At 42.0% G+C, this 142,963-nt stretch overlaps 1 protein-coding gene and 1 long non-coding RNA gene across 2 annotated transcripts; one reads left to right on the plus strand and one right to left on the minus strand.

The window, feature by feature from the left end:
- Positions 1–21,038: 21,038 nt before the first annotated feature.
- On the minus strand, positions 21,039–109,390 carry CAB39 (calcium binding protein 39). The gene is made up of 9 exons (XM_087424708.1): positions 109,081–109,390; positions 72,073–72,228; positions 47,722–47,886; positions 45,420–45,538; positions 39,860–40,028; positions 31,812–31,871; positions 28,060–28,125; positions 24,259–24,402; positions 21,039–23,619 (listed from the first exon to the last, which is right to left on the minus strand). Exons 2-9 carry the CDS (start codon positions 72,184–72,186, stop codon positions 23,431–23,433), a joined length of 1,026 nt encoding a protein of 341 aa, XP_087280834.1. The 5' UTR covers positions 72,187–72,228; positions 109,081–109,390; the 3' UTR covers positions 21,039–23,430.
- Positions 108,262–120,422, plus strand: LOC147912304 (uncharacterized). Its single transcript, XR_015550071.1, has 3 exons — positions 108,262–108,515; positions 118,867–118,963; positions 119,464–120,422. It is a non-coding gene; the product is annotated as an uncharacterized LOC147912304 (long non-coding RNA).
- The last annotated feature ends 22,541 nt before the right edge of the window (positions 120,423–142,963 follow it).

A 142,963-nucleotide genomic window follows, 5' to 3' on the forward strand; every position in this document is an offset into this window, starting at 1 on the left:
GCCAGGGTTGGCTCCTTCTGAGGGCTGTGAGGAAGAATCTGTTTCAGCCTCTCCCTGAGCTTCCGCTGGTTTGCTGGCAATTGTTGGCATTCCTTGGTGTGCAGAAGCATCACCCCATCTCTGCCTTCGTCCTCACATGGAGCTCTTCCTGTGTGTGTCTGTGTCCAAATTTCCCCTCTAATAAGGACACCTACCATATTGGATTAGGGTCCACCCTAATGACCTCGTCTTAACTAATTACATCTGCAATGACTCTATTTCCAAATAATGTCCATTCTGAGGTGCGGGGTGTTAGGACTTCAATATAGGAATGGGGGGGGGATGGGCACAATTCAAGCCATACCATCAGCCTTGTCCATAATTACTCTTCCCTAGGATAACTGCTGTTATCAATATCAATATGCAGTTGGTGTATATTCTACATTTTTCTCTACATGCCTATGTACACTCACAAAGTTTATTTTGTAAAAAATGGGATTACACAGTTTTCTAATCTGCTTTTATCACTTAAGAAAATGTTCCGAACACCTTTCCATGTCATCGAATACAGACTATATGTTAATGAGTGTATAGAATTCTATCCTTTGATGCACCTTATTTTATTGATTGAAGAATATTCCAGACTTTTGCTCTTCCAAGCAAAGCAGCCATGAAGACAACTTGTATGCAGTGTGTTTCCTAGCTTGCTATTTTTCTAAGACAAATTGCTACAGGTGGGTCTGGCGGTTCAAACCGCCTGCATCTTGCAAAATATTTTGACACATGTTGACAACCTGCCCTTCAGAAAAGCTGTGACACTCTTTGCGCTCCGGCCATGAAAGCATTTCCTCTTCCACACCTGCTCCTGCCCAGCCTTCCACGCTTCAGCGAGGAAAACTCTGTTCTAGCAGCTGAGGCCGAATCTTGAAGTCATCCTCGTTGCCAGTTTTTGTCTCACATCCCGCATTGAATCTATCGGCAAGTTCCCTGGGCTCTGCCTCCAAAGTCTATCCATATCGGACTGCTTCTCCCACTTTGGTTCACACCATCCTCTTCTCTAGACTATGTCAACCGGTCTCTAACTTGGACCTTCGCAGTCTCCCCTGCCCCCCGCAAAGTCTGTTCTCCCTTCAGCCGCCAGAGGGCGCACTTTAAACCGTAAATGGACCGTGACCCGCCTCTGCTCTGACCTCCCAGTTCATTCAGCATAAACCCCACAGACCTGGCCAGGGGGCTCCAGACCCTCCTCTATCAGGCTCTGCCTGTGTCTGTCCTTTCCCCGTTTTTCTGTTCGACTGCTTATCTTCATAAAAAACAGAGAACATCCCTTTGTATATTAAGAATATTAGCTCTGTCCATTAGAAGTCACTGCTTTTTTTCGTTTTCTTTCCATTTTGACGTCTGCCTTTTTATTGCATTCATGGACCGTTTTGATATATAAATCCATCAAATTTTCCATTATGATTTCATCCTTGCCTGTACACTTAGAAAGACTCGCTCCTCTGTAAATTTATATATTCACCAATATTTTCTTCCGACACTGTTATATATAGAATATCAAAATCTTTCGTCGTTAATTTTTTTTTCTTTTTAAGTTCTTGACAACTGTAATGCATTGGCTTTTCAAGACAAATTTTAGAATGATTTTTCTACTTATCTGCAAAAACCTATTGGGATTTTTATTGGATTTGCTTTCATTTGCGGGAAAGTCGACATTCCTACCCAGGAATATTATTTGTCTCTCCGTTACTTTAAGCTCTATGGCTCCCAGTAAAGTTTTTCTTTACATAGGTCATAAAATGGATTCCTAGGAATTCCATATTTGTGGTTGCTCTTGTGAAGGGAATATTTTTGCTGCCAGACTTCTTCCTGGGGACACCCCACTTCCTGCGGTGGGGCTACCTGGAGAGAGCGAGAGGCACGTTTGGGGCCCGAGAACCTGGAGGCGGCTCCCTGCCTGCCTCCGGGAGCCGCCTGCTGGCCACGCTCGGGGTCCGCCCACCCCCGGCCGCAGCTGGCACCCCCCCGGCCTGCTCTCGGCGATTCGATGGCGCCCCCTGATGGCCACCTCTGGGGCCACGCTTCTGCTAATGTTAATTCCGCCTTCACATCACCTCCCTCGATTTTCCTTTCCTGCTAGACGTTTGAGTCACCTCCCGTGAAGGAAGGCAAACGATTCTCAACATTTTAGATTTAGCAAAATGCAGTTTGGACGATGAATATGAAAAACTCACCCTAAAGCCAAATCGACTCTTAGAAAGGTAGCAGCCATTTATTGGTTCACTGGACACCCGCTGGTGGAGGGGATATTAAGGGCCAGCCTGTGGCGATTCACAGGTGAACCAAGACAGACCAGGGCCTTACTGTTCTCTTACATCCTATGTTCTAGTGAAAGGAGACAGACAATAATCAAGTAAATGAATGTGATTATTTCCAAGAGCGTTAAGTGCTTTGAAGAAAATTAAACAGCGATGTGATAGGAATGGAGGGAGGGTTGGGGTGGCCAGCATTGGCTAGAGGTCAGGGTGGGCTTCTCCGGGGAGGTGTCATTGAAGTGGAGAGCTGAATGAGGAGGAGTCAGCGCCTGCGGATGCGTGTGCTGGAGAATCCTCCCTCTTGTCTAATCCAGAGTCTGTATTTTTTTCTAGAAGTGGAAATTCAATCAGGAAAATAGTGGAATATATGCATCCTTGTTGCCTTGTCCGTTCTGTCATATTCATATTTTACGACACAGTTCTGTTTCACCCACCAGGCAAGAGTGAAGTGCCTATTCCTCCCACAGGGAGACGGGGGTCTGCAGCCCAGCAATTTGTTCTTGTTTAGGGAACGTGGATGTCGGCAGCTGTGGCCTGGGTGTGGGAGGTGTTTCTCTTTAGACCCTGAGCTGTCTTTTAGGCTGTGCTTAAGGACATATTTTTCTGCCGTAATTATTGTCAATACAAAAGCGCAAGTCTAGGAATTAATAACACATAGTGCTGTGGCCTGAATCATGCCCCTCCATCCATATGTTGAAGTCCTAACCCCCCGTACCTCAGAATATGACTGTAGGTGGAGACCGCGTCTTTAAAGGGGTAATTAAGTTGAAATGAGGTCAACAAGGTGGGCCCTAATCCAATATAACTGGTGTCTTTATAAGAAGAGGAGATTAGGACCCAGACATGCACGGAGGGAAGACCATGTGAGGACACTGGGAGCAGACGGCCATCTACAAGCCCAGGAGAGAGGCATCAGAAGAAACCAGCCCTGCTGGCACCTTGATCCTGGACTTCTAGCATCCAGAATTATGAGAAAATGCATTTCTGTTGTTTAACTGAGCCAGTCTGGGGTATTTCTTATGGCAGCCCTAGCAAACTAATACACTTAGATTAATGCTGCCTTTAGAATGAAATTAGAAAGAATCAAGGTATAATGGTTGAAATAAATGACTCACTGTAAGAAATAATTTGTAAATATGGGCTTGGAAGGTCTAGGAGCATCCTGCTAGAGTCAGGGCCATGAGATTGTCATGTGGTGAAACCCAAGAAACCTGAAACCTAACTCATGATGCTGTGCCCCGTGTGAGGAAAGACTGTGTTAACAGGAAGGAGGCAGAGCAGGGAGCTCGAAGGCCTGGGACTGGCTGGCGTTCAGAAACTTATTCATTCACCCAACGTTGAGTAAACGTCACCTACCTGCTAGGCGATGGAAGAGAATCAAGCCCAAGGAAGGGACTCATGAAGTCAGGAACAAACTAGACAACAGAGAGAGGCTGTGGCGAGTCAGAGAGAGGTTGTCAGATTTTTCCAGAATCTGCTGAAAGAGTCCCTCAAGTCATCCCTACCATTATCCACCCTCTCGTCCTGTCGGATGCTCACCAAGTAACCTTTTGGTTTCTAATTCAGCTTTCCAAGTCCCCTAGGAAAGAGGTGTCCATCACCCACCCTGAGTTTTATTCATTGAGTACCTACTTCGTTCCAGGCACGGAGACACACAGTGAGGGAGGCTTTATATTTTGAGTTATGGAGAGAGGTGAGTGGATCTGAGATCTGTTTGGAAGTAGAGTCAGAAGAACTTGGAGAGGGATGGAATGTGTGGAGAGGTGGGAAGAGAGTTCTCAAAGATGACTCCTAGGATTGGGGCCTACAGAACACAATGGATGGTGGTGAAATGAGAAGGGAGGAGAATCTAGAGTTTTCTTAGTCATATGGGGTTTCAGATGCCCTTTAAGCATCCAGGAGACATCAAAGAGTAGTTTGATACGTGAGTTCTGGGAGGAGATTGGGCTGCAGATATATAAATGTGAGATTCAACAGCCTCCAGATGGAATTTAAAGTCGTGGAACTGGATGGGGCGACCTAGGAATATCCCACAGATGGAGAAGCCTAAGGTCTAGGATAGATTTTGATATGTTAGGCTTTAATTTTCAGTTATATAAAAATATTTTCTTATTTCTTCCTGGATACATTGATTCCTGTGAAGAGTGTTCTTTAATTTCCAAATATTTGGAGCTTTGAGAGAGATCTTTACGTAATTTATTCCTAATATACTTCAACTGTGTTCAGAGAACATACCGTATATAATTTCAATCCTTTTCCTTTCAGATTTGTTGAGACTCACTTTATGGCCTAGCATGTAGTCAATCTTGACAAACATTGCATGTGTGCTTGCAAAAATGTGTATTTTGCAGTTTGGGGTTTAAAATTCTATAAATGTCAGTTACGGCAGGTTGGTTGATAATGTTCAAATCGCCTATATCCTGACTTTTAAAAAAAAATTAACTGTATTTTTTAGAACAGTTTTAGATTTACAGAAAAATTACAAACATAGTACAGAAAATTCCCATATACCCCACACCGAGTTTCTGTTATTATTAACATCATACATTTGTATGGTACTTTTATTATAATTAATGAATCAATATTGATATATTGTTATTAACTAAAGTTCATACTTTACTCAGATTTCATTGGTTTTTACTTAATGTGCTTTTTCTTTTCCCGGATCTCACCCAGGATCCCACATAACGTTTAGTTGTCACATTTCCTTAGGTTCCTCTTGACTGTGACGGTTTCTCAAACTTTCCCTGTTTTGACAACCTTGACAGTTTTGAGATATTTTACAGACTGTCCCTCTAAGGAGATTTGTCTGATGTTTTTCTCATGATTAGATTGGGGTGCTAGGTTTTGGGGAGGAGACCACAGAGGTAAAGTGCTATGTCATCACATCTTATCAAAGATACATATTATCCACATGACTTATCCCTGTTGGTGTTGACCTTGATCCCCTGGCTGGGGTAATTTGGTCACTTTAACTGGGTGTTCTGTCTTTTATCTGCCAATCCTCTTTAGTGGTCCTCTTCGCCTCTGCCATTGTCCATTTGGAGCATCAGGGATGTAAGGATACTCTTCAAAATATTGAAGAATTCTTCCTCAATAATTTTTGTCTGATGTATGAACGTTCCTTCCTTAAGTTATCAAGGTTTCTTTCAGCCAACAGAGCTCTCAGCACATTACCATAAGCTTTTCCTCTCATGGGAAATAAGCTATAAGCTGGCCTCGGTAACAGCCCATGATTCTTTTGAAGTTTTCTGATGGAAATTTGGCTTGTACACTATAGGTGTCCAGCACAGCTGATCTTGCCATCTGCTTTGGAAAGATTCTCCTCTAACATTAAAGAGCAAATTCTCTCTAGATTGGGTATTTAGTGAACATTCATTTATTTTTTCTTGCTGTAATTCAGGAAGGACTTGAAATTTCTGCTGGTGCCATTGCCTCACTCTCTCTCTCTCTGTGTTTTTCTAACTTCAGTGAAGTTTTCTCAGTTTGAAGACTTTAAATATGAGGGCCTGGATGATTTCATCTTCAGCTAATTTGATTTCCTTTAAAGTGTTTTAAAAGAACTCTTTAATTGAGTGGCATCAGTTCCTTCAAAAGTCCTTTTGATTCATCTTCTAGGAAGTCTCCGTTTTCTGGTGTGTTTGTTATATCTGATTTCAAGCTCCCACCATCCATGTTGTCTTCTCCCAAGAACACCAGCCAGTTATGCCTCTTTAGTGAGTGGCCATCCAGAGGCTGGATCTGGTTTTCTTCAGAGGTTTTTTTTTTTTTTTTTTTTGGTGAAGAAGATTGTCCCTGAGCTAATATCTGTGCCAATCTTCCTCCACTTTGTACATGGGACTCTGCCACAGCAGGGCTTGATGAGCAGTGCATAGGTCCACGCCTGGGATCCGAACCTGTGAACCCCAGGACACCAAAGCAGAGTGCTCGAACTTAACCACTATGCCACCAGGCCGGCCCTCTTCAGAGTTTTTTAACATTTCATTTTGTTTAATATGTTCACTCTCCCTTTCTCTTCTTTGGCTTCTTGTGAAAGCAGCTTTGTGCATCCCTGACACACATCATTTTCATCCAGAGCATCTTTTAGTATTGTCTAAAGCTGTTCTTTTTTTATTCTGATGTATTTTGAAGGCTGTTTTGGTTGCAGGTACTTGATATTAGATGTGTTTTGATGAATCTTTTAAAGACTCAATGTTTCTTGTAATGCTAGCCATCAGCTCAACTTGTTCTGAGTGTTTAGATTTCTGTTTGGTACGTCCTTTTCTGAAAGCCTCTATTTTAAGGCTAAGTAAAGAGTTGGCCATTTCTAGCTCTTTATTAACGATCTCCAGTTTGTGGGTTTTTTTTATGACTTTATTTTTTTTTAGAGCAGTTTTAGGTTCACAGCAAAATTGAGAGGAAGGTACAGAGATTTCCCATTTATCCCATGTGCCACACATGCAGAGCTCCCCCTACTATCAACATCTCCAGAGTGGTACATTTGTTACAGTTAATAAACCCACACTGACGCATGATAATCACTCATAGTTTACATTAGGTTCACTCTTGGTGTTGTACACTCTGTGGGTTTGGACAAGTGTATAGTGACATATATCCACCATTGCAGTATCATACAGAGTATTTTCACTGCTCTAAAAATCCTGGCCACTCTAATGGGTGTGTAGTGTTATCACATTGTTTTAATTTGCATTTCCCCAATGACATATGATGGGGAGCATCTTTACATCCGCTCATTTGCCATCTGTATATCTTCTCTGGTGAGGTGTCAGTTAAGGTTTTTGGCCCATTTTTAATTGTTGTTTGTTTTGTTATTATTGAATTTGAAGAGTTCTTTGTATATTTTGGATACTAGTCCTTTATCAGTGGTGTCTTTTGCAAATAATTTCTCCCTGTCTGTGGCTTATCTTCTCATTCTCTTGGTATTGGCTTTCACATAATGAAGTTTTTGATTGTAATGAAGCCCAGCTTTTCAATCATTTCTTTTATGAATCATGCCTTTGATGTTGTATCTAAAAAGTCATTACCATATGCAAGGTCATCTAGATTTTCTCCTACGTTATCTTCCAGGAGTTTATAGTTTTGCACTTTACAATTAGTCCATGATCCATTTGAGTTAATTTTTGTGAAGGGTGAAATGTCTGTGTTTAGATTCTTTTTTTTTGCATGTCCAGTTGTTTCAGGACCATTTGTTGAAAAGACTGTCTTTGCTCCATTGTATTACCTTACTCCTTTGTCAAAGATCAGTTGACTGTATTTATGTGGGTCTATTTCTGGGCTCTCTATTCTGTTCCATTGAACTATTTGTCTTTCTTTTGCCAATCCCACACTGTCTTGATTGCTTATCTTTAAACAATAGTAAGTCTTGAGGTTGAGTAGTGTCAATCCTCCAACTTCGTTCTGTTCCTTCAATATTGTGTTGGCTATTAGGGGTCTTTTCCCTCTTCATTAAAAACTTTAAGAATCAGTTTGTTGCTCTCCACAAAATAACTTGCTGGAATCTTGATTGGGATTGTATTGAATCTACAGATCAAGTTGGGAAGAGCTGACTTCTTGACGTAGAGTAGGAGCAGATGTAGTTGCCCATTTCTTCTTCTCCTTCTCCTTCTCCTCCTTCTTCCTCACAGCTCTGCTGAGGTGTAATTGATACACAAAAGCTGTGCAGATTTAATCTATACAATTTGATGAGTTTAGACCCATTTCTTCTTTTGTTTCTATGGCTCACTTCACCTCAACTAGCCGTTGAGCAACAGGAAACATGTGAAAAAAAATCCCCAATCTGGTGGGGCTCTGGCTAGTGTGGACACTTCACCCTTGGCAGGACGGAGACCATTTTTCCTGATAGAGCTTGTTTTTGACCACGGTAGAGGTTCCACGAAAGAGTAACTAAACATCCACATCAAAGTTGCACGTATTGATGTACCAAGTCATCCCTCCTACACCTTGTCCAAAGGTTACAAGCTTCAGTTCTTGCCCTGGAAGGACAGCTGCAACCAAGAGCTCCAGAATCTCAGCAAACTGGACATTTTGCTCTTCATCTTCTCTTGTTTCCAACTCTGAGTTACTGGCCCTCCTTGGGGACTTCCCCTGACCCCTCCCCTGGGCTGGGCAGCTGCAGCAAAGTTTGGGATGCATGCAGAGGATGCTGTCTCTGTGCAGCAAAATTACTGTCTTCACTGGCTTTTGTCTTATTATATCAATTACTGAGAAAAGCATGTTTCAGTGACTTACTGCTGCCTGACAAACTTTATGGCTTTACCCCAAAACTTTATGGCTTAAAACAAGAATTTATTATTCCCCATGATTCTGTGGGTCTGTGGGGGCAGTTCTGTTTGTTAAGATGTCAGCTGGCATCTCTTGTACAGCTACAAACATCTGGAAATTCAACTAGTGCCGGCCTCACTTATGTGTCTGGGGCCTTGGCACTGGCTGTTGGCTAGGATGTGTGTGTTCTCCTCCATGTGGGTTCTCTGTCTCTGTGTGGCCTTTCAATATTCAGCAGTCTAGTCCAACGTGTTTTACATGGCAGCTGGCTTCCAAGAGCATGAAAGAGAATCTTCCATGCCTCTTAAGGGCTAGGGCTGGAGCTGGTACAGCATCCCTTCTGCTACCTTCTTAGTCAAAGCAAGTTGCAAGGGCAGTCTGAATTTAGGGAGAAGAGAAATGACTCCATCACTTGTTGGAGGGTGTGGCGTCTGGTTGGAGGATGGAGGAAATGGCGGTGGCCATCGTTGGACGCAATCTACCACAGGAGTGTTGACTATCCAGCTATGATTGTGGATTTATCTATTTCCCCATTTAGTTCTGTCAATATTTGTTTCATGTATTTTGAAACTCTGTTATTAGGTGCAGACACACAGGATTGTGAGGTCTTCTTAGTGAATGGAACTATTTATCATTAAGAAATATCCTTCTTTATCTCCGGTAATACTTCTTGCCTCAAAGTCTACTTCATTGATATTAATATAGTTATATCAACTTTCTTGTAATTCGTGTTTGCATGGGATTTTCCCCCCATCTTTTTACTTTTAACTTCTCTGTATCTTTATATTTAAAGTGTATCTATTGTAAAGAGCACATAGTGGACTCTTGCTTTTCTATGCAGTCTGACAATGCATTTAGTGTAATTATTGATATGATTGAGTTTAAGTCATTATCTTCCTGTTTGTTTTCTATTTATCCTATCGGTTCTTTGCTCCTGGTTTCTCTTTTTCTATCTTCTTTTGAATTGATGAGGTATGTTGTATTACAGTAATGCGCCGTATAATGATGTTTTTGTCAACAATGGACCGCATATACGATGGCGGTCCCATAAGTTTAGTAACATATAGGCTAGGTGTGCAGTAGGCTATATCATCTAGTTTGTGTAAGTACGCTCTATGATATTTGCACAATGATGAAATCAACTGATGATGCATTTCTCAGAATGGATCCCCATCGTTAAGCAACACATGGCTATATTCTATTTTATCTCCTCTATTGATTTTACAGCTCTATGTCTTCATTTTCTTTTATTTGATTTTTTTTTTGGTGGTTGCTTCAGAGGTTACTAAAGGATGTATTCTTAACTTATCACAGTCTATGTTTAATTAATATTAGACCACTCTGTATAACACAAGAAACTTACAATTGTATAATTACTTCTCTCTTGTTTTTGATCTACTGATGTCATATATCTTGCTTCGAAATAAGCCATAAACCCCACAATATATTATTATTTTTGCTTGAAAAAGTCAACTGCCTTTTTAAGAAATCAGGAAAGAGATAAAATAGTCTTTTATGGTTACTCACATATTTGTATTTCTGGCAGTCTTCCTTCCTTCCTATTAGATCTGAGTTTCCATCTGGTATCATTTTTCTTCAGCCTAATGAGCTCCCTTTAGCATTTCTTGTACAGTGGGTCTGCAGGCTATGAATTCTCTCAGCTATAATTTAACTGGAAATGTCTTTATTTCACCTTCATTAAAATTTTTTTGGTATGATAGAAATCGAAGTATTCTTCTTTATTTCCATATTACGATGATATTTTACTGTTACTTTGTGTTAGGAAAAATGCATTATTAATTGTCACCTTATTTCTCAACGGATTATATCTAGACAATACAAAAAAACCCAAACAATTTTTATACTATAGTGTTTCCAAATTTTAAGGCAAATGAATAGAAGTAAAATATTCTGTCAAATATCTTTTTTTGGGAGTTAATGTACTACTTTTTTTCAATTCAGTGACTTTTGGTAAATTTATAGAATTGAGTAATCATCCTCACCATCCAGTGTTAAAAGATTTTAGTCATCTTAAAATGTTCCCTCATGCCCATTTGCAATCAATCCTTGCTCCCAACCTCACCCCTAAACAACTACTGATCTGTTTTCTGCCTCATCAACTTGGGATATTTCATATAAATTAAATCATATAACAGGTAGTCTTTGTGTTTGGATCCTTTCAATCAGCGTATGTTTTTCAGGTTCATCTATGTTGTAGCTTGTATCAGTAGTTCTTTCCTTTTAACTGCTGAATAGTATACCATTGTATGGATCCATCACGTTTTATTTACACATTCTTTAGTTGCTGGACATTTGGATTGTTTCAAGGTTTTCATTATTATGAATAATGCTACTATGAACATTCAGGTCCATGGCGTTGTGTGGGTACATGTTTTCATTCTTCTTGGGAAGATTCCTTGGAGTGGAATTGCTAAGTGACGTGGTAAGCTCATGTTAACTGTTTGCCTGGTTTATCTTTCCTTATCCTTTTACTTTCAACTTATTTGAGTCTTTGAATCTAAGATGTGTCTCCTGTAGACAGAATCTAGCTGGATCTTGCTTTTTTACCCAGTCAGACTATATCTGCCTTTTGATTGGGGTGTTTAGACGATTCACATTTAATGTAATTATTAATATGTTTGGATTTATGTTTGCCATTTCGCTATTTGATTTCTGTCTCCTGTCTTTTTGTTCCTCTGTTCTTCATTACTGCCTTCTTTTGTGTTAAATAAGTATTTTTAGTATACCCTTTTAATTTTTTTGCTGATTTTAAAATGACATTTGAAGATTTTTTTCCTTATTGGTAGCTTTAGGTATTATAATATGCATCTTAACTTACCACAATTTACTTCAGATTGATAACTAACTCAATTCTGGCAAAACATAGAAATTTTGCTCCAATATAGCTCAATTCCATCCCCTTTTCCTTTGTGCTATTATTGTCATAGATAGAAAATCGATCTATTATCTATCTATCTCTCATCTAATAAATACAACACTACAGTGTCATACTTATTGCTTTATACAAACTTATGTCTTTTAGAAATTAAGAGAAGAAATAAGAGAAAAATATATTTATCTGTTACATAAACCTACGTTTTCCATTTCTAGTACTCTTTACTTCTTCCTATGGATTTAAGTTACTTCTAGTATCATTTCCTTTCACCCTAAAGGACCTTCTTCAGTATTTCTTTTGAGGCAGGTCTGCTAGCAATAAAGTCTCTCAGTCTTCATTTATCTGAAAATGTCTTTATTTCACTTTTTTTTTCCCCTGAGGAAGATTTGCCCTGAGCTAATGTCTGTGCCAATCTCCCTCTATTTTGTATGTGGGTCGTCACCACAGCATGGCCGCCAACAGGTGTGTAGGTCCACACCCAGGAACCGAACCCAGGCCACTGAAGCGGAATGTGGCACACTTAACCACTAGGTCATGGGGCCAGCCCTTCACCTTCATTTTTGAAGGATCATTTTGCTGGATACAGAATTCTTGATTGACAGTTTTTTCTTCAGCACTCCAAATATGTCATGCCATTGCCTCTGGCTTTCATTGCTGTAGATGAGAGAAGTTAGCCATGAATCGTATTGTGGTTCCCCTTACTGACGAGTTGTGTTTCTCTTGCTGCTTTCAAAATTTTCTTTTTGGCTTAAATATAGTTGAGGCCCTACTATGTGGATTTCTCTTTATCTTATTTGGGGTTCATTGAGTTTCTTGGATGTGTGGAATAATGTTGTATATGCAACCATGTTGACTGTAAACCCTTTCCTTCATCTGGTGCAGGGAAAATCCTTCAGATCCCTCCTAGAACAGGATGAGATTTGCCTAGGCTGTAGCTTTAATTCAATTCTTTTCTCTATGCTCAGCCCAACTCCCAGCCTCCTGAGCCACTGCCTTTTCGATCTTATAATGTGAACTGAGAACTGGTTGACTTCAATTTCAGATATTTTTTGATTCACGTTTGGATTCAGCTCTGGCAGAGCCCCAGAATCCAGTCACCACAGAATATTTGGGATTATGCTGTTTCCCTCTACTTAACCATCCTCTACCCTGTTGCTGTTTTCTTGGCAAAACTCAGAGGAGGAAATTTCTGGGCCAAGTGTTCTATTCTTGTGATTGGGGCTCTTCCAGACTCCAATCTGTCCCAGGAACTCACTCTGTTTTCCAAGATCTGGCTGACTTTCCCCTGTCCTCGTGAAGTCTCTCCATCTGTGGTAGTATTGCTCTCTGCCAGACCAGGCATCACCTCCAGGTCATGGAAGATGCCTCACCTTTCCGTTCACCTACAGATCCTCAGTCCTCTCAGGAACTCAGTTCATCAAGGTTTCCTGCGTCCACCACTCTTTGCCAGCTTCACAGAAACATATTATTTCAATTTTGTTTGGTTGGTTTTTTGCTTCGTACCACAGGAATGAAGTCATTTTTGACCTTCTAAATCCTGGTTGGAGGAGAGGTCAAATCTGGATTTTCACTCAGGTGTATTGAAGTTTAGAACGAATGCTCTCAACCACTGTGTTTTACTGTCTTCATTCCTGACCTCATGGGGCTGTTGTGAGGATTAGACGAGCTGCAGCACACACACCCTCAGCCCTGTGCCTGGGGGGCAGTCAGTGCTCGACAACCAATAGCTGTAATGGTAATTCCAAAGCACGGTGGCCTTAGGCAGGGCAGGTGCCCGGATGTTTCTAGCACAGCAAATGCCAGTGAAGTGGACTTGCTTTTGTCTATCACACAGGGGTGATGAATCAAGGGAAGGCAGTATTCTGAAGAACACTGCTAAAAATAGGAAACCTAACGGTTTTTCCAAGCAAGCATCTATTGAGGACCTATTGTGTGCTGGGCACACTCCTAGGTCCTCATAAATACTGGCTTGTTTCACCCTCCTAGAAAGTCTGAGAGGAGGGTCTTATTCTCCCCCTCCTACACAGAGGTGAGGAGACGAAGGAGAGAGGAAATGCACATCTTGCAATTTCACTTCTCTTAAACTCTTGTATGAACTTGACATTTTGTCTTATACATTTTCAAAATACAGTAATATTTAAACTGACAGATCATTTCACTGAGACAGTTATTAAAACTTTGTCCTTCACAACTGCAGGTCTGGTGTTATGGACTGTAGGTTTGTGTCCCCCTAAAATTCATATATTGAAGTCCTAACCCCCAAGGTGATGGTATTAGGAGGTCGGGCCTTTGAGAGGTGATTAGGTCATGAGAGGAGAGCTCTCATAAATGGGATTAGTGCCCTTATAAAAGAGACCCCCAGAGAGGTCTCTTGCCCTCTTTCAATTGTGTGAGGACACAGGGAGATGGCGGTTGTCTGCACGCTGGAAGAGGGCTCTCACCAGAACCCGACCATGCTGCACCCTGATCTTGGACTTCCAGCCTCCAGAACCGTGAGGAATAATTGCCTGTTGTTTATAAACCACCTGGTCTATGTTATTTTGTTATAGCAGCCCAAAGGGACTAAGACACCTGGATCAAAGTCCAACATGTTGCATGAGGCTCCAGGGGCCTATGAGAGTAGAATATTCCAGTTCTAACATGTGAGGAGGGCGCCAGGCAAACAGCCTCTCCTCCTGGGCGTTTAAGGTACACAGTTGATCAGAGTGGGTGGCATTCTGGGATCCCCTTTGCCACCACTCATCGGGCCTCGATTATCTGCTCTTGACAACTTTGGAGGAAGGCAGGCACGTGGAAGCGGCTGTAGAGGGTGGGACTGAAGGAAAGAGATGCTGCCTGCCGAGTCCACTTCTAGTTCTGCTACCTGCTGCTCTGTGGCCTTGGCCCAGCGGCTTAACCTCTCCGTACCTGTTTCCTCACCTGTAAAATGAGGATAATAGTGGACCTAGCCATCTGAGTGTCACGAGGATCGGGTTCGCCCTTGGTAATCACTCAGTCAATATTAATGAGGATTGTTGGCAATTATGAAGAACCTTGAAAGAATGGGGATCTGTTGACAAGGGTGCTTTAGGAAGACTTAGATGGATTTCTTAGATGAATAAGGAGATTAGCAAATATTTACCTACCAGTTACCACAAAATTTAAATTAAATCGATACTTATTCTGTATTGCATCATCATGCTATTGAATTTCTGCTTCCTAAGAAGGGAAAAGAGCTTTCTTATAATTTTAGAAGCATGGTTACAATCTTTCCAAGGCTGTTTGACTTGCGACCTTGAGACTAAAGCGCTTCGAGGCAGAACGAACAGGATTTGCTGTGGATTGGGTGGGGAGAGAAGGTGGGAGACAAGGCAAGGAACAGAGGATGATTCCCGCATTGCTGGCTTAAGACGCCAGAGCCCTGAGCTTGGAGGGCCCTGCTGGGTGGGCCTGCATGAGTTCCAGTTTGGACCTGCTACTTCCGGGATTGCTGGCGGACATCCACGTGCCGTGGTCGCTACGCAGTTGGAGAGCGAATTCTGGAGAAGGTGCTGTGTGTGCTGCTCAGTCCCCATACACCCCCGAAAACCGCACAGCCTTTTGCCTTGTATTCAGCAACAAGTGCTGGGCGCGCGTCCTCTCCCTTCTCCCCGCCATTTGTTTTTTTTTAGTGAGGAAGATTAGCCTTGAGCTAACATCTGTTGCCAATCCTCCTCTTTTTGCTGAGGAAGATTGGCCCTGGGTTGACATCCGTGCCCATCTTCCTCTACTTTATATGTGGGACACCTGCCACAGCATGGCTTGATAAGTGGTGTGTATGTCCATGTCCGGGATCCTAACTCATGAACCCCAGGCCACCAAAGCAGAGTACAGGAACCCAACCACTATGCCACCAGGCCACCCACCCCCTGCCATTTTTTTGATTACTTGTTTTGTTTCCACCATTTTATTATGAAACATTTCAAGCATACAGAAAATGGAAAGACTTTTACAGGGGAGAACATTAGAATGGGAGAGAAGAGACAAATCTCTTATGTAGACAAATTCCAAATAATATATATGTAGGTACTTACTCTTGAGGAGGTGGCCCCCAACCCCCAACTCCTTGAGGGTGGGCTGCACAGAGTGACTCCCCCCTAAGAGGATAGAATTGAAGAGGGAGGTGACGGAGCAGCTTTATGCCGGAGGAACCTGACAAGACAGCCTCAGCCAGGTGCCCACGTCAACAGCAGCTGGGATAGGCTGCTGTCACGTGATCCTGATAGGCTGCAACGAGAATGGCACTTGATCTGTATGGTCTTCCTTCCTCAAACCCACAATCTCACTCTGATCATGAGAAAAACATCAAACAAATCCCATCTGCAGGAGATTCTACAAAATGCCTGACCAGAACTCCTCAAAGCTGTCATCAAAAACAAGGGAAGTCTGAGAGACCGCACAGCCAACAGGAACCTAAGGAGACCTGATGAGGAAATGTCACGTGGGATCCTGGATGGGATCTTGGATCAGAAAAAGGACATTAGGGAAAAGATAAGGAGATCTGAATAAAGTATGGACCTTAGTCAATAATAACGCACCAATGTCGGTCCTTTAATTGTGACAAATGTACTGTACTAATTTATGATGTTAATAATAGAAGAAACTAGGTGCTGGGGTGTATATGGGACTTGTTGCAATTTTTTCTGTAAATCTAAAACTCTTCTAAAAAATAAAGTTTCTTAAAAACCAAAATAATTTTATACCCACCACCTAAATTCTACCCTTCACACTTTACTCCCTTTATCACAAATTTATCTATCCCTCTGTCTCTTTTTTTATAACCTCTCCTGACTAGCCCCTCTTTTTTGCTGAAAAAGGCACTCAGGAAGCCCGGGGCAGCTGGCACACAAGACCCAGGGTCTCCAGATCCTTTCATATTTGTTAGGCTGGATTTGCTCTAAAATGCCCCATTCTCCAGGCCCAGCTGCTGCTAAAAACAAGGCTCTCTCCTGCCACCTAGTGGATTTTTTTTTAATTAAAGAATTGCATGCAGGACAAGCTGGATAGAGGAGGCCCTGCAGGTGGAGGGCTCCTCAGGCTGGGAGGTCTCTGAGCTCTGACTCCACACCACCCTCGCCCCTTCTCCGCTGATCCCCATCCCAGTTTTCATGGAGACCTGGGCATTTCCTAACTCTGGCCCCAATTCCCAACTGCGCAATCACTTTGTAGGGTTATACTATACTTCTCAAAAAGTCTTTTCTGGAAGGGGGCAGAACATGAGGGCACCGGGAATTTTTCCAGTTTTGCTAGCATTTTTGATGACCATCAAGAACAATTTTGGGGCAGTGGGCGTGGCCTGTTCAGCTGCTTTTGAAAGATAAGAGTCTGGAGGCTTCAGCTGACTGGACCTCGGGGCCTGGGGCCCGGGGCCTGGGTCTGGGGCCTCAGGACAGCCTCCTCGGGTGGCAGCAGCTGTGGTCACAGCCGCCTTGCTGGGCCCCATGGTACCTGGTGTCAGGCCTTGACACACACACCGTGGCCACAGTCTCTCCTAAATAGTGGGGCGAGAGGGACAGGAAGGGTGCTTCCCAAAGGGCAGCAGCACTGCTCAGCTGTCCCATGGCCTCCTCCTCTGAGGGAGGCCCCTCACCCGGTTGACCCAGGCGTGGTCATATGAATGACCTCTGGCATGAGCCTCTGGGTCCGGAGAAGGAACATGACAAGCATGTCTTAGTTTGGGTTTCCCCAGAAGCAGAGTCTGGGCCAGGGTTTGAATGCTAGTCATTTATTTGGGACTTGATCCCAGAAACCCTGGTACCGAGTGGGACGTGAACCAGGGGAGGGAAAGAATCTGATAAAAGATTGTCATCAAACCATTAACCTGGTGGCTTCGGAGCTCAGTCGTGCTGGGGAGCACCTATCCCAGCTGAGGGCAAGGACGCTGGGGCGAGGGCTGCTTCTGGGGACATTAAAGGCCGCACTTCCAGTGCCCCAGGCCACAATGAGCCGCTTCTGGAGAGCAGAAGTGGGTGCCAAGGGGATGGGGTGGGGCACTGCCAGTCCTCTTAGTGTGTTCATGTGATGGGGGTTGGCACCCAACCCTACCCCACCCACCTCATCCCCCGCGGACGGGGGTCCAAGGACCATGAGGAGATTCAACTGAGCAGAAGGCGCTATCTGGGTTAGGACGGGTCCCGGCACGATGGGACCCTAGCTGTGTTCTCCACACAAGTGAGACTCTGTAAGGTGGGAGACAGCAAAGATCTCAAGAGTGGAGGGGAGTGTGTGGGCAGCCCCGGCGAGGAAGGAGAGGAAGCCAGCTGAGGGGCAGCCTGATCTGGAAGCTTCCTCTGGGCCCGCCTGAGGCCTCTCCTGCGGCACCGTCCACAGCCCACCACTGCACGCCACTTGAATCTCCACCAAATGAAGGACCCAGCTACTGAAAACTAGAGTGGGACCATGTCATTTCTCCAGAATACCAAGTATTTAGCTGATAAAAATTTATACCAAGGAACAGAAGTTCTGATGAGCTAAAGCTCATCTTGTGGAGAATGTTGAAAAACATAAATCTTCCCCCCAAATCTCTGGTCTGTCTTCCTGAAGTGTTACCTAGAGAAAAGTATTTCACAAATTGCAAAGGATGTAACCTGCAGAGACCTGGTGGTCACCCTACTTGGAGGCCAGGATCCCCAGGGACACGCCCGGGGACTTGCCCTCAGGTGCATGTGCTCCGCCTTCCAGCCACAGTGGGATGGGCACTGATGCCCCTGGTTTTCAGCTCTCATTTGATACCACACAGGGAACCAAACATTAACAAGGCCTTAGAGGCCCCTGTGAGCAAACTCAATATGAAAGCCTCACGCAAGCTGTGAAGTGATACGGCCCTGTGCAACCATCACCATCTCCTCAGCATGAACTCTGGGAGGTGGAAGTCCCCGTAAGAAGGTTTGAGAGCTTTGTCCCTATTAACTATGCTGTGGGTTGTAAGTGCTTGGTGGAGGAACTCGGTTGATCAGAAGTGAAATGCTGGCAGGCGAAGCTGATGGTCCTCTCTTAGAGTTGAAGTGGGATGTGTTGACTGCTCCTGAGAGAGGTCTTTTGGTGGGTTGGTTTTGGGGAGCCACCAAGATGTGAAATTGTAGCGTGGGGAGTCTTACCTTGTCCTTCACACCTTCTGGAAACCCGGTGTCAGACGGGGTTAGCAGGCTCTGAAAGATGTGGTGAGGACAGAGACATGGCCAGGGGAGAACACCCCGTATAAGCCCAGGAGTAGCTGCCAGGCTGGCTGTCCCGTTCCTCTGAGGGGCATTTTTGGCGAATTCTCATGTAGCATTACTCATTTCCTCGGAGTGGCTCTAGCCGCCAGAACGACAAGGTGTCAAACACCACGGCCCTCAGAGGGCTTTCACAGTCATTACCTTGTCTGATCCTTAGAAATAAGGAAGGCGGGGTAAGAACCACAGGTTACCAATGAGCAGTCTGACGCCACGTCCCGGGATTTTCTGGCAGGGGGGAGGGTACACCCGACGGGTGGCGGTAGGAAGTAGAACTTGTACTAAAGTATGAATCCAGCTCTCAGTGTGGCCACTTCCTGTCTGATGTGTGACTCCTGTGTTCACCCAGAGAAACGGCAGTCACAAGTTCTGACCTTATGGGACCCTGTCATCTCTGGAGAACCACAACATACAAGTAGACTGAACTACCTCGAGATGATAATAAACAAGATGTTTACTCTTCAGATGAACAGACGTTCAGATAAACATTCAGATGAAGTGTTTTTGGCAAGAGCATGTCCCTTGCCATCACCCCAGAGAATGGAGATCACTTTACTGACAAGGATTTACTGACAAGGATTAACACACAAGTTGAGGATGGGGTTGAGGACCATGCTACAAGGCGGCCTGGAGGACAGACCTTCTTTCAGGTGCCATTTAACATGGTGCTTCCATATTCTTTCACCTTCATTATAATTTCAGTCTAGCAACTTCCAAATACTGCTGCCAAGTGCTTTAATTTATCTTAGAGTGTTGATAATAAAGGATCAAAGAACCAAAGAGAAAGGATGTACTCCCCAAATGTTATGGCCTAAAAAGTGATGCTGTTAAAAGGTGTAATAAGAATTCCCTGTCTACTCAGACAAGGGAAACAAAAGAAAAAACAAACAAGTGGGACTTCATCAGACTAAAGAGCTTCTGCAAGGCAAAGGAAACCAGGATCAAAATGAAAAGACAACCCACCAGCTGGGAGAAGATATTTGCAAACCATATATCTGACAAGGGGTTAACCTCCGCAATATATAAAGAACTCACACAACTGAACAACAAAAAAACAAAACACCCGATCAAAAAATGGGCAGAGGATATGCACATTTTTCCAAGGAAGATATACAGATGGCCAATAGGTACATGAAAAGATGTTCAACATCACTAATCATCAGGGAAATGCAAAACAAAACTACACTAAGATATCACCTTACACCCATTAGAATGGCTATAATCACCAAGACAAAAAATAACATGTTGGAGAGGCTGTGGAGAAAAGGGAACCCTCGTTTACTTCTGGTGGAAATGCAAACTGGTGCAGCCTCGATGAAAAACAGTAGGGAGATTCCCCAAAAAATTAAAAATAGAAATACCTTATGATCCAGCTATCCCACTTCTGGGTATTTATCTAAAGAACTTGAAATCAACAGTCCAAAGAGGCTTATGCACCCCTATGTTCACTGCAGCATTATTCACTATAGCCAAGAAGTGGAAGCAACCCAAGTGTCCACTGACAGATGATTGGATAAAGATGTGGTGTGTGTATATATATATATATATATATATATATATATATATATACACACAATGGAATACTACTCAGCCATAAAAAAAGACAAAATCGTCCCATTTGCAACAACATGGATGGACCTGGAGGGTATTATGTTAAGTGAAATAAGCCAGACAGAGAAAGATAAACACTGTATGATACTGTATGATTTCACTCATATGTGGAATATAAACTAACACAGACTGAGAGAACAGTTTGGTGGTTACCAGGGGGAAGGAAGTTGGGGGGGTGGGCACAAGGGGTGAAGGGGCACATTTATATGGTGACTGACAAATAATAATGTACAACTGGAACCTCACAATGGTATAAAGTTTTATGACATCAATAAAAAAAAGTTAAAAAAATAAAGATGTAATAATACTTCACTGTGAAACAAACTAGGCAAGGGAGTCCTGTAACGTAAATGATAATCACATTCTTGACACCAAAAATAAAACCCTGAGTAGGAAAAATGACTTAAGAGAGGCACGTATGTTAATTGTTTCCATTACAGTCTGTGACAAAATTTGTGCTGGTGTGTCTCCTGACGGGGCTGTTCACAGTGACACAAACGCAACTATCTATAAGACATTATAGGGCCGGCTCCGTGGCTTGGCGGTTAAGTGCGTGCGCTCTGATGCCGGCGGCCCGGGTTTGGATCCCGGGAGCGCCCCGAGGCACCACTTCTCCGTCCAACGTGAGGCCGAGTCCCACGTACAGCAACTAGAAGGATGTGAACCTATGACATACAACTATCTACTGGGGCTTTGGGGGGAAAAAAAAACTGAATAAATATAAGACATTATAAAAATGGACAATGCTGTTTCTCCAAAATTTTATTTTAATTTAAATTACAGGGCCAGCCAGGTATTCTGATAAGAAATTTACTTTTCCTCAGGAGAAAGGAAATGCTTTCATGGCATTGTTAACAATTGTATACATCTCACCTTTTTTTTTAAGGGTTAAAAATCACATTGAGTAACTGACTTATAGTAAAATTAAACCTTTATAAGACAAAAAGAAACCACTTCCAGTATAATAGTTTTGGTAATATGAATATATTAAATGATCATAACTTCAAATGCAACTTTTCAACTTTGAATGTTTTAATATTTTTGTTTAAAAACAAAGTAACCCAAAAAAAGTCTTAACTCTCTCCAGATTCCAACGCGCTAGTAACACATCGATGTTTTCTCTGACATGCTGCACCCTCACTGTTTCCCACACAAAGGGCTCTAGTGCTGATGTCACTGCCAGCGTGGAAGCTGTTCTATTGTTCCAAGTTCTAAGAACCAGCTCGGCGAGGAAACCTTTCCTCCACTTGGTGTAACTGATGTTTTCACACTACATCCTGATACGTGGCACTAGACCACGAGAACCAGAACATTTCACCACAGCCACGTCTGCCTTCCTAAACATTGGATATTTTCGTTTCAAGGAGCTTGGATTGCTTTCCCTACTTCCAATAGAAAAACATGAATTATTTTACACAGATTTCGGTAAAGACAGCCTTGGAAAAACCAATTATAATGTAGACTGTCATCTTAAAGAGAATAAAATACATCTGTATTTTCTGGAGCTATTTTTCTAACTGGCGTTCCTAGAAGGAGGTCTTAAAACCTGCTGAAACCTCACTTGGGAGTCTTGTTTTACTGGCTGATACATAATTCAGTTAGTAAGAGAGGCTAGCAAAGGATAATTATATAAATTTCTTAATCAGCTACAGCCATGCTGAACTTGAACTGGCAAACTCAGATTTGTAAGTTGTTAGTTGTGATCTTTGCATCACTAAGATGAACAGACACCATTCTAAGAACTTGACACTGATATATTCTAGGAGAAGTTGTTCTGCCGTGGTCACAGTAACAAAAAGTGGTGCAAAATCAGTTACTTTATAAATACTGATAATTTGCAGCATTAAGGAACAGGACGTTAAAAAAAATAAATTTCCCCATAGGACACCTATGACTAGAAACTCTTCTTTTCCTAAGAGAAGCCAAGGTTTTAATTATTCAGTTTCACAACTATTGTACTGGATTACTTACTCTAAGAAAGAAAAGGTGCTCTACAGAGGTTCCCACACACACAAAGAATCGGCATTAATTTAGCATAATCGGTATCATTCATAGACCTGGCAAACTCATGACTCATTTTAAATGAATAAGGCCAATATTATGCAGGAAAGTGTAGCTGATTGAGTTCCAGGTCTGTATTTTAGCCTATCGATGGCACCCCATTAGATAACTGAATACAAAGGATTGGTTTACTTTTTTTTCTTTTAATGCTGTGATACTTAAATGTTAAATCAGCATTTTCATGTGATCTGAAGTATTTCAATTACATACGAGCATTCATTTTTTGCAAAAACTCAATATTAGGTAATAGTTACATACTAATACAATAACATTCCTCTGCTGTACAAATTAAATCATTTAAAAGAAATGAGCATTCTAAGAATTATATACAAAAGAAACCTGTAAGCATTGTTGAAATGAAATGCAAGATGTCGTTGCTAGCTCTACTGTTTTAAAATACCTTCAAAAAGTAAAATTAACAAATACCCTTCAACATATCCAGGTTTACAAGTCTCAAGAAAATCAAACGTCAAAAAATTCTAGAAAGCTGTGAAAAGCATATATACATTTTCCTTATGACCTTATGAAGCTTCACACTTTTGAGAAGTTGCTAAGTTTCAGTATCAATTTATTCGCATGCCAACTTTATCCGCCCCAAAAGCTCACATCTTGGATACAGTTCCCCTCTGATTCCAAACACAGCTCTGCACAATCTTCCTTTAGTGAAGGCAACAATCTTACCAAGGATCCGCGCTCAGATCTTTGACAAAGATAAATGCAAACACGGAGGTGTGATCTGATAATATCAATGCCCTCCTTCCCTAAACCACTGTCATCCATGCATTTGCCTTCATGAACCCAGCCATGTTCAGAACTCCTACAGCCAACGGAGTCTTTGAATTCTGAAATGACACAAAGATCAAGAAAAAGTCCACGTGTGCTCTAGTGTGCAAGAAAGCAGCAGCTATGTTCTCCAACTTGGACTAAAAAAAAACAAAAAAGGTAAAATGAAAAACCGTTCACTTAACAGCAGATTAGTAGTAATGTTCCTCATGAATCGATAAGAGTGCCTGATGCTGAATAGCTAACAGCAAATGCTGAATTTGGATTTAATATTTTAGATGTTTATTGGAAATTAGGCTTCTTGCTGAGCTGGTCTCTTCAAATCCCTGATCTGTTTAACTAAATAGGTCTTCTCATCGTTAAATTGTTCGTCCTCGGTCCTGTCATTCTGAAACTTGCTGAGGAACTCGATGAGTTTGGTCTGGTTCTTGAGGAGGATGTCTAGGATGGGCTGCGTCTTGTTAGGATTGGCTACAAACACCTGCACGGAGAGAAATCAACATCAGTCACAGGGAAGAACCACACAGAGTTGCGTGTGCTGCAGTTAGCAGGGCACACGCAGTACACAACCAACATTCCTTGGGGCACGTGGTGAAGTCAGGAAAATTACTCCAGGCTTCTGGTTTAGAAGATCTTATTTTACAATTTGGAAAAAAAAAAGAATTACATGTTTTAGCACAAAGAGGACTGACATATTCATTTATGCTCTGAAACTTAGTAGCTGATATTATATATATATATGGACTTTGATTTTAGGATAAAATGGGCAGAAATTATTTCTGGGCACAGAAGGTCAGAATGGATTTTAAGAATAAAAACCTCCATGTAAAACACTAAGAAATGGATTCCCCTTTACTTTGTGATTAATAATCTTCCATGCCAAAGATAAATGACACTCCTCCATAAACAAACTTTTCTTGTTTCCAAATACAAATGGTACACCCTGTTTCTGGGTCTATTTTTCTGTTTAAGTGTTGTATCACACAAATATGAAAATTAACTGAACTGCACTGTATCACTTAGATGACCAAAATGAGGCTAATAATATTTCAGAAATTTGTAAATGAAATGAGACTAACAACTCTAGAGGAAAACATCGTTCATGGTTTTAGTACTCTACCTTAAAAACGTGAAAGGCCTCAAACTGGATGTTACGACTTTTGTCTCGTAGAAGGTTCATCATTAATTTGAGGTTCTCTGGTTTACTGATGTATTTTGTCATAATTGTGAAGTTGTGTCTGTCTAATAGTAGTTCACCGAGAAGCTGAGGAGACATTTAAACAATTACTCTTACATTATCATTAAGATTTGAAGTAAAACCAAAGTTTACAAAAGAATTCATTTTACAATCATCATTGTTAAGCATAGAATATTAGTAGGCACTCAAAAGACTGATGAGCTAAACTGAATTATGACCTAAAAGGCTATCGAGTGCCCACTCTCTGCCCCTTGAACACCCACCTTTTCTTTTGGGGTTTAAGCCTATGGTGGGTTGGACACTGCTCTCTGAAGAGGACACTCAAGGTCCATCTGGCCCAGAATCTGAGACTGTCAGAGCCTCCTCTTAACATATGCATTGTGTCATCTCACTAAAAAGAAACTATCCAAGAAAATGGTCAGAAGCTAAGTTATTGATAATTCCTGTTTAACTAACTACAAACTTCAGCTTAATTTAAAAATGTTATTTTTTACTTGATTTATCTGAACTTCATGGGACAAAGGGTTTCATGTCCAAAGTTTTCCATACACTTACCCCTAAACATGCCAAAGTTGTTATTTTATCATATCTGACTCAGAAAGATTTATAAAAATGAATACTTTTCTGTTCCTTTTTAAGCAAAGTACCCTGAAGATACTCCAATTTTTTCTTAGTGACTCCTCATCATGACTAACAACATCAATTAAGGTAAATAAAGTCTGTGCCTTCAGCACTGAGTTCTACAGAGTTGATCATACCACATCAGCCCTTAACTTTTAAACTGTCACTGCTTGTTTTGAATTTTTGTTTTTCTGAAACCAGCAGTCACCTCTTCATGCTGTCAGTGTGCCAGCTTCTAGTGGAAGTTGAGCGCCAGGCAGTGTGACCTGCAGTGGGGCAGGAGCCAGGCTGCGGTCCTTGTGGGCAGAGGCAGAAGCACAGCGGTGGAGGGCCTGGCCTGGCACCCGCCTGCCTGGGTTTGAACCTGGCCCCCTACTCCTTGTGAGCTATGCAACCCTGCGCACGTTATTTAACTTCTCTGTGCTTCAGTTTCGTCTTCTGCATGACAGGAGTGTATTAATAGTACCTACCTCTCATACGAATGTAGTAAGAAATAAAACCGTGAATCGTGCAAAGCACATTAGATCTGAGTCTAAAGAGAGACACGGAGTGGGGTTCAAGGGAAGGAAAACGCATGAATAGAGCTACTTCAGCGTGGTATAATTGCCTTTGTTAATTCCTTTCTGGGTTCCTGGCTATGTTCTAGATACCTGAAGTTTCTAGATAACTGATCTCTAAGTAAGTAACACATTATCAAACTAAACAAAAAATAACTGGATGTGCAGTAAAACAAATCTATTCTAGTTAGGATTTATAAAGAATTTATAGGAAGAATTCAAAAGCACAGAGAGGCTTCACAGCAATCTGAATCACAAAATTTATAACTTTCAAGGTAAGAAACAACCAGTATTTACTCTTTTGAAGACTCAGAAATTAGTATTAAGTATGTGAAGGTTTATAGCTTTATTGGTGTTCATTTTCTATCACAGAAAGCAAAGAAATACTGAAAATGGCTCATTTCAGTTTGGTTGTCTAGAGGAGGATGACTGGCAATTCTTTCAATTTCTTTGAACATCAAAATTAAAAATTGGAAGTCTTGCACAGGGAATACAAATTTGCTGGTAAAATAAATATAGGAATAAATAAATGCCAACGTGGCTGCAAAAAAGACAGTACTAACTAACTAAAATCCATCTTAAAGTCCCATTGGGCCTCACAATTGCTCCACGTGCTCATGAGGCACTAGGAGCTAAAGGGAATTACAGGAGGGGAGGACGTGATTCATGCCCACCACCAGATCTCACACAGGGCCGCCTCAAGCTTCCTTCTCAGGTTGGTGATTCTGAAGCGGCAGAAAGGTGTTGAAAGCCCTTCTCCTTATCTAAGCAGTCCAAGAGTTCAGAATAAGGTCAAAGTCTACTGATTTGCCAATAAAAATTTTTCCCCCTGTGAGGAGGTCCTAGCCCTAGAAGCTACTATCCGAGGCAATCTTGTCTGGCCTCCTTGGCCTTAGAAGACACTGACTCCACGCAGCTGCTCACTCGGCGTGACTGCTGGGGAGAGCAAGACACCTTGGCCCTTGGATAAAAGAGGTCCCTGGCACAGGTCCACTTCACTCTGAGGATCACAGGGGATCCTACACTACATTACACTGATGTACAGGGAGGAAAAATTCCTTCAACAGCTGCCAGAAGTATTGCACCCACCCCTGAAACTGAAGACTGTTCTTATCAGCCATTAGAGTCACCAGCAATCATCTAGCTGGCAGACCAGGAGATGGGGATAGGCTAAGGATCCCCGACACTGGACTGGGGTGGCTGGGAGGCCAGGCTCAAGCAATAGCAATGAGTGGAAAGCACCCCAGCCTGACTGGACTATTTTAGTAGTGACACATTTCCAAGCTGTGGCTATGATTAATCCCTGATTGTGGGAGTTACAGCCTTAAGGGGAAAGAAGGAAGTAGGTGGCCAGATGGAGAGGATTCTTTCGGAAGTCTGGATGGTAGAGAGTGTTCTCATCAAAAGGCACAAAGTTAACAGATGCTCCTGACGTCCTTTAGTCAATTTCCATAGAAAGCTAAGGTCCTCTGGAGTGATCTCCCCATGGTAGGAGGGGAAGCAAGAATGAAGTCTTGATCAGAATGAATTCAGACACCTCTCAGGGGAAGAACTCTGGGCAGAAAAGAAATTTTTTTATTTTTATTTTTTTTGAGGAAGATTAGCTCTGAGCTGACATCCGATGCCAATCCTCCTCTTTTTGCAGAGGAAGACTGGCTGTGGACTAACATCTGTGCCCATCTTCCTCCGCTTTTTATGGGACGCCGCCACAGCATGGCCTGACAAGCAGTGCGTTGGTGCGCGCCCAGGATCCGAATCTTCTGGGCTGCCGCAGCGGAGTGCACGCACTTAACTGCTTGCACCACCAAGCCAGGCCCAGAAAAGAATTTAAAGTGGACCTGTCAAAAAATATAAATGGAATTATAACTTTTTTTTTTCAAAATCTTTTGTGATTCCATCTATAGGTCTCGTCAGGATGACTTAGTGACACAATGAGGGGTGTGCATTTACTAACTGCAGTAAGAATTTTCTGGAGCAAGAATCAGCAGACTTTCTGTAAAGGGCTAGAGAGTAAATAAAATAGGCAGTGGGCTGGATTTGGCCCATCGGCTGTAGTTTGCCAACCCCTGGAGTCATAAGTCTCAAATTTAAGTTTCCAATGGAACTGTGTATATCCTATTTTGATACAGAGCAGCCGAACCTGTCTATGGTCCCTAGTTTCACCACTCGCACCCGTCCCCCTCCCCACACAGCAAGCCTGTGCCATTCGGGTAGCATCCTAGAGGGCCTTCATCTAGTTGATACGAGTCTAGGTTTTAAAAATACGCTTCAAAATCTAAAATACTGCATTGCTAAAAGACAAAGTCCTCTTCAAAATTTTGTATCTTCCACTTTGGCATCTCTAATTTACAAGACGGTGGGCAGGGGCCCTGTGTGGACCACTGCTGAACTCCATTCCTTTCCACAAAAATCTTGACCGTGGACAAATGTATTTTCCCCCTAAAGGTCTAAGACCCATACCAGCATTATCTTCCTTTCCTCAAATCTAAAATTCAAACACAGGGTGAAGAGAAATTAACTACATAAAGTCAATGATCCATCATACCTTGAGTGACTGTCTTTTTGTCACATAATTTTCCGAATGAAGTAACTTCTCATACTCACTGAAGAACTAGGAGACAAGAAAACACATCCGGGTTATTTTTTTTAAAAGATTGGTAGATAACACTACAAAGTTTGAGTAAAACTTCTAACACTGCAAAGTCCAATCGGTGCCCAAGCTCGCCTCCTCCCATCTGTTTCATACTCTTCCTCTCATGCGCTCAGAGACCCTCAGGGTGATGCGCGCTGACTATCTCCATGAAGAGGGCTCCTGGGACCGACCCCCTCCCAGCTCTAGCCAGGCCCACAGACAGCTTAAAGCTGGTCCTCTTCCAACACCCAAACTCCATATGCACAAAACATCACTCCCATTCCCCCCACCGTTTCCTCACTGCTGAGCCAGCTCTTATTTCTTGGTGTTAGATGAGAAATTTACTTTATAGACGAGAACTCAACCAGTCCAAAGTACAACCACCAAGAGAAAAGTTACCTCTTCTTTCAATGCATCAAGCAAGGAGAGAAAATAATTAAAAATAGAAGAGAGGAAAAATTCAGCCCTGTGTTAAACAGGTAGAAGCCTGAGAGAAGGTAGGACTTGGGCTCAAACCTGAGTAATGGGAGGGATTTCATTTAGAAATGAGGAGGAGAAAAGAAATTCTTGGGGGATAAAAAGGGAAGAACACATGAGTGAAGACCTGGAGGACGCAAAATGCTACAGATGTAAGAACTGACAAGGTCCACTAGATTCACAACACGGCGCTCTGGAACGGTGTCACTGGAATGGTGAGGAGCAGAAGCCGGATTACAGCAGGGAAGTAGGAAATGGAAACGAGGGACACACAGGGGCCAAGGCCACACTTTCAAGAAGTTAGGAGAGAAGGCGGGTTAGCTTTAAGATTTACACACACACACACACACACACACACATACACACGTTTTGTTTTAACTATGGATAGGTTTTAAAAGTTCCAAAATTTTGCAGTACTAGTGTGACTCTGTTGGATATCAGTGCTTTATTGAGGTTTTCCATTGGCTGTGGTGGGTGGCAGACGAAGCCTGCTTTGCAATTTGTCCATGCTAAAACTATTAGTGCCTATGCTTTATGATGGGTCCTCGTCAGCCATTCATCTGTGGTTTAGAGGAGGGATTGGCAAACTATAGCTCACAGACCGCTGCCCGTTTTTTATAAATAAAGTTTTATTGGAACACAGCCATCCTCATTAATTTATTGTAAACGAATTCTTTTATGTATTGTTTCTGGCTGCTTTCACAGTACAACAGACAGGAGAGCTACACAGACAGTATACGGCCCACGAAGCGTCAATATTTACTATCCGGCCCTTTGTGGAAAAGGTTTTCTGACCCTTGGTTCAGAGCTAATCCAGAACTGCCTGTGCATTACTTCTTCTGCTCACCTCTCGGCAGAGGTGGGATGGTCATCTATTTAGTATGCAAGCAAGTTAGACTTCTCTCTTTTCAGAGAAGGCTGTTAACCCTACCTTCTCCTCAAATGATCATCAAACCAATGACCAAAACAATTGGATTTGTCTTTAATTAGTAACAGAATATCTACACCTCAAGTTCTTGACAGAAGATGCAAGTTAAGATTTTCTGCCGCATAATTCTTAGTTGTAAGCGAGTTCGAGGAGAACCGCCTAAGAGTATGTATGCATTCCATGCATTCCTCCAGATATGTTAGATTTTGTCCCTGGATCAGGACAGAGGATGGGCACTATTCGGGCTCCTCAAGGATGTGCTCTCAGGAACTGCACTTTAGTTCAGCATTTTATTGACTGCAGAGTCACCTCGAGGACTGTGTCCACTACGTGACACTGTAATTTAATTCCCCTCTAAGAATGCCAGTGGCAGAAATCTGTTTCAGGTCCTAGGACTAGAAAAGGCTGTTTCTTTTGAGCAAGAGGCATCAATTTGGCTTTACAGATACTGTGATCTTTTAATAGATTTTGTTTCCCTCTATGCTTTGGTTATTAGAAAGCTCAGAGCCAAGGTATGCAGGATTTTAGAGCCTATATTTTTGTATAATAACCTCATCTCTTGCTTAAATTACCCACATCTCCCTACTTCCCTTCTCCCTCCCTCGATCTGACTGCACTGTATACATTTCTGTTAGCTGCCTCACATGAATTTTTCTAAAATCCTGTTATTCAATGTTATCCATTAATAACATGTAAGAAAATATTTTATCGCAAAATTAAACCAATGTCACTGCAGTAAATTTCTTGGAAATTAGTTTGTATCTTTGGTAGGCTTTAAATTAAGGTACGAGTATGTTACAAAAATTTGAGACCATGTGTTAATAAAATAATACAGCTGTTTATTAAATGCTTATTGTTCCAGGCCTCGGGTCATGCACTTGACACACACATTCTCATTCAATCCTCACAACCACACAGTAGTAAGTTACTGTTCTGAGCCTTCTTTTAGGGCTGAAGGTCCTGAAGGCACAGAAGGTGAATGAAGGCAGCTGCCCAAGGTCTGGCAGCACACAGCGTGGGACCTGAAGCCAGACTCCAGGCTTCCGCTGCCACGGCCCACGTGTCTTAACTACTGTAGAAAGGCACCAACGAAATGACCATGCTGTCATTTTAAACCAGCAAACACACAAAAACGAAGACACCCATATCCAAATGCACATGGGCAGAAATAAAAATGACCAGCAATGTTTAAGCTATTCATGAGGCTATTTATAAAGGCCCTATTATGTACTCAGCATTGCGTTATAATGATACTGGGAGTGGGAGGGAAAGACAGGGAAAAAGGAACACATAAGAATTAGAAAGCATAGGTTTTGCTTTTATAAGATTTTATAAGAATCTTATAATCTAGTTGAAGAGCAAAGTGAACAATGAAGTATTAACAATATCTAAGATTTCAAAAATTCAAATGACGAATGGAAGAATGAAAACCTAAGCCAAATCTTGTGGGAGAAATAGGAACTTTAAGTGGATTGTTATTACTGTATCTTCTCTAAGAGCACCTATGAGATCTTGGACAACGTGTAAGTTAAACTAGCACGGCGTAAGGACGCGTGCATGAGCATGGTGGAGAGCACAGCTGGCACGTGGTGGAAGAGAACATCTGAGACTGTGGCCTGGAGGTTGCAGAAGGTCAAGGGCAATCAGGTTATCAGAGCACTCAGGATCGGTTACAAACCTCTGGGCCCTCTATTACCAAGAAGTCTGACATCGACTGAAGCTGGAAGGGACCTTACTGCTGGGCTAGTCCAATGTCCTCATTTTACAAATAAGGACAGACTTCTGAGTCCCCCAGTGGTCATGGCCTTGGCTGTGGCCACAAGGAGTAAGCAGTAGAGCCAGGGCAGAACTGGGTCCTGCCTCCCCTAGGCTAGTGCTCTTCTCACCCTATCAGCTGCTGCCTCCCTTTCTCGCTATTTGCAGGCAGCAGGAACGTGAGCCACTGAGGGAAAGGAAGGAAGAGTCAAGAAGTCAGATAATAATTTTCCTTTTATCTTAACTGGAGATTACCATTCAGCAGCAAAGTGCTTTATTTTCCTCTTCTAAAGCAAGAAAAGATGCAAAGTGCAGTGTGTCAATCAAAAAGCTAAAGTCTGCTTCTGACCCAGTCACACACTACCTTGTTTCAGTACAGAAATGACTACAGCACCTTTTAAAAACATTATGCATGCAAAATAAACATTCTGGCACAAAATCTAATCTAATTTCTAGTAACAAAACTGACAATTTGCTATTTCACAAGAGTATTTCATATACTTACTCTATCATAATGCTGTTCCAAAAATTCTGCACTGAGCAATTTATGTCTTGTAAGTAAATCCTAGAAAAAGAAAAAATATATTTTTAGAGTTGTTTTGCCTTCAAGTTCTTTTAGAAAAGTGAATCCTAAAACATTCTGCGCCATTTTACCTGATAAAAACTGTTGTTAAAAATTTCTATACTTAGGGCTGGCCCTGTGGCTTAGCGGTTAAGTGCACGCGCTCCGCTATTGTCAGCCAGGGTTCGGATCCGGGTGTGCACTGACGCACCGCTTCTCTGGCCATACTGAGGCCACGTCCCACATACAGCAACTAGAAGGATGTGCAACTATGACATACAACTATCTACTGGGGCTTTGGGGGGAAAAAAAGGAGGAGGATTGGCAATAGATGTTAGCTCAGAGCTGGTCTTCCTCAGCAAAAAGAGGAGGATTGGCATGGATGTTAGCTCAGGGCTGATCTTCCTCACACACACAAAAAAATTACTTAAAAACATTTGAGCATGAATTATATCAAAAATGTTGATTCTATATCAGGGTAAATAAAATCAATAATCTGAAATGGTGATTTAATGACTATGAATAGTCCCGTGTCTGTATCTATAGCTCTTAGAAGGAAAAACTAAAAAACCAACATATAAGGGAAGGGAAACATAAACTCAAAGAAAGGGAATAAAGAATTGAAGTGAGGACCGGCCCCGTGGCTTAGCGGTTAAGCACACGTGCTCCGCTACTGGCGACCCAGTTTCGGATCCCGGGTGCGCACCGATGCACCGCTTCTCTGGCCATGCTGAGGCTGCGTCCCACATACAGCAACTAGAAGGATGTGCAACTATGACATACAGCTATCTACTGGGGCTTTGGGGGGAAAAAAAAAAAAAGGAGGTGGACTGGCAATAGATGTTAGCTCAGGGCCGGTCTTCCTCAGCAAAAAGAGGAGCATTAGCATGAATGTTAGCACAGGGCTGATCTCCCTCCCAAAAAAAAAAAAAAGAATTGAAGTGACACAAAAGTAAACAGTTGTGGTAAAATGTCAAATAGAATACCGCTCCTGGTGGAGAAAGAGGAAATTTCTTTTATTAGAAAATGTATTGGAGGTTCCATTTTCTTCCTCCTAAATTCAATTACATTCAGTTTCGCATCTAAAGCAATCTTTTGCAAAGGTAGAATGTTTTTTAAAAGCCCCATCATATTGTAAACATTAGCTCCTAAGTAAGCAGAATAATGCTGCAAAAATGTAGAAACAAAAATTAGTATGACCTTGAGTCCAATTCTGCATTACTATGAAACAGAGCTTATGCCTCACACCATGGATATTCCTGGAAACAACTCAAGAAGGATCATGCATTCAGAAAATATCTACCATGTGCCAGGCAAAGTTCTAGGTGCTGGGGCTACAAAGAAAAAAGATGTGGTCCCTACCTTCAAGGACCTGGAAGTTAGCAATGGATCAGCCTTGGTCTCACCAGGTGGGAACGAGAATGGGGACACATGACAGCAGGAATGGCCAGTCAATATTTGGTGAATTAATGAGTAAAATTCCTTTAGAGCTGCCTACTGGAGAGGCTGGCGCCAATAATCCCCTTTCTCTGAAGCAACTTTTCCTAACTTGTTTTCTTTGCAGTTTATATTTGAAAGTTACCCAGGTTACAATGAACTGGTGTTTCCTGCAGTATGTCCAAGGGTGATACTGGCTCTAAGCGCTCTAAGAAATGTCCTACGGCCAAACAGATGTGGAAAAGTGCTACAGCTCTGGTGCCCTCATGGGGATGCCCCCGGTCTTGAGAGATTCTGCAGGGAGCTCTTTTGCCGCCTACTTTGTTGAGGTCCTTCCCAGAAAGGCCTTCTCTGCACGCACTTTCTCCTCGGCCCAGTTACCTATTATCTTCAGACCTCAACTCAAGCATCACCTCATAAGGAACCCTCCTGACAGGTCACCAGCATGAAAGCAAGGTCACAGCTGTGACTTTACATCTGTGCGATTATTACGTCTACTGTCACGCTAGACTGTAAATTTTATAAATACAAGGGTCATGTCTATTTTTACTAATCTTTGAATCTCCAGCACCTATGCAGTGCCCAGCACATAGTGAGAGTATAATATTTAATAAATAAACGAATGAACCAACAAAATCAGGGAACATGTTTGGGAAAACATCACATTAAGTACTCTTCAAACTGTGCTTTTAAGAAGGCTTCTAACTCCACCTCAAAGACTTAAAGGTGTTCAAACTGCTGGACAGGGTATGTGTCTATGTCCAGGAAAGACCTACCCAAGTTTTCCCGAATCTCCCTTGGGGATTAACCAGGCAAAATTAGAAATCTGGAGTTTATTTTAAGTATCTGCTGAGGCTTCTCCATATGGGGAAGGAGGAGATGGCAGGAGTAGGAAATTATATTTCTTAGTATATTGGTCCACGGGGTCACAGGCAAGGGAGAGAGAAACGTGAGAACTTTAAGCAAACATATCAACGGTGTGTTAGGGAGAACTGCCCTCCTTCTAACATGCTACTGTGGTCTGTTTATGGGGGTTTTCCCCTGTGTAGGAGCCTCAAGGGTAGGAGTTTCTCTGTACGGTCACTGCTGAACCCCAGCACCTAAAGAACAGTGCCTGACGCAAGGCAGGCACCCAGAGACTTGTGGAATGAACCGAACAAACAAATGAGTAAGCAGATTAAAAGATTTATGTGTCAGGATCCATGTGAGACTGAGTGTCAGTTCTACATTTTTTGTGGCTAAATCATTTTGGAGGCCAATATGAGGAAGTACAGCAAAAGGAACCCAGTGCTCGCTGCTCTGTCATAATGTGACGGAAGAGAATGCCAAAGGAGGGGTCTTAGAGACACTGGCTCTCAACTAGGGTTGGATTCTTAGGAACAGGCAGGTAGAAAGCATTACTCTAAAAAGCAAAGGTCCTAACCATGGGTGCAAAAGAATTTTACTGCGACTAACGTGACTATTTACTCTGAAGGTTATATTTCAAGTAGGAGCAAGAGGCTCACAGTTGGGCCACACATGAAAAGGGGAGCCTCCAATATCTCCCCATCTATGGGAGATCCTGTTTGTTATCATCTGTTTAAAGAGACCAGGAAACTCAGGTAACCATTGCCAATCTAGGAATCAAATCTCAATGGCCTTGGGGTAGAGAGATTGAAAAGGGGTGCTCTGACACTGCTAATGTAGGAGCTGGGCACCAGTGCATGACAGGATGGAAGCCCTATGTCAGGAAGGGCCATGCCAGGGCCTGGAGGGAGAATAAAACATTAGTAGGAAAGGAGCAGTTGCGGAGAGCCAGCACCAAAAAAAAGACTGGTGCTCAGGTGGGAAAAAGGGAGGTAGGGACTTGGGCAGAGCCTCTATTTCCTGAGAGAGGAGAAGGAACCTTACCCCAGGGACTAGAGCCAAGAGCTTTGGAGAGCTCAAACAAGGGGGGATGACAAAAACCAACAGCATAGAAGACAAAGGGAAGAAGGTCATGCAGTAGCATCTGGTCAGCAACCCGCAAAGTTCACAGGGTGCATGTGGTCCCAGAGCAGCAGAGCTGTCAGTCAGCCAGCAGGGGGGAGAAGAACAGGATTCCTGATTTCCCACCTGTCTAAATTCCAGTAGATCCAAGGCCCTGGCATAACTTGGAGAAAGGTCACAGATCATCTCCCAAGTCCAGCAGATTGAGCAGCCAACTTTTAGGGTGGGCTGAATTAAAAACAGATTCCTAAAAGTTATGTGAGTTTCAGCCCCAAACATCATGTGATAAAGACAGCCCTGGAATTCCTGAAGAAATGCTGCTAATGCAGGGGGCTTACTTTCACAGATCCTTGGCAGGTCGTTTGGCCCAAATTTCTACTTCATGCTTGACTATGTCCAAAGACAAGAAACTCAATTCTTCTAAGTGTGTGGTTCATGTTTGGAGCTCTTAGACTTAGAAAGTTCTTCCTGTGCTAGAGTCAAATCCTATCCAGAAGCTGTCAGAGCCAACAGAAATAGGTTTAATCCATTTTCTACAGGACCCCACTTCAAATACAAGCAGTGCTCCCACGGCAAGTCCCTACCGAGTCTTCTCTTCTCCAGGCTAAATACGTCCAGTTCCTTTAACCACTCCTTGAATGACAGGTTCTGAGTCCCCCTCACCATCTACTGTCTTCTGAAAGTCATCTATTTGTCTATGTGCCTCTTAAAGGGTAGCGCCTGGAATGGAACACATTTATGTGTTGTTACCTGGTAAGCTTATAGTGGGGTGAGACCTTTAACAGCTCCTTAGGTCACACATTATGTGGTCACATGTAGCCTTGGGGCAGCAGCATCATACTGTTTAATTTTACTGGACATATTCAGAATTTTGATTACTCAGAGTGGGCTCTGTAGTCAAACTGCCTGGATTCATATTCTGGCTTCCCCATTTATTGTCTGACTTCACTCAACATTTCTATGCTTCAGTGTCCTTATCTGTAAAGGAGATAATAACAGTACCTCTTTCATAGGGTTGTTTGAGTATGATAAGAAAGTTACCTATATTTTAGTAATTATTACACTCTAATTATTACATTCAGTGTTAACTGTTATTATTACGCCCTATTCCTCCAGTCCACATTTATACAGTTGGGTCCTCTCAAGTGGAAGACCTCAGTTATCTGTATTTAATTTCATCCTCTTATATTCTGGCCTCGCAGGATCTTTATGAAGCTTATTTTAGGATCACTGTTATCTGCTATCTCTCCCTTCATGGCTATCACTTACCCATTTGATAAGTACGCCTTGTCACCCTTCATCTAAGTCATTAATAAAAATGTTTAACTGGGCTGAGTCGAGACAAAACCCAGTGGATATCCACTGGAAATTTCTCTCAGGGTGATGGCAATCCATTTTGCAGCACCTTATGGATCCGGCATTCAATTAGTTGTGAATTACTATACTGAAACTACATCTAGCTCCTAATCTTTTTATTGTTTGCATGAAAATAGATCTGTACAATTACTCAACATCTAGCATATCCTCACTGTCATAAAACAATAATTCTAACAGCTACTGTTTACTGCACACATACTGTGTGGGGGACAATAACCCTGACACACTAGTATTATTACCCACATTTTAGGTGGTGAAGAGATTGAGGTTAAACTGGCAGCAGAGCTGGGAAGTGAACCCAGGCAGACATGCTGTTAAGACCCCTGATCTACTGGCATCTAAGAGATGAGTATGACTGAACTTACTCTTAGTGAATCCATGCTGGCTGTGGGTACACGGTTTCCTTTCCAAAGTGCTCAGAAATCATCTCTTTAGAAATCCTTTCTAGAACCTTACTCAGGTATAACATCAAGCTCCAAGCTCCACCAGCCTCTCTGGGGAATCTACCTTCTTTTACTCTGGAAAATTGGAAATATATTCGTTGGCCTTCTGACACCCCTCCCAGCTCCTTAATGCCTCAAAAAAAAAAAAAAAGAAAAGAAAAGAAAAGAAAAAAATCGCTAACAAATATTGGACACATTTAAAGCAGGTAGTTTTCATTTCCTTTTAAGACTCAGCGCCTTTTCCAGGGCTTTAAATCCAGGGTTATGGGTGAACTGCATTTGTTTGAAAGCTTTTGTGCGCAGACTACATTCTCTGGGGAAGTAGCTCTGGTCACATTCTCAGAGGACAACAGGAACCAGGGATCTAGTCTCCTTTTCCACGATAAAAACAGTCTCTGCAAAGAGGACACCAGCAAAGCAGGAGAGGAGCAGCCCTCTTCCACCCGCATCGGCACCTCTGGTGCGAGGCTGAGAGACTGCCCCACTTACCCGTCTCGCTGCTCTGTGCAGCTTCTTCTAGGCAGGGTGAGGAGGTGGCTTTGGTCTGTTTGAAAGGTCTGGGCCTCTCTCATACACTGTCTTGGTTTTGGCCTCTCTCTTATTTCTTGAAGAGCTCTCTGTTCAGGGGCCTCTGTAACTAGCTCTCCCCTTTCTGTGTGATCAGGAGCAGCAGAGATACAGAAGCCAAGTCAGCTTCTCAATGCTCCCTCTTTTAGAGCTCATCCTTAGAACCCTATGTTGTTTTTTAATGTTTCCCTACTTCAAGGAGAGACGATTTGCCTTGCTCTGTCCAGTCTTTCCCTCTCTGGCTACTATGACCTGACAGGGTTGCTTTACCCACAGTGATTCCATTACTGCCATTTTTTTTTCTTTTTTGTGAGGAAGATTAGCCCTGAGATAACATCTGTTGCCAATCCTCCTCTTTTTGTTGAGGAAGATTGGCTCTGGGCTAACATCCGTGCCCATCTCCTTCCTTTATATGCAGGACGCCTGCCGCAGCATAGCTTGATAAGCAGTACGCAGGTCCATGCCCGCTATCCGAACCTGCAAACCCTGAGCCGCTGAAGCAGAGTGTATGAACTTAACCACTATGCCACTGGGCCAGGCTCCCATTACTGCCATTTTTCCCTTGGTGAGAATTTAACTCAAAGAAGCAACCCTAAGTGAGATGAAATTATCAGCAAGGCCAATCAAGATTTTGTCAGATACTGCAAGTCACATTTCTGGCATGTAGTTGGCACATCTCTCTCACTTTTTAGTCAATTTTGCCATCTGTGCTAGGAGCATGTCATCCCTGTCCTCCACATGGTCGGGTGGTCTGCTGCACCGTCCCACACACTGCTGCTCCTCTCTCCTCTTCCCCCACTGTCACGCTCCCAGAGTGTTGCCACTCTCACGCCCATGGCTTTTTTCCCACACAGGAGTATCTCTTCTTGACACAGGTGCTACTGTGTCAAGGGAGGTGCTACTAAACCTCCCTTCATGACAGGTCTGCTGCTTTTGAATGGGGCACAGCCTTCTACCACTAGGTCCTGTCCCACCAAGTGCAGTAATACCTACGACCTCATATTTACCACTCCATGTTGTAATCTCAAACTCATTTCATTGTGCTTTGTACACTGACCTATAGATATCTGAGGTCTTACCTAAGGCTTCCGAGATCTTCTGTAATGGTTTCAGGAAAATAAATCCCTACGTATCTCTCACACTCACTTTGTTCTCATTTAATGTGAAGCCCTCATAACCAGGCCCCCAGGCTTTCACCCTATTTTGAGGGTGTTCATTTGCTCAAGGGACATATTTTACCCAGAGACCAAGGCAGGTATTCATTATCTCAGGAGCTCTTTATAATCATAAAACTGAACCCTCACAAGAAAACTGACCACTTCTCACTGTAACGGTGTTCATGGTTTCTGAACACAGTAGTCTGCAGGTTAGTATACTAAACTCTGATCATATTAAAATAGCAGTTCTAAATATTCTTACGAAGTTAGACATTTTATATAAGGGAATGCAACATATAAAGGCTTTCTCTCATTGTGAAAAACACTAATAGAGATTACTGCTTTATTTATATACCTTAAACAGCACAGAACCTTGCAATTCAAAACACAACTGTCCATGTTATATAGTGGTATCACACCACATGTGTATTTAATTTACACAAATATACAACAGAGAGATAAGGTGGACAGGGGAGGGAGAATACATAATACTTTGAATAGTAATTCTGCCCCCTCCCCCCATTTAATAAGCAAGCTCTGGCATGAGCATGAGATGGGAGAGGTAAGTCTATTGTTCCCTCAGCGATGTCCACAATGTGGAAACTTGTCCTAAATGTGGTTCGAGTATTTAAAGATACGTGTATTCCAAATTAATGTAGTCCTGACAAGAAGCTAACTACTTCATCTGGTGCTTGACCAAAGAAACCACAGCGTGTTGCGACAAAGGAGCAAAACCCGGTTGTCAGAGGTACCGTACATCTATTTACCGTACTTGATGGGTAACTGAAGAGAAAAGTGTATTTTTGACCACACAGGACTTCTGCCTTTTAGACAGATGTTAGAATCTAACTTTTCCACCCTTTTTAAGCTGTGATTCTACCACATATACCTAAGTCACAGACACACATATAAAATATATCTTCTCTCTTCCCGCTAGAGGGCAGCCGTGTATAGTCTAGGAGGTAGAGAGGGTTTAGGAAAAACAGCACACCTGTTAGTCTGACTTATAAGTATATTTAGAGTTCTATAGTTTTTATGTTACCTTGAATGTGGCAAATGCATCTGAAGCTATGTCAAATGTTGACATTTCGACATATCTGAAGAAATCGTAAAACTGTTCTGACCACAAAATGATTTTTGCAAGTGGTTCATGTCTGATGCATTCTCTTAACATTATTCCACAATTTAGAGCTATTTCTGGAGATTCATACCTGCAAAAAGAAAAAACAAACACGGCTGCTCTTTGAAAACTCCAACACTGAACAGTTCACATTTTTAGAACAGGAAGTTGTAGACATGTCCTAAGTGACCAGATCAGGTTACAAATGGCGTCTCTCTCACACAGAATATGTGCTCAGGTGGGTTTACTTTGGAGGGGACACACACACACACACACACACACACACATTGATGATGACTGTTTTAACCCAAAGAAAAACCAACAGCCACAAAAGCAATCGTTGTGAATAAAAGTTCATTATTTAAAGCTAAAAGATTTGAAGAGAAGTATTTAGGGTCACACCTCCAAATAGGAGTTAGTTTTACATGTGGTGCTCTCAACACTTCAGAAAAACTGAAGGCTGAATCAAAAAACAACATGAAACAAAATAGTTTTTCAAATTCACAGCATCTAAACACATCTATCAAAAACACAGCATTTATAGTTCGTTGTCTCAATTCAATACTCCAAATAGCGCTTTCAAGACTCTTGGCGACATGTAAACTCTACGAAGCTGAAAGCCTGGCCTTGAAGGCTTCACAAAGTGCCTCATCCAGGACAGCCCTAAAGACTCTCACAGGGGTACAGGGGACCCCTGGCATCAGTTCTCCACACACAGCCTTCCTCTACACCCATCTCCGCATCTCTCGCCTCTCTGTCCCCTGCGTTCAGAAAGAAAACCTCGTTTCCTCTCAGCTAAGTGGCCTTTTCCCTTCTGATATGCACCAACCTCTCAGGCTGGACTCTGCCATTCTGCTCAAACACATCGCTCTCTTTTCCTCCACTGCCCTTCAAGCTGCACACAGTGGTTTAATGTCTTTGCCACTCACAGTCTCCTCTAGTCTCCTGCAATCAAATTGCATTTCCCAACATTCTACTAGCAAAGATTTCCTCTTGGCTAAAACAAAAGGTCTTTTCTGATAACATAAATTCTACTACATAGTCTCTTGACAGTGCTGATCTTTGCATCTCTCTTTAAAAAGAGAAAGAAAACCTCTCCCAGTTTTACTCCTCTGATTGTTCCTAGTTCTTGCCAGGCTGATGTCTTTCCTCCGTTGCCCCAGCCTGTGAATGAACGCTCATACCATCTCCTGGCTCCAGGAGTCCTAAATGTCCCTCGCTCAGGTCTACTCCTGAACTATGTCAGGCATCTTCCGTGGCCTCTGGACAACTTCAGGAAAAGGTCTAACCACAAACTCTGTCTAAAATCAAATCTTATCTCCCTCCACAAGCCAGCCCCGCTCCCCTGCTTCCTCATTTCTATGATTTGGCATCACTATTTTGTTTCAGATACCCGGCTCTAAAATGGGTCTAACAGAACTTTCTTTGATAACGGAAATGTTCTATATCTGTGCTGGCCATTATGGTAGCTACTAGCCACATGTGGCTACTGAGCACTTGAAATTTGGGAAGTGTGACTGAGAGATTGAATTTTAAATGTTACTTCATTTATAATTAAATAATTACTCGTGGTTAGCAGGTACTGTATTGGACAGCACAGTGCTAAACCTTCCCCTCTTTACTCCCAATCTACCCATCTTCAGTGTCACCAGTCCTTTGAAACACCTTAGTTTCATTTCCTTTTATCCATTCCCACTGCTGCATTAACTCACACCTAAAGAACTGCAAGTGTCCCCTAACCAGCCTCTCTGTTCAGGCCCTGTCTTAACAAATCTACAAAATCTACACTGACATACAAGTATATCAAAAGCATTTCCAGCTTAGGAGCTTAAAATGATTTCTTCTTGCTAAGCAGATAAAGACAAACTTCTGGGCTTCATGTCCAGGCCTCATCAGACCCACTCCTCTGGTACTGCGCCCTTTCCCATTCTGCCATAAAACGTTCCCATTATCTCCTTATTGTTGCCAATCACTGTGTTCATTCCTGCCCCTGTACCTACTCTCTTTTTCCTGCCTGTGCAAATGCTAAACCATCTGGAACTTCAATCTTAAGTCCCATCTCTGGTACTGACCCTTGCCTTGTTGACTAAACCCTCATGTATCCCCTGAAATCCTACAGTATAGTTGGCTAGTAGAATTATCCTTTTGTTGTACCTATGCTCATCACAGATCCTCAACGAGATCAAAATGCCGTTCCTTTATATCACCCATGGCATGGCAGTTAGAACGCTGACTGGTTCTTAGGTGATTAAAATGTCTGCTCACAAAATGGCTGATCATACAATTCATTTTTTCTGATCTTTAATAGGCAGAGACTAGGAAGACAAGGGTAAGACAGTTTGGTACAACAAGTTGGGCAGGTTTTGATGGCAGTTTGTCAAGCTTGTCTTAAACGATTAAACCATAAACCAATAAGTACAAGGCAAACAGTTATGCTGTACAACGTGTTAGCACTAGAGTGGAGAGCCCATTAACATTTAAATCGCCAGCGAAAAAACGATTGCTTCCTGATGCAGTCTAACACTAGCAACAAGATTATTTCCAAATGCATATTAATACTGGCAGCATAACTCCCCCGAATGTATAACATCAAACTACATATAGCCTGAGCAGATAGTCACCTTGCATGAAAGGAGTCTAATTAATCAACAAAAGTACAAAAATCTTAAAAGGTAGTTCACAGGGCTCCTTGAGGAATGGCTGTTTCCAGGTCTGAGGTACATACAAAATGAGCAAGGGACATCTTATGCCAGAAAGCAAGGAAGCTATCAAAGGCTAATGGGGTCTTGCCAAAAGGTCACGGACTCCCAAGGGCCTGAACGGGACAATTTGGACATAATGAACGCAAATGACTAGATGGAGACACATCAAATATTTAAAAAAAACCCAAAACTTGAGTTCATAGTGATGCTCAAAACAATAACACTCATGGCTCATCTATGGAAGTGGCTAGGGCACCAACTGATTATACAAAAAATGATAAAGTGAAAGAATCAAGCGTTTATTCTGTCTTTCCCAAACAGATTGTATTTTAGGATAACTAAGTCATTGATGAGGAAAGAAACACACTTAATATACAGAAAAGGAACAACAGAATTAGGAAATCGCTATTTGAATCTAGGCAGTGATCTCAGGGGATACTAAAACCATCAGGGGAAGTGTCCATGGAGAACTTCATGATGACGGACTAGACCGACAACACCTGCGTCCACTGATCAATCTGAACATCATCAGAAGTACGACAAGTAGTGTTGCCCAACAGGAAGTCCACAGTACCATCCATGAAGAATTCTCACCCCCCAAAACTGAATCTGAATCTAATCAAACCTTTAGACCTGAGCACTAATTTAAAAGAACAGAGGATAGAGGAACACATTACATGTGAAACCACAGGGATGCAAATCCAAAATATGTGATTTTTCTACAAAACAAAGGACCCAGTTGCTTCAACAAATAAACAGTATTAAACAAAACAAAAAGAGGGAGCAAGAACTATTCCACATTAAAAGAGAGTTTAAGAGTCCTATCAGGCCGGCCCCGTGGCTTGGTGGGTGGGTGCGCGCGCTCCGATGCTGGTGGCCCAGGTTCGGATCCCGGGCGTGCACCGAGGCGCCACTTCTCCGTCCATCCTGAGGCCGAGTCCCACATGCAGCGACTGGAAGGATGTGCAGCTATGACATACAACTGTCTACTGGGGCTTTGGGGGGAAAAAATAAATAAATAAAATCTTTAAAAAAAAAAAAAAAAAAAAAAAAAAAGTCCTATCAACCAAATTCAGTTTGTGGACCTTACTTAGAACCTGATTTAAACAAACTAACTGAAAAATGGCATTTTTTGTGAGAATCAAAGAAATCCGAACATTCACCGGGCATTAGATAATGTTTAAAAAAATGGTATTGTGATTGTTAAAAAATCCTGTATGTATTATGTACTGAAGTGATGTTCTGTGTGAGGAACAAAAAAAAGAGGCAAGGAACAGACGAAATGACGACAGAATGTTCATCATTGTTGAAGCTTGGTGATGGGTAGGAAAGGGTTTGTTACACTATTCCCTCGAGTTTTATGTATATTTTCCACAATAAAAGCTAAAAAGGGTGGCGGAGGGGGTCCTGTTGGATCCCAGCACCAGAGGCATTCTCCAGGCTTCTCCCTGCTCCTCCTCGCTGAGGCTTCTGCTCTGGCCAGCTCAGAGGAGAGCTTTCAACCTTTTCTCTCAATTGTATCTCCCAAGTCTTACTTTACATGACATTTAACAATGTTCTTATCATACCCCTGGCGACTCTAAAGTGAAAACATAGGCAGAGTTAACTAATTTATGAATATTAATAACCACTGCTTTCCATGGAAAAGGAAATATTGGCTTTAAAAATATACAAACGCATCTGGAGGCTGCTCTAACAACGCCAAAATTTCAGACTACTCACTACATGTTTACACACGCACTCTAGATTGATACAACAAAAATTAGATGCCAGAAGTTCTGTATGGCAACATCTGAAGAAGCAACATAGATAGTTAGAAATAGAAAGAAGGAAATAGAATACTGGCATCCAACACACGCACTGACTCACACTTTGTCTAAACAAGTTTGAACTTGGGGGAAGTGTTAAACCACAGAGATATGAATCAGAGTGAGGCAAGCTATAAACCCAGGGGCAAGAGAGCAAGCTGATTCACGCCAACAGCCGTGCCAGGAAAACGCTCGCCCGCCAATTTAATAGAACCCCACCAATGCTGGGACAAACAGATGCTCACCGTACCTAGAGCCGGCCAACGCTCTGCTGTGAAACAACAGGAGGTTACCTTACCAATCAGAGAGGCTCAATGATGAGGGATAAGAGGATTTGTTTTTTTTAAGTTTTAGTTTTCACGCTTTTTTGGGTTTTGTTTGATTTTTTTTTTTTTTTTTTGAAACTGACAGACTACCCAAACATAAATGCCTGCTTAGTCCAACAGTAATTCCAGGAAGATGCACTGTGAATTACTAAATTAAGTGGGTGAGTGAGTGGACACACACAGGTAAAAAGTCTACTTCATAAACATGGACTTTGTTGACTGAAGCTATATAGCAGCCAAGCTCCATTTACTAGGCAGCGTTCATTGCCCCACAGTGTGCATGTATGTCCAAAGAAGATGTCTTTAAATACATGCGTTAACTGATATTTCGTACAATTAAACTTTTTAAATCTTAGAAAACAGAAATAAGACCACAAAGGACTTATTTTTTCTTCAGTCATTTGTGATTTGAGAATTTGAAGGTTCACAATTCACCTACCTTTAAACTCCCCTGGGCATTTTCAAATTCAATTTAGCTCACAGGTTGAATTTTAAGGAGGGAAATACGTTCAAGATCCACGGAAAAATGAGCTGACCAAACTATAGAGAAAATGCTTTCCCACAGTCGCCATCTTATTTTTGCCCAAGACCATCCTTCCTTTTTATATTTTAACTGAAAATATAAATTTTAGTACATTGTACATACCCTTTCAATAACATGAACAAAATATTCTGTTGGGTGCAGATGTATTCAACAGTAGGAGTTCTTGTACCAATTTGTCTTCTGAGAATATTGTTGAAAATTTGAGCCACGTCTTTTTTGCCCTATTAGGAATACAATCATTAAAATATTTACCTGACTAAACATCAAAATGCCCATCCACCCTCCCAAATAAACTTAAATCATGGCATTGCAGATTTCTAATTATGACTGAATATCTGACTTGAAAATGTTCATAGACATTAAATTTTCTTATTTTATTTCTTCATTTATAATTGCAAATTCTAAGTTTTAATAGTATACTATTTTTAACATGAACAGTGCATTGATGAAGTGAAATCCTACTACATATAATTTCAACAATTTCTAACTCTGAGAATCATGCTGACTCAGACATGAAAAACAAAACCTTTGCTATATGCTTACAATGTTCAGGGATCTGATTCCCACCCAAATGGAACAAGCAGTTTCAAATAGGATGCTGTATTGTAAACAATCGTATACTTTCCTTCTACAGTGATGGAAGGAGAAGAAGCTGTACTCTGCTAGTAACATAAAAAGAATTTTGTAAGAAGCTGAGCTTTAATGGCAAGTAGACATATCCTCCTATTAAGCTAGGCCTACTTAGGAAAGACTTTATATAGATAAATAATGAAGGTACTAAGTATCACATGATGCAGCAGTTCAGCGATCAGAACTTAATTACACCACTGTACTTTACTAAACAAAACAGCTGGACATCACCACCATACAATGAATCTTATAATCGGAAAGCTGCACAAGAAATTAACAAATGGAGAACTGGACCCCAGAGATGTTTCAGAATGGCCACTTGTTATGAGGCTAACAAGCCTGCAGGAGAGTGAGTGAAATGCTAGTTTTCCAGCACCAGAGATCATCCTGGGGCCCAGGCTAGGTCAGGAGAAGTATGGCAATCTCTAATAACCAGTCTCAAGGTCACATACTTCTTTTAAATTTATGTCTCTAAAGTCCCAAATGAATACTAAATTCAGTGTCCAGGCTGGGGAGTGGGATGGGTGGACAAAGGAGAAAGAACTAGATGTTCCAGTACATTCCCAACATTGCAGAGGAAATAAAAATTGTTGTTGTTGGAATTTGATACACTATTAAAAATACATGATATCAGCATCATAAATGGAAATATCAGTATTATCTGGATCTATCTAGGATAGAAATAAATTTTAATTCTCTTTTATTATCAATATTACGTTCAAGTAACCTATGAACCACACCCTCCCATCCCTTTCCAAAAGTGAATCTGGCTATACGTCTGTCATTTTCTCCCATGGTTTTTCAAGCACCTGCACAGACATCCAATCACTCAGGATGATAAACACTGGGGCTTAAAACAAAGCACACCCACGACAAAGAACCAGAGAGGAGACTGTTCATGACCATGCCAGAGCCCTTCACTACCATATATGCTTCTCAGACTAGTTTACTCAGACTGGTATCAAGAACCATTATTCTCCCTGTTAAATTCACTAAACATCTAACACGGCATGATCTGACTGTATAAGCTTGGGCGACAATCTCAAATACCTACCAAGGTCAGGCAGGAGATGCAGATGGGTAAAGCAGGCCCTGAGATAGAAAAGCAAGCTGTGCCGTCTACAGCACATCCACCAGGGGTGCCCTGCATCATGGAGTAGCTGCTACTCTGCTCCAGCTCAGGGGCCACATAGGACTACAGGCCCAATGTTGCCAGAGTCAAATTTTTCAAAAGAAGCCAGAAATTCAAAATTGTGTATATAATCTCCCACTATTTAAATGTTATCCTAATTTAAACATTTAAAAGCAGTGCCAAGCAAACAAAATACATATGATCTCTGCTGTAAGGAGTTCTCAACAGGTAAAAAGATCAAGATATAACTGGATGTTCTCTAAGATCTCATCTACCTCGAAAATTCTAACCTTCTATGGTCTTGTTTAGATTGTTTATTCCTTGAGAGCCAAGGACCAGCAAATTACGTAAACAGCAACTGTTTATTAAATACAACCTAAATGAAAGGGCACAACGAACACCTGAGAAACGTCACATACGATGTGGTGAAGCAGGGAGAAGAAAACCAGCCTGACCTGAGACACCCTTGAGTCCCTGCCCCGGCTCCACCCATTAGGCAGGCAGCCCGGACATGCTTACTGACCTATAAGCTCCTCAGCCAGGAGCCCGGCAGGAATCTTAAGATGTTTCAAAGGAGAGAACACATGGAAAAGGACTATGAATAGGGTACTGTTTTTGAAAAACAAGAAATTGATTTCTTACCTCAAAGTCAATGAGCTGTAAGTCAGCGACCAGGGTGCTCAGGAGCCCACTATTATAGAGTTCTTGAGCGAGCTGTGCCACGGCTTCTGTCTGTGGCTCTTTTTCATTTGTGCCATACAGAATTTCTTTCATGGCAACCAGATTTTTGGAAACTTCTTCTGTAGCCTGAGTTTGGGGGAGAGGAGAAAAACAATTTTAACAAACAAATATAACACACCTACATTTGTTAAATACCTTCTCTATATATTATATACCCATGGACCTATTTACAAGACACTAAGGTGGGCAAGCTCCAGCCCTGCCCATGGGAGCTGAACACTGCATGGGTGTGTGCACATGTGGGGATTGACATACATGCTCAACAGGGAAGGCCAGCAGGTGCCCAACAAGCACACTTGAACACAGAAAACAATGTTTTATGGTAGAAACAGAAGGGAGAAAAGGTTCAATTCCTCCTCAAATGGGAGGGAAACATGGAAGAGGCACCTGAGTTGACCCTGAGAATGGAAAGACACTGACAAGTACCAGGGAAAAGGAGATACAGGGAAAAGGAATGGCTGAGCAGGGAACAGGGGAGAGCAAAAAGCACAAGGTCTGTCAGAGAAAAGGTGTGGAGGGAATAAGGAAGTGATAGCAGAAAATGAAGCTGAAAGAGGCTTTGAACGCAAAGCTAAAATGTTAGCAATAAATAAAAAGTCACTAAAGAGCTTCTGCTTCTGGCCAAGATGGAGGCACAGGTGCCAGATTTACTTTCCCCCATGAAAAAGATGGAAATGAACCTCACAATTGCCCTAGCTTCCTGCCTGGAGAGAATTTCCAGGCCACATCACAGGGAGGGGGAAGCCAGACAGAACAGGTGGTCTCCATGAGTTGAGGAGACAGATCTGGGAATCTGCAGAGGCCAAGGAGACTAGAATTTGCAGGGCAGAGTACCAGAGAGGAGAGAGCTCCAATGAAGAGAGGGTTAGAGATCTGCAAAGACTCACTTTGCTTCTTCAGCTGAGAACTGATAAGCATATGAATAGGAGAAAAGCACCCAAGGCCAGGAACAGAAGCACAGAACTCACACAAGGCTGGAAATAGTTCTCGTTCCCATCAACCTGATGGAAGACCTCCTATTCACAGGGCATCAAGCAGAGCACTCAAACAGTTTTGTCTCAGTCATTACACAAACTTAGCCCTAGACTAAACTCTGCTCTGGTCTATAAGCTTAAAAGCAAGCCTGGAAAGGATCAAAACTGGAAAACACAACCAATAATGAGGAGAAAAACCAATCAACAGCAAGAGCCCTGGAAATGACACAGATAAAATTATTAAACAAGGACATTAAAAGTTATTATCAGTATAGTCAGTATGTTCAGGAAAAAATGAGCATGTTAAGCAAAGGTATGGAAGACAAAAAAAAAGACCCAAATCAAATAGTCAGAAATAAAAACTACAATGTCTAAAAAATTAAACTGGATGGGATTAACAGCAGATTAGACACTGCAGAAAAAATAGTCAGTAAACATGAAGACAGAGCAATAACAACTATCCAAAATAAAACAGAGAGAGGGGGAAAAGAGATAACACATCAGTGAGCGGCAGGGTGACTGTAACCAGTCTAACGTGTGTAACTGCCAGCCCCACAGGAGGGGAAGGACAGACAAGGGATTTGAAGACAAGGTGGCTGAGCAATTTCCAAGTTTGATGAAAACTATAATCTTATGGAGCCAAGAAGTTCAAAAACCCTAAGCAAAAGAAACAGGAAGAAAACTACACCAAGGCATGAAATAATCAAATTGCTTAAATTCACTGAAGAGAAAATTTTAAAAGCAACCAGAGGGAAAAACCATTACAGATAAAGAATGAAAGAAGGACGACAGACTTCTTGACAGAACTGACACAAGTCAAAAGATAGTGGAGGAACATAAGGTTCTGGAAAAAAACCAAATTGTCATCTTAGAATCCTATACCTGGCAAAAATGTCATTCAGAAATGAAGGAGAAATAAAGAGTTTTTGAGACATACAAAAGCTGGAAGACTTCATCACCAGCAGACCTGATTACAGGAGATGTTTAAGGAAGTCCTATAGGCATAAGGAAAATGATTCAAGATGAAAATCTGTATATACACAAAGGAATGAAGAGCACTGGAGATATTGTGGGTAAATATAAAAGATTTTTTCCCTCTATTATTTTAACAAACGTCTTTAAAAGATAATTGGCTGTTTAAAGCATAAACAACCATGTATTCTGGGGTTATGACATTTGTAGAACAAAAATATGTGGTAATAATAGCTCAAAAGGGGGTAATGGAGTACAGTGTGGTAAAGGTCTTGTACATGAAGCAGTGTAATATTTCTTGAAGACAGACTGCAGTAAATTAAAGGTATATACTGTGAGTCCTAAAGGAACCACTAAAACTGCAAAACAAAGAGTTATAGCTAATAAACCAACAAAGGAGACTCAGTAGAACACTAAAGATATGTGAAAAATATCAAGGCTATAAAAAGCTATATAAACTGAAGTATTTATGACCAGAAATATACTTCATGGAGATTACTTAGCAGATTCACAGGACATCAGCATTTAATGGTACCTAAAGAATCACCTAGTTCCACGGTACTCCCTTTTACAACCTTCTAACCTTCTTACCAAACGATCCTATTGCTTCACCTTAAATATTTCCAGTGTCCAGTCATGCAGTATTAGCAGATTTCAGAATCAAATAGCAGTTAGAAAATTTTATAATGAGACAAACATTACCTCATGATAGTGTCTGCTGGTCCTGAGTCTGCACTGCAGATCAGGCAGTATCCTAACTTCCCTCCACATAAGGCTCCTCTTTGGAGGCAGCTTGCCTGTCTTCCCTCAACAGTCTTTTCCAGAAAACCTCCACTCAGCTTCTTTAACTATCCTCCTAAAAAGATATGGTTAATGTTCCAACCCTATCCAGAATGGAACGGTGCAGAAGACACTAGGCCACAGTTTCCCTACAACTGTCGCAAATGTCACCCAAGGTCACCTTTAAGAGTTTTTGCAATTATAGCATATAATTCATTCAAAGCCAGATCTTTGAATGACACTGCAATGAGGGCTTTAACTCTTCACACTATTTCATTTAATCTCATTAACAGCCCATCATTCAACACTGTGGAGGTATTTCTGGATTCTGAAGGACATCCAATATACCAGCTATTGCTCTCATATTTGTATCATTTGAAAATCTGATAGGTATGCCTCCCATGGCCTCAATCATTAACCAAAATGCTGAAAGGAAATAACTATGAATGGCGTCTATCATTATGCCTTTGACTCATCATGCTCTGTTCAGTAACCATCTACTAATCATCTTGGGGCATGGTTGCTCAGCCACTTACATATATACCTATTTCCAAATCATATTCAAAAGGTTTCTTGTTAAATACTTTGGTAAAATAAGAATATACTACCTCTTCCACATTTTCTGAATATAAGAAAATGAAGTAAAGTTAATTTGGTCCAACCTTTTTACTAAGCCTATGCTGATTTCTACTGACTACTACTTTCTTTTCTAAATGCTTATAGATCATCCTCCTAATAATCCCATTATGAAACCTTAATCAGTATCAATGTTAAGTGGAATCTTTTCCTTTTCCAGTCTGCTATTACTACCCTATTCTGTTAATGCCTCAGATTTCTGACGGTTTGTCATCCCATACACAAATTTTAAGTACCCCGGAATGTATTCAATTAATTTTTATTCTTAATTAATTTATTTTTATTCTTAAGATGATTCTCTGTGACAGGCAAGAATCTGACATTTGGTAGGTTTTCTGAGTGTGTCATCTGTTGATTTTATACCGGTGACCCTAAATCGTCAGCCTCAGCCTCCTTTGCTTCTCTGGCTCGATCAAAGTTTTGAGGCCCTTGGCAACCCTTTAGATGCCACAGTTTCTACTCTTCTTCGAAATCATGACATGATTGTAAATCTGAATTGAGACCATATTCCATGCTCTCTTCTGACAGCAAAAGACGAATACGAAGGGGGTGATAGCTAAAGGTATGGGGTTTGTTTTTGAGGCGATGAAATGTTCTAAAATTGACTGTGATTACAGTTGTACTTTGTGAATAAACTAAAACCCAGTGAACTGTACACTTTAAATGGGTTGACTGTATGATATTTAAGTTATATCTCAATAAAACTGTTTAAAAAAAAACAGGGAAGAGAGAAGCAAGGAAATGGAAAGCTATTTGGTACTTCTGAGATGAAAAGGAACCTGGATTCACATGTAAAGCCTTCCTCTTTCAGAAAATGACACTGTTACCTACATTACAGGTGGGGAGGAAACAATGATGAAATTCCTTCATCTGCTAACCATATTCATCTACCTATAACATATACCATATAATCCTCCCTGCTTTTGGATTCCACTCACATTCTGCCTTCTCAGAAACTCACCCTGTCTGTCATCTCCTTCCCATACAGTCAACTGCTCTCACTTTGTTTTCCCCTCATCAGTTTTAAATACGATCAAGACTCCCATTAACAAAATCAAATAAGCTCTCCCTTGACTCCACAACCCCCTCCCAGCTACTGCCGACCAATAATTAAACCTCTCAAAACATCCACTTGTGTTTGCTCTTCATTCTTCAGCCCAATCCCGTAAGGCTTCTACACCTAGTACTTTACAGCTCTTAGCCAGTCACCACTGACCTGCCTGCCATTAAACACAATTTTGCCTTCATCACATGTGAGCTCTTGGCAGCATATGACCTTGTTGATTACACCTTTCTTTTAAAACCGATCCTCCCTTGTCCTCTGTGACTCACTACCACCCTAATGTTTTCCTTCCTGTCTCCCTGGTTGCTCCTCTGTATCCTACCCCGCTCATCCTCCTTGACTAGGCCATTTAGATATTGGGAATTCCTCAAGGCAGGGTACAAGGCCCTCTTCTCCCTCTATCATCTCTCCCTAAGTGATCTCATCCACGCCCACAGCTTTAATTAACACCTAAATGCAGATGCCTCACAGATTCCTATCTCTAATCCAGTTCTCTTACTAGTACATTCAGAAGCCTACTGGAAATGTCTTCACTTGGATGTCTCAAGGCACCTCAAACCTCAAACCTAACGGATCTAAGACAGAACTTGGGAGCCTGCCCAGATGTCTGCTATTCTGCCCTTGTTCTGTTTCAGGGGATGATTCCACTTCTGATGCTCTTATACGCATCAGCAACTTAGGAGTCACCCTCACCTCTTCACTCCATCTCACCCCACCCCAGTATCTAATTCATCACCAAGTCTCCCAAATCTATCCCCTTATCCCCACACTCCCACCCCCATCACCACCCAAGACAAAGAGTTCCCATAGCTCTTGCTTGGACTACTAAATAGCCCATTGACTGGTTTCCTTGAATCTCCCACAATCCATTCTCCACATCACAACTAGAATCCCAACTTTTCATAACACAAATACAATTAAGTTATTCCCTCTGCTTAAAACACTTCAATTACTTATTGCTCTTAAGATGGAGAAAATTCCTTCTTAACATGGTCCATAAAACCCTGCATGGTCTGACCCTACCTCTCTGACCTTACCCTGCACTACAATACCTCCCTCCCTATCCATTCACCAATGCTCTGGTCACACTGGTCTCATTTCAGGGTCCCTGCACATGTGGTTTCCTATGCCTGGAATGCTCTTTGTGCCCGTACCCTGACCCACCTCCTGGCCAACTCCCACTCTTCCTTCATTGCTCTGCTGCTCAGTGATCACTTCCTCAGAGAAGTCTTTCTAGGTAAATTCTATCATAGACTCTCCTACCACCACATACTTCTTCACAGTGTTTCTCACAGTTGTATACAATTCTGCTTTTTCTTGTGATTTCTAATTAATGTCTGTTTCCCTCTGCTCTATGAGAAGCCCAGTGCTCACAGATGCTCCACACACACTTGATGAATGGTTGAACATCAGCATACTTGATCACTGGGATATAAAACACAGATGAAAACTGGATGTAGAGAAATGTGTGAAACCATAAAGTCAAGGAATTCCTAAAAAATGCAGTGCAGATACAGGGACCTGAAGGAAGAACAGCTTGCAACATCTCACCAAGAAAGTTAGGGGAATCTATCTGACAGTTACAGTAGTGAGCAAGGAACCTAACTCCTTGTATTTTCGCAGAGAAAATAGTCTGGAAGAATACACACCAAATGAGTATAGTCTGCCTATGGGGAGGGGTAAGAAGAATACTTTCACTCTCCACTTGCTCTATTTCAGATTCGTTTCATTGTTTTATGATTCACATTTTACTTTTTTTTTTTTTTAAAGAGCAAAATAATGGAATGAGATAAATAGATCAAAGTGTTCACTATGTTCGTACTAATTGGTTTATCTTTTTATTTCTGATTCCATTACACCTTTCTACTCCTCCTCACAAGACACCCCCCGAAATTTTTAAGATTTATTTCTAACAAATAACTATGTAGGTTTACATATGTAAGTAGGTCTACCAACCACACCTTGAAAAACAGTGCCACAAACAATGCCAGATAAAAAGCTAACGACTAGGGGGCCAGCCCGGTGGTACAGCAGTTAAGTGCACGCACTCTGCTTTGGCAGCCCAGGGTTTGCTGGTTCGGATCCCGGGCACGCACCGACGCACTGCTTGTCAAGCCATGCTGTGGTGGTGTCCCATATAAAGCAGAAGAGGATGGGCACGGATGTTAGCCCAGGGCCAACCTTCCTCAGCAAAAAAGAGGAGGATTGGCATCGGATGTTAGTTCAGGGCTGATCTTCCTCACACACACACAAAAAGCTAACGACTAGAATAGGGCTTAACAGATAAAAGGCTGTCTCAAACTATTCAGAAGTAGAGAATGGCACTGGGGATAAGAAGAGACTTCAAGCCTGGGCATTTCCACGGTTAGTTACCATTTACATAGGGTAATCAGCAGCATGATATAAAAGAAAAGCTAAAATTCATCAAGTTTATTATTTATTAGCAGCCCTGAAGAGAGGTTAAGTTCATATTTCAACCGATGACTTTTAATTTTATGTATACTTCAACTATGTGACTTCTGTTCCCCATTACATGGACAATTACAAGTCAATTAAACAAATCTTTTTTTCACCAAAAAGAAAGAAATATGTCAAAATATTGCTAAAAGATGATCAGAAGAGCTTATGAAGTCAAGTATTTCACCAGAAAAGGCAATGCAGCAAGTATTTACTGAATGAAGATGCCACACACAGAAAATGAACTTGGGCGTTCTTGTTTTTTGACTTGGTTCTGTTCATCAGCATTCACATTAGTGACCGTGCCCAGTCCTCATCTCTGGCCTGCCTGCATCATGTCAGGATGTTTTCTGCCTCTCTGACTACATCCTCCTTATCTGCCACCTCCTTGTCTGTCCCCTCACACCTACTGAGTCAGCTATTCACACTTACAGCTCCTCCAAACACTGTACCCTTGTCAAGCTGCTGAGATCATCATGTCATCTAATCCACTGGGCTCCTTAATGACCATGTCACCTATCCTGCTACAGACTGCATGTTTCAGTGCTGCCCATGCTCGTAGCTCCAGGTCTCTTGCTCCCCTAAACAGAGGATATCCTTTACTGAAACTTTCTCTACTTCAGCTCCCAGGGTTCTGAGCACTGTAGAAAAAGCAATGGAAGCTGTGCACTTGTGCACACCTGGTTCACTAAAATTCACGCCGTTCAGTGCCTTCAATCCAGTCAGAAACATTCCTTTAAACTGGGTTGATTTCCAACCTGTGACTCCTAGCAGCAAATATTTCAAAATTGCTCCACTTTCCTCAAAAGACTTTAGTTTCTCTCTTTCTCTGCTCCATATCTGAGCATCTAGCTTCCCCCCTTCCATACTGAGATAAGACTTTCTAATGAAAACAGCCTCGACTTCCTCGATCCATCTTGATGCATTTCTGCCATCCTCCTTTGTGTCAACTCTGGAGACACACCAAAATCACTTAGGAGACTTAAAAAAAAGATGCCCACCCCCCCCCAAGAGATTTACTAATGATAAAAGGAAAAATAGTACTTTTACATGGAGACACAACCCTAACCACGTGACCAAAGTGAACAGCAATGACACTATTGACCTCATGTGTCTCCTGACAGGATGCACTGCAAACAAAGGGCACAGCATTACTTCTGCGGTTTTCTTGCCAAAAAGGAATGCAAAAAAACCTGCACTGAATCATGAGGAAACATCAGCCAAACCCAAATTCAGGGATATTCTACAAAATAAATGGCCAGTACTTTTCAAAAGTGTCAAGGTCATGCAAGTCAAAAGAAGACTGGGAAATTATTTCAGATTAAATGAGACTAAGGAGGAGTTACAACTAAATGCAATGTGTGATCTTGAATTGGATCCTGGTGCAGAAAAAGGATGTTAACAGGACAACTGATGAAATCTGAAAAATGTCTATGGATTAGTTAATAGTATTATTATCAATGTTAGTTTCCTGATTCTGATCACTGTACTGTGGTTATGTGAAATGTTAACATTTACGGAAGCTGGGTGAAGGGTACTCTTTTTGCAACCATTTTCTAAGTCTAAAAAGTTCATCAATTCTTTTTATTTTCCTTTTCCTTCACAGGTAAGAGGCATCCCTCCTTAGTTCCAAGGCTGATGGCTCCATGTATGTGTGCTGGAGACAGGGCCCCCAGCAAGGAGGAGGCTGGCCTACCTCAAGTCCCTGGTGCAATCTTGCCATGTGTGTGGCCTCACGAAATGTTGTTAGGCCAGATACTGCTGAGATCTGTTCCGTTTCTTAAGATCTCAGATTCCAAATAAAGGTCTCCCAATTCCTTTTTGCCCCATCATCTATTCTCACTCTCTCACCCTAGACATCTTTGTCTCTGCTCAAGCGACCCTGAAAGCCGAATACTCACACTCCTACTCTCCACTCTCACGCCCCTTCCCTCACTCCCACACTCTCCTCCTCTGTGCCACAGAAGTTGTCACCTTGTTTCACCCTGGCGTTGTAGTGTTATCTTCTCATCTGTATCTCTCATTTCCATCACATATATTTAAGGGCTTTGGAAAGGGCTTGCTTATACTTCTTTATACTCCCCCTGCCTCCCATGTCTAAGAAGGTGATTTACACAGGGGCTGACTTCATGATTTTGTTAATTGACTGAATTGTCTGGGACATTTCGTCAGTTGAACGTGGTGTTCCGAGACACAGATGCTATACTTGTGTGGCCAGTAAGCCTCATATTACATTTCATGGGCACAGACTGCTTTACTAACAGTAGCCAACTGTATTATATATGCACGGTCAGGAAGAGAAGCATGTGAGAGAATAGCCCCCTCAGGAGAGCCTACTCACTTGACTGGAAAGTGCTGTGGACTGTGCCGCACTAACTTGCTCACTGCTGTCTTGTCTAGGTGAGAGGCACAGAATTTTGAGTTCTTAGTTGTTTTCTTGCAGCTTTTGAGAAGTGGTTTACCCTGTGCGATTCCACTAAGCAGCCATACATAGTGGGAGTTAGGGGACACCCAGCAGAGCACAGTCACAGAGGAAAGAGTCTGGGGCTTGGCAGAGCTTCTTGGAGTCAAGGCTCTGAGTTGAAAAGCGTTGTCCCTAACTGCCAGGGGGGCCAGGCATATTAATCATGCTCCATGAAGCCTCACTGACTTCTACATACAACCGATTGGTAACAACTTTATTTTTAATTAATATCTTTTAAAAATATTTTTAAATTAAACTATTTAAGTTACAGGATCAACTTAAACAGTAACCAATATTCCAAAGTTCACACCTAATGCTCACCTCACTAGTAACAATATAAGAACTATACTTCTTTCCCTCCCAGGGTGAGGAGACAGTAACTACTTCAAATTTTTAAGGATAGTGTCCATATTAACTTCCCCAATTAGAACCAAGGCTATGAGACTTTCCACTGCCTGCTTTCCCATTAAAAAATAGAACAAGGTGAAAAAATAAGCAATTAGCAAGCCAAACATTGGGACAAATAGCCTATTTCAAGACTTCCAAAAACTCAGAAGATTTCATATTAAATCTCTTACCTTAAACCCAATATTCCCATGGTACCTATCACCGTACTATTTTACCATCATCAAAGGCAACTAGTCAGATACAAAGTTAGTGATGCAATAATACCATTTTAGAAGACTAGAGGAGACGCTCACTTACCCATTAGTGCTTCCAGATCATGTGCCTGAAGTGCTCACAGCCCTTAGCACCCATCCCTCCTCTGGTTCCAACCAGGCTCAACTACTCAGTAGATCCCAAAGTGGCCTCATTGTAGGAAGTGAAAGGTGACAAGCTGGCTACTCACAGATGGAGGTACAAGGTCATATCTGGTGGGGTACAATTCTGGGCCTGCCCTCCCCCTCGCCCCTGATTTTTAATAGACAGTTTACTGATTAAGCCTAACCTTAATACATAAAACACACTGAAACATAGCAGGAGTAAAATGGTCAAAGTATAGAAATGGCTAATTCCAAAATTGAAAGGCAAATAACTTTAAAAAAAGATATTCTACTTCATAATAATAATAAACTTAAAACAACACAATATTCTTTTTCCTCCTATCAGAGGCAAAGACTTCTATAAGATACTCTGGTGGTAGAAAAATAAACTGGTACAATTTTATTGTAGGGCAATTTGGCCAGATGTATCAAAAAGCTTTAAAAGGTGCAAGTTCATCTTCTGCTATTATGTCTACATTCCCAAACACACTTCCAATCTCACCCCATCTCTGACTCTGAAACATTGCTAGTGGGAATGTAAAATGGTACAGTGATTCTGGAAAAGAGTTTGGTGATTTCTTATAAAACTAAACACGCACTTACCATATAACCCAAGAACTGCATTCTTGGGCATTTATCCCAGAGGAAGGAAAACTTATGTTCACACAAAAAGTGTTCATAGAAGCTTTATTTGTAACAGCCCAAAACTGGAAACAGACTAGATGTCCCTTAATGGGTGAATGGTTAAACACACTGTGGTACATTCATAGAATGGAATATTACTCAGCAATCAAAAGGAATTACTGATACTCACAACTACTTACATGGATCTCATGGGAATTAAGCTGAATGAAAAAAGCCCACCTCAGGGCCGGCTCCGTGGCTTAGCGGTTAAGTGCGTGCGCTCTGATGCTGGCGGCCCGGGTTCGGATCCCGGGAGCGCCCCGAGGCACCACTTCTCCGTCCAACGCGAGGCCGAGTCCCACGTACAGCAACTGGAAGGATGTGAACCTATGACATACAACTATCTACTGGGGCTTTGGGGGGAAAAAACTGAATAAATAAAATCTTTAAAAAAAAAAAAAAAGAAAAAAGCCCACCTCAAAAGGTTACATACTGCATGTCTATTTATAAAACACTCTGGAAATAACAAAATTATAGATTTGGAGAGTGGATTAGTGGTTGCCAGCAAGGGTTAAGGATGGGGGAGAGGAGATGGATGTGGCTATAAAGTAACAGCAAGGGGGGGCCTTGTGGTGATGGAACAGTTCTGTGTCTTGATTGTGGTGGTGGCTGCTAAGAAACCACATAGCTACACAAGTGATAAAACTGCGCAGAGCTGCACACATACACACAACTGTAAAACTGGTGACATGTGGACAAGGCCTGTGGACTATACCCATGTCAATTTCCTGCTCTTGGTACTGTATATAGTTATGTGAGATGTTACCATTGGGGGAAACTGGGTGAAAGGTACATGGGATCTCCCAGTATACTTTTTTGCAACTTCCTGTGAATTAATAATTATTTAAAAATAAAGATTTAAAGCAAAACAACAACAGCAAAAGATGTCTTCAGCTCTCTCAGTATATTTTTAGGTTGTATATAAAGCCCTTTTCAAGGGGGCTCACTTCCACCATTCCCCTCTATCTCTACCCCTATAAAGTCACCCTGAACTTGTCACAGTTTTCTGAACATGCCATACTTTAGGCGGTTTCACATTCCGTTCCCTCTCACTCTTTGCCTGCCAAACACCTTAAAAACCAGTTCAAATGTCACGTCAAACCTAATGCTATCTCTGTACCTGTCTCTGACAGAGGCAGTAACTGCTTTATCCACTTGGTCCCTACAGAATTTCATTTATACCCAAGTATATCTATACCACATTACATTATTCACATACCTATTTCCTCTACTAGATTATAAACTCCTTAAGAACAGGGACAAAATTTGATCCATATGCATGTCTGTCTGTCCACATATATGAGGGCACTAAAATGTCTGTGGAGTCAATCAAGTTGGGAAACTTTTGCAAAAGATGACAACGGAAATAATGACAGTAATTACTTCCGCTGTCATCTTTTGCAAAAGATTGTCCTGCCAACTACTGTGAGCATGAAACGCAGAATAAAAAAATGTAATTCAAGTGAGAATCATTTGTTTATAAAGTCATCTTTTTTAGAAACAATTTTAAAATGATCTATTAAGCAGAATTTTCCATGCTTCTTTCTGTTCACCATTAGTTTACATAATTGAGTTTAGTATAATTTACATGTAACTAGTTATTATTATTATTAAGAAATGCCTCAAAGAGCCCAGAGGTTTTTTTTGTGTGTGGGGGGGATTCTTATATCATTTATTACTTTGTCTTTCATTTTTATTTGTTTGTGTTACTTTAGACCCACTCTTTAGCAAACAAATAATTTTAAACAAGAGTCCTCTAAATATATACCAACCTATATTTACTGCCTTACATATCAATTCATTCTCAAAAAGAGATCTATTAAATGACCTCATTGAAAAAAGGAAGTTCTTAAATCCAAGTAAGTTAGGATAAAGGATGTGAAATGGAATCTAAAAGTAAACTGAGAAATACTGCTGGTGCCAAATATTTGATAATGAGAGCAATTCTATTATCACATTAATTCCTGTATTAAATTTTTTTAAAACAATCCTACGCACACACACGCCTCTCTACTAAAGAAAACGTCTGAGTCTTCTAAGCTGAAAGATCATGGACTAAGAAAAACCTATTAATAACCTGGTGTCAAAGATTACTCTAAACAAGTTTAGGAACCATGAATCACTGTTAAAATGGCTATGCTATGAAAAGGCTATTCCATTCCCCCCTCTTAAACATGCCAGCAAACTTATTCCTCTCATGAAATGAGTGAATATAGCCATTCAACACTGTGAACACATGTATTCACAGTGATGAGGAGAACCAAGTATAAGCTGAGCGAGGCAGCCATGCCTTCTTTATACAGCTTGCAGTGGGCAAAGTGTGTGTAAACAGTCATCAGGTACACCAGATCTGCGTGGCTGTTAGCAATGAAAGAACAAATTCCACCCCACCCCACTCCACCCCCATGCCCCAGTTACCTAAAAATAAGGATGGGAAGAGAGACTATTTTTTTCTAAAGGTATAGGGAAAGTAGTTTTCAAATTCTTTTTAAGAGGTGTTGCATAGCTCCTAACAGACTCACCTATTTGTATCATACACAATTCTTAATATGGAACTGTGTACCATGTAAAACAAGTAAAAATACCAACACACTACAAATAAAGGAATAAACATACAAATGTATTTATCACTTTGTCTATAAGATCACAAGAAACGAATGAGAAAATGCCCATGGATATAATGAATGAAGCAGAAACAGGCATAATTTTACCATGGGTTTGGCAGTCCTAGGAGTGAATTTCATTCCTGACTCTATACAATAGGTTACTTAGCAAACAACAGCTTTCTTCATGTGGATCATGAGAATAATAACAGGAAACCATTCTACATTAAAGTAAGATGGAGGCCTATTCCAAAGCACCTTGCAAAATATGGTGTGTCAATGTAAGGACATATCAACTATGCAAAGCTTGAATTCCTTCTACAATACCTAAGTGGTCACCTAGCCTATGCCAATAAGTATCCAGAGACAGGAAGCTTGCTATCTATCTCCCAAGAAAGCCAACTTCCACTTATTATTTTTCCTAATAAGACGAAATTGGACTCCCTGCTTTACTTCCACTCATAGGTCTTAATTCTATCTCCTGCCACCGTCTGGAACTTTTCCTTTCCTCATATTAGATGATCCCCTAAAAACATTTTACTCAAGAGCTCTAGGGCTTCCCTTCTTCCTACAAAGTTACACTTCTCAAATTTTGTTCTTTCTACACCTCACATCTCTAGTTCATTCAATTATTCCTCATGGGCAGAGTTCTGAATTTCTGTGCCAGCTTGGTCACTTCTCTCGCAACACACTCTAGTTTTTTAACAACCTCAAGTATGGACTTGTCTACACAGAGCAGAAGATGATCACTTTGAATTTAATTAGTGTATTTCTACCATTGCAACCCAGGCTTTCAACAGTCTTTCTGGGTGTTTTATTACATGGTCTATTCTCAGGGGATACACATGTGGTTTCTAAGCCACTTCTATCTCAGTTGGTACATGGATAGTCCTTTCTTACTCTCTTTATTGAGTTATAATTGACATACAACAAACCACACATATTTAAAGTGTACAATTTGATAAGTTTGGACTTCTGTATATACCCACGAAACCATCAAGACAGTGAACATGTCCATCACCACCAGGATTCCTCAGGCCCGTCTGCAGTTCCCTCACTTCACCAGCCCCACTCTAACCCTCCACATCCCCTCCAATCCCAAAGCAATCACTGATCTCTTTTTTGTCATTATGGATTAGTTTCATTTTCTAGGGTTTTGTATAAATAGAATCATACATTATGTACTCTTTATAGTCTGGCTTCTTTCACTCAACATAATTATTTTGAGATTCATTCATGTTGTTGTATATAGCAATAGTTTATTCTTTTTACTGCTGAGTAGTATTCCATTCTATGGATGTGCCACAACTGGTTTATCCATGCACCTGGGCTATTTCCTGTTTTGGACTATTACAAATAAAGCTGCTATGAACATTTATGAACAAGTCTTTGTATGGACATATATTCTTGTTCTCTTGGGTAAATACCTAGGAATGGAACGGCTGATAGAAGTTTAGCGTTCTAAGAAGATGCCAAACTATTTTCCAAAGTGGTTGTATCATCTTATATTCCCACGAACAGTTCCAGTTGCTCTGCATCATCACCAACATTTGGTATAGTCAGGATTTTATTATATATTATTTATTATTATTATATTATGTAAGATATTTTATTATAGCCATTCTAATAGGTATGTAGTGGTATGTCATCATGGTCTTACTCTGCAATTCCCTAATGAGTAGCATCTTTTCAAGTGCTTATCAGAAATCTGCATATCTTCCTGGGTGAAGTGTATATTCAAATTTCTTGCCCACTTTTTACTGACTTGTTCGTTTTCTTATTGTTAAGTTTTGAGAGTTCTTTATATATTCTGGGTGCAACTTTTTATCAGATATATGCTTTGTAAAGATTTTTTCTCAAAGTCTGTCATTTGTCTTTTCATTCTCATAAGTGTCTTTTAAGGAGCAGAAGGTCTTAGTTTTGATGAATTCCAATTTATCAATTTTTTTTTATAGGGTATGTTTTTGGCGTCATATCTAAGAATTCTTTGCCTAGCCCAAGGTCACAAAGATTTTCTCCTGTGTTTTTCTAGAAGCTTTATAATTTTAGGCTTTACATTTAATTGTGTGATCCATTTTGAGTTAATTTTTGTATACGGCATGAGGTATGGGTCCAACATTTTTTTGCAAATGTGGCTATCAAATTGTTTCAGCACCAATTGTTGAAACAACTATCCTTTCTCCATTGAACTGCGCTTGCTCCTTTGTCAAAAATTTTCCACACATGTGTAGGTTTATTTCTGGATTCTCTATTCTGTTCCACTGATCTATTTGTCTGTCTTTATATCGATATCACAGTTTTGATTACCGTAGCTTCATTAATTCTTAAAATCAGTGAGCTCTCCAACTTGTTTTTGTTTCAAGTTGTTTTGATTATTCTAGGTCTTTTACAATTCTATACGAATTTTAGAACCAGATTGTTGATTTCCATAAAAAAGCCTGCTAGGAGTACAATGAAATCAATTTGGGGAGCACTGGCATTTTAACAATATTGTCTTCCACCACATCACCAAGGTACATCTCCCACTTATCTAGGCCTTTCACCTCCTAGCAATATTGTGTAGTTTTCAGCGTACAGATTCTTCACTTCTTTTGTCAGATTATCCCTAAATGTTTCATTTTTTTTTTTAGTGCTATTCCAAATGGTATTTTTTAATTTCAATTTCTGGTTTTTCATTGCTACTATATAGAAATACAATTGCTCTTTGTATATTGATGTAACCTGTGACCTTACTAAACTCATGTATTAGTTCTACTAGCTTTTTCATAGTTTCCTTCAGCTTTTCTATGTAGATGATCACATCATCCACAAATACAGTTTTACTTCTTCCTTTCCACGCCTGTTATTTCTTTTTCTTGCCTGACTACACAGGCTAGAACCTCAAGTACAATGCTGAATAGAAGCGGTGAAGGTGGACATCCCTGTCTTATTCTTGATCTTAGAGACAAATGATTCCACCTTTCACCGTTATGTATAATGCTGGCAGTAGGGATTTTGTAGATGCCCTTTATTGGGTTGAGGAAGTTCTCTTCTCTCTCTCTTTTTCTTTTTGGTGAGGAAGATTGGCCCTGAGCTAACATCATTGCCCATCTTCCTCCACTTCGTATGTGGGACACCACCACAGCGTGGCTTGATGAGTGGTGTGTGGGTCCGTGGCCGGGATCCGAACCCACGAACCCCAGGCCACCAAAGCGGAGTGTGCAAACTTAACCACTATGCAACCAGGCCGACCCCATGAAGTTCTCTTCTATTCCTAGTTTACTGAAAGTTTTTACCAGAAATGGAGGCTTTTTTTTTTTTCTTTTCATCTACTGACACACAGTTTGTCAATACAGTGAATTACACTGATCACTTTTTGAATGTTAAACTAGCCCTGCATGCTGGGACTAAACTCCATGTGCTCATGATATATTATCCTACTGTTGTAAGATTCAATTTGCTAAATTTTGTTTAGAATTTTCGCATCTACGTTGATGAGGGATACTACTCTGCAGTTTTCTAATAATGTCTTTGGTTTTGGTATCAGGATAATCGTGGTCTCATAGAATGAGTTAAGAACTATTCCTTCCTCTTAAATAGCCTGGAAAAGTTTGTGTTATTTTTTTCCTTAAATGTTTGGTAGAAATCTCCAGTGAAGCCATCTGTGCCTAGGTTTTTCTTTGTGGGAAGATTATTAACTAAATTTGGAATTATCATAATAGATACAGGGCTATTAATGTTATCTATTTTTTTTCTTGAGTAAGCTTGGGCAATTTGTGTCTTTCAAGGAATTTGCCCAAAAATTTGCCCAAATTTATTGGTATAAAGTTGTTCATAATATTCTCTTATGACCCTTTTAATATATGTGGAATCTGTAGTGATGTCAACTCTATCATTCCAGATTTTAGTAATTTGTTTTTTCTCCTTTTCTTCTGATCACAGTCTTAGCTAGAGTTTATTGATTTTATTCATCTTCTCAAAGAACCAGTTTTTGGTTTTATTATTTGCTTCTGGTTTCTATTTAACTGATTTCTGGCTTTGATTTTTATTTCTTTCTTTTCTCCTTACTTTGTGTTTAATTTTGCTCTTCTTTTTCTAGTTTCTTAAGGTGGAAGCTGAGACCTTTCTTCTTTCCTAACCTAAGCGTTTAGTACCATAAAATTCCCCCAAGTAACGCGTGTGCAACATCTCACTAATTCTGATATGTTGTATTTTCATTTTTATTCCACTCAAATAACTTTCTAATTTCTTCTTTGATCCATGAGTTACTCAGAAGTATGGTATTTCATTTCCAAATATTTTAGAATTTTTCCAAGGCTCTTTAATGTTACTGATGTCTAACAATTCTATTGTAGTCATATAATACGTTACATCAATTTATGTTTTTAAATGTATTGAAACTTCTTTTAAGGCTCAGAATATGTCTACAATTACCAAAAATGTTCCATGTGTACTTCAAAAGGGTGTAGGAATGTTCTGCTCTTATTGGGTGAAGTGTTCCATAAATGTCAATCAGGTCAAGTTGGTTGACAGCATCATTCTGTTCTACCAGAAAATTCTTGCTGATTTTCTGTTTACTTGTTCTAGCAATTATTGAGAGTGGGGTACTGAAATCTCCAACTATAATTGTGGATTTGATTGTTTCTTCTTGCAGTTTTATCAGTTTTTGCTTTGTTTCATTTTGCTTTATTCTAATGCTCTGTTATTAGGTACATAAACATTTAGGATTGTTATATCCCTTGGATTAACTGACCTTTATCTTATCATAAAATGATTTTATCCCTGGTAGTATTCTTTGCTCTGTGATCTATTTTTGTCTGATAATAGAGCTGCTCCAGCTTTCTTTCGACAAGTGTTAACAGGGTATATATTTTTCCATCCTTTTACTTTTAACCTAATCATGTCTATCTTTAAAGTGCATTTCTTGTAGGTGCATACAGTTAGGACTTTTTCAATCCAATCTGATCATCTGTGCCTTTTAATTGGGATGTTCAGACCATTCATGTTCAATGTAATCAGTGATATGGTACATTTGAGTCTATCATCTTGCTATTTGTTTTCCATTTGTCTCATCTGTTCTTTAATCCTCTTTTCCTCTTTTTCTGCCTTCTTTTGGTTTAATCAAGTATGGTTAGTGATTCTGTTTTATTTTTTCCTTTGGCATCTAGTCTGTTTTTTCAGCTCCTAGTACAGAGAATTTATCCATATTGCATTTTATCAGTTAAAATCACGTCCTTCCTCCCACCCCTACCCCACCACCCCCAGCTAACTGACCCTTCTTTGGTACCCAATTCAGTCACCTACGGAGTTTGCTACCCATCTCCAATTTTTATCATTCATAAACACTGCTAAACAAGCCCTTTAATTCTCCTCATACATATCAATGACAACAAATGTCAAACAGTTTAGAGTTGAGGATAGTATCCTGCAAAAGATCACTGGAACCCTGCCTAGAAGCTCAGAGTGATCCAGTCATCAGATACACTGGGTATAATTATTTATCAAATCATGAAAAATGTCCTCTGAGAGGCCAGCCCGGTGGTGTAGTGGTTAAGTTTGTGTGCTCCACTTCGGTGGCCCAGGGTTCACGGGTTCAGATCCTGGGCGCAGACCTACACACCACTTGTCAAGCCATGCTGTGGTCACGTCCCATATACAAAATGGAGGAAGACTGGCATGGATGTTAGCTCAGGGAGCATCTTCCTCAAGCAAAAAGAGGAAGATTGGCAACAGTTAGCTCAGGGCCAATCTTCCTCACCAAAAACAAAACAAAACAGTCCTCTGAGCATCCTGAACTACAGGGGAAGATAACTAATGAACACAAAACTATACGTAAGATACTAGGACCAATAGGGGAGATCTCTTGAGAAGGGTCACTTATCTCACTACTTCTGTGGGTGATGGCACTAAAAGGGAATGTGATACTTGGCCACCACCACACAATTCAGGGGATACCTGGCTATGATATCCTCTTATTAGTCACAAACTCACATACAAATTGTTACAATACTCTGAGTAATACTGTTTTATCCTATTCAGTAGAAATTAAAGAGTTCAGAACAGTGACAAGGTGACAGTGTTGCATGTTAACTCTGGCCTGTATTCTATTTTCAATAAATGCAAATAGTTAACTGAGCTCTGTCTTTGGGAGGCTCATATCTAATGGGGAAGAAATTGTACACAAACATCAATAAGTACTATATTAAAGATTTCTTTCTTAAGCGCTGCACAGAAAAACAGAGCAAGATCGGGAAAACAGGTACGCCAGAGGGCACCGTTGCATTTTAAATATGGGGTTGGGTAAAAAGTGACATTTGGGCAAAGACTTGAAGGTGATAAGAGAGTAAGCCAAGCAGAGAGCTGGGGGAAGAACATTCTAGGCAAAGGGAACAGCCAAATGCAAAGGCTTAAAGACTGGAGTACATGAGGAAAGGAAGCCAGTATGGGGACAGTACTAGGAGAAGAGACCATTGAGGTCAGGGGCCTGACTGTCCAGGGCAAGGGTCAGCATTTATTTTTCTGTAAAAGGACAGACAGTAAATATTTTAAGTTTTGCAGGCCACATAAGGTCTCTGTTGCATATTCTTCCTTGCTTTTTAAACCAACCCTTTAAAAATGTAAAAACCATTCTTAGCTCATGAGCCTTACAAAAACAGGCCTAGGCAGGATTTGGCCTGTAGAACTTAGTTCAGGCCCTTGTAAGGACTTTGACTTTTACTCTAAGGGAAATGTTATTTGACTCATGTTTTGAAAGAATCACTATGGTTGTAGGGAGGCAAGGCAGACCAATCTAGAAGGACACTGCAGTAATCCAGAGCAGAGATGAAGGTAGCTCATTCTAGGGTGGTAACTAGGAAAATGGGCAGAAGTTGTTAGATTCTAGCTTGAAAAAGAAATTTTTTTTCCAGATAAAGTAGATGGATTTGCTCATGAATTGGATTTGGGAAGTGTGAAAGGAGTCATGGATGACTCAAGATTTTTGGCCTGAACAACTAGAAAGATGGAGTTTCATTAACCATGATTAGGAATTGTGTTTTGCTCCAAAACAAAGTAGAATTCATATTCCCTAAATCTCGCCCCAACTTTGCAGCTATTTTATTTATTCTTCCAGAACTTCAGAATCGTTTTTTGTCAAGTCATAAGAAGATCCTGCTGTGATTTAAATGGAATTGCTTTAAGATTAAAAATTAATTTGAGAAGAAATGGCATCTTAGCTATATTCCATCCAATAACATGGACCAAGTATTCTTTTGTGCCTCTGAGTAAGGTTTTACAGTTTTCTTCATATAGGTTCTGCATACTTCCTGATCAAAGTTATTCCAGACATCTTCTACTTTTTTTGTTGCTATTGTAAATGAAATACTTTTTAAAAAAATTACAACTTCTAGATAGTTTTGATTGGTATTTAGGGAAGCTATGAATTTTCTATTTATTTAGCTGCCCTAGTGAACTCTCATTTTCGCATTGATTCTCTTGAGTTTTGTAAAGATACATGACTATTTCAACACTGTAATTTTCCCTCTTGATTTGCAATAGCTGCATTTTTAATTTCTAAACCACTTCTTTCTGCATTGGCTAGAATTTCCAGGATAATGCTATATAACAAGTCAGAGCCAGCACTCTGGTTTTAATGAGACAACCTTGAAGTTTTAAGTCTTAAGTATGATATCAAAACTGTTTTCCATGGTTTTTAATTTAGTGATTAGATTTTCATCTTTCTATTGTTTTCAGGTCTCAGTTCCCTCATCTTTACCATTTGTACTAGTTGCTACCTCCTTTTAAATCTTGCTAAGAAAATGAAACAGAAATTTCAGGCTTTTCCTCTCTATTCTTAATCTATTTCAGAATAATTTGCATGGATTACTCTTCAGAGTTGTCCCCTTCCTTTGAAATGAAAGTTATTTTTCATAAATTCAACTATCTTTCTTTGCTTTGTTTACCCTAACAGCAGGAGGTCTCTTCTTGCTTAGGTTTAGAGCAGCAGTTCTCAACCCCGGTGTTACTGACATTTGGGGTCAGATAATTCTTTGTTGTAGGAGGCTCTCTCATGTTTAGCAGTATCTCTGGCCTCTACTAGAGGTCACCAGCAGCCCTCCCTCCAGTGTTATAACCAACAAAGTCTCCAGACATTGCTAAATGTCTCCGTGGAGGGCAAAACTGTCTCTGGTTGAAATCAAGTAGATGATGTGGATTCCATCAGACACTAAACTTGTTTTCTATCATTAGAGGACTCCAATGCCACCTCCTCAATAAGGCTTCCCCATAGAACCCATCTAAATTAGGACACTCCCCTACCTGATGCCTCCTACACATACACCTTCCATTGGCTATCACAGTAGATTTCAGGAAGTGTGGACCCCTTGGGGTCCCTCGAGACACTTTCAAGGGGTCCATGAGGTCAAAGCTGTTTTCATTTTAATACTAACACATTAATTGCCTTTTTCCACTGTATTGCCATTTGCACTGATGGTGCTGACCCCTTAGCCTGAGTAGAGGCAGTGGCACCAAACTGGGTATTATTAGCCATTGTTGTAATCTTCATTACCATAAACTCACTTAAAAAAAAAAAAAAAGCTAGCCAGTTTCACTTAAGAATGTCACGAGGAAGCAGAAAAAATATTCTTTAAAAAAAATATTTATTAAATCTTGATCTCTAAAATGTCAAAAAGATAAGACACATCTTTTAAACATTTGGTGTGATAAACAGGAAATACGCATAAAACACCTTCTGCCCCTTACTGAAATACGATTGGCTGACTTAAGGAAAAGTACTTGTATGATTGTTTGAGCTATGAGCTCAACAAGCTGCTTTTTTATGGAACATCATTTCTGCTTGAAAGAAAAACTGATAAATTATTCAGGCTTGGATATTTGGCAGACATTTTCTCGAAAATGAATGAAGTGAACCTGTCACTTTAAGGAAAACAACTAACAGTATTTGTTGCCAAATGTGAATTTTGAAATTTAAATACAACATGAATAAGTTTGACCACTTCCCGATGTTTAGATTTTTCTGACGAGATCAGTGGTGATATTTAAAGATGTGAATTTTCAATACTGTGTCAACATGTGCAAGATGTATATAAATCAGTGATCCAATACTTTCTAAATGGCCAATGCATGTTTCAAAATCATACATGGATAAAAGATCCTTTCAAAGTGCAGAGTATGAAAAGTTCATTCATATAGTTTCAGACTGTATTACAACCAAGAAAATATCAACTGTCATATTTTTGTGTGATATCAAAAAATATTCAAAATTATCTGAAAGGCTATTAAAATACTCCTCTCTTTTCCAACTGTACATCTGTATCAGGTCAGATTTTCTTTATATACTTTAACCAAAATAACATATGACTGCAGATTGAATGCAAACGCAGATATGAAAATCCAGCTGTCTTCTGTTAAGCTAGACATTTTTAAAAGAAGTTTCATCATATTATTAACATTTACCTATATCGCTTACTACAAGTATGCAAGAAACTGTCTAGAATTTCCACGGAAGATCTAAAGTAAAGTTGAATTATAGAAAATTTTACTAATTGTAGACTGCTTCCAATGACAGAAAGATATAGCAACTCAATAGCCTGTAATTACAAATCTTAACCCCATGAGTGAAATTCTTTTCCTTGCAAGACCACAGGTAAACCGCAAAGTCTTAGACTTAAAAAGATGGTAGCAGTTAAGCAGTCTAACCTTCAACCCAAAATAGAAAACAAGCTCCTAAAAGAAAAGATAGGGAGGAAAATGTCACTCTAATCAAACACTCATTTAACAAATAGCAAGCATCCAGCCTATGGGAGTCAGGTACTGTGGAGAAAACAGGTGGGCCAGAAATGGTCAAAGAGCTCATGGTCTAGTAAGGGAGACAAAAATACAACACAAAATACAACATAAAATCAGGCTGAAGATGGTGGCAGTCCTGGCATTTCCAAGGGAGGTGGACAAATGGTAGAGATTTATTTTAGGGGGCAAGGGTGGGGCAGGAGAGGGAGTATTCTGGGGAGCCATCTAGGAAAAAGAAATGCATAGGGTGGTTCTGAAAGATGAATGGGGGCTGAGGTGGAAATGGAGTGGGGGAGAATAACACAAAGTCATTAAAAATAGTACAAATAGCTGATTATTTCCTTTAGTTGCTTTCAATGAACAGAGGCAGGTTGAGATTGCTAGCGCATACAGAATAAGGGAGAGAGGGGTTGAAATTCATCTACAGAAGCAGAGACCAGGTCACAAAAGGTCTTGTGTGCCACGAGAGGAGTCTGCACTGAAGCTTGAAGGCAGGGGAGATATTTTAGAAAGAGCACTAAGGAGGCTACTGCTAAGGTCCAGAAGAAAGGTCATGAGGATCTTCCTCAAGTAGGAATGGAAGTCATGGTCAATTCATAAACCCCTTAGGAAGTAGAAGTTCATACTATTTAGTGAAAGATGGTGTTTTAGAGAAGAGAGGGGCGAGAGATTGGGATGAAAGTCAGGTTTTGGACAGTGGTGATTGCGTAGAGAGAGATGCTCATCATGGATACAGGGACCACAGAAAGAAAACCAGGAGAGCTATCTCCTCAGGAAGACTCCCAGTGGAAACACTGATTTGAGGAATCAACAAACCACTTCAGCAATGAAAAAAAACACAAAATGTAAATAAACTTGAAAACCTCAAATGAAAAACTGAGAAAAAAGTTAGAAATATATTTGTTAGATGGTAGTACAGGAGAAAACAAGGTATGCAAGCAGCAGCAAATGCCACTTTAGGACTATCTTTTAAAACCCCCAAATAAACCCAAATTGGGAGTTACTGATTTTTAAAAATCACCTCATAATTTGTCTTACATTTCCCTCCTAATCAAAAGATTCAAAATATAAAATAAAGCCAAATACATACCTTTTCTGCTTTTTTGTCAGAAATGTCTTGCTTTTCAAGAACGGCCATGCTCTCCTTCAGGTTCTTCACAATGTCTGCTGGCGATTTGTGAGACTTCCCGAATGGGAACGGCATGGCGGCAGCGACAGATGCCTTGCTGGGCTCTGCCTGCTTTACCTGAGGACACAGCACAAGACACCAGTAAGAAAAAGCGAAGTCAACAGAAGACATACTTTCTAATTCCTAATCTGAGAAGAAAACCAGTATTTGAGAAAGTCATTTTACAAGACTTTTAAAATCAGTAGGAACTGGGAAACCCACAAATATATGAGAGAAATGATAATACAGAGATGTATCTTAGAATTACAGAACACTTCATACTTTTCAAAACGTCTTTTTTATCACATCCTCTCCTAACCACCCATTTGAGGAGGAACATGCTGGTGCTGATGATGTAGGTGGCAGCAGCTACCACTCACAGGCAACTAGTACTGCCAAGCCCCAGGCTAAGCATCATCTCATGGGATCTTTTCAACCATTCCCTGAGGGACATTATTACTCCCATTTACAGGAGAATTTTAATGAGGTTAAGAAACGGCTCAAGGTACGAAGTGGTAAAACTGGCTCAGGTCTGTCTTGATCCAAAGTGTCCTTAATCACCACAAGGCACCTCCAATTAATAGATATTTCTATTTCACAGTTGAGAAAACTGAAGCAAAAGTCGTGTCAGGAGCTTAGCTAATAAACATCACTAGCAATAGGTCCACTATATAAGTCTCTCCAAATGCTCCTTTTCCAGTGTTCTTGCTGCTTCCTCCTAAGCACCCCAGTAGGCACACACTTCCTCGGCACAGCCATCTTCCTCTTCAGTCAGTCAGAGGGTCTCAGAAGTGAAAAGAACCTTGGACGGAGCCTTGGGCAAATATCCCATCAGATCCTCCCATCCCCTCAGTGACAGTTTCACTGTGTGCTCTTTCTGCCTGGATGTGACTATCTCCTACAAAGGAGCTCACTGGAGAAAACCCCGGGGATAACGAACTTCTGAAAGTTCTTAATTTTTTACAGGTAGCAGAAAACGACATTTCAACCACATAAACCGCAATCTTACATCATGCAAAAGGAGGACATCAACTATTCCAAGAAATCACCATGAAAAAAACAAAGCTAACAGGACAAGCAACGGAAGTAACTTGGGAACATGCCGGAAGTTCTAATTTCTTTCACTAAATAAACTAAAAGAAGTTATACTTGTAGGCACTAAACAACCTCATACTACACCAAAAGATAACACTTTTCAGAAGAACCTTATGGATCACTTAGATCGGTGGTTTTCAAACAGTCAACTTCCCAACTCCTACCTTTAACTGCCCCTGGCACCTACTCCCCACCTCCGCCAAAGTAGGGAGAGGTGGGTCTCAGATATCCCAACCCTACTTTGTCTTCTCCACATCATCATAAAACATCTCCACAGCATAGCATCATAACAGTTCTTTTGAACTTTGCCTAAGACCTCATTTGAAAACTTTATGTGAATGTTTTTTCTCTAAAGTTTGAGATACAGTGATCTGCATATCTCCTTACAAATAAACACTGAGGGGAAAAGAGCATGCAAATGAATGCTAATGCTAAGCCTACAACTAAATCATGAACAAGTGTGTTATTTCTTGGCACGTTTTGATATGAACAGCTCTGACCAATCTCTAGACCCAAATATCACCTATATAGCTCACCTTCTCTCAGCTTGAAATCCTTTTTTGATCAAATTAAAACCACATCTTCATTAATCAAAGGAAAATGTCCTCAAACACAGGTTGTCAAAATTCAAAGATGCATAAATTTACTTCTAAATATCCTTTCCATGACAAGAAGTTTCGATCAACCACAGGTGATTTACTTCCAAGTGGTGTTACACCATCTCTCTGATTACCTGGCTAGATGGAACACAAATCCTGGATCATTCTTTTCCATTACTTTTTCCTTTTTAATCTATTTTTTTTGAGGGAAGTGCAGGGCAATGCAGGTTGCTTCTCCATAAACAGAGTGGACTCACACTGAGAATAAATCCTCTGAAATATAATCTTTCCTATTTGTACTCTGCAAATAATAGCAGTGATGCTACAAGTCACTGCTGGGTGGAGGGTGGGAATGTAATGGTATTTTGCAGGAAGTGTTATGGTGCTATGCAACAGAGATATTTTCAGCTCTGGCTCAACAGTGGAAGAAGTGACTCTCCAGGGCAAAAGGGGTTTAAAAAAGTCCTACCACACACCAAATACTGGTCACAGCAGAAAGAGTATAGCTGTCAAAGAGAACACATATGTGAAATGCCTCTGCAAGGGAAAGGGGAAGCATGACACAACCATTCCTCTTTATTAGTACACAAGGCAGCCAAGATTCTGCAGAACATATAAACTATTAAGACTGTACTTTGAGGAAATACAGTTAGCAACAAGTACCCAAAACAAGAAGTGGACACTCCTCAGCAGGATCCAATTACAGTGGTGAAGCTATTCATGACATGCTCATATTTTCTCCTCCCCACCCTCCCTCCCTCTCTCTCTCACACACACACTTTATGTATTCTTTTATGATTTATTGTTTTTAAAATGCAGAGTATAATCATTAAGTAAAAGAATAAGAACTATATAAATAACTTTATTATAAAACTTATAAGAATTATCTAGTTCTTATTTTAAAGTATGAGTGCAGTAATTAAACAAATCCTTTTATTTCCTTCATGTACATCCTCAGATTCACTAATTCTTATGCAACACAACCCTCCAAGATTTTGGGGGGCAAAAACAAAGAAATCACAGCCCTTAAAACTTCTGCCTTAGAATTTCTGTTTCTTATGTCTAAGTTTGCTACATATTAAGCTTAAATATCTTATACTAATGATATAGTGTATGCCACTCAGTGATCCAACTTTTTAAAATAATTGAAAACAGAGAAAAGTTTAAAATTCATGAATGGCTTCTAAGTGATGACAAAGTAGGTAGACAATACATATGCCTAGAACATTGCTGAAAGGGTAAGAAGAGTAATGCTTTAAGAAATAAAGTTCTTAATAAACATGTTAGATTAATATGCATAGAGCTACTAAGTATTTATTGTGTTACTGAATTTACAACCAGTACAATAAAGAAAACAAAAGCAGCTATTGAGGCTAATGTTACAAGTAATATGGTGAAATCATGGATGTGTCATGTAAGCATGTTCATTAAAGATGTGGAGAAAGATTCCAGAACAATCAGTCAAGAGCTGAAGGGTGCTGCCTCCAGAGAGCAGGAAAAAGGTGGGGGCGCTGGTATTTTTTCTTATAAGCCCTTTTTGTAACTATTTGCTTCCTTCAATTATACACATGTATAATTTTGATATACATAAGAACTGAGTTTAGAGAAATCAATGGATGATATAAAACAATCTATCTTTAATACATAAAAAGTACTACCCATAAAACATTTGAATGGAAGGCTAAATGACAGAGAAAAGTAAGGCTGCCAATTTACTAATTTTACTTTGAAAGTTAGAGCCAACAGAACCAGCAGTTTTTCAAACTTTGATCATGATTTACAACAAACAACTTAATGTTACACAAATGTGCATGCACACATACACACACACAAGGGTAAAAATTTCTATTTTATTCAATTCTTTTTTTTTTAAATGATCAAACAGCACTTTTCCAAGAATTATAGAGTTGTTTACTATCAAGAAACCTAAACATTTTATACATCAAATCCATAGGAAACTTTAGGAAATATATGGTCATCTCAATAGAATTGATGATTGTGTTCTGGATCTATTTTTAAAAAATACGGGTGACTAAACAGATTTCATGACTCACTAAATGATTTTAGTGATAATAAAGAGGAACAAGAAGATTTGGAACCAAATACAAACTTAGTTTTAAAAAGAGTTGAGCTTCATGCTTCAACTCTTGCTTCAGTCTCCTTACTTCAATCCTTACAAAAAATGGAAGTTAATCCCTTCACAGAACAACACATGACCTTCCAACAAGGCTCAAATGCTCACAGCAAAGGCATCACTAACTCTTCAGCCCCCACGCTTTCTCCCTGGAGTGGAGACGGTGTCTTCAAAAGGGCCTGGTCCACCATCCAGCGGGACCATTCAAAGTGCTCTGACCCTGAAGGACGTGAAACACATAGGCATATATCTGAGCTTTGGAAATGACAATCCCAAGAGTACGGAGAAGCCCAAGCTGGAGGCAGCAACGGTTAAACACAGGTTAAGATGGTTAAAAGACACTTTTCACCATAACAATCTGCTTGCCTTTCTCATTTTCCCCTTGCCTCCTTTATCAGCAGCAGTATTTCGTTAGAAGTATCTGGCAGAATTTTAGGGAACAATAAGAAGAATCGACTGACTAAGGCCCTTCAGAAACTTTTCATTGCCCTTATTATAATAAAATCCGAACTCCTCACCATGGCGCTCTAGGCTTTACTCACCTCTAACTCACAGCCTGGCACTCTGGCCTTTATCACAGAGGTCCAGCCCCACTGATGTCCCTTCTGTTCCCTGAATACGCCAACTGCCTCTAAGCCAGAGTACCACATTTGCAAATATGGTAAAAATCTCAGTGTGTAAATCTAGACGGTGAGAATATGGGTTTTCATTGTTACTCAACTTTTCTGTATGTTCAGAATTTTTCTTAATAGTGTTTTAAAACTGCCTAATCTATGTTTTGGACATAACTGGAGTTCATGAAGGAAAATGGACAAAAATACACATTATAATTGAAAAAATTCATTTAGCTTTCAAATACAACTAATTTCCCTCTGTCCCTTCAAAAAAAAAAAAATTGGTTCATAATAAACTTCAGCAGGATTCCTTGGGCTGAACCAAAATTATTAACACAATTGGGATAAAGCCAGCCACTGTCAGGATTCTAAGAAGGGCTGTGGAAACCCACACCTACCATCTCTCAAACTGGACGTAAGCCTGCTCCTGATGGTAATTAGTGATGTATGCTTGAATCCCAAAGATAAAGAAGACTTGAAGGGGAAATTTAACTGGAAAATTTGGGGGGCTGGTGGAAGGGGAGAAGCAGAGAATAATTTAACATCCTACTCTCATATTAAAATTAACATTTATGGGGCTGGCCTGGTGGCGCAAGCAGTTAAGCGCGCGCACTCTGCTGCGGTGGCCCGGGGTTCACCGGTTTGGATCCCGGGCGCACACCAACATACCGCTTGTCAGGCCGTGCTGTGGCGGCGTCCCATATAAAGTGGAGGAAGATGGGCATGGATGTTAGCCCAGGGCCAGTCTTCCTCAGCAAAAAGAGGAGGATTGGCAGATGTTAGCTCAGGGCTGATCTTCCTCACAAAATAAATAAATAAATAAACAAAATTAACATTTATGGGACTGCGTGCTAAATTTTGCATGAACATTTAGCACTCTACACCCCCTTAGCTTTCATGCATTGCTCTCCCCTGTTTTCCTGTCTCTCCAAATGCCCTTTCTTTCTGCATTTAATTCAATGGCTCATCTTTACTCCAATGTTGATGTCCTTAAAGTTCCATCCTTGGCTGTCTTCTTCCCCTATATTCTCTCTGAGTGATCTCATCTACCCATGATTTCAACAACCTGAAATCTATCTCCTGCCCCAATCATTCGGTCTACATGTCCAACTGCTACTCCCTATAGATACTCTCCAGACAACTCAAACTTCATCCCCAAGTCCTGCTTCTTTTTCTAAGTTCCCTTTCATGATGAATGGATCCATTGTCAACCAATCACAAAAGATGGTCACCATACCAGACTCTTTCCACTCCTTAACTCTTCCATATACACTCGGTTCACAGTTTCAGTCAATTCTATTTTCTGAATTTCTCTATCCCTACAGACACCAAGTGAAGACCTTCACTATTCTCCACATAGGGCAGAAGTTGTCAATGGAGCCAATATCACTCCTAGGGGATGTTTTGGAAAATTTGGTTGTTGCAATGATTGGGACATTTATTAACCACTGGAATCATTAAGAAAAAAAAAAAAAAAGAAGCACTGCTTTTTGTGCTGTTGTTTACATAAGCATAGCCTTCTGCTAGCTTCTGTATCTTTGTGGCCCGGGGGCGGGGGGGGGGGGTGTCAGAATAAAGAAAATCTATCTATTCCTGCATCTAAGTCCACCACTGAGAGTTAAACTTCTAGCTTTTAAAAAATGATTATGCTGTTCATTGTGCAAAATTCAAACTTTAATGGGACTACATAAGGTAGAAAGTGAAAATCACCCACAAAGCTTGTAGAGACAGCTGGTATTAACAGTTTAGTATACATTCTCCTTTTCATCACTTGCTCTATACTTGTGGTCTTTTGCACAGGGAGCCAACTCTCTTCTCTGAAACAGATGGAGACCAACTGATACTAGAAATGGTCACTTCCGTCTTATAAAGCACAAAAACTTCAAATCACTGCTCTGTTACATCATTAAAGTTAGGACTGTTGGTACTGCCCTTCTTAGACAATCTGACTGCTTTTGGCTTGTGGATATACTCCTAACTATAACTAACTCTATTCACCTATGTATTGACAAATCCTGGAAAGTAGTCAAATGGTCCATAAGCCACTCATTAGGACATTCAGTCACTCAAATACCAACTGCACACTCACTATATGCCACAAACTTAAGGCATCAAGAGCGCCTGCTCTCAAGAAGACAACATTCTGGTGTGTATGGATGTGGGTGTGTGTTTAAAGATAATAATGAAAAGCTGCTGAATGACAACACATTCCTAGACAGTTGAGTTCATAAGACTCTACACTAACATATCTGTTAGAGCTGACTCATAAACTTGGTGGTCAAATGCAAGAACTGCAAACAAACAGAAAACCCCATACACAACAATAAGATTGTCGCACACAAGGACTATTAAGGTACTTAATCAAGCAAGTGTGGCAAGGGTGAAATGTTGTACACACCTGAACACATTTCTTTAGATACCCCGCTCTGACTGCTTCTAGGGTTAATGTTACTTAATTCAAATAAATACTGAATATATACAATATGCCAGATATTGTGTTAGGTGCTAGACTCTCAATTTAACAGTGCGGAGCAATTATATAAAGCACAGTAGTTAGTTACATGGGCTTTAAAGATAGCCTGGGTTCCAATCCTAACTTCACCATGGCTTAGCCGACTTAAGACTTTTCTAAGCTCCCTTTCCTCATCTCTAAAATGGGAAAAATGATAGCTACCTCACAATGTGGTATAAGAATTAAATAACGTGTTTAAAGTGCTTAGCTCAATATCTGGATGTGGTAAAAATCTGAATAAAGAGTAGCAAAGGATAGTTATGTGGGTTTTTTTTTTTTTTTGCTTCTAAAATCTGATTCGTGACTACTATTTCCACAACCAAAATGGGAAAAACAGTATCTACACAGACTGGATAGCAATATAAAATGAGTGATCTTAGTTTTCTTTTTAAACCTATATCTAAAAGTTTTGATTCAGCTTTTGGATGGGTAGCATACATGCCCTTCTTAGCTACAAATAAGATACAATGACTTAGTTGCATTAAGGTAAACCACCAGCAGTTTGAGAAGGAGCTGAAACTCTGGTTAACTACCAAAGCTACCAAATACACTGCTCCTCATCAACTATGTCAAAACCAAAAGTAAGGGTTCAAGTGCATACAAGACTTTGGAGTGTGTTTTGCCATGAATATATCTTGACCAGACTTTCAGGGGCCAGTGATGTTCTACATTGGATACTATGCAGCAGTCATACTAATACTCTTTTATAGCCTAGATGGTAAACCAGGTGGTTGGAGTGGTGTACTAGTAGCAGTATTTAAAATAATGTAAGATCTCTGAAGTAGTACTACCCTTTACAATTTACAAAGCATCATCACTTCTCTGTTCAATCTCTCCCCTAGTGACTTCTCATTTCACTCAGAACAAAATCCACTCCTGACCATGGCCTACAAGGCTCCTTGTGACCTACTCCTCTCTGTTCTCATCTCTTACATTCAAGGCTTCAGCCACACTCCCCGGCTTGACAGCCCAGGGCCAGGCCTCCCTGGCCAGGCCTAAGTACATTCCCCATACTGTTCACGGAGAGCTCGTAGCTCAAATCACCATGGCTCTCTTCCTCATTTTACTCACACTTCTACTCAAGTGACAACCTGTCGATAGGGCCTTCTCAGACCACTGTTTCCAAAATAGCACCTCTCCTCACTCGCATCTCCTTATCCTGCTTCACTGCTCTTCCAGTACTTATCACCACACCCTGACACATGTTTACCTGCTCCCTTCGCTATTAATATTAATCTAAGTCCCATGAAGACAAGGATTCGTTGGTTTCACTCATTCAGTGCTGTATACCCAGAACCTGGAATAGTGCCTGGCACACAAAGAATATCTGTAGAACGAATGAACTATTTCTTTTGATCTTCAAAGAAACAGTAGAACTCTTTTGATCCTTCATTCCTAAGAGAAGTTTTTTTTCTTTTCTATCAATGAGTAAGCTATGGCTCAAAAATATTGGATGATTTGTTCAAATACCACGAAGCTAGTTAATAAAGTAGAAGAGCTGGGACTTCAAGCAAGGTTTTGACTCCAAATCTTATGCACTATCTATCAGGTTATCCAGTATCTTCCATGTTGCAAAGAATACATTCATTATATATCAGTCTGTTTAAAAATGTTTCTCTCTTAAACCTGCTTCTTTACGATTTATATATCAAGATGGCAACCGAACAGTTATTTAAAACTGGAAAAAGGGGAAAACAACAAAATCCTCAGACAACATAATTGAACATTATGAAGTCATTTAAAATCAATGCTTCTGAAGATTTCTACTAACACAAAAAAATGCCCACAGTTCCTCTTAAGACACAAAGGTGCATAAGTATATATTATACTCTCATGTGTGATCTATATACGCAGACACATATGCTAACCAAGAAAAAAAATATCAAAGGTTAATAATGCGGTAGTGAGAATGTGAATTGTATATTAAATTTTTCTTAAAGTTAAGAATTTACAATGTGCATGTAATACTGTTTTTCCTGCTTATGAAAGTGCTATTTAAAAAATTAAGAGAAGATCATTCCCACTAAAAAGAACCAGGGCTCCATGAAGGAGCAGGAAATACACAAGATGAGTCTGGGACACGTTACCTCAGAAAGCAAAGATGAATGGGGTCATGCCAAGCAAGACAAAAGGAGCCAATCTGAAAGGCTCCCACAGGCCTAAGATGGTACAATTTGGGCATAAAAAAGAAAAATGACCACAAGGAACTGACATGCAAATTAAACATTTGCATATATATGATATATAAATTATTATGTATCTAATATATACAATATACACATATACACAATAATATAGCTAATATAAGTAAAACATTAAGATCTATGAAAATTATAACACTAAAAAATAAAAAATTCATTGGTCACCTTGGAGTATGCGGGAACAACTCAACACCCTAAAAATTGGTAAATAAAAGGAAGGGAATGGCACATTTAGCCTGTTTTTTCTGTATAGCCTGTATTTGGGGTAACCAAATAAGTCACAAGGGAAAGTTCGTTATAAAAGATTCACATAGTTAATAAATGTAGAAAGAAAAATAGAAAATACCATTTTGTAATTCTTGGTGAAATAATGGATCTAGGCCACAATCATCAATGACCACTAAAACCAGTAGGTGAAATGCTGATCGAGAACTTCCTAGTGGATACACTGGAGCTGACAACTTGGAACATGCCGATCTATCACTAAAAATAGGACAACAAGACATCAATGTGTCTCATGATACCATGCAATAGGAAGTACAAAGCTCCATCTATAAAAATATTTGACCTCCTTTCCCCCACTAAAAAAAAAAAAATTCTGAATCTAATCAAGCTTCTAGATGTATCAGTCTACAGGAAACAGGGGATGGAGAAACAAGTGAAACAACAGCACAAGGAAGCAGTGAGTCAAACCCGGAACAAGAGACACTTGACGAGACAAATACTGCGTTTCTCCAACAAATCAAATAGCACCAGAGGAGGGAAAAAAAAGCAGCAAAGAATGTTCATGATAAAAGAGACTCACTAGACATAGTCAAATGCATGGACCTTCTCAGGACCCTGATTCAAATAAACCACAATAAAAAAGATATACTGGAAATTATATACTGGGTATGATAATCAAGGAATTACTGTTAGTTTTGTTAGGTATTACAATGGAAGTAGCAGATACGTAAAAAATGTCCTTATCAGATAGACATACATACTGAAGTATAGTGATCTGGGATTTGCTTTAAAATATTCCAGTTCGACCCCTCCCTAAGAGTAAGTGGGGGGCTAGATGAAACAAGGCTAGCAAAATATGAATAACTGTTGAAGTTGGAAATTCATTATGTTAGAGTCTATTTGTATATGCTTGAACATTTCCAGAGTTTTCTTAAATTAGTAATAGGGCAAAGTTTTAATTCTGAAGAACTGGTATGTTTCTTTTAATTACTATGTCCACTGTGTTTTGCTTTGGTTTTTTTCCTCCATATTTGCCCAAACATTCAAAGTTAAATGCATGTGTAACTGCAAAACGACCACCTTAATCCACACTTCTGATATAAAAACAACCCTTCCTCCTCTATAGAGTCTCGAAGCCACCTTACTTAACTGTTCCAATCTACATGTGTTTTCATTTTGTCCAGTGCAATTCAATAAACAAACTAATCTGTTGACAGCAGATAAGAAGAGAAAGAGTCTTTATAGAGGAAACAGGCTTATGGGCAATGCCTTCAATAGCTGACTTGTAGTGCCCCTCTCCGCAATAACTCTTGGAAAACTTCAACAATGCCAAGTTTTGGCATTGTGTAGCCCCTCCTTGGGAATGCTCCCACTTCTCTACTTGTCCAAAATCCTGCCTATCGCTAGCTCTGCTTTTAAATACCAGCTGCGTCATGAAGGCTCCCACAGTAAAAGTAATCCCCCTCCTCATACTCCTAAGCTTTTAAAATCTTGATTATAGTGTGCTATTATTATTTACATATGTACCACCACCAACTAGTCATAAAGCTGCTTGGTGGCAAAACTGAATATTAGCTATCGTATTATATACTCATAACATTTGGCATACTGCTTTGCATAAGACTCCAGACACATTTACTGACTGGAATTGAAAACCACTTCTCAAAACAAAAACAAACAAACAAGGCCACAGAAATGAATGATACATTAATAACCAGAAGTTAACTATAAAGTTTTAATCTGAAACCCAGAAAGGGATTAGTGGCCACCTAGATGGTCTTGGAGGGTAAATGAGCAGGAAATCTAGAAAGCACCTATAATTTACCTATTGCTATGCACAAAGCCAGACCCATACTTATTGAGCAACTCTAATTTGTCCACCGGTATGCTGTCTGTGCCACAAATATAAACATGGCAAAATTCTGACTAAAGTGTGATGGATTCGTGTAACTAACCAAGACGGAATACTGAAAGGGCTGGTCTGGGTTCTCAAGACTGTGGCACAACTTGTAGAATCATCCTGCTTCGGATCTTCACAACTTTGCATTGACTGTTTTTATTAATATTAAATTAGAATGAACTTAATAGCACCAATCACTTGGGCATTATATTGTGATGTGTATTCTCTAATCCAATATCTATAACACTCTCTATCCATGAAACTACCCCTGCCCACTTTTTCCAACTCCTATAGTAAATACTTCCTGTATGTCTTCAGAGTCACATAAAAGGCTGGCCTTGAGATCCCCTATTGAGCATATGCGTCAGGATTCAAGGCAAGTCTCTTGACTCCAAGTTCTACTCTTTGTATTTATTTGTCCTGTCATCTTACATACGGATCAAGTATTCCAAAAATGTACAACATAAAACTATGATTCAACTATCAAAGACAAGTAACCAGAAATAAATGTTCACTGAGTGATTTTTTAAGAATACTGACTTTTAAATTCTGATCAAATAGGCAAAAGGCAATTCCTAAGATTATGAGTTAAATAAATATGAAAAGGATCCCCCTGAATGCTCCCTTACCACCCTCCCCCCCCAAAAAAACCACCAAAATACAAAAACTGGCCCATACCTTCGTTTCATAGCTTTTGAGAGGATTCTTATTTTATTGCTCATCATTGACAACTCAAGTTCCTTTTCTATTAAATCTCAGAAATGTGTTGCATGGAGAGCTGGGCTACGAATACTGTAGACTACTTTCCAGTTCCAACCCAGTCTCCCAAACACATGCACAGGTCTGAGTGATCACGAGCTTCTCCATCCACTCATCCTTCGGGAAGATGCTGTCTTAACTAAAACAAAGCTCTTTAGGTATATGCTTCTATTTTTCCAGAACATTTTTTAAAAAGAGATTTTCAGAGACTTCAAATCTTTTTAACGTTTTCAGAATTTAGAGGTGTAGGTGAAGGTAGACTCTTGTTAATGGAACATTCATGATCCTAAAGCTAAATGTACTATTATTATATATGTCATACAGACTGTTAATTCCATTTTTGTAATCTGAAGTATTAAATAATTCTTATGTGAACCTATCTTTAATAGTATTTGCACAAGTTTAAATTTTTAGAACAAAAAATCCTACCTTAAATTAATAGCTTTTGTTCTGAATGAATTACAGAACAAGTACTTAATGAAATGAGCTTAGTAAATATAATGTTTAGAAATAATTTCACTTCATGTTCTTCTAAAACAGGCTTGTTAATCCTTGAAAGTTTCTTTTACTCACACCAAACATGAGAATATCAAATTATGAATGTTTATGAAATATGCTCTAATGGTAAAGTTCATTATTCAAGCTACAAAGCAAGAGACACCTGCTTATAGGACAGGGCTTTGCTTTAGCAGCTGATTTTTAGACAAAAGTAATTTTACAAGGATTTTTCTAAAGCACCAGCTCTTGTAAAAAAAACTGTGTGTTAATTTTACAAACAGGAACCTCATGTTAAACCTCAAACACTAATTGAAAGAATCATACTACTAGTGTCAAGTTTTACTGTGGTAATTTCAGTGTACCATGCCATCATTATGGATTTTTAAGACTAAAGTTATGATGATTAAGTACATTAGAATATTTCAAGCTGCCTTAAATCCTTTCTGCAACAAGGCACGGCATGTATAAACAACCACTTAAATAGTTCTAGAATTCACTTAAAGATATGATTGGAAGTATTTTTACAAACTGAACATAGCTAAGTAACTCTTAGGAGTTAAGAATGTATCATGTATCAGAGGTCCATGACTTCATTCTCGTTAAGTTTAAATAACCTTTAAAAAATATATATATACATACACACATACATACACACGTACCAACATGATTTCTGTCTTCTGCAGAAAAAAGTTTGCTCTTTTTTATTTTTGTTTTTTGTCCCATTTGAGTAGTGGCTCCAGTAGCAGTTTTCAAATGTCTTTCCTTGTTTAAAAGAAAGGTAGTTTGCTCAGGACTGAAGTAAGTTGCCATGAATGGGAGTACTCTTCTAAATGTTTTTCTTCCAGTTGTGACTCAATAAAAAGTTCTAAATCAGGTTAATAATACTACAAAATAAAGTTTTAAAAATTAAGGTCTATGTCCTTATGTTTCAATTTTCTATATGAACGTAGCTGGGCAAATCTTTTAATATTTTATATAAATAATTCCACATAAAATATGCCTTTAACAATGTCTTTTAAATTCATTATAAAAGTAAATTACACGCACACTTTCTTCATAACTGAAATTGTTGGACCAACACAGCTTGTTTCTGAGTCAGCAGGGGGTCACTTCAGCATTTCTCCAAAGGACAGACTGTTTTGTAATTATTTCAGCAAAACTACTCAGGTCACAGGCTTTGTGTCTTACTTCTAATGTGTTACTACACATCCCTTCCCTTCTCTGCAGGACCTGCCCAGCTTTACTTTGTCTTAAGGACCAGCCCGGTTGTCCCTTATCTTTCTCTCTAGTAGTCAGACCTATATGACTCAGGACAGTCACTGAACATAAGTGTCAGTTCTTCGTCTTTATAAAAACCGAAGAAATGACCCCTGACCTGCCCACAATAGAAGGCAATTTTTCATAAAGAATGATTAAACAAAGGGCTGCTCTGGCCACAAAAGAGCACACAATGTTCTGTGCGGTTCTGTATATCAGATACTATAGTAAAAAAAGCCAAGGAGATTCTGAGTGACTCAGGTAAGATAGTAGTCTGGAGTCAAAACATGACAATTCTTAACTTGTACCAAAGCTTATGCCAATTTATACTGTCATCGACAGTGCGTGAGGGCAGCCACTTCCTCATCAGCTAACCAACACTAGGCCCTATTATTCCTTTTGATCTTTGCCAATCTGTTGAATTAAAAATGCTATTTTCTTGACCTCTTCCTCTTCCCACCCCTCTCTTGAATTCAGTTCTTTTGTTTTGAATTGCTGATCATTGGTGACAATAAATATATTTTCGTGCCTATTATCCATTTGCATTTCCGTAGTAAAACTGTTTGTACATTTCCACTGCCCATTAGTCTACTGGGTTTGGAGTCTATCTTTTTCTTATTGATTTGTAGGATATTGTATAACTATGAATATTATCCCTTTGGCTGTTATTTTTTTGAAAATATATTCTCCGAGTTTGCTGTTTGATTTTCAACTTAGTCACTTAATGTATAAAGTTTTCATCTTCTCTTAGCTTTATCTATAATACTTTTCTTTGTGAATTCTGGATTTCCTATCAGGCTTATAACTGCATGTTGAATACGAACGCAAGATTTCATATTTATAGGTATCAGACACTCTTTACAATCAAACAACAGTATCCTTTTCTGAAATAAGTTTGAGTAGAATCTATTTTACCAACCTCACTATATTATCCAGTTTGACAAAGTGTAGCAACTTTCACACTAGCATTGCTTAGTTGTGGGAAAAAGTCAAAAAAACCACTCTAACATGAATTCATGATCTTTCTTCAGTTAATCACCAACTAATTAAATTATCTGGGGGGAGGGGCGCAGAATATACTCTTTATATATGGTAACTAAATTTAAATACATATTAAGTATGACATTAAATAAACATTCAAATTTGATATCTTTCAAAATTATAGGCCTATGATTTGAGGATATCTGTAAAAATTAATTTATAGATGCACCTTTTAGAGATGGATTCAACCGATGATGTGACAGACTTCTCATTCCTAGACTTCATCTCAGTCTAAGCCAAGCCAGAGGCAAATACTAGGATTTAGAAGTAAATTGACAGCATATACCATAAAACCTGGGCAGCAACTTCAGTGGGCATCAGGTAGGAATATTTTGCAACAGACCTGTATCCTCAAGTCCTAAGCACTGAGGCATCCAGGACTGGAATACAGTCATGCATCACTGAACAACAGGGACACGTTCTGAGAAATGCATCGTTACGCAATTTCGCCCTTGTGAGAACATCACAGAAGGTACTTACACTACATGGTATGGCCTACTACACATCCAGGCTATATGGTACTAATCTTAGGGGACCACTGTCGGATATACGGACTGTCGTTGACTGAAACATCATTACGCAGCACGTAACTGTAAAGTGAAAGTGAGAGATGTCATACAGAGAGAACTCAAAGTATTTTGAACAGTTCAATGAGACATGTTAACATATAAATTACCATCACTACGTGAGCCTGTGATCTGTCTGGGAGCAAGAGCCATAAATTCATATTCCATCTGCACTACATTTAGCCTAGTTGGCAACCAAATTCCTATAAAATTTATCTACTTGTGGTTTTGTTACAGGTAAAGATGAATCTTGGAGGAGCTGACTCAATCAGAGGACCCCCTCAGTTATTCTCCAGGCATTCTAGCTTGTCACCGTCCCTCACAAGAGTGTGGTGTTTCAAACTACACTCTATACTCTATATGTGATCTGACCAGCCAAGACTACCCATCCATGTATTTCATAAATGTAGTCTTAAACTCCATTAATAGTTTTGATAGGTCACATTACATGGCTGCTCTTTAGTGAGCAATTTAACTGATCTACATCTTTTCCACATATCCCATAGTGAGCCACATTGTTTACCATTGCATTTTAGGACATACCTGCAGGACTGAACAATTATTCCTAATAATTCCTTCTGATTTAGATTCAGTATACCGTACGACATTTAGAGTTTCTTCTTGGATCTTGACTCTGTTATCCAGTGTATTATTAGCTTTCCCCATTAGATCCCTGTAACTACAAATCTGATCAGCAAGCCACACAGGTCTTCTATTACTCCCTGTTAAAAGTACAAATATTGGAGCTTTCCAACTAAAGCCTGCCACCTATCTGTATCAGGTGTACAGTCATTTAAACAACCATAAGGCCTCCAGGCCACCTAGCTGTATTACCACTAGCAGTGATGGTGTACAGACTTCTCTGACCTCACGACACACATCTATTCACGTATAAGAAATAAGTATCCCACACGCAAAAAGTATACCATACAAAATAACTATACAAAATTACACTGATATTCTCTATTCTATTTCCTTCTATCCTAGTCCCTTGCTCCCTTCCCTCCTGTCTAAAATGCTATTCATAGCCCACTAAATTGACTTTACAGCCAACTAATAGGACAGAACCTGCAGTTTGTAAAATACATTTGTAATCAGTCTGAGTAGCTCTTTTACTAATGATAGCTATCTTATTAACAATGCTGAACTTCTCAAATTAACACAAGGCAAAAAGATTTCATCATTTGGTTTAAGACTTGAAATTACATTTACATATCACAAATCATTATTTAGAAACATCTGTAATACCTGACTAATTAACTGATTTCCATGAATATGTGAAAGGTCTTTTATCAATAAGGATCTGCCATCTCTCATTTTACCTACACTGATTCATTCACAGATATCCAAAGGAATTAAGAGTTATGTTATCACAGTTTTAGAATTAGTTTCAGAAAATATGAACTTCAACTATTTCTTTACAAATTAGAACTGTATTTTAACAATACAAAAGGTTAATCAATGTCCGCATTTGAAAATGTGAAAACACCAGTCTTCAAGGATGAAATTATAAATCCATTTTTCTTCTGGTTAAATTTGCTACTCACTTTACTAAAAGGTTATGTAAACACAGTCCATACGATTACCGGCAAACATCACGGCCTCATCCACGTTTTGGTAAATAAGAAAAGGAAACAGCCAATTCTGCACTTTTAAAAAGATGATAATTCCTTAAAATGAATGTGTAATTCAAAACTTGAACTGTAAACAAGTGGGAAAACTTAAAACAAAGTTCAAATATAAAAGAAAGCCTTTTTAGAAAATTTTTGTGTCAAAAATTAAGATAGATTAAAAAAGTAAGAAAATGCTGTGGTTCTATAAAGCTACACCTAAGAGGGGTGAAATGATTTTTATTTTTTCCCTTTAGTCCTTCCAATGAAGAACTATATTTTGAAGCAACAATTTCCTTTTTTAAATTTACAACCTTAAAACTTATTTCTAAAGGATCAGATGTAAACCTGGAAAATCACTCTCCTTCAAGGTCCAAGCATTGCTATTCCTGTTCTGGCCAAATGCCCACAAAAGCACAAACATGCCACAAAACCAGCCTGAGCTGAAGCACCATAGTTGGAGATCTGAAGGTCTGTTTTCTTTTTAAACTGCTCAAAGGCCGTTGTATGGTGGTATTTAGTGTAAATAGACTTTTTCCAGCAGAAATATTTAGAGTCACAGAATATACAATTACATGGCCCTTTAGAGGATCCTGTAGAACATTTTACCCAAGGATGACTTCTCTGAGAATCCTAACTGGTCAACATATTCTTTCCACTCTTCCATACCAACACCCTAACTGGCATATGGAGGCCCTGCTAGGTTGAGAGAAAAATTCTAGATGAAAGAATAAGGCTAGAAACCATTTCATTCCAGAGGAAGTCACTGAAGTTCATCTGTCGACTGACTGGCATGATCAAATATAAAAGCTCTTGCTTGTGCTTTTGGAGGAAACAAGTTCCCAATCCTACAGCCAAACTCAGCTCGTGGACAAAAGACGTGATCCTGTCTCATCATGTGGTACACATCCCCTGGGAGCTGTTCCGGGACTTGGAATACAGCTGGGAGACAAGGCATACACACAGGAAGACTGAAATCAATGGGAGACGAACACACGCCACCAGACCTATGAAAAACCCAAATAAGTGACATGAGTGGCAAGTTCAGAGGACGGACAGGGCACTGTGTACTGAAGGCCTCAGACTTCAACGAAACGCTTCTTGAGCTGCGCTGTGTAGACAGGATAAATTTGGATAAGAGTCAGAAAATGTATTACAATCGACTGCAAAGCGTTATGCAACAATCTGAACTATGATAAGGAAACAAAAATTATTTTGTAATTTCACCAAGCTCTGGTGTGTAATAAAGTATCGAGTGAAAAGGAAGGCAGAAGGTGAAAAATTCACTGTAAACCCATGTGCTGTTTACAGAATAATCACATGCCTTCTCTTATTGCTCAAAGAACATTCCACACTTTATGGAGTGGTGCTTTCCAGGTGAGCGCTGACATCACGATATAGTCACAATGGAAAACCTGCCTTTTAATCTGAAAGCTTTATCTAAAATGTACAGCAAAAGCATTTTATAACCAATGGAATATAAAAAGTTTTAGGTAGAGGCCCCAAAACGTTCAGAAGAGCTACAATGGATACATCTACTTAAAAACTTATTTCCTTCTATAAAAATTTTGAACGTAGGATTTCATTTTTCCTATATTATTTCAGCAGAAGAATGTTACTAACTCAAGTGAATGTGATGGCTAAATAAAATATCTGTGAAAGTGTTCTGTAATCTACAAAACAAGCATACAAATAGAGACTATCATTTCTGTGCAGGACTCAAAAATCTACCTTCTTGGTTTTTAACTTGATCTTCCAAATGTTGGAATTATTGCTAACTATACTGCCAACCTGTCAGAATCTTAGTGGCTCAAACAGGGAGTTAATGTTAATTAATTTAGGTTTTCTACAGGTGTTCATGGGGGTGGGGGGTGCATAGGTTGAGCCTGCTCCATACAAGTGGGAGATTGGTGATCCAGGCTTTGAAATTTTTCCAGACTAAAATGACGGACTCTCACTGTGGCTTTTAAACCTCGCTCTAAAGTCTGGAGCAGGTGAGGGTCCATCTCCTCTCCAGCTTAAACACCTCTCTCCCATCAGTTTTTTATATTGGGCTTCTGTGTCAGAAATTTAACCAATTTTTTACACTACTAATTTATGACATAATACAAGGTACATTAAAGATGTCTGCATGTTGGACACAGAACTATTTTCTGAGGAAAGCACTGACCTGGGCTCCAAGTCAATTTTTACAAGTAGATTTAAAATCAAGTCCTAGGTAAGCTTCTCAATTTTCAAAGACAGATACTGGTGCTGCCTGCCAGCTCAGCTAACTGTTAAAGCAAAGTAGTTACTAGAAAACTATAACCTTGGACTTCTCCAGTACCCATTTTTTTTTTTGTGAGGAAGATTAGCCCTGAGCTAACATCCGATGCTAATCCTCCTTTTTTTGTGAGGAAGATTAGCCCTGAGCTAACATCCGATGCCAATCCTCTTTTTGCGGAGGAAGATTGGCCCTGGGCTAACACCCGTGCCCATCTTCCATTGTTTTATATGGGACGCTGCCACAGCATGGCTCAACAAGCGGTGCATCGGTGCGCGCCCGGGATCTGAACCTGCAAACCCTGGGCCACTGAAGCAGAGCACGCGAACTTAACTGCTACGCCACCAGGCCAGCCCCTCCAGTACCCAATTTTAATAAGAAGTTCAGTGGTATGAATAATTATAGAGGGCGGCTTCCAAAGCTCCAGAGCATCAGAAAAGTAATGACTTAATTAAATCACACTCCAGCCTAATATTATTCCTTATGTCTTGTACTAAGATACCTTGAACTTGAACTCAGGTACTTCACTTTTACAGACACTGTAGAGAATTGAGAGAAGTGTACTAAGGACCCCAGAGTCTGCATTAATAGAGGATCCACAGGGTCTCGATTCTTGGAAAAATTATGCTTCTAAGTGGCTGGTTTGTTTTTCACCTCAGGAACACAGTCTTGGAATTGATCTTGTTTTCTTCTTTGTTCTGGCTACTCAAACCCAAAGCCAAATGTGTGGTCCCCATCTAGCTAGTGTAAAAGACGTGCATTTATTTGCGTACTAAACCTGCTCCCAAAATCATTTTATTTGTCTTATTTTTCCTTTGCTCTTATCTAATTCTTTGCGGTGAGAGGGAAGATGGGACAGAAAAGGGAAGAGAAGGAACCATACCCCTAATTTTTTCCATTTCCCTAAAATAGAAGGCAAGGAACATGAAAAAATAACTAGCTAATTTTAGTGTGAGGGTATGGCTTTTACCTTACCACCCTGATAAATTTGTTAAATACTGCAAGATCTAGTGTCAATTTTCTTGCTCTGGTGGAAACAGGTGACACTGCTAAGGGGACATCCTGTCTGGTGAGAGGTTACTAAATTAAGTCTAACAGGGAAAGTGTATCAAGGCAATCAACACGTACGGTGTACAGGAAAGTAAGGTGCTTCCATTATCTTTCTTCAGAGTCAAATAATTTCTATCTGTGAGTAACAATGGCCCAGGCCTCCTTTGTAATGTGTGAGATGGTCATCAGTGAGATGGTCATCACAGCCCCTCCATCTCTCAGAGAGCTCCTACCCCAGCGTGCAGTGCCTGTTCAATCCCTGTCATTCTCCTTTCTGGTAAGTAAGGATAAATAAAAATATTTCAAGTTTATTCAGTATATTTTTCAAGCCCCTATTATGTGTGAGGAATTACAGACATTAAGGTCTAAATGGCTGCTTTTATAGAAAAATATTTTTTAACTGGTTATACAAAATGTATTCTATTCAACTAGTGTAAAAAATACCATTCATAAATTAACAGCTGAGCTGTACTTCCAAATCTCTATTCTACATTCTACTCCTATTTCTGGGAAATTAGGGAAAACAACAGAAGATCCAGGGAATGAGGGTAGTGGGGGAGGCGACGGGCGAAGGGCACCACGTAAATGTAAAGGAGAATGAGGAGATAAACCAAAATGCTACCCAATCAACAAATGCTGGCGTTTAGACTGAAAGCAGATTGACAAAGCAGAACAACATTCCATCCGTGGGTAGCAAACACTTATCCCTCTTTCTGTATTTCCGGGATTGTTGAATGAATATAAGCTAGGGACTTTCTAGTCAGGGGTGGAATTCCTTTGGGATCCTGCAGTCCAGTCCTTTACAGACTCCTCTGGGCCCTCAGAATATCTACGGCCAGAGGAGCTTTCTAAAAACGGAGCCTGCTTTTAAGGCTAAAATGAGAGAGAAAGCACAAAATAAGAATAGGAAGGAATATGTGGCCTCAGGGCAGATAAATAACCAAGAAGTCTGTTAGAACTTATATCTTGGACACCTAAACAAATCAGACAGGAGGATAAGAACCCCAACAATCCTCACAGTCGGGGAGGTCATAGGGTCACTCTATATTGCCCCCAGCACCATCTCCTGGCAACTGCCCTCCCCCAACACACACCATCACATAGCTCCAATGGGAGGCGCTATAGTCCTATAGGAACTATACCTCTGCTGGCCCCAGCAAAGTAACCTAGAAGGCAGGCAGATGTCCCGTTAAGTCTCTACGGAGGGGCTAAAGCTCCATGAAAGAACATTTATGAAATGCAGGTGGCCAGGATCTCTACCAGGAGAAACTGGTCTGCACAGAGGATGGAAGGGGTAAGCAGAGAATCACAGCAGCAAATGGACAGTCATAATGGAGTCTGGTTCTGGCTGTTGGTGAGACCCATGTGCACCTCTGCCTTTTCTCACACCTTGAGTACCTGACTCTTCCTCGAGATAAACTTTCACTAAATTCTTGTCTTGTTGGAAGAAACAAGAGAGTTCCAGGTAACACAGAGGTGCCCTCTTGGGTATCACTGCTCCCATCCTCTGCCCCATAAAGGCAGCTCTAGGAAGGGCAGGGTTCAGGCACTTCTCTTAACCTTGTAGAGGGCCCACACTGGCCTGGTGGAGACTGAGAGTGGCACTGTCTTTTATTTTTCCACGTACTCTGCAGACCTACTTTTGGGGTTGGAGATCTGAATGTGTCATTAAATGACAGAGGAAGAAACATAAAAAAAGTGAAAATGTGAAAACAGATAAGTCTGTTTATTCTCACAAATTGAGAATAAAGTTCAAGATTATATCAGCAAAGGCAAGTTAAATACAATTTTTTTTCCTGGCCATCCTAAACTGAACTCCCAAGACGATCTTGTGAAACTTCTGATCTTTCCCTTGGATACAGCTGCTCTAAAACTTGGAAGAAATATGGAAAAGTAAGTATAAAGAAATAAAGATTACATAAATATCTAAGTGTAAGAATACTAGTATATCATCCTCCTAAACAGTCCTTTCTAAGAGTTATCCGGCATCCAATAACAACCATTTAAAAACTACAATTCCCCAACTTCTCTTTCTTCAAAAGTTCCTGAGAAGCTACATATCTGAGAGTCAAAGGGGGAATTCAGGTGTAAACAAGGTGTTTACATTTAGACTCTCTCCTTTCAAGAGTCTGACTTGAGGCAAAGCAGAACACTTGAGTTAGAACATCACAGTTCCCATTCAGAGAGAAAAGTCAAGGCAATCTACTCATAACCCTTTTGGTTCCAAAGGACCAGTAGCTGCTATGGCTCCAGAATTAGCGCCTCAAAATCAAATTACTATAGGGGGAAACACCTGAGGATCTGACAGCCTTGCACCCTAAGCATCAAAAAAATGAGAGGAAGTGGCCAAGAAACAGCTAGCTTTGCAATTGCTAAACGTTAGATGACATAATTTATCATCCAAACAAGGACAATTTGGGGAGTAGAAGAGAACACAATGAATAATTACATGGGGACAACGGGTATAAACCTGAACTTTCCCTGGCAAACCAGGACACTTGGTCACCCCTCCTAAACTGTGGCTATCTTGCCTCCCCGATGAACAGCCAACTTTTCTGTTCACGTAAACTCTTTCATTTCCCCTGATCTGGCACGGGCAAAGCCACCAACACCTAGAGCAGGGCCTAGCAGGGTCACCTGCACATAAGTATTTGTTAGCGATGATGAAAATAAGTCTCTAGGCAATATTTGGTATTTCAAATCAACAAACATCTACAATTTACTAGGTTTATGGAGGAACACACCCACGTCATAAATAACTGTAACTCTTCAACCTCCCACCACTACTCTTTCCTCCAGGGCAGGTGGTCAATGAGTTGCCAGTTCCCCTACAGGCACACGTTTCAATATTATCATGACTCATCCCATCCTGCTCTCATTGTGAAGGGATCAGAACAGGCTGATCTACTTGATCTAATTTCCCCAACAGACCAATATCTCAGTGTGAGCTTTCTTCCCTCCACTGACCCTCTGAGCTTTTTTACCTTGGCTTATGCACTCGCACACCTAAAATTATAAAAAATACATTTCATGCATCCCCCTGGAGAGCAAGGGATCTTCATATACTCTTCACAAGGTGGGATACTAAAGGAAAACCAACAGTGAGATTGTGTTTGTGTGCATACTTAACTTTTAAATGAAGGTGAGGTGTATGGTGTTTCCTAAAACCCAAGCATGGGGTGTTAAGACTGACTCTGATAAACCTGAAACTATAAAACTTCTGAGCTCTCTGCTAAGAGATGACTTCACTGGGCTACCAGCTCTCTCCTTTGACCACTAGGATATTCTCAGCACTAACTCCACCTTCTTTAGGTTTATGATACTGCATCAAATAGAATGTACCAATAAAATCAGTGTGACATCAATTGGAAGAATCTAATGTGTTCGAACATCTTTACCAATTCAGTGATTCAGAGAAGCAAACTCTATTCTTATCTTCCACCAAATAGCTAAAATAGCTAGATATTTTAAAATAGCTTTATGGAGATACAATTCACATACCATACAATTCACTTATTTAAAGCATACAATTCAATAGTTTTTAGTACAGTCACAGAGTTGTGCAGCCATCACCACACTCAATAAAATAGTAGGTTTTTTTTTAAGACACTGGAGATCACTTGTAGTAAGAACAGAAAAATAAATACACATTATTTCATTTTTCCCTGGCTTACATGAAATGAACATCTTAAGACTCTGAATATGTATCGGACCAAACTATTTCCCAGAAAGGCCCAATGGGCAGTATATGAAAAGCCTTAGCTCCTGTCTCAGGGCATCCACACTAGCATAAGCACTACCACTTTTAAAAATCTCTATTTAACAAGACTCCCGCATTGTTTATTTGAATTTCTTTTATTTAGCCACTATCTGAATTGCTTACCCAGTGTCTCAGCCTTTAACTTGCTTGAAAAACAGCATGCTTTAAGGGTTGAGAGCATAAGCTCTTATCAGACTCTAGTTTGAATCTGCCCTTTGGTAGAGTTGTGCACCAAAACCCTCGGGCAAAACGTTTACCTCTGAGTCTCAATTATTCACAAAATGATAGGATGATTGTTGAAATTTTAACATGAATAAAATGCTCAGAGTAGCATTTGCAGCCTACTAATAAATGGCAGTTATGAGTTTGTCTGAGCTTTTACTACACGGAAGTAAATACTAACCCTTTGTCTACCATCACACAAAATTTTTTCACACATTTATCTTAGGTTTTTTTCTTTCCATTACTTGACAGCAATGAAAATAAGCCTGCTTCCTCATCCAAAGGTCTGATAAATATTCATATAAATGTTCTTGTAAGTTATGTTTTTTAAGTCATTCTTCCATCAGATTTATTTTCATAAAGGGTAGCTTAATTATACTGATTTTTCCCAAAAATAGATGACCAATTGCCTAAAAACCTTTTGCTAAATAATCCTTCCTCCTTCTCCACTGATGTGTCACTCACATAGTAGGTGCATATATAGCTTTTACTGAGCTCCCTAAGTTGACTTTTAAAAAATATGACATATTCTCTGGCCAATGGTACACTAACTTAACTTGGGCAATTTTCTTGCTTCATAACATTCAGTCTTCACATTCAAGAACATGGTAACTCTCCATTCTTAAGTCTTTTTTCACTCAATTAAGTTTATAGTTTTCTTCAGAGATCCCAAACATTTCATCCCCCCATCTTAGGTATTTCATTTTTTTGTTGTTATTAATGAGATTTTTCTCCTAATATTTTTATTACTGGATATTGCTAGCAAGAAAAACACTATCAATTTTTAAATATCTTTATGTGGTATACAACTATCTTACTGAACTCTTATTTTTAGTTTTTCAATTGATTCTGTTGGTTTTCCTAGGTTTAAGATTGTGACATTTGCAAATATTCCTATTTCCTATTTTTTCTTAACAGTTATATCTCTTTATTTGATGTATTCTTGCATTAACCAGGATAATATCAAACAATGGAAGTGTTATTGGGCATGTTGTTTCATTTTCTGATTTCAAGGAGAATTCTATCAGTGTTTTCCCATTAGTAGGTTGTTTGCTGTTGATTTAAGACAGATATTCTTTTATCTCCTATTAGCTTTTAAAGAGTTCACAATCAGGAAGGACTATTTTTTTTTTTTGTGAGGAAGATCAGCCCTGAGCTAACATCTGATGCCGACCCTCCTCTTTTTGCTGAGGAAGATTGGCCCTGAGCTAACATTCGTGCCCACCTTCCTCTACTTTATATGGGACACTGCCACAGCATGGCTTGACAAGCGGTGCATCGGTGCGCGCCCTGGATCCAAACCCTCGAACCTCGGGCCACCACAGCGGAGCACGCGCTCTTAACCGCTTACGCCACCGGGCCAGCCCCATAATCAGGAAGAACTGTTGAATTAACACTGTTATCTTGGCACATACTGGGATGATACAGCATGAGGTTCAATATATGCTGGTGCCAGACTCCAAGCGTTCAAAACCAGGCTCCGTGACTTACTAGCAATTTATCCTTGGGCAGACTATTTAACTTCTTGACCTAAATTTCTTAATCCGTAAAATGAAGATAGTAATAATAACCTCTTTCTTAGGGTTGTTGGGAGGATTAACTGAAATAATGTATTAGAACAATGCCTGGCACAGAATAAATACCAAGAGTTACCTGTTATTTGCCCTCTTTAATTAAGAGAATTTCTTATTGAATTAAATTTGCTGATGTCTTACTTAGGATTTTCATGGCTACTTTCATAAGTGAAATTGGAACATGGTTTTCTTCCTTTGCACTGTCTTATCAGGTTGCCTTTCTTATATTTTGCTAGGTTTCTAAGAGTTTATGGTAGTTTTAGAACATGTATTTGGTATCTTTTGGTATTTTTATAGAATCTAGGATAAGTGAGACAGTTTATTAAGTTTTCCCAAGTTTTTAAAAAGAACATATCATGTCTCTACTATCTAGAGGTCTGGAGCTCCTCTCCCTTTTTTGGTTGGGAGGCCATGGCCTTTAATATATATTTAATATACTCCCTGATTAACCATCTATTCAAGTGCTTTACTTCTTAAGACAATTCTGAAATGCAATCAGTTCCATTTTCATCATTAGATCTTTCGAAGTTGTATATGACATACAAATTTAGACCAAGTGTCTCTCTGGTCACTTCCTTCTGGATGTACTCCTGTCTTGTCCCTCTTCCTCCTCCCTATTTCTTATTCCTTCGTCCTCTCAACAACAACAAAATCCTCTGTGAAAGATAGTTTTGCCCTTTCCAAACACCTATGGGGTGCTTGTATACAATACCCTATACTAAACACACTCATCCCTCTGTTTTCCTTTTACTACACTTAATTTTAAAAGTGGGGGAGCTCTCATAAGATAGAAAAAGCTAACATTCTCTGCCCTCATCACCCCCCTCAAGTCTTTAGCTTCTGTGAGGAAGGAGTGCACTCTACTGTCTAGCCTTCTTCCCATCAACTCAGCTTCTATGCATTCACTGTGGAGTCTTCAGGAACAAGAGCAAGACCAGCTCTTGAGTCAACAAATGGGTTATGACCAATCTTAAAGGACAGGGATGAACAATTTTAACAATATGAAAGTAGGAAGTATTTACTTTGCTGTGTGCACACACAGGAAGATGTTACCAGTTCTAGTTCCTTCTTGCCTACTTCAGAAGGCAGGGCACAGGGATGCGGGCCACTGTATCTGCAACTAATCTGCCATATACAGCTTACAAAAAGCATATTATATAGCTATATTCTAATACAATGAACATAAGTAACATGATCTTGCAAAAACATCAAGATGGCTTTTAAGTCCTGGAAAATATTCCAACTTAAATGATATGATTTAACATTTTTCAGATAATCTCAAATATGAATGAGACTATTAATCCTTCCAGATATCCATATCCTGCCTACATCCTTCTCCAATATCCTTAACAGAATCCTATTAGGAAAGGAAAGAGTTAATAAATGGATGGTAGCTTCTAGAAATCAACACTTTGCAAAAGACTCACTCCCTTCTGGAATTTGTCCAGCAATCAACATCAAGCTCAGTCTCTATGATTTGTGGATTCCACCTGTTCCTTTTTTGGAAAAATAGTACATTAGCTTCTCTAATCTTCCTGCACAGCTCCCTCCCTTACAGCTCCTCAGACCATCGACAGTAACTCAGTAACCTGAAAGTTCTCTCAGTGTCCTAGGATATCACACATCCTGACCAGAAGGTTTGACCTCATTTGTCTCTGTAACAGAAATTCCCTATGTTTCAGGATGATTCTACACCCATCCAGTATATTGTGGCGGAGGCAACAGAGTATGGTGGGTAAACAAGTACATGCTCTGGACCAGGGTGTCAAACTTCGGGCACCTTTGTAGGTGTATGACTGCAAATCAATAACTTAGCTTCTTTTTCTCCGTTTACTCACCTGATAATATGGGGATGAAAATAGGGTTTATTATAGGATTAAATGAGGTAAATGTATATGAAGTCTTAAACTTTATACCAGCAGGTAACAAAAATGTGCCATGTTAGCAATTATTTATTCTTTTTACCTCATTCCTTTTGCTTAGACAAGTAGAGAATCTTTATGCTACTTTCATACTGAACTGGTATGCCTCAGTGATGCTGATTGGAACCTCTCATTTCAGCAACTTCAGTCCATACTGAGGACAAATGGACAATAAAAAAAACAGAGAAACATTTAATCAGAGCTAGACAGCGCAGATGCCTCAGGAGGTAGCATAAATGTACGGGGTAGCCAGCTACGTTCAGGACAACAGGGAACAGTCTGCGGACTGGATTTGGCCCCACCATTGTTAATCTCCTCTAAATGTCCCTTTTCTTAGGTCAGGACACAAAATTAAACCCCCAACAGCAATATAAAATATTGAGCATGCGGGAATTTAAAAAACTGCAGAAACGGGGATAGAACGGAAAATAGCAACTTTTACCTTGTTCTTCTTTTAGTGAATTAAAACTATAAGAATGCCAAATTAATCACTGTTGTAGGTATGTGCATATCTGTATTTAATTACACACTATAATGAAAGATTATTCTAAATTTAAGATATTGTTAAAAAAGAATAGTTTAAAAAATACACAATAATATAGCTCAGCAACTATGAGTCCATCTGCAGCTATGAGGCACATCAACTTTAAGTGGGTCTTTTTGGCTATTTTAAAACTTAATATTCCAGAGGGCTGGTATCACAACAAATGATACATTCAGCCACAGATCAAGAGTCCAGCTTCATTTGAAGGCTGTTTCAACACTTTCAAAGACTTAGAATATTTTTGAAAGTATGCATGGCACAGTAGAAAGAGTTTCAGAGCTTCAGCTATCATAAAAGCCAAAATGTTTTGGGCACTTACAGCATGTCAGACACACTGTGCAAGACATTTCTCAGTGCACCCTCTCAACCGCTCTTGCTGTTTTACAGATGAGAAAGCTGAGGCAGAATGGGCAGTCAACACCTCGCCCAAGAAAACACAACCAGAGTCCAAATCCAGGAATTCTAAGGCTGGAGCCCTTCTTCTCTCTAGGCTGAGTTTTAGTTTTCTCCCTCATAGTAAGGCCTATGTATTGTTTCATGAAACTTCTTTTTCAGTTTTGACAGTGCGTTTATGCAGGTGCTGGGGCACTGATCAAAAATGTAATTTCTCACTGTGGGTTGAAGTAAAAAAAAAGGCTTGAAAAGCTACTCACCTAAAGTGTTCATTCTTTTCTGAAAATAAATGGTTCCAACCTTAGCTGAATTCTAAACCTGATATAAGTAATCATCCCAATCAAAAAGTCAACGCTTTGACTTCCATACTAATTCCATACTAATAAGTATGTAAATAAGAGGGTTCCCAAATTGTGTTCTAGTAGAGACCCTCTTCAAGATATCTGCGGGTATTTCCTGGGGGAGGGGGTGTTCTTGTGACTTGGCAAATTGGGAAATATTGCACATAAGATTTCCTTCCTGGACACATGACACAATGCACAGTCACAATGCACATTATTAAAAACACCAACAAGCTCTGCAGAAAAGCAGTAATATAACCACTATCAAAAATTAAAATCTGATTAACTGTTTTTAACCCAGTGTGTTCCCAAACTTAAATTTCGTTCTGGAACCTCTCTAACCAACAACTATTAATCTCTCATAAGACTAGTGTTCTGCAAAACACAATTTGGGAAAATTTATGTGAACTCATCCAGAAAAGGGAGATCCTAATAAGCACCAGCAATTATAGTATGTAAACCTCATTCAAATAAGCACAAATATAGCAGAGAGAAACAAAATTTAATTTTCTGTGTATTTTATTTAAGTATTTCATCTCTGCTGAGCAGTTTTATCAGAATATTACATAGCTGTATCATTTAATAAATATTTGCAGAAACAATGTATTATAATGTAACAACACGAGGTGGGGAAGAGGGGAGAGAAGAGATATGAAAAAAGGTAAAAACAAAAAAAAATCTGCAATTCAAATAAATTAGAATCTAGTGTACAAAGTCTACATACATAGGAAATCTACTGAGACAAAAACTTAAGTACATAGGAAAAACTTACAACTCACACGCCAACGAAGGCTGAAGAGAGAATGAAACCGTACTGTAAACAGAGAGCCAAAAGATCTGCAAGCATCATGCTGGTGGCCTGAGTGTGTCTCCCTGCGAGAAAACCCAGAAGTAAGTGACACGGCTGACAACGTGCTATCAGAGGGGAAGAGCTCTTTACTTAGACTAGGAACCCTTTGAGACCGGCATATAGAACAATACCCAGCATAATGGGCAATGAAAACTGTTTGTGGAACAAATTAATTCATAATAAATGTCTGAAGAATAGGAATGCTCAGGGTGGTGACTATCACCATCACCTCTTATCGGTGACAGAACACCGCGCTTTTTGGAAGCAACCCTCTGATCGTGGCCAGCATACCACCTTTATGTAGGTAGAGGACCTGTACCAAATACAGCCAAAGAATACTATCTTAAGCATATTCTTCATATCCTCAAATTTGATTCTATATTTTTGGTTCTTTCTTTTCCACTCTCATTGCCTTTGGTTAATGTTTTTCCTTTTCCCAAAACAAAGAGCTCACAGAACCTCACAACACATAGTACTTCAAAGTTGACAATGAAACTTGATGTGAGGCTTGAGGATTTGTTAATCATCAACTCGACTTACTAAGCTTGTACTTTACAACCACATAACATTTAATTTTTAACCATTTATTCATAAGTACAAAAGTAGAAAATTTGAAAATATACATTTTGATGTTACTCACATTACCTGAAGCAGAAAACTACTATACTGTGAAATTACACCAGGCACCTGACCAACCAGGAGAAAAAATGTGAAAGCATGGTTACATGCCATAACGCTCTCATAAATAAACCGACTTCAAGACCACAGGCAAAAGGAAAGCTATCAGTACAGGAGAAAAAGGCAAGTCTTAGACAGCCTACACCTAGGATCACTGAAAGTAAGAGCAAAAGAGACTGAAGGGTTTTTCAATCTGGTCCCCTTGGTATAATCATGGGATGACTGAAGCCCAGAGAGATGGAGTGACTTGCCAGGCGTGACATGATTAGTCACCGAGTGAGGACCCAGCCCAGATCTTCCAATTCCCAGGCTTCCCACTGTAACACAAGGTCTCCCATCTTCTCTACAAGACAAAAATGGAAAATAAACACTACCTATTGGCCTAACTAAAACCATAAACCACTAATCAGATTATGACTCTACACTACTAGAGCATTTAGAATTAACCATCTCATTTTGTATTATAACATGTGGTTACTGTCTGGAAACCTATTAAAATCCTCATTAGGCTATATTTACAAATCTTCATTCTAAAGTACTAAGTCAAAAACGGCTAGCAAGAAACCAAGACCCTAGGGAGGACAGTAAAACTATTTCATATGAGAAAGTCATACCCTACTCCAGGGAGCATGCATTTTGAAGTGAGGCAGATCTGGGTTCAAATCCTAGCTCAACTGTGCAATTTCTGCATGACCTTGGACAAGCCCCTCACTTTGGTTTCTAACCTGTAATGACGCTGGGGGACACTGCTACCTACCACAGAGGTTTGCCCAACATTTAATGGTACTCAAATGGTAATTTTCTCCACTAATCTATTTTTGTCCATCTTTCCTGATTCTTGGTCTATTTCAACTTTTAGCCTCATACAACCACCCCCACCCCCCCAAAATTTGCCAGATACATCACAATTATAAACATTAGTACATTAAACATCTTTGAAAAAAAGGATTATGTGCCAAAGAGCACTTAATATATGAATATAATCTTTGTAAATGTTAGTGAAAAGGTTCAAAGAAAACATTACTGCATAAAGTATAAAAATTTCTTTCAAGCAAACTGGATAAAGAATGAAGAGAACCAGGCTCTAGATCCAGTCCTATGGCTAATAAGCCTCATAACCCTTAGCAAGTGACTCCACGTCGCAGAAAGTTCCACCAGGTACAGCTCAAAAAAAAAAAAACCCACTGCTCTAGTTACGATGAGCCTCAGTGTTCCCATCTGCAGAAAGTTCTCACGTTTCTTCCACCTGAAACAGTCTAGCATCAGCATCAGTATCATCATAAAACTTTTTATGTCCAGCACTTGGTATGTACCAGGCCCTGTTCTAAGAACTTTAGACGTAGTGACTCATATAATCCCCCGACAATCTTCTCAGGTATGGTCTATATCACTCCTATCCAAGGATTCTAAGCTGGAGAGAAGTGAGGGAACTCACCTAAAGCTATAGAGCCCACAGGAGGGGCGAGGATTCAACAGTCCAGGGGATCTGGCTACACCTGTGCTTTCATTTATTTATTTATTTTTATTTTTATTTTTTAACCTCGCTTCTCCTATTTGTTTGTTTTCTTGAGGAAGATAGGCCCTGAGCTAACAGCTGTAGCCAATCTCCCTCTTTATCTTTTTTCTCCCCAAAGCCCCAGTACATAGTCGTGTATCCTAGTTGTAGGTCCTTCTAGTTCTTCTATGTGGGATGCCGCCTCAGAACGGCTTGAGGAGCGGTGAGTAGGCTGGCGCCCAGGACCCCAACTGGCTATCCCCTGGGCTGTGGAAGCAGAACATGTGACTTAACTGCTACGCCACCGGGCCAGCCCCTGCACATGTGCTTTTAATCACTAGTAATACTGCCTCTCAGAATTCTATAAATCCCAAAGTAGACCTAAACTATAGACAAGTAAACAGAAATCTGTTCATGCTATTTTGTTCTTGTGCCTAAATACAGCTGATATACAATCTACTGTGGAGGGAGAGAACAGCGACTAACATGTTAACAGTACCCTGTAAAAGAGCAAGCTACAGTCCATTAGACAAAGTTATTAAGTTGCAACCTAATTAAGACCAAGCTACAAAATGTATATTTTGTTTCTCAAACATTTTATCCAAACAATCAAAGTGCTGTGATGTTTTAACATCATCATACTTCCTTGGTCATCAAATTTGCCTGCTGGATAATGCTCCCAAGGAATAATTATCATGTAAAATCAGACTGCCACTAAATATTGGTTAAGTAGATTTTCTCAATCTTTGTAACTATGCATGTGAAAATGCATATATACATATAAATAAGCAAACACAAATCTACAACTTAAACACTGTACTGTGAGTATCAAAATCTCAAGTTACACACAACGTAGTAAGGACTGTGCAAATAGGTATGTGCTGGACAATGCCAGAGGAAACGGCCAGGGCAGGCTTTACCTCCCTCCTCTGAGGCCACTTCACACCTGACTGACCTCTTGCAATTCTCTGAATGCCATTCTTCCTTCCTCTGCCAGCTTAACATCACAGTTGCTAATCAACCACAATTCTGCCGTGCTCTCACCCCTTCTATCTCAAGCGAAAAGTTAAAAGCACGGAGGGGCCAGGAAGCTCAGTGAGATAGAAATGGCACATCAGAGGACAACACACACGCGCACATGCACACACACCACAAAACAGAATTCTGATGGCAACCAGCTGTTAACTTTAATTTCACCACCATCAGTATATATCATCTGCCACCCAGCCCTGTATTAACTCTTCCCACAATCCTTGGAAGGCCTGAGAAACAGAAGCAGAACAAACATTTAGCGCTTACTCCCAGATGGGTCTACTTTACAAATGCTGGTGGTAGAAATATTTGCCTCACTTTGCTCTACCCCATACTCCAGACTGATAAAGGCAGCGATTAGGGTCCAGTTGGATAGTCATTAGAGTGGTGAGACACCCAAAGCTCAATTCCTTCTTTAATTAAGGATGGCTCCAACAGGAGTCTTCTCTCCAATAAAAACAAAATATACACTGATGACTAAATGTTATGCAATTTTTAGACTACCTGGCTTGATCTGCATTCACACAAATACAAGATCTTTACACCTCAATAATTAAATAACAAAACGAGTCACAAGCAACCTAACCCAGAGGTTCAGAAATTTGATCTTCTTTCCCACGATTTTATCACACAACGTTTTGCCAATATCCATACTAATCCACCTATCACATTCCTATTTCTGTAATACCAGACAACATCCATAAAATCAAATTCCTAATTAAAAGGAGCCATGGAAAAGAGGAAAACAGATTTTTGAAATAGAAACAGCACCAGAAAAGTAACCAGAAGACACTACCTGAAATGAAATTCGGCCCTATATTGGATTTTATTTTTGCATGCTGTTGGGGGGGTGGAGGCGGGGGGTACGATCCGGATGTGTGTCTGTATTTTTATGACAGATGGCAAAACTGTGAATGATCAGTGATCAATCCCTCCTGGAAAAAAGGCAGTGATGATAGAAATCTATAACCTACAAAAGTTGATCAAAAGAAAACACTTTAGTAAATATTCAAAAGTAATAAACGATGCTTTGTGGTATACATACTTGCAATATACAAATAAAGATTTAAATAAAACCAAATTATAAAACCAAACCCCATACTTAAACTGGACTTTCTTAGCTATTCTTTTATATTAACTTCATGAAAATTTATACAGTCTAACTCAGCTTCTCACTTTATACGCCATTAGAAAGAGAAACAGAGACCTCATTAATACATTTTAAAATGTAAAGCACCAGGGAAAAACTGGTTTAAACAAAAACCTGCAATCTGAAATGCTAATGAACTAATAATGAAATGCTAGTGAACTGCTTTGAATCAAAAAACATAAAAGCCCCTTTTGTTATAGCAGCAAATTATTTCATGATAAATTCTATATTTTACTAAAGAAATACCAATAGAAAAACTAAATACATCTAGCCTGAATCTTTGTGATGTCATGATCAAAAAGTGGATGGCCCTAGCATAAAGACTATTTTTTTCGGGGGGGGGGAGTGGGGGTGAAGAGGGAAAGTGAGGTGCATTACTGTATGGGAGATATTATACCAGCTATGCAAGTAATCTTTTTATAATGCCTTTTTAAAAGTACATCCACTCATATAGCAGAGATGTGAGATCTCTCCCATACCTGATGACAGCACACACCCCTAGTAATAAAACCTTTCTCTAGTCAACAAGCAATAGGACCCAAATCTTACAAAGAAGTTAATAAATACACTTCAAACAAGAAGCCTTTATAACAAGTTCTGTCCACAGTAGCAGTTATTAAGCATGACTACTGCATTTTATCTGAGGTAAATAATGCAACCTTGTCCAAAAAAAATAATACATTTAAGACTTCCCTTACTTGAGTAAAAATATTTTTATATGAAGACATTTTCTTTTTTTTTGTGAGGAGATCAGCCCTGTGCTAACATCCGCCAATCCTCCTCTTTTTTTGCTGAGGAAGACGGCCCTGGGCTAACATCTGTGCCCATCTTCCTCCACTTTATATGGGACGCCGCCACAGCATGGCTTGCCAAGCAGTGCGTCAGTGCGCGCCCGGGATCCGAACCAGCGAACCCCGGGCCGCCGCAGAGCGCGCGCACTTAACCGCTTGCGCCACCGGGCCAGCCCCTATATGAAGACATTTAATGACCAAAAAAGAAAAGCTTAATAAAAGTTTTTTACACATATGCAGTTTATTTCATCATGTAAAGAAAAAAAAGACTGAAAAGGAAACCAACAAACGTTCTAAGCTGCTCCCATAAATCATATACCCTAGACTTCAAATACAGCTGCTAATTATTTGCTACTAATTAGAAAAAATGTACAAAATAAAGCTAAAGACTCACTTCTGGCTCTCCTATAAATATTTTCATAACTAAAAACTCCAAGAAATTTTTACCTTTCTATAAAAGGGTTCTATGTCCAATTTTCAATCTCAGATTAGTAACAATCTGATTTCTTAAAATCATCAATTTAGATTGCTTTACACAAAGGCCATCTCAAAGAAGTTATGTTCAGCTCAGTAATCCTGAAGTGTAGACACCTAATACACAGCGCAAGAAGTTTTGGTGCATTTTAGTGAACTGCACCAACAGAAACGCCTCATGCGCACACGAGCTTATTTTATTCACATCTTTCCATTAACTCTTAAGAGCCTAACATCTAATGAAGCTTTTTGCAAAAGGTACTTTGCTTAGTCTGGACATGGATTTATTTGAATATCCGGGAAGCTGTCAAAATCGATCTCAAAGTGCATTATATTCAAGGCACAGAACGTCAACTCCTTCCTGGGCTCCTCTCTTTTCTTTCACAAGAGCGCCTTTAACATCCCCTAGCTTACATTTCCGGACTCATGAGTCACTCAGAAACGAGCTCTAAGTTTCCCTTAGAATGGCACTCAAACAGCTCCTCTACAGCATTCAAGGATCTGGCCCCCAAATACCTCTTTAGCCCATCCCCACTCCCCCACCACGGCCCTAGGCAACAAACTGAATTATTCACTATTGCTAGACTACGTCTTTTTACCTTTGTCCTCTAGCTTTGCTGCCCCTCCACACATCGTCTCTTCTGCAACCCTCCTCTCCCAAATCCCATGGGGCCTTCAAGACCCTGCTTGGCACCGCCTCGCCCAGGAAGCCTTCCAGATTTCTGCTGGGCGGAAGTGATCGATGGGTCGTGTCTTCCCTGGGTGCCTTCCTAGCACCTTGCAGTTCTTTCACGGGACTTATCACCTCCTTCCTGGTATCGTATTATTTGTGTACTACTCCTCTTATCTCCCACACCAGAGCGGTAGCTCCTCGGGGGAGGGGACCGCGGGCCCCGCTTCACCTTTGAATCCCTCGGGCGCGGACCGACCGCGGCGCCAGCACGCAGTCGGCGCTCGGGGTGGCTCAACCGAACTCGGGGACGCTCCGGCCGCGCCGTTCCCGACCGGAAATCGGTTAGGCATTTTCCCGAAACGAGGATCACAGAGCTGCGATCTGCCTCCCGGGAACAGGAAGTTGCCCCGGGGCCGGGAGCGGGGCGGCCGGGCCTGGGTGCGGTAGGAGTGACAGCTGGCCCGGCCCGCACGTCCCTGCCCTCCCGACGCCGGCCGGGGACGCCCCCGCGCCGCGCCGAGCCCCGGCCGCAGGACCCCGGGCGCCGCGCCGGCGAGGGCAGGGGGAGGCTGCGGAGGGGCCCGGGCCGCCGGGCAGGACAGGCCCGAGAAAATGGAGGCACCCCGGGGCCGGTGACGGGCCGGGCAGGGCAGGGCAGGCGGAAGCCGGGCAGCGTCCGCGCCGCGAGCAGGGCCGGGGTCACTCACGGGGCTGGGCCGGGCGGCTCCCTCTCCGCCTCCGCGTCGTCGCCGTCCCCGTCCTCGGCCGCCGCCGCCTCGGGCTGCGCGCTCGGTCCCCGCGGCGCGGCTCGGGCGCTCGGCCCCTCCGTTGTCTTCCGCCCGCTCCTGCTCCGGGCGGCGGGCTCCCGCGGCGGCGGCGGCGGCTGCGCGGGCGGACGGCGGCCCAGGGGCTCCCGCGGGGGCCGCCGCACTGCTGCTCTCGCTCGCGCGCTCGGGCTGCGGCTGCGCCTGCTGCTGCGGGGCCCGGCGCCGCCTTCGCCCCCCTCGCCTTCCCCGGCTCCTGGACGCTCGGTCTCCCCCAGGCCGCGCCGCTCCCCGCTCGCGGCCCGAGCCCGGCTTTGACGTGCGCACTGCGCAGCCGCCGAGGGCGCGACGTCGGGCGGCGCCGCAACGCCCCCCTCGGCCTCGGGCGCCCCCGGGCGGCCGGGCGGACTCAGCGCCGGAGTCCGCGCCCAGGCCCTAGCGGGAGCGGACGCAGAGAAAAGCAGAAGCCAGGGCGGGAGTTCCTCTTCTGTCATCTGCCTCTTAAATGTCGGTGCTCAGCCCTTTCTCGTCTGTCTAAGCACTCTTCCTGGCGGAATCCCTCGCCCGCTTTCTACGACCACTTCCTCAACTCTTAACAAAGCTTTATTTCTGCTAAAGGCCAGGAGCTGACTTGGTGTAGACGACTGTTTCGTACTTTCGATGGACTTAACTCGCACTTGAGCATCCTCTGTAGCATCCTCTCCTGCGTGGAAAGTGATGGAATGATCCAGATTAATAGGACTCAACAGCCTGGATTTAAATCCCAGCTCCAGGGGCCGGCCCGTGGCTTAGCGGTTAAGTGAGCGCGCTCCGCTACTGGCGGCCCTGGTTCGGATCCCGGGCGCGCACCAACGCACCGCTTCTCCAGCCATGCTGAGGCCGCATCCCACATACAGCAACTAGAAGGATGTGCGACTATGACATACAACTATCTACTGGGGCTTTGGGGAGGAAAACGGAAAAAAAGGAGGAGGATTGGTAATAGATGTTAGCTCAGAGCCGGTCTTCCTCAGCAAAAAAGAGGAGGATTGACATGGATGTTAGCTCAGGGCTGATCTTCCTCACACACACACAAAAATAACAGCTGAAGAAATAAAACATATGTTATTTAAAAAAATAAATAAATCCCAGCTCCATCATTTAGTATCCATGGGCTATTTCATGTCCCTGTGCCCGGGTTCCTTCACACACACGCAAGTGTAATAATAATAGAGCACCATAGGCTTATGAGGATGAAGGAAATAATGCATTGCAAGGCTCTGACAAGAGACTGGTACATAAAAATGCCATACATGTATATTTTTGTTTCTTTGTTTTTAATTGGTAATTGAACAGGTATTTTCAGTATCCACTGTGTGCCAGGCACTATTCTAGGTGGTGGGGCAGTGAACGAAACTGTCCCTGCTCCTGAGACAACCAACTAAACAAACCAACATACATTATGATACTGGACGGTCTTAAGTGCGATGGAGAAAAACAACACAGGCCAAGGAGGGGAGAGAGTGCAGGGTATCTATTTATAGTTCTCCCACAGGGAGCAGCTACAAGAAGAAAGAGCATGCTGAGAGCTATGTGCGTGGAAAGGCAGAGGGAACAGCAAGGACCAAGCTTTTGAGGTGGGAATGTGCTGTGGAAGCTTGAGGGGCGCAGTGGAGCGCATCAAGGCGAGAGCACTGAGTGAGGGGAGCCGGTAGAGATGGGGTGAGGGGCGTGGGTAGTGTATAGACGAAAGTGAAGACTTTGGTTTTTACTCTGAACGAGATGGGAAGCTATTTGGAGGGTTTTGAGCAGAGAGAGGATGTGGTCTGACATTTCAAAAGGATCACGCTGCTCCTGGTGTGAAGACCAGCCTGAAGGGCCTGAGGGTTTCAGCTGGGAGACCAGTTTGAAGGCTTTTGAAACAATCCTGTCAAGAGAAGACAGGTTTGGTCTAGGGTGGTAGTCGTGGAGGTGTAAAGAAGCGGTCAGGTGCTAGACATATTTCAAAGGTAGAGCTGACAGGATTTTGCTGATTTCTAAGTTTTTTTGTTTTTGGGTTTTTTGCCCTAGCAACTGGAAGATACAATTTGGTGAAGCGGGGAAGACAAACAGAAACAGATGTGAAGGGAGGAACTAGGGAATTTATTTGGGGCCATATCAAGTTTGAGCTGCCTGTTAGACACCCAAGTAAGAAGCTGGATCTAGAAGTCTGGGGTTTGAAGGGGAGGTCCAGGCTGAAGAGAGAATTTCGGGAGGCTTCAGAATAGGTAAAATCTCAGGACTCAATGAGATCATTTAAGAGAAAGAGTGTTAATACAGGGCAAGGCCAAGGATGAGGCCGAGGCCCCCGACACTGAGAGGTCAGGGAGATGACAAGGAACCAGCGAAGGATTCTGAGCAGAGGGTGGCAGGAGGAGACCCAGGAGAGCATCGTGTGCTGGGCGACCAGGGATGGAGCTCGGATCAGTGCCACGATTGCGGCTGTAATGCAAGGAAGGTTGATGTTGGTGTCAGCACCGCAGAGGTAACCAGTGGCGTGGGGAAAAGCTATTTCAGCAGGGGTGGGTAGGAAAGCCTGATTGGAGTGATCTCTAGAAAGAATGAGACCTAGGAAGATCTCTAGAAAGGATGGGGCTCTAGAAAGAGACACCACGAGTGTAGACAACTTTTTCTTGAAGTTTTGCTCTACAGGGGAGCACAGAAATGGGATGGTAGCTGGAGGGGAATGTGGGGTCAAAGCTGATTTTTTTGTTTTATTTCGTTTTGTTTTGCTTTTAGGATGGGAGCTATTACAGCTGGCTTAAGTGCTGATGGGAATGATTCAGTAGTGAGAGAAAATTTGATGATGCAGGTGGGGGGGCATTTTCTGGAGAGCTGTCCTTGAGTGAGCAAGAAAAGGTTGCCGCGCACAGCGGAAGGGCTGGCCTTGGATACCAGCAAGGCGGCGTCCACTCACAGTAATAGAGGGCAGGCAGAGTGTGGGCACAGAGGCAGGCAGCCAGCTGGACAAGGCGCTGGCACATGTGGATGTTCCCTTCTGAGGGCTTCTGTTTTCTCAGGGAAATAGAAAGCAAGGTCATCAGCTCCTCGTGTGGAGGGTGGGGAGGTGTCAGAAGTTTGAGGGGAGAGGAGATGTAAAGAAGGACCAGTCAGCGGGGTTATTCTGTGTTTTTCTGTCGGCCACGTTTTGCTGGGAAGGTGCAGGCACAGGAAGGTGGGGAGTTGGATGCAACCAGGGTTATTTCTGCTAGATAACTCCATGGAGAGAGAAAGGGGAAAGGAAGGCGAGGGTTATATACAGGAAGTAATAATAATAATGACCAACTGTTGAGTCCAAGCCAGTAAGGAGGGAGTGAGAAAATGCAGATGGGTATGGGGGCAGTAGGAGGGGAGACACCCTGTAAAAGTGATAGGACCAATGGAATGAAACATGTGTGAAAGGATTGTTAGAATCAGCACTGTAGGGAGAATGAGCTGGAAAGGAGGAGGTGCTACCTGAGAGCTGGGTTGCTTACACTGAGATTACGGAAGGAGCAGTGTACAGTAATGACAAGATCTGGGGCGTCTTCTCAAACGGTAATGTCCATATGCGTTACCAGGGGTCTTGTTGAAATGCAGATGTTGATTCCATTGGTTCAGGGGAGGGCCCATGATTCTGCATTTCTAACAAGTTGGGGGTGGGATGGGATGCTGATAATTCTTATTCTTGTTATGGCCATGATACCAAAGCCTCAATAAATACAACACACACAAAAAGAAAGCTAGACTAATCTTGCTAGAGAATATATACGAAAAACCTAAATAAAAAGTATGAAATAGAAGTAAAATAACAGCGTGTTAAAAGTGAAGTCCATCCCAATCAAGGACAATTTATCTCAGCCAGAAGCCATTAGAAAAACATAGCTGTCTAGGGACTGTTTCGGCTCGGAGGGAAATCAGCTGAAAAATCCCTAGCAGGCTGGTTCGTGGAGCTTCTCTTTGCTTCTCTCTAGAAACTGTGGAAGGGAGGGAGGTGCACCACCCTCTCCAGTGAGCCGACTGCAAGTTTTATCTAATTTTGAAACTTTGTTCAATAAGACTTCACTCCCACGGCTTTTTTTTTTTTAAATTGTAGTCCCAAGGGGAGGCCTTTATTGGGCTGATATTCCACAAAAACAAGTCAGGACCTAATTTCTCACAGAATAAAAGAACGCGTGGAAGTGGAAAATCCTATATGCAGGAGTTTGAGTCCTTTGCTTTAAGGGTCAGAGCAGGATTCCAGGTTAATCTCTTCACTGGGATAAGCCCACTACAGTTGAGAATTGTGGCAGCCAATTTCTGGAGAGGGATTTGTAACAAATTCCGAAGCCAAAGTGGAAGGAGCCATGTCATTTGCCCGCTTGAATTTACACTGCGAAGACACCTTCTCAATCCTTCCACTGAGCTCTCTGGAAAGCCCTTTCTATTAATATATTTCTTTGTAGGTACAACCTCTTTCTGGGAAATTCCACCTGTCTGCAGATCTCAGGTTCATAAGGCAGGGTCGTTATTATCCTGGAGTCAGTGTTGATCCTGTCAATCCTGTAACTCTTCCCTCACTTTCATTTCCTTTCCTCTCCTCCGATGAAGCTGGGCCCTCAGTGAAGGCACCTCCCTGCCTTAATCACACCATCTATGAAAGGACTTTGGAGCCTGACTCATGGCTTCCTTGCTTACCCCACCCCGTATCTGACGTCTCCTGGGCAACGCAGATGCCACTCATCCAATACGTTGGGTCGTAATTCCCTCGTATTCTCTGCCCCAGTGACCTTCACTTCCATTCCTCTTCAACAGCCACTTGGTTAGCCCCACCCTGGTCTCGGCCATCACCACGACTCTCCCTTTGAAGCTTGAACTCTGTGACTCTCGTGTTTAACTGCTCCTCCCATCCACCCACCCTTCCCACTCCCTCATACCCACCAAACCTGCTCTAAATCTCACTGAAACTTTGTTTATTCAACAAATACTACTTGAGAGCCCATAATGACTGGACACAAGCAGTGGGGATGAGACACTGAACAATACATGGACCCTGATCTCAATGAGTTTGTAGTCCAGGAGAGACACACCAGTTGACAGGCAATTACAGAAGAGTGAGACATGAAGCATGAATAAGATTTAGCCTGTTAAAGATGGGGGTAAACATTCAAGGAAAATCATGTGAGTAGCACCAAAAGCAGAAGGCACAGTGAATTTGGGGAGGTGCATATGATGGCTCAGTATATAGAATTTAGAGTTTGGGGAATGGAATTATTTTTTATTGCTATTTTTTTCCAGCTGTATTGAGATATTATTGACATATAAGGAAGTTTAAGGTGTATGATGTGGTGATTAGATCCATGTACATATTGCAAAATGATTACCACGATAAGGTTAGTTAACACCTTCATCCCCTCACATAAATTATGATTCGTGTGTGTGTGTGTGTGGTGATAACATTTAATATCTACTCTCTTAATAACTTTCAAGTACACAATGCGGTATTGTTAATGATAGTTGCCATGCTGTACATTAGACCCCCAGATCTTATTTATCTCATAGCTGGGAGTTTGTACCCTTTGACCAACATCTCTCCATTTCTCCCACCTGAAGCCCCTCGCAACCACCATTCTACTCTCTATTTCTATGAGATTGGCTTTTCCTGCATATAAGTGAAAACATACAGTATTTGTCTTTCTCTATCTGACTTATTCTACTTAGCAGAATGTCCTCAATGTCCACCCGTGTTGCCACAAATGGCAGGATTTGAGGAGGGGAGTTGGTACCAGATAATGTTGGAGAGATAAGCAAAGGTCCAATAATGAAGAGCCGTATCATCCACGTTTAGGAGACTGGGTTTCAACATGAAGGCAGTGGGGGTAGGTTGAGTGGAGTGGGCATTGAAACTTTAAACCATGGAATGACAAGCTCAGATGTGTGCTTTAGCTTTAGAAACAGCACTCAGATCCTGTGTGCACTGTGGATGGGAAGAAGGTCAGATTAGGGGAAGTGAGACCAGCAGGAGGTTACTCTCATTCTGGCAAGAGATAATGGGGCTGAGCTAGGATCCTGGCAGTGGGTATGGACAAAATGGAATCAGTTAGGAAAAAAAAATATTTAGAAGGTAGTACTTGGTGATTTGATGGATATAGATGGTAGGGGGGAATGAAGAATATAGGATGAAAATCAGGCTTTTGACATGGGCAACTTGTTGCATACTAGGGCTATTTACTTAGATGGACACCATCTAGGAGCAATCAGAAGATAGGAGGAAAACCAGGGAAGTGTTATGTCCCACGGGCATATTTTAAGAGAAAGAATAGTCAACAGTCTAGTGCTGCAGTAGGATCAAGTAATACAAGGTTGGAAGTTATTGGCTGGATGTGGCAACAGAGGATTTTGGTGACCTTGGAGAAAGCTGTACCAGTGGATTGATGAGTGAAGAAGCACCCGGATGGCAGTGGGTTTAAGGTGCGAATGGGAGATATGGAAATGGAAATAATGAGCATAGGTGGCACTTTTAGGCAGGAAAGTGGAGAGGAAGGCCTGGTCAAGAGAGGGTCTGGAAGATAGCGGAGACTTGAGCATGCTTAAATGCTGATGGGAAGGAACAGTTAAACAAGAGGTTGAAGATCCAGGAAAGAGAAGGGATCACAGATGCCTGGAGGTCCTTAAGGAAGGAGGAGGCTTCATGGGATCACAGGAGAAGGAGGAGGGCTCCTTCTTTGTAACAGAGAAAGAAGAGCATAGAGGTCTAGGGAGAGGGTGGCTGAGTGAAATAGGAGGGAAGTTCCTGGGAGTTGAGGTATGCAGGATATGTTTTGTTAAAGAAAAAAAAGAGTAGTCTTGTCTTAAAGCAAAATGGCTGGTTGTTCCAGAACGAGAAAGAGGAAAGTGCAGGACACAACCTAAATGGATATAGAAAGTTATAGAAGCTTCTAGAAAAGGGAATTATATTTGTCATGGTCAATGCTGGCTAAGGTTTGATGGATTTATTTACAAGATTTTCAAAAAGAGCTTTAGTATCAAATATACTGATGTAAAACTAGAAACCTGTTTTCTCTCTGTTAAAATGACAAAACTATAGGTCTGTCCTTCATGAGAGGTGTGTGGTAGATTGAATAATGGCCCCCTAAAGATGGCCACAGCCCAATCCCTGGAACCTGTGACTATGTTACCTTACACGGTAAAAGGAACTTGCAGATTAAGTTAAGGACCTTGAGATGGGGGAGATTATCCTGGATTATCTGGTGGGCTCAATGTACTCACAAGGGTCCTTATAAGAGGGAGGGTGAGAATGAGAAAAAGGTGATATAACAACAGAAGCAGAAAGAGATTGCAAGATAGTTTGCCGCTGGCTTTGAGGATGAAGGAAGGGCCACAAGCCAGGAATGAAAAGGGGTGGAAAAGGCAAAGAAATGGATTCTCTCCTAAAATCTCTAGAAGGAACCAGTTTTGCTGACACCTTAACTTGAACTGAATAAGACTGATTTTGGACTTATGATCTCCAGTACCATGTGATAATAAATTTGTGTTGTTTTAAGCTCCTACATTTGTGGTAATTTGTTAGAGCAGCAACAGGAAATGAATATGAGGTTGTAAAAGGTTATTCTTTGCCTTCTGTATAGTTTGCCTAGATAACAAAGATGTCGTGTTTTTGGACAGGGAGAACAGTTTGGTGGTTACCAGTGGGTAGGGGGTTGGGGGGTGGGCACAAGGGGTGAAAGGACACATTTATATGGTGACTGACAAACAATAATGTACAACTAAAGGTCACAATGTTGTAAACTATTATGACATCAATAAAAAAAAAACCTTAAAAACAATAAAAAAAAAAGTCATGTTTTACCAGAATAACCTTCTATGATTTATGATTTATGCTGACTTTATTATGTCATTGATTATTTAAGAGAACAAAGTTTTCTCACTTAGGAAAGAGCTAAGATCCTTTACAATCATGTTGCCTCCTATGTTTATTTTTAAAGTCCTTTATTATCAGTTTAAGTAAGTAGCCAAGTACTGTTTCTCAGGAATTCATGATCTTATCTTATAATCAGGTGTTCAAATCTCTTGACAACTTTTGATTTTTTGCCTTCCCCAAATTGATTCTAAATGATATCTTTTGCACCTAAAATTGTCTTTGAGATTTCCTTAGAAAAAACCACAGAGGATTTGTTCTCTCATCTTGTAAAAGGAGGAATGCTAGGAAATAATTAGGTTTATTTGAGGGTTACTATTGATAAGTTGCATGGGAAGTGTTGTTAAATCAGAAGAGATGTTGCTTAGCCTTCCCCGGGTTCAATCAGCAAGCATGGTAAAATGTAATTAAATTCAGATTTCAGGACCTGTATGCTGTGTGGGAAATTCCTAGCGCTTTGTTAGTGCCCTCGCTGGCCCTGATGGTTCCTGGTGCTTCTGTACCTGACAGTAAACAACCACAGTAGGTGTCGTCAGTCATAATTTCAGCTATTTCTTAAATGGTAACTCAGTCACAACTTCTTTACTTTGAATCTAGCATCTACTAGGGCAGCAGTTTTCAGCTGGAAACTCAGATCCCTTAACTATGAAGTCATATGAATATGCAAATGTTTAGGATCTTTTCCAGATTTCCAGTTTCTTTACTTGATATTCTTTACATCTTCTTAGTGTATTCTAATATATGTTCAGTAAATTCAGGGAATATTATGTCAGGATTATTATATGTTATATCTGAAGATTTTTTCTCTATAAAGATTTTGTTCCTCTGTTTTTTACAAATTAGTTATAATATCCACTCATCTTTGAAAATAGAGTTACTCATTCTATCGATAGATACTTTGTCTAAAATATTTTCTGGATTGACTGTATTATTTTGGTTTGTATGCCACAGAAACAACCAAGTTTCCTTGTCAGTTGTACTATTCTTGTTATGAACTCCCAGCAGATCTTTTGCTTTTGAAAATTGTCAGTAATAGGTTTACCATAGCCATTTTATTCTGTCATCTACAGATAGTTTTTTGTTTTTCTCTGATGCTTCCCTGAGAGCACTTGCAATCAGCGACAGACTAGAGTGAGTGTCTTCGACAAAGAAGGCCTGTCTCAGAGCGCTGTGGAAAAGGACTGTGTTAGGTACTTTTGGGTGCAGGCTTCTGATGGCCTCGTTTGAACAACTTTGAGCCCATACCAGTGGACTGAGTCAGGATTTCTAGAAATCTAGTCAAGACACAGATGAGTTCATGAGACCACTAACCCAAAGTCCAGTGGAACAAGAATTAATTACCTAGGACTGAATGAATGGATGAGGGATGATAGTGAGTTTTGTTTGGAACATTGTTGATGTTGTTTTAATACTCTGTTTTCTGGATATATAAAGAACCTCATTCTCTTTTCTCTTAAGCTATCTGTAATTTATAACAATTTAGTAGACTATGCTTTGCTAACTAGAAATGAACCATTTGTGAATATCTTAGTCTCCCTCCTCGACTCCTCCAAAATTCAGAAACCCTTATGAGTATTCTTAATTTTGTCGCAATATATTTATCTGCATAGGTTCAATCAGAATTCTGTCTTCCTTGTTAACAGAACATAATTGGAAACATTGGTTATATACTCAAGGCTTCGCCTGGAAAATCATGTTTGAAAATGTTGCTCATTTAATCAGAAATGATCTTACACTTTTAAGGAACTAAAGTTGACTTTGTGGAGCCAATGCTTACAAAGCTGTATTGGGAAAACTGTCCTGGTGCCTGGCTTACAAAGTTCTCGGTCTTACAGGTGAGTGGAAGGTCACTTCCTAGCAGGCCCATGAACCTTAGGATATTTGGAGGACCTTGAGAAGAGAAGAATTTGCTCAAATTTATAATTACTGCTGGTGAGTTTGATGGCAAGTTCTTGGCTTGGCTTCCTAGCCTCAAGAGGCTTTCAAAAGTCCAGTCTGAGGTTCCTTACTAAAGCTTCCAGCAAAGCAGACTTAAGAAGGTCTATATGGTAAATTGCCTTTCTTGCTGAACCATGTAAATAGTCAGGCCAAATCCAAGTAGTCAGGTCAAAATCAGACCAGCCTTACTTTCCTTGAGATTATCTTTGTCAAAAGAGGGGTGAGTAAAAAGAGAAATTTTGTGTTTCAGTATATAGTGCACCCTTCTAGCCTATCAGACTTTCACTATGTTCATTGCCTTGGAGTTTTCTTGTACCTCCTTGTAAATTGCAGATACCTGATGACTGTGCAAACTGTCTTGTCTGATGAGATTTCATTGACTTCCTTCCCCCACCCCTCGTGGAAAAACCAGTTTTGGTACCTTCCTTTAAGTTGAACTGGATCCTGTTGCCTTGTTTGAGTGTCAATCCTTACCAAATTTTCAATTCTTTCAGTTCTGACTGCAATCCTCCAGACTAACTTCCAATTTTCTTCCTCCCGCCTGACTCGGCATCACCAAGAACTGAAACTTGACTGCCTGGATCCCTCTTAGCATTTCTGGTTACCTTGTGGCTGATCTTTCTCCTCAAGAATCTGAAAAAGCTCTGCAAGCTGAAGCCCGGTGACTTTGCGTTCACCTTGAAAGACCCAGCACTGCAGCAGACCACGCATGGGCCGGAATTCTTCCTGGACAAGCCGCTGCTGGACCACTAAGGAAGTACAACAAAATGATCGGGTCACGCGTGCCCTTGTGTGAGAGGTAGCCAAGACTATGCACAACATTACCAGGAGCATGGACATCTTAGCTTCAAGAAACTCAAGGAGTGGTGCTGTAAGACTTTCTTCAGCTGACCTCTGGAACCCACTGGACTGGTGAATTCTCCAGGTTCAACCCCTGGCTCTTTACTTTAATACAACTTTTACAGTATCATTTCTCTATTTTAGGCATCTCTCTTTTAAGATGTCTGATCTCCAGGACCCGAAAACAACTGACCTTAGCCACCACCTCTCAACAGATGGTTCAACTGGTTTTATAAAAACAACCAGCAAGAATCCTAGAGAGACAGTTTCTTAGGCCCTGCTTCATCCCACTCAGGAGATGCATGCTCGCCTCTGAGTTGTTCAGTCATGAATGATATTCATCTTCAAGAAAAGGGGTGCAACCTCAGCAGTGATGGTTAAGAAATCCTCCCCCCACGGTTGTGTTTCAGAAATGACAAACCAGCTAACCACAAAGGACCACACTGTCCTCAGAGTTTCCGAGAGAAGCCTCATCTCCATCTTTCTTCATGACTCCCATAAGATGACTCCCTTGTTTACCTGCCTCTATAAAAGCCCAGACCCCTTCCTTTTTTTTTGAGATGTTCCTCATTAATGAATGTTCTTCTTAGTGCAATAGCCTGAATAAAATTATCTCCTTAATTATCTGGTGAATTTTGTCTGTCTCAGCTTCAGTGAGGACCTCCCTTTGATGGCAGCCAACACATCACTCCTGACTGTCCTGCTGGAGTGACAATCATCTGTGCCCTGAAGCTTTGTGCTGCCCTCCTGTGACTTAATCCTGAGGACAACCACCCTTTCAACAGCTCAAGACATTAAGTAAACTCAGAGAAGGACAGCATGGCCCTAGGTACCTCAGGCAGTGGTGGAGTTGTAGAAAGGAAATGCCCACATCCTATCTTAAGTAGCACAGAAAGGAATCAGTCTGAGATACTTCTGAGCTGAGCTGGAGGTAAACACACCCAGTTATGCCTATAAAGGAAAGAGGAAATGATATCAAGGCAGCTGAGGTCCCAGCATGGACAGGTGCTGGGCAGAGTGCAGGCTGAGGCAGAGCTGGACCAGAGCAGGTGCCACCCAGGTCTGAGGAGCTGGCAGAGTGACCAGGATGAAGGCCAAGAGTGAGCCTGGAAGTCGGAAATGCCAGAGCACAGCCCTAAAAGCTGGGGGAAGGGGATGCCCCAAAGAGGGAAAGTCCAGGGGATCAGACTGGCCAAAAAATAAAGGGTGTGCAAGCCTTTAACCAGTCCTGGCCTGTCTCTTTCCTCTTCTTGGCGGGGGAGTGGGGGCAGGCAGAGAAGGCTCCACTGGGTAGAGTGTGCACAGTCAGGGGTGTTTGTAGGCAGCATATGATAGGATTAGCCACCTCTGCAACTTTACAGGAATCAGAAAGTGGCCATCCCAATTTCAGCACAGGCATGTTGCCGAGAAGGGTGAGGAGTCCAGATGATGTCTCCATTCTGGAATCATTTCTCTGTAGCCTGAGGGCTCTAGACATCCATAGTAGGTTTTTCTCTGATGTGTCAGATATCCGATTCCACTTGGTAAAGCAAGCATATCTGGGGCAAGGTCCTAGGGGCCAATGATAATCAAGGAGCCCCTGAGAACTATCAGGGCCCTTGGATATTCTCTGTGCTGTCTCCAGGCCCAGCACAGTGCCTGGGACTGACGAGGCATTTCCTGGTGCTGGAGAATCTGTACTTACTGTGCAAAGTGTGTTCTGGGTCATATAAAGATTGACAAAGCCAGGAAACTCATCAGAGATGGGTAAGGGAATGAGTCATGCTGAGTGTATGATGTGTAGCCAGGGGTGATATTAAACATATTTAATAACTTGAACTACACAGACACATACTAAGCAGAATGGATTCTGGCTGAAAATCAGCCCTGTGTATAGCAATGGTAAGACCTCTTTGGGGTCTGGCTCACTTATTCTTTTAACAAAAAAGGGGGATGGAGAGATGAATTGGCACACTCTAGGCTTTGAACTATGCCTCCAGAATTGGAGAATGCAAACTGAGGCACTAGGTAATCAGTGTATTAGAACCCACCCTTGAGTCGTAGGACTATGATGGCTGGAAACGGGGCTCTGGTCCAGTAGATCATGTGCACTCTCTTGATAACATCATCCATAACACCTACAATTCAAGGAGCCAAGACCATTACAGAGTCCAGTTTTTCAGGGGCTTCTGGCAACAGAGATGAATAAAGGAGCTTTCAGGGTCTTCTTGGGCCTTATCTTGCCCTGAGCATGTCTTGCCAAAAGACCTGATAGCTGGGATCTATGATTCTGGTCACCAGTTCCAATGTGTGGGTTTTTTCCCCACACCACCAAGCAATTCTCCAACACCAGCTGGGTGTCGTACAGTTCAACTCAATTCTGACACTACCTACCTAGAAAGAGTGTCAGATCCCACAAGTTAAGGAGTCAGTCCTACAAGACTGCCCCACTCCCCCAACTTCAGAGGGCAGTCGAAAGCTCAGGTTGTCACTTGTGCTTCTGACCAACTGGCTATAGGTTAGAGGTTCCCATGACCCATTCCTTGGGTTCATTAATTTGCTAGAGCAGCTCACAGAACTCAGAGAAACATTTTATTTATAGATTACTGGTTTATTTTGAAAAGAATAACTCAGGGACTGCCAGATGGAAGAGATGCATAAGGCAAGTTATGGGGAAGGGGTGCACAGTTTCTATGCTCTCTCCAAGCTCTCCACTGTCCCCAAATGTCCATGTGTTCACCACCCCCAGAAGCTCTCCAAACTCCATCTTTTGTGGTTTTTATGGAGACTTCGTTACATAAGCATGATTATTTAAATCATTGGCCATTGGTGATCAATTCAACTTTCAGACCCTCTCCCCTCTCCAGAGGTCAGGGGGTGGGACTGAAAGTTCCAACCCTCCAATCACATGGTTTGTTTCCCTGGCAATCAGCTTCCATCTTTTGGTCCTTTCCAGAAGTCATCTCATTAACAGAAACTCAGGTGTGGTTGAAAGGGGTTTATTATGAATATTAAGATACCTTATGGCTCTTATCACTTAGGAAATTCCAAGGATTTTAGGACCTCTGTGCTATAAATGGGGATGAAGACCACACATATATTTAACTACAATATCACAGGGTTCTTCTGGGTTGGTGCCCTGACAGCAAAACATACCTGTGTTCTGGCTTTTCCCCAAGGAACATACTGGAAGGGTCATAATGGCAGAGCAAGCCTCCCCTGTCCCCTGCACTCTGGAAATCCCTACAGAATGGTGAAAAACCTTGTTCAGGGGCTGCTGAATGCAGCTCCCTGGTCTGTTGCTGGTGTCTGATCATGCTAGTGGTTCTAAGAGTGCTTGGCTACAATTTTTTCAGAATGGAAAATCTTGCACGAGTTAGGGTGGCCTTGGCTGGCTCCTGTTGTTTGAGTTCATGTGATAAAGTTTTATCCAAGTGATTGTCTAGGTTAGTTATTTGAAAACTCCAATCATTGAAAGTCAAGTGTCCACTCTAAGTGACCAGGGCTAAGTTTTCTTTTCTCTTAGAGTTGTCTCAAGCCACAGTGGTCGGCCTTCAAGATCTACTGATGTCAGTTTCCATTGAGATCATCTCTCTAAGCCTTAAAGCCTTGTTTAATGTCACTCATGTCCTGGTAGTTGGCTTCAAACAGAACTAGATTCTTCAAAAAATAGCCACAAAAGCAAAAGTCCTCTGGTAATATGGTGGCCCCATATACATGGTTGGAGGCTTCCAGGCCAGGAGGACAAGGGTGGGCTGAGTTAGGATAGGCGCAAGTCTGTGGTTTCCTGAGGAGTTTTTGCTCACTTTGAGGTCCAAAGAATATTCCTTTTATTTTGAGGAAGTCCATTGACAAGATGGCGATGGAAAAGTAAGTTTTTGAATACCTACGGTATACTAGAGAATTTTTATTACTCTTGGTGTTGTAAGAGTATGCCACTTGACTGCAGAAACCTGGTCACGTCAACCTCAAGTACTTTGAATATATATTTGGGGGAGGGTGCGCTGGCCCACACGTTTCGAAAGACAGGGTCCAGGAAATAACTGTGGGTCAGGACACCATCAAGCAGGGCTTCACCCCTGGCCAGGAGGTCTTGGAAGATCACACCTTGAGTCCTCAGAATCCATGTGGGTGGCTCAGGACTCAGTGTATCACCAAATACCTGGGCTGGTCCAAGCATGTCCAAAGGCCTTCTCTGCTGGCCCACAGGTCCACACCTGAACTCTTTGTCCTCAGAAGGCCCAGCTTTATGAATAGATTGGCTCCTCTGAGTTGGCTTCATGTGTTGAAAATGATCAGAAGAGAGTAATTGTCTTTTATTATGATGGCCTTGATTTGGGCCACCAAAACAGGGTCTGGGCCCTAGTGACAAGAAATAGAGGTGGGCGTTGGATGGCTGAAAGTTTTTATGTGGAATTTGTGTGAATATGCAACACAGTTAGATCCTAGTTTCCCTTCCAGACTGACTTCTCCTGTCTTGGTGGCCCCAGCCCGGATTTTGGGCAGTTCTGTTTTAGCTGGAGCTCCCAGTTTTCCTTCTTTAGAGAGACATCAAGGGTATGGTCAAGGGTTTGCTAACTCCCTGTAGTAAGTTTCTTATAGATTGTCCTGGATGGAAGACTGGAGGTTCAAAAGATGAACATACCCATTTAGCTATGCTTCTGGTATGATCTGGACGAAGGACACCTACCTAGGAGAGTGCTAGTTGCAGGAACTAGATGAGGCTCCATGCCCAAGTATTCAAGTGAGGCTGAGACCATGGGTTTCCAGTTAGGTGGGGCCAGGAGCAGTGGGGCTTCCAGCAGGGGTTACAGATAGCAGTTGAGGAGCTTGTGGCTATGCTTTTGGCAGCAGTGGGACACCCCAGTAGCAGGGACTCATCAGTGCTGTCTGTCTGTCCATATTGGTGTGAGAGTTCTGAAGCCTCTTTGACACCCTGTAATCTGCCATGATGAAGATCATAGTTACCTGCAATTCCACAGGTGTAGCCACATCCTTTCTGCCCTGAGTCTTAGGGCGGAGAGTTGAGTCTTGATTCCTGGTGAATGACATCATTCTTGGGAGCTGGGTGGGGATGGTTGGAAAGGAGCATCTGTTAAGCTGAGGAATGTGCCATGGTTCCCTTGGGTGGTTTGCCCATTTGGCTGGAGGGAGTGTGTGCGTATGTGTGTGAGGTGCATACAGGTGAATGAGTGTGTGTGAGAGTGAGCATAAATGTGTATAAATGTGAGGGAGGTGCAGCAGGAGGTGGCCTGTAACACTTATATAGGAAGCTCACTGACCCACCCCAGGCAGTGCATGCTGGGCTAGTCAGAGAGCAAGGAGATGTAGAGCCCTATTAACCTGGCATTGCTGCCCGGTTCATTCCCCACCATAAAAAGTGGGTGAGCCTGCCAGGTGGGACAAACCCCAATACAGGCACTCCTGACCTCCCACTGAAGGGCAACCAGTGACCTCTGCCAGCATGAGCACTGGCTTACCTTCTGGAAGAAGAAGACAGATCCAGGGGTCAGGGCCATCCAGGAAATGGGACGGAGGCACCAGGCCCACAATCAAACAGCAGCCTTGGCTGGAATCTAGCCTTCTCAAGATTCTGCTACAGTGGAAGAGAGCCCAGGGATGCTGCCAGCCACTGTGGTTTAGTCCCACTGCTTCCAGAAAGGATTGTTCAGACCTAGAATGGTGCAGAAGACAGGCTCTTTCCGGTCCAGGCATGGTCTGGGTGACAGCACACCATGGCACACGCCCGGATTGGTGCAGCTAGAATGCAGCTGACGGACTTGGCACCTGGCCTCCACTTGCCAGCAGGGCCTACAAGAAGGAGCTGCAATATCTCCAGCTATTTTAGGATCAATGCAGAAGATGTTATTTGTCTTGCCACAGTGCCTGAGGAACAGTACATAACAGTACATAAGGTACAAAAAGTGTGCTGGAGATGGCCCAGATCAAATCCATCAGACTGAAGCTTGATTTCTTCCAGGCTGAGGATCCACGTGTATAGCCACAATCTCATTGCAGCTTCTGCAAACCCCAGTGCATCCAGCCATACCAATTCACATTCACAGCACACTACGCTAGCCACTCCCAGGATCATGCAAATAAATTTCCAGCCATGTCTGGCACCAGACCAGGGATAGGGCCTAACTATGTAGTAAACAAGTTTCAAATTAAAAGAGATAAAAATTACTTTCAAACTATATAAAGTACCAACAATGTAACATCTTCATTAAAAGTGTCTGTCGTCCGTTTGTAGGTCTGAGTCGATCCCTAGTGTTCAGAGGCTCAGGCCAATTTTGTAGTGATTACACCACAAACCACCCCAGAGCACAGGCAAGGTTATGCGTAGATGATATATCTCAAAAAACAAAATCCTATTGAGTTCATCAATAATCATTGCATTCCCTCATTAAAATTACCAAGCAAATTAACCCTATGAAATGTTTTTAATTAAAATTACATTAAAACAACCCAATTCTATCTCAGCATTTCAAATGTAAGTTCCATCACTGACTGTTTTAACAAAAATTATATCTCAAGAAAAGTCATCTTGATTAAATTAAAGCACAGATTACGTCATAGAAAATATTTATAAACATGTTGCTATTTGCCAAGATATCTTATGATCAAAAACTCAGTTCTGCATTTTTGTATGATCTGTATTTTCTAAATATAAATCTGTTATACAACTTTGTATTTTCATTGGCAGCGTTGGCCACACTTATACAACCGTATGCTGAATTATATACAAAACTGAGCGTCTTCACATTTGCTTTATTCGGCCGTAAATGTAACATAACAATTGGTGATTCTACCCCGAAAGAAATTCATTAATAATTCCCTCCCCCTAAAATGAATGTCCTGAGTCACTACTGACATAAATTTTTTCATAAGCTCATTTATCTTGATGTTTTCATGTCCTTCCCTGATTCTTATAATTGGGACCTGCAAAACCATAAACCTTTGACATCCTGCAGAACTTCTGCAGATCAATATAGATCGAACTCTGATTCTGCCTTAAATATCACCCGACTCCATTAAGTAATGAAATCTTTTTATACAGAGCATTTCAAAAACTAAACCAAACTTTCAAATATTAAGCTTCAGTACAAATACCCAGATAGTCACACACTAACAAAATTCTAACAAAATTGATACAATTCAAATGGAACAAATCCCTTGTGATGGTAGCGGTGAGTGAAGAGAGGGGACAAGGAGCTGGATTCTAAGCCAGAGGTCCATTTAGGCTCTTTCCAGATCTGCTCTCATGTTCCTAACAGTGTTCCTTCATTTCTTTAAAAAGCAGTAGGAAGCCTTGCACCAAACGACAGTATCTTTCCAACTAAAGAGAAAAAAGAACAGAAAAATTTATATTTATATTTTCAAATTCCAACTTTACCATAACCAAAGTTCAAGGCTTCTCAACTCCTTCAGGTCTCTGGTTCTCAGAGGTTAAGGACTATTTGTTCTTCTGGATGTTCTTTGCTCGTTGCTGAGTCATTTAAGAGGCTTGATCAGTGCATTCTGGCTCATTTGCCTTTCCCAGACTCGGGCCGACATCTCTTCCGTTTCAATTGCCATTGTCAAGTTCCAATGAGGTGATCGACTATTATTTCACCTTTAATTTTTCCTCCTGAAAATCTGTTTTTTCTCTCTCTCTCTCCCCTCCATCTTCTAGCCTTTATTCCACTATTCCATTCCCACCTGCAAAGTCAGAGCACTTCACACAACAAGTCTTGCAAGGGCACCTCCTAAGGCCCATAATGACAGTTGTACAGAATCTGAGGGTAGAAATCTAACAGTTCACAAAGACTTTGAAGATTTTTTTTTTTTTTTGCAGGGAAGGATTCATCCTGAGCTAACATCTCTTGCCAATCTTCCTCTTTTTTTTCCCCCCAAAACAGCCAAATGCATGGTTGTATATCATAGTTGTAAGTCCTTCTTGTTCTTCTACGTGAGCCACTGCCACAGCCTGGCAACTGACAGACGGGTGGTGTGGTTCTGCAACTGGGAAGCCAACCTGGGCTGCCAAATCAGTGAGAGCAACGAAATTTAACCACTAGACCGTCAAGGCATACACTGTTTGTTAATATCTTGAAGTGATAGGATTAAAATAGCAACCTTTTTTAAGATTCTACTATGCACAGATCCTGTGCTAGAGGCTTTACTTACATGCTTGCTGATCCTAAAGCAAAAGAGAAATACTATATTTCACCAAATCTAAGACACCTTGGTTATAAGACTTACCCGTTACTTTATGTAATGTTAAGAGAAAAAACCCTATCAAGGATACTGTAACCTGTCATTGATTGCAAATTGCATCCTAATTTCAGAGACATTAAAATGTGGGGGAAAAATGCATCTTAGAATTGACGAGGAGGATAGGCCGGCCCCGTGGCTCAGCAGTTAGGTGTGCGCGCTCCGCTGCTGGCGGCCCGGGTTCGGATCCCAGGCGCGCACCGACGCACCGCTTCTCCGGCCATGCTGAGACCGCGTCCCACATACATCAACTAGAAGGAAGTGCAGCTATGACATACAACTATCTACTGGGGCTTTGGGGGAAAAAATAAATAAAATTAAAAAAAAAAAGAATTGATGACGAGGAATTTTACACACAAGGAGGCTGAAACTCAGAGAAGCTGGGTACCGTGCCCAGAACCGCAGAGCTAATAAGAGGCAGAGCTGGGTTTAGATCGTCCAGAGTCCACTGCCTCTCCAGAGGTTTGAAGCTTTTTTTTCCCCTAAGTAGTTTCTTTTTCCTTGCCCGCCTGTTCTCAGAAACCAGTTTCTAAGCCATCTGTCCTGGAAAACAGGTCCTCCCCTTTAAGTTACCCAGACTGCTAACAGAGCTAAAACGACTGCCTGTTGAGCCCGCTTCCCCTCTTCATGGCGCCTAATTATAGAGACTGCCCATTCTGCTGTTGCTACATTATTTTTGGTGGTGGTGGGGTCAGAGGGGAAGGAGTGGGTGTTAGTGATGGCTATGCACCCTTCCCCTCTTCCCCCGCAGCTCCTCGCTTCGGGGATGACCGGGGGTCATCCGGGGATGACCATAGCACTGCAAGTGGGTTCATAAAAGCTGACTTAGGGAGCTAGAGGCTGCTGGGGAAATCTCCCTTGCCTCTCCTATCAGATCTTTCTGCTCTTCTCTTTCAAAATGAGCTGCATTTCTGATGCCCAGCTCACCCCTTAGACGTCGGTTTGTTCTTCTCTGAGTTGATGTTCTGTGTCTCCTGGGGTGAACGCCCCATTGCTGAGCCCACTGCCCATTTACGCAATTTATTCATTTGGTGATTTAATCAATATCTGGTGAGCTCTTACTGCATATAAGTACTCTGAAGATCAGTGATAAGCCAACACACCCAGAGTTCCTGCCCTCCTAGGGTTCACAGCCTAGTGAGAGAGACAGATGTCATCAAAGAAGCCTGTACATTGTTGTAAAATGACAACTGTGATAAAAAAAAAAGTTCTCAGGAGAAGCTGCTGCAGAGTCAGGTAGAGCTCCCCAAATATTTTGTGGGTTTTCCTGTATTTCCCACCCCTCCTCGCAGTTTAGGTTGGGGCCATGTGATTAATTCTGGACGTGATGGGAAAGACGTCCAGGAAAGACTTTCACCTCTAGGGAAAGACTTTAAGAGCTGGTGTGTTTCTTTCAACCCTCTTTGCTCTGCGTTGATGACCTGGGCACCAAGTGTTCCAGATGGTGTGGCTACAAGACGAAGGGCTACCCAACCCACTCTGAACTTAACATTTAGGGGAAATAAACTTCTATTGTGCTTGCACACTGAGACCTCAGGTTTGACCAGTAGCTGGTGATAATTACCTTAACTAACACAGAATCACATGTTCCTAAGACGGAAAAGAGAGCGAGAACTGATCAGGCAAAGGGCCAGGAAAGGCATCCTTGGGGAAGTGATATTTGCCCAGGGTCCAAAGGAAGAGTAGGAGTTAACTTGGAGAACAATGTGGGAGGAGTATTCTGGGCAACCTGATAGCTTGTGCAAAGGCCCTGTGGTTAGAGGTGCAGGACACATTTGATGAAATGGACAAAGGGCAGAGGGACAGGAGGAGCTCCGTCTGAAGGGCTCCTCTACCCACTGTCTGGATGATCTGAGACAAAGCTGGATATCAGGCCACACACTGAGAAGCCACTGTTGCCCAAGTTCCCTGGACTGCCACAGGCTGTACCCAGGCTTGAAATGCAGAGTCAGCTTTGCCCTCTCACCCTCCTCAGCCCATTACAGCCAGTTAGTAGCCATGTGGGCAGTGTCTCCCGTGGTCTGCCCCTCTGTGTTGCCCTGTGTAGTTCTGCTCATCCCACCAGAGGGCCCTGGGGAGGGGTGGGGGCAGGAGTCCTGGAAAGATCTTACTCAGCTTTGCTGGGGGATGTAACCAGAATACTGTGAGAGGAGCCTGAGGGTCCCTGGTCAAGAGGACCAGCATCAAGTGAGAGGACCATGGTGGGGACCACAGGGCATGGGGAGGAGGCTTGGGGGTGGGGGGCACTGAGGCCTATGGAGGCCAATCTGACCTGAGCCCCCCTCTCATGAGGTGCCACAGCACCCCCCCCCCTTGTGAGCAGAACAGGGTGATGTAGCAGGCTGGGTTGCCCAGCTCACATTTCTTGAGTTCCTAGAGGCCTAAACGAGGTGCCTGAGGCTGGGCAGCCACTGCTCCCACCCAAACTGCTGTCGTCACCCTCTCCTGGCCCACCTACATCTGACCACCTCCCTGCACGCAGCTCTGCCTGTCACCTCTGCTCAGAACCTGCTAAGAGCCCCCTTTGAGCACAAAGTCAACTGTGGCCTAGAGTCCAATGACCCCTAAACCCTGGCCTCTGACCACCTTCCCAATCCTGCCCTCATCTGGACCTAACAACTGTCCCCTCCTTCACTGGCTCAAGTCCCAACCCTCTGGGGCAGGACAAGATTGCTTTTATCACACAGAGGACCTGCTGCGGCAGATCTCATCTCTGCCTAACAATATCCAGTCCCCTTCCTTTCTTGAATTTAGTTTCATGCAGCAGTGCGCCCAGCCTTACATGTAAGGCTTACATGTAAGCCCAGGGCTTACATCTATCATGGCAGTCTCGTTCCCAGTTCTCTCGCTCTCTTGCAGTCAGGGAAGGCCATATGACTTAGTTCTCTCAAGGAGACCTAAGCAAGAATCTGCTGGGGATAAGGAAGTGTTTTCTGGAAAAGCTTTTGCTTTCCTGATAACAGGGGTTATATACAGTTGGTACCACCTTCCCTCCTCCTTCTGTCCTTGACCGCAGATATGATGGCTGGAGCAGGGGCAACCATATCTGAACCATGAAAAAATGGATGAGAGAGACCACCCTGTTATCTAAAGGCTTTTGAACCATCAGCAACAGTTATCTATTTCTGGACTGCTTATTAAGTAGACCTCTTACTCATTAAAGCCACTGTAGTCATGTTTCTGTTACTTGCAGCTGAATGTCATCCCTACTGACACACCTATCCAGGATCCTAGCCTCAGATTTCTTTGATTTCCTCAATTCCAGTGACTCTCACCTCTGCTCCATTTCAGCACCATACCATATCCATATCCTGGACCTTGTTATCACCTGGAGCTACTCCATGCCTGACAAATCTGCTACAAACTGCTCATTTTCTGACCCAAACTCTGGTCCTTCCTTATTCCTGGAGTGACTAGCAAGAGTGCTATTCACTTGGAATTGGAAAGTTATTCTGGACTCCCTTTGGAAAGGGTGAGGATCCGAGGGTAAGCCCTTGTTAGTATCTCTTTCCAGTGTTCCCCATGGATTGAGTGCTGCTGTAGCTCCCGTCATCCTGCTTTTCCTGTGTTTCACGCAGACCCCTGCATTGTCTCCAAGGAGCAGGCGTTCCTCCTCATCGTCACGTCAGCCCCTCCCTGAGTGCCTCCCCTGGTGCCTCCGGGACTTGCTGCATCTACTCTTACCTCCCTCTCATGTCTTCAACCTCTCCCCCTTACCCTCCACCTGGAAACATGCTCAGGCTTCCCCCGTCCCCCAAACACCTTCCTTTGACCCTGTACTCCCTCTTTCCTCCCTTTTGCCCTGAGCTTAGTAAAAGAGCCATCTTCCCTGGGTAATTCTACCCCTCACCACTCAATCGCTCTCCACCCCTTGGCACCCTGGTCCTGTCCCTGCCAATCCCTGCAACTATTTACAGAAGTTTCCAGTGGCTTCCAGGTTATCAAGCCCACTGTATACATTTCAGTCCTTATCTTTCTGCACCGCTTTGTTGATTTGACATGGCAACCACACTCTCATTCTTGAGACTCGCCACCTCCTTGGCTTCCAAGACAGCCTCTTGCCTGGCGTTCCTCCTACTCTATAATCAATTCTTGCGAGACTCTGTGATGGAGGCTCAGGGTCTTGAGACCCCAGTCTTGCTCCTTGGGTTCTGTGGTCAGCGCAGCACTCTTTTCTTTTACCCCCTGCCTCATTTCTCATCCTCATTTCTCATCCACGTTAGAATTTCTACCACCTCTATGCTGCCAATGCTCTGATATATATCTTCAGTCCTGACACTGCTTCTTTCTCTCTCTCTCTCTTCCTTTCTTTCTTCCTTCCTTTCTTTCTCTTTCTTTCTTTCTTTCTTTCTTTCTTTCTTTCTTTCTTTCTTTCTTTCTTTCTTTCTTTCTTTCTTTCTTTCTTTCTTTCTTTCTTTCTTTCTTTCTTTCTTTCTTTCTTTCTCTCTCTCTCTCTCTCTTTCTTTCTCTCTCTCTCTCTTTCTTTCTTTCTTTCTTTCTTTCCTTCTTTCTTTCCTTCTTCCTTCCTTCCTTCTTTCTTTCTTTCTTCCTTTCTTTCAAGATCAGCCCTGAGCTAACATCCATGCTAATCCTCCTCTTTTTGCTGAGGAAGACCAGCTCTGAGCTAACATCTATTGCCAATCTTCCTTCCTTCCTTCCTTCCTTCCTTCCTTCTTTCTTTCTTCCTTTCTTTCAAGATCAGCCCTGAGCTAACATCCATGCTAATCCTCCTCTCTTTGCTGAGGAAAACTAGCTCTGAGCTAACATCTATTGCCAATCTTCCTCCTTTTTTTCCCCCAAAGCCCCAGTAGATAGTTGTATGTCATAGCTGCACATCCTTCTAGTTGCTGTATGTGGGACGCGGCCTCAGCATGGCCGGAGAAGCGGTGCGTCGACGCACGCCCGGGATCTGAACCCGGGCCACAAGTAGCGGAGCGCGTGCACTTAACCACTAAGCCACGGGGCCGGCCCCTGACACTGCTTCTAAGGTTTAAAAAATTATTCTGTCGCCTATGGATTGCGTCTCTAGCTGCCCCATGGACATCGCTGCACAACTGACCAGTAAGTCCAGGTTCCTCAGGATGACATACGTGCCCTCCTGTCTCAGCTCCTGCTTTCTCTCCCGTCTTACTCGCTGTCTACTCACTCCAGACTCACAGGACTTCCAGTACACGCCGTGATGCCTCAGACCTCTGCGTTTTGATACACACAGCCTGAAAGTCCCTTCCGCTCCTTTCTTCTCCGCCTCATCCTTACTCATCCTCAGTGCTCACCTTGGGCATCACCTCTCTCTGCCAGGAAGCTTTACCTGCCTGGTGTCCTCAGGCAGAGCCATATGCCCCTCTTCTGAGCACGCCTCTACCACTGCACGTATCGCAGCACATTACCTCAAACGGCCAGACCCAGCCTCTCTCTCTGTTCCTCTCCGCGTCTCCATCTCTCTGTTTCTGTCTCTCTCTCACACAGCTGCCACCCCTCTGCACACTTGCTCCACTCTCCCCTTGACAGCTGGGGGAGCTTTGCCTTGCAGGTGGCACTGCCACCAACTCTACGTCACCTCCTAGCTCCAGTGCCCACGAGCCAGCTTCCAAGCAGCAGCAGCACCTCTAGGACTCGGGACTCACATCCCCATCCCCAGGAGAAAGTGGTTGGGCCAGCTTGGGTCAGGGATGGTCCATGGGCAAACTTGGGGTAGGGGTAGGAGAGGGATCTCCTGGAACACAAGGCTGCCTATCAGAGCTGTGGCCAGGAAGGAAATGATAAAGAGAAACCGTGAAAAGAAACTTCTAGAAAGCAGCACTAAAGCTGGTCCCTCTTACCCATGCCCCGAGCCAGCCTCTCAGAGTGGAGTATGGTTCCTACGAAGCTCTCTGAGCAGGGCTGTCTTCTAGTGCATCTGGCTGTTAGTGCTGCATTGTGAATCACATGTCTATTGAAAATCAGTGTTTGAACCTCTTTGCCTGAGGTCCTCTTCTCTAAGGGCTCACAGAAACAATACTGGCTCGATCCCCAGATTGGTTTCCAGAGGGCCTGAGCTGGCAGGGGATGCTCAGGCAGGGCTGGGATCCTGTTGAAGCCTGCCTTGCTTTCCTGGGCCCTCACTCCGTGGAGACTGGTTGAGTGATCTGGGTAGAGGGAGGCATGGATTCAGACAACCAAGGCATCTCTGGGCTCTCAAAGGGCAAGTGGCCTTGCATGTGGCAGCACTGATGGAGAGGACCACTCAGTAGGGTGCCCGGCTAGGCCTGGGGGCCCAAAGAGAAACAACCAAATGTATGTCCTTTAGGAGCATGCAGTGCGAGAGACACACACATCGATGATCTGCCCACCATCCCACATGCCTCATCCCCTTGGCTGCTTTGTTCATCTTCACAGAACTTCAAATCTGACATGCCATGTAGTTTACTTATTATTTTATTTGTTTCCGTCTCCCTCCCATACAATCTAGAATGTAGATTCCACAAGGGCAGCGATTTTTTTCTTTCTTTTGTTCACACTGCATCCCTAGGACCTAGGACAGGTGCATAGTAGGTACCTCCTTTGTTGAATGAATGACTGACTGACTGACTGAATGAATGAATGAAAGAAATACTGGGAGCAAGGTCTCTGCAGGGTGCTGAAGAAGTTTAGTCCATACCAGCGCTTCAGAGATGGCTTTCTGCAGCCAGCGTGCCTCAGCTGCATCTCTGAGCATCAGCAAGATGACTCCAGGTAGGAGGAGGAAAGACGGCATCACCAGCACATGCTCAGAAGGGAGGAACAGCCTGGCGTGTGCTCAGACTGGCTGCCCTCAGTGCAGAAAGGCTTCTGGACGTGGGTGCAGCTGGAGGGGTCGTGGGGTAGGGGTCCAGGCAGGCAGATACTGACTATCAGGAGGAAAGTAGAGCCGAAGCTACAAGTGTCCCTCTTTTGGGTGAGTAAGGCTGGGTGACACCCAGGCCCTCACCCATGTGTGTGTGTGACTCAGTGTAGGATCAGAAGGGCGGCCGTGGTGTGTGATAGCTTCTTCCTGTGATGGGATAGCCAAACCCCTCTGCGTTCAACCACACCGGACCACAGAGCCCAGGGGCACTTTGGGACTCAGCCTGTAATAGGAGAGAGGCTTAGGATCTTGGTCAACAGAATCTCAGAAGGGGCCAGCACCTGGCCATAAGCACCCCAGATGGCACAGGATTCCAGTGTCAGGGGGACAGTGAATGGATGGGAACTTCAATCTGGCTGTCGTTGCTCTGGCCCCTGCCACGTAGAGCTGCTACCGGGAAAGGGTCCTGTGCAGAAGAAGGCTCCCTTGTTCCTGCTTGGGGTGGTGCCCTCACTCCGCTTCCAGCCCCGATGGCAGGGCAGCCCCACCCTTGGCTTCCCGAGGTATGAAAATTCAATTTATAGTCTCACGCTCAGCTGCGGTCTCTGAAGGCTGCTCCGGGGGAAGCCAGGTCAGTCCACAGGCTGAGCCCCACATTCTGAGCCTTCCTGTTGATCTTGGGACCCAAGTCCTGTCACCACCTGTCCTCATAGTGAGCTTCCCTCCGAGGCCCTTCCTGCCACCAGTCCTCATTTGGGAAGGTCTCAATTCATCAGAGATGCTCTTATGATGCTGAAGGTCAAAGGCCCGGGGGACTGGGTTGATTTTGTTCTGGGAGGTTCTGTGGTCCTTGTGCAAATGTGCCCACCTGTCTCCAGGCCAGCTCTGCAGAGCAAGTGGACCGGGTGGTGGCACTGAACACTGGCTGCTTCATCCTCGGAGACCATTCTGTGGCCCGGCAATGCTCCCAGCACATCACACCACTGACTCACCCCGCCCAGCTCCCACGGGGGCCTTCAGCCCCTCTGAGGTCGGCCTTGAGCTTGCACTTGGTTCCTTATTAGCGGTTCGCTTACACCCTAACTCCTCTGCTACCATGGCCCCCTCTGGGAAGCTCCCCAGCTGGACTTGCTGCTCCTTCAAAGTCCAGCCCGTGCCCCTAGGATCCAAGGGTGGCTCGGCAAAGCTCAAATGTGGGGTGGGCCTTGGCTAACCAAAATGGCTGCTCAGGTTGGCACGGATGTGACAGCATCCCAGGCAGGTACAGGCAGCCTCTCCCAAGAGGCCTGAGTAGGGAGTAGGGGTGGGGTAGGGTGGGGGAGGAGGAGAAGGGTCCCCTCTATCCTCCACCTTGCTCCTCTCCTCCTCCCACTGCCTGGGACATGCACTGACTTGCTTTGCATTCCTCCTCCTCCCTCTGCCTCAGCTGCTCACTATTTCCTGGGCTGCAGGGGCCAGCTTTTCCCTTGCTTCCGCACAGGATGGGAAAGCACATTTTGTTAAAAGCTAATTTGGAGGCTGGCGGAGGGGAGCGGGGGGCGGAGATTAAATAGTTTAGAATATCTTTTTCAAGGCAATAGTCTAACTTGCAAAGCTATTTTTTTTTTCCTTTATAGAAGTTGAATAGTACCTAGATTTTCTTCTTAATTTAACTTCTGTTAACAAATCCTAAAATTTCCCCAGACACATAGATGGCACACAGACAAAGGTGGAAGTTCAGGGTCTCATTGCTGTTTTTTGGACCCATTGCACATTTTTCTACTCATCCACTCCTCACGTACAAAGTTCTTGCCCCCTGCCCCCCCAAAAATGGTTTCGTTTGGCTGTTTGAGGAAAGAACTGAGATCTCCTCTTTGTTTCCTTCTTCACATTTTCTGGATAATGAATGAGTCAAACAATGAGGGACTCTATGGGGGCAATCCTTTATTCTCTCGTCTCAAGTTCCACGATCTCCGCTCCGTTTCTGGTCTCCCTTGTAACCCATCCAGCCACAGCTGTCCTACGTATTACTGAAGAATGTGGGGTATCTACCTCTGGTCGTCTGCTGTGGAAATCCGTTCCCCTGGGAGATGATGACAGGATCTCAGGGCACAACCTGAGCAGCGGAGTGCACGCTCCCTGCAGTTGTCAAGGGGACACAAATGGGTGGGTTCAGGCATTCCCCTGCCCTCTGCCATCTGGACATGTGCTCGGGAGGATGATAAAGGAGAAATAAGTCACATTTCTTCATACCTGCCTGTATTCACTGAGTATTTATGGAGCACCTGTTGTGTGACATCCAAAGGGAAGCCAAGAAGGGACAGCAGAGTCCCTCGCTCTGTGGGACGCCCTCTGCAGGAACAGAGACCACAGGGATGCTGACACAGCAGCTCCATCCCGGGAGCCTCAGTTGTCTTCTCCCTCGCCCCCACCCACCCCAATCTGCACGGGAACCCACGCAGCCCCCTCTGCCTGCCATCCCATCTCTGGCACCAAGTGTTTAAAAGTCTGGGACTTGGCTCCTGAGTGACCAGTTCAGATCCTGCCTCTGCTACTTACCAGTTGTGTGACTTCTGTTACTCTCTCTCTGAGCCTCAGTTTCCTCATCTCTATGTTGGGGATTATTCTAGGACTCACGTCATGGCGTTTTGTGAAGATTAAATAAGATTGCCTTGGGAAGGGGCTCAGCTCTGTTTCTGGTGTGCCAGGAGTCAGGGTTCTGTGATCAGAATTGTCTGATCGTCACCTGCCTGGAGTCCATGACAAACTCCGGCTGCGAGCTCCCAGCTGCTGCAGAAGGAGGAGGAAGGTCTTTGGCTTTGGTTGGGAAAATAAGACTAAGCCATGGGGAGAAAATAGAGGATAAATTAAGAGCTAAATTGTGAAACTGGCCGCAAATAAATTAGGGATTTATATAAGATGAAAAAGGAGGATTTGCGTGGCTAAGCAGGTCTCAGAGCAGCTAGAGCTGGTGTCCAATGGGACCAGAGGGATCATCTTCAGTTAAGTGAAGGCCATTCTTGCGAGGCTGAGTTCAGGCTGATTCAGGCAGAGCCAGCCCCTTGCGGACCTAGAGGGCGGGCTCTGAAGACTCTCTACTGCCCCACGGCAGTTTGCACTGGATCTGTTAAAGCACCTACTCTGTGATAAGCATACACTTATGGAGGAGCTCCAGTTTCACAAGCATTATTTTGGGGAGTATAAATATATGACTCGGAGACGTGCTGTTAAATATATACCTAGAGGCTTCCTGGGTAGCTGTTTGGCAGAGCTGAAAAGCTCACTTGTTTTTCTGTGATGAGAACCCAATTTAGCAGTTTTTTCAGAACAAATCTAGGCTTGGTTTGGCACAATTCTGCTCTATAATCCCTGACCCTCCCTTACTTTCCTAGCCATGCAAAGCTTCTTTATTTAGAAAAAATATTAGTTACAAGTTGTTGATTTTTTTTAAATTCAAATACTCATTACCCTTGGTTTTGTGGTCACAGAGGAGGATGGACAATTCTTAGATGCGGCTGAGGCATTTAGGGCCAATGTGTCATGATGTCTAAACTCATTCTCAATGTTTCAAATACAGATAAATAGAGAATACGGCAAATATTAGCAATTGTTGAATGTAGATGGAAGGCTCATGAGTGTTTGTTGTCCTATTCTTTCCATTTTTCTCTATGTTTGGAAACTGTCAAATAAGAAGGGGGGAGAGGCTAGCCAGGAGGCACAGTAGTTTAAGTTCATGTGCTCCGCTTTGCTGGCCCGGAGTTCACAGGTTCGAATCCCAGGTGCAGACTGACGCATCCCTCATCAAGCCATGCTGTGGCGGCACCCCACGCACAAAAAAAATAGAGGAAGGGGCCGGCCCCAAGGCTTAGTGGTTAAGTGCGCACGCTCCACTACTGGTGGCCTGGGGTTCAGATCCTGGGCACGCACCAACGCACCTCTTGTCCAGCTATGCTGAGGCAGCATTCCACATAAAGCAACTAGAAGGATGTGCAGCTATGACATACAACTATCTACTGGGGCTTTGGAGACAAAAAGGGGAAAAAAAAAAGGGGGGAGGATTGGCAATAGATGTTAGCTCAGGGCCGGTCTTCCTCAGCAAAAAGAGGAGGATTGGCATGGATGTTAGCTCAAGGCTGATCTTCCTCACACACACACACACAAAATAAAATAAAATAAAGGAAGATGGGCACAGACATTAGCTCAGAGCCAACTTCCTCAGCAAAAAGAGGAAGATTGGCAACAGACGTTAGCCCAGGGCCAATCTTCCTCACCAAAAATAAGAAGATAGGGAAAACCCATTGAACTATAGGGGCAAAAACGAGGTAAGAGGATCACCATGCCCTCCTGGTTGGTTGTTTTAGGGTCTAGTTTAGGGCACTTCTCTTTTTATGACTGGGCTGGAGAGCATTTCTCCTACCCTTCAGGGTTCTTCAAAACTTGGGCATTCCGGCTGTTCACCACAGGCCTCCAATTTCTGCTCTGGGGTCACCTCTGCCCCTCTCTGGTTTCATCCTCAGCCTGCTGGACTCTCTGAGGATCCCCCGACCCTCCCCTGGCTGCCATGGCAACAGAGAAGCAGCCCCTGGAGGAGGCTGAGAGAGAATGGAGATCTTCTTACTTTTAAGATCTCTAGATGTGGGTTCTTTGGGGGACACCATGCATAAACCTTGAGAAGCCATGAGCAAGCACCTGTCAGCCCCAAGTCTTGGGGCTGAGGGCTAGGGGCTGGGGTGGAGGACCAGGTCTCTCTCTTTAGGTTGGGGGGGCAGGGCCTGAAAAGACAGGTCTTCTGGAGGAAATACGGTCGCACTGGACTTACTGAGAGATTTGCCTTCCTGATGGAGTTTCAAGGGTGCTTTAAACTGAGCTCTTTTGACCTGATTTGCTACCTTTAGCGCTGACCTCCATGTAGCATGCGATGCACTGTGTAATAAAGTGCTCACTCATTCATTCATTCTGCCCATACCGACCAAGTGCTTATTTTGGGCCCAGCACAGTGCCAGCTCTGGGGACACAGGGTTCCACTGTGGCTTCAGACTGCAGTCGCCCCGGGCGCTGTGGGAGGATTGCTCTCTGGGAGGTGGTGGTCAGAGCAGGTTTCCTCAAAGGAGTGAGACTGGGGCAGGTACAAGAGGGACTGAAATTAGAGAGAGATGCTTTCTTGGGTGGTGGGTGTGGGGACCCCCGTGAGTGAAGGCACCATCTGATCAACGTGCATTCTCTGGGTGGATGGAGATTAGTGGGCCTTGGTCAGGCTGGGAAAAACCTAAAATTAGCCTGCCCAGCTGGGTCCAGGCTGTGCTGAACTCCCCCTTACCCCCCTGGCCTCCTCAGGTTTCAGAAAGCACGAGTGTGTGCAGGAACAGTGTGCTTTGCCCAGGTCACAGGAGGCAGAACAGGGCACCCAGGGCCAGGCCAGGCAGGGGGTGCAGTTCCCAGCAGGCACATGTTCTCCCGTGGGGGGCTCCCCAGGCCTGCAGGGCCTGGCAAGCAAGAAGGGGGAGCCCCCGCCCTTCCCCTCTCTGTCTTGACACTGTTTCCTCTTTTGCTTCTCTGTTCCCCTTCCAGATCTGCAGGCCTGGCCAAGTGGCCAGGGGCAGGTCAGAGCACTGCCTGGGCCAGCAAACCAGAGACTGTGGCGGGGCCAAGCCCAACCAGGTGCCAGAGGCCTGGACAGGCAACTTCCTGGGGCACAGGGGGAGGAGCAACCCGAAAACCTCATCTCACCCACTGTGCCCTGTGCCAGCTCCTTTCTGACCTTGCCTGAAATTCCCTTTATTAGTCACCGCCAGCAAAGAGCGGGTGCTGTCATCAAGCCTTAGAAGTTGTTTGAAAAGCTAATCTTGCCTTAGAAGGTGCCGGAACTGGTCTGAGCGGGTAAGGAACAATGTGGAGCATGGTGTGAGTGGGTGGGTAGAGAGGTGGGGAGCAGACGGCCCAGCCTGGTGGTGGTGGCAAAAGTGGGGGCGGGGTAGCTGGCCGCCTCTTCAGTGTCCCCCACCCCCTTCCCATGCAGTGCCCATTCTCCCATCAGACATCCACACGTGGTTCCTGTAATGGGCTGAATTGTGTCATCCCCTCAAATTCATATATTGAAGTTCTAACTCCTAGTACCTCAGAATGTGACTATATTTGGAGACTGGGTCTCTACAGAGGTAATTATGTTAAAATAAGGGTGGGTCCTAATCCAATACGACTGGTGTCCTCATAAGAAGAGGAGATTAGGACACAGACACACAGAGGGAAGACCACGTGAGGACACAGGGAGAAGGCAGCCATCTGCAAGCCAAGGAGAGAGGCCTCAGAAGAAACCAACCCCGCCGACTTGATCTTGGACTTCCAGCCTCCAAGACAGTGAGGAAATAAATTTCGGTTGTTTAAGCCACTCAGTCTATGGTGCTTGTTATGGTGGCCCTGGCAGACTAACACGGTCCCTCTCGCCAGAATGCCCTGCCTGGTGCCCTCTGTCTTCTCATCTTCCCCCAGTCTGGGATCTTTTCTCCTGGGTCATCAGATCCAGCTTTCACATGGCTCTAGGACAATTTGCAAATGGCATCTCTGGTCATGGAGTCTCCTTATCTACAGCTGTGCTGGAAGCTTCTACTGAGAATGAAGCACTACTGAGCGTGGACAGGAGGGCCCAGGAATGTTTCCTATGACAGCAAGGCTCTAACTCCCCATCATGAATCGCTCAGCCTGAGCTAACAGCAACAAAAGCCATTCTTTTTTTTTTTCTTTTGAGGAAGATTGTCCCTGAGCTAACGTCTGTGCCAATCTTCCTCTATTTTGTATGTGGGACGCCGCCATAGCATGGCTGAAGAGTGGAGTAGGTCCGCGCCTGGGATCCAGACCTGTGAACCTGGACCACTGAAGCAGAGCACAGAGAACCTTAACCACTCGGCCATGGGGCCAGGCCCAACAAGAGCCATTCTTTAGGGAGAATTCAGAGCCTTACCATATCCCTACACCCTGCTAGGCATCCCACATACCTGGCAGCATAATTTATTGAAATATTAATTTGGGGTTCCTCTCCTTACACATCTGCCTTCCCCCCACAAAGCACCAACACCATGCTTTGTACGTGCTGGCCTTGGGAATTGGTGGAGACTAGAATGGCGTGTTTAGCCAGAGTGGGAGGCAAACCGACCATACATGGGCTACGGATACATTCAGTTGGGGCCACACAGGATTTTTTAACTTCTTGAATTAGTTGCCAACATTTAAAATTGGGAGATTTCACATGAAATCAGAATTTCTGACTTCTCTTGAAATAGTATGGGGCCTCCATTAGGGTGGCTGACCACCCTGGTTTACCTGGGATTATCCCAGCTTTAGTGCTGACAGTCCCATGTCCCAGGAAACCCTGGACAGATACACGAGTCCTGTAAGGCTCACTGGGCTGCAGCGAATGGGGGCTGCTCCTCTAACCAGGCTCTCTCTCACTCTCTCCCTCCAGGTCTCAACGGCCCTGTAATGGGTTGCGTTGTGTCCCCCCAAATTCATATATTGAAGTCCCAACCCCTAGTACCTCAGAATGTCACCTTATTTGGAAATAGGGTCACTGCAGATGTAATTAGTTAAGATGAAGTCGAATAGAGTAGTGTGGGCTCCTAATCCCGTATGACTGGTGTCCTTACAAAAAGGGGGAATTTGAACACCGAGGGACGCACGCAGGGAGACGACCATGTGACCATGAAGGCAGAGATCAGGGTGATGCTTTTACAAGCCAAAGAATGCCAAAGATTGCCAGCAAACCACCAGAAGCTAGAAGAGAGGCCTGGGACAGATCCTTCCCAGCACCTTCAGAGGGAGCATGGCCCGGCCAACACCTTGATTTTGGACTTCTTACTCCAGAACAGTAAGGAAACGGATTTCTGTTGTTCTAATCCACCCGGTTTGTGGTGCTTTGTTATGGCAGCCCCAGCACACTGATGCAGGCCCCCTCGCTCCCTGTGGTCTGGCAGCTCATGCTTCAGCTGCCCTGCCTGGCCCTAGGAGGCATTTGCATTTTCACCTGCAGTAAATGACCCATAAATTAAGCCAGACGTTGATGAGATCATTCTAGGTGTCCATGGAAGACAGGAGGGAGAGTGGCCTGGAGACCAGCATAAACCCCAGACCTCAGGGGAGATAGTGTC

This window comes from Ceratotherium simum, chromosome 37, assembly GCF_057802395.1.
Source record: "Ceratotherium simum simum isolate JZ-2026a chromosome 37, ASM5780239v1, whole genome shotgun sequence".
Classification (NCBI taxonomy): domain Eukaryota; kingdom Metazoa; phylum Chordata; class Mammalia; order Perissodactyla; family Rhinocerotidae; genus Ceratotherium; species Ceratotherium simum.

Bases quoted from the DNA above. Each gene is read 5' to 3' on its own strand.
- CAB39 (XM_087424708.1), bottom strand. From the start codon at position 72,186: ATGCCGTTCCCATTCGGGAAGTCTCACAAATCGCCAGCAGACATTGTG. The intron at 47,887-72,072 runs GTATGTATTTGG...CCCCAAACTCAG, and splicing joins CTGACAAAAAAGCAGAAAAG to GCTACAGAAGAAGTTTCCAA. The intron at 28,126-31,811 runs GTAAGTATATGA...CTTGTCTCCTAG, and splicing joins TGGAACAGCATTATGATAGA to TTCTTCAGTGAGTATGAGAA.